Raw genomic sequence first — 144,179 nt, forward strand, 5'->3', positions numbered from 1 at the left:
TGGTGACTTGTTGGTGACTTGTTGGTGACTTGTGATCCTGTTGGTGACTATTGGTTCAGAATTTGGGGTCTCAGATGACTTTGGGTTTCAGATGAATTTGTGGTTCCGAGTTCAAGCCGAAGCTTTGATCCTGTGTTCTGAGAGACACAGCCAACCAGTCGTGTCTGCATCATTTGCATCATAGCATATTTATTTTTCAAAAGAAACGCAATAAAAAAAGATACAAAAAAAAGAAAAGGGGAAAAAGAAAACAAAAAAAAACTAATCCCTGCATGCATATCATTTCTCAGGTACATTCCAGAGCTTGTTCACTGATAGAGATGGCAACAGTCCCAGAGTTGAAGCGGAAGACTTGTTCCTACAGCTTTCACCGTGAACCTTTGACGTCTCTGATTGAGTTGAGCAACCTTATGACCAGTGGTAACCAGAAGGGGTTTGTTGACCAGTATGGAGATATTCTGACCCTGTTGAAGATGGTAGTCGATCCGGTGCCGTTGCAGACTCTTCTACAGTTCTACGACCCAGAGCTTCATTGTTTCACCTTTCAAGATTATCAGTTGGCGCCTACTCTTGAGGAGTACTCCATTCTGCTGAGTGTCCCGGTCCGGTATCAGGTTCCTTTCTTGGATGTGCCCAAGGAGGTTGATTTCAGAGCTGTTGCCAGAGCTCTCCATTTGGGTATCAAGGAAGTCAGTGATAGTTGGAAGTCCAATGAGGATGTTGTAGGATTGCCTTTGAAGTTTCTGTTGAGGGTAGCTAGAGAAGAAGCAGAGAAGGGAAGTTGGGAAGCCTTTCATGCTCAGTTGGCCGTCATGATCTATGGGATCGTCCTGTTTCCGAGTATGCCTAATTTTGTTGACTATGCTGCAGTCAGTATTTTCATTGGAGGAAATCCAGTTCCTACTCTATTAGCTGACACTTACTATGCTATTCACAGTAGGCATGGTAAGGGTGGGGCTATCAGGTGTTGTCTCCCGCTTTTGCTCAGATGGTTCTTGTCTCTTCTGCCAGTCAGTGGACCTTTTGTGGATGCTCAGAGCACGCATAAGTGGACTCAGAGGGTTATGTCTCTTACCTCCTATGATATCAGATGGCAATCTTACCGGATGGATGTGCGTAACGTCATTATGAGCTGTGGAGGATTCCGTAATGTGCCACTCATAGGGACTAGGGGTTGCATCAATTACAACCCGGTTCTTTCTCTTCGCCAGTTGGGGTTTGTGATGAAGGGAAGACCACTTGAGGCTGAGGTAGCTGAAAGTGTGTATTTTGAGAAGCAGAGTGACCCGGCTAGATTGGAGCAGACAGGGAAAGCTTGGAAGTCTATCGGTGTGAAGGATGGATCTGTCTTAGGGAAGAAGTTTGCCGTTGCTATGCCTGATTACACTGATTGGGTCAAGGAGAGAGTAGAAACTTTGTTGTTACCCTACGATAGGATGGAGCCGTTGCAGGAGCAACCACCTTTGATCCTTGCTGAGAGTGTGCCTGCGGAGCACTACAAGCAAGCCCTGATGGAGAATCGCCGTTTGAGAGAGAAGGAGCAAGATACCCAGATGGAGCTGTACAAAGCCAAAGCTGATAGGTTGAATTTGGCTCATCAACTCAGAGGAGTGCGAGAAGAGGATGCTAGCAGACTGAGAAGCAAGAAGAGATCCTACGAGGAGGTGGAGAGCATGTTAGATGCAGAACACCGGGAGTGCTTGAGGTTGCAGAGGGTTGAGGCCAGCTATCAGAAGAAGATCAGAGACTTGGAGAAGCAACTCAGAGATAAAGACATCCAGTTGAAGAAGGAAGTAGACTTGAGACAGGCATCAGAGAACCACCTTGGAGGAGAAGTGGTAGAGCTTAGACGACAACTGAAGGAGAAGATCACTCTTTTGCCAGAATGTTCAGAATGTGACCTGTTGATAGACCAGTGTCAGTACTTGAAGACTCTCATTCCGGGAGGCCGTTTGTCTTAGCTTGTATCTTTGATATGTATGTTGAGAATTACCTCCAGGCTTGTTGGATGGGATTCATTGTTGTACTCCGATTGTTTGGATTTTCTTTGTCGACTTTGTTGTATGACCCTGTTACTCATATAGATGAGGTTGTTGGTTTCACCTTGTACTCATCACTCTTGTGTATGTTGTTTCTGTGCTTCTGTGTTGTTCTTGCTGCAGGTTGCCATCTTTTGAGGATGACTCAGGCTCTTTGAATGCCTGAGAAATGAACATATCATGTGCATCATACGCATCATTAGCACTATACTCATATCATTTTGCATAACAGGTGTTCTTGGTCGTGACTTCTCACTCTGGTTCCTGTTTTAGGCAGGATAGCTGATCAACGTCCGCACCGCTACTCAACAAGACTGAATCAACAGAGAGGTATGGATCAAGTTCAAGCTGAGTTGGCTGAGATGAAGGCTAACATGGCCCAGTTCATGAATATGATGCAAGGGGTTGCGCAAGGTCAAGAAGAACTTCGAGCCATGGTTCAGAGACAAGAGGCTGCAATTCCACCGGTCAACCATGCTCCGCCAGAGGGAGGCCCGGTCAATGATAATAATGTTGCTGCTGTTGTACCCATCAACAACTATGCTACAGGTGATGAGTTGGGGGGAATTCGAATCAACGGTCAACCTATTGCTCCAGATGCCGCTAATGCCAGAGCAGTCCGTGCCCCGGCCCGTAATCCTGTTCCGATTGTTGACAGACAAGAGGATATGTTCACTCTGCTCAGTGAAGACGAAGACGTTCTGGGAAGGGTTGATGAGAGGGATCGTAAAGTTGATGCCCTTGCTGAGAAAATTAGAGCTATGGAATGTCAGAATTCTCTCGGTTTTGATGTTACCAATATGGGGTTGGTGGAAGGTTTGAGAATCCCTTACAAGTTCAAAGCACCGTCCTTCGATAAATACAACGGTACTTCTTGCCCTCGCACCCATGTGCAGGCTTATTATCGAAAAATCTCTGCATATACTGATGATGAAAAGATGTGGATATATTTTTTCCAAGATAGTCTATCTGGGGCTTCTTTAGACTGGTACATGGAATTGAAGAGAGATTCTATCCGATGCTGGAGGGATCTGGGTGAGGCCTTCTTGAGGCAATATAAACATAACATGGACATGGCGCCTAGCCGGACTCAGCTGCAGAGTCTATGTCAGAAATCCGGAGAGAGCTTCAAGGAGTACGCCCAGAGGTGGCGTGAACTGGCTGCTAGAGTTCAACCCCCTATGCTGGAGAGGGAGTTGACAGATATGTTTATCGGTACTCTTCAGGGTGTGTTTATGGACCGGATGGGGAGCTGCCCATTCGGTAGTTTTTCTGATGTTGTCATTTGTGGAGAGAGGACTGAGAGCTTGATTAAAACTGGGAAGATCCAAGATGCTGGTTCCTCTTCTTCTAAGAAGCCGTTTGCTGGAGCACCTCGTCGAAGAGAGGGTGAAACTAATGCTGTTCAATACCGCAGAGATCAGAACAGAAGTCAACGCTGTCAGGTTGCTGCAGTGACCATTCCGGCACCTCAACCTCGTCAACAACAACAACAAAGAGTTCAACAACCGCAACAACAACAACAACAACGTCCGTATCAGCCCAGACAAAGGATGCCTGATCGACGTTTTGATTCGCTACCCATGTCGTACGCCGAACTGCTGCCCGAACTACTCAGGTTGGGGATGGTTGAGTTGCGTACAATGGCTCCGCCTACAGTATTGCCTCCTGGGTACGACGCCAACGTCCGTTGAGACTTTCACTCTGGGGCACCAGGGCATCATACTGGGAAGTGTCGGGCTCTCCAGCACAAGGTCCAAGATTTGATCGATGCCAAGACGATCAACTTCGCTCCGGTGCCTAACGTCGTAAACAACCCTATGCCTCAGCATGGTGGGCATAGAGTGAACAATATTGAGGGGAAGGAAGCTGAAGATCTGGTTGTTAGTGTTGATGATGTTCAGACTTCTCTGCTAGTTGTGAAGGGCCGTCTGCTGAATGGGGGTGTCTACTCGGGCTGTGATGAGGATTGTTTGGGCTGTGCAGAATCTGAGAATGGTTGCGACCAGTTAAGGGCCGGTATCCAGGGTATGATGGATGAGGGTTGTTTGCAATTCAGTAGGGCTGTAAAAGATCGTGGAACAGTGTCAACTATCACCATTTACTTTAAACCGTCTGAAGGACGTGGACAAAGGGTCGTTAGTGCACCTGCAACAAATGGTACCCCAGTTACCATTTCCGTGCCTGTAACCATCGGTGCTCCAACTACCATCGTTGCGTCTGGAAGAAGGGCTGTTGAGAATAGTAGAGCCGTGCCGTGGAAGTATGATAATGTTCATCGCAATTACAGAAGGGCTGAAAGTCAGACGAGACCAGTGAATCAGACTCCAGTGACAATTGGTTTACCGAATAGAGTTCCTGCAACTGTTGGTCCGGCTGTGGACAATGTAGGGGGTCCAGGAGGTTTTACCAGAAGCGGTCGTCTGTTCGCACCGCAGCCTTTGAGGGACAATAATGCTGAGGCTCTCGCCAAAGCAAAGGGTAAGCAAGCTGTGGTTGAGGAAGAACCTGTCCAGAAGGAAGCGCCCGAGGGGACATTTGAGAAGGACGTGGAGGAGTTTATGAAGATAATCAAGAAGAGTGACTACAAGATTGTAGATCAGTTGAATCAAACTCCGTCCAAGATTTCTATACTTTCACTGTTGTTGTGCTCTGAGGCACACCGTAATGCCTTGCTGAAGATGTTGAATCTGGCTTACGTGCCTCAGGAGATTTCTGTCAATCAACTGGAGGGCGTGATGGCCAATGTGAGCACCAGGCATGGTGTAGGATTCACCAACCTGGACTTACCGCCTGAAGGGCGGAACCATAACAAAGCCTTGCACATCACCATGGAGTGCAAGGGGGCAGTGTTGTCTCACGTATTGGTAGACACCGGGTCGTCGCTGAATGTGCTGCCTAAGCAGATTCTGAAGAAGATTGATGTGGAAGGGTTTGTGCTTACTCCCAGTGACCTGATCGTTCGTGCTTTCGACGGCTCCAAACGTTCTGTGTGTGGGGAAGTTACCTTGCCTGTGAAGATAGGTCCTGAGGTATTCGATATCATCTTCTATGTTATGGACATCCAGCCCGCCTATAGTTGTTTATTGGGGCGTCCATGGATTCATGCAGCAGGGGCAGTCTCGTCGACTCTCCATCAAAAGCTCAAGTATGTCTGGAACGGTCAGATTGTGACCGTGTGCGGTGAAGAAGAGATTCTGGTGAGTCATCTATCCTCGTTCAAATATGTTGAGGTGGATGGCGAGATCCACGAAACCTTATGCCAGGCGTTTGAGACTGTGGCTCTTGAGAAAGTGGCGTACGCTGAGCAGAGGAAGCCAGGTGCTTCAATTACTTCTTACAAGCAGGCTAAGGAGGTTGTTGATTCTGGCAAAGCTGAAGGCTGGGGCAAGATGGTGGATTTGCCTGTCAAAGAAGACAAATTTGGCGTTGGTTACGAGCCTCTCCAAGCAGAGCAGAATGGTCAAGCGGGTCCGAGTACCTTTACCAGCGCTGGGCTGATGAATCATGGCGACGTCTCTGCAACCGGTAGTGAAGACTGTGACAGTGATGGTGATCTGGACAACTGGGTTCGCCCGTGTGCACCAGGGGAGTCTATCAACAACTGGACGGCTGAAGAAGTGGTTCAAGTTACTCTTCTGACAGAGTAATTTTCTGTTGTTTTGACATTTTGCATGAAAATCCTACGATCTGCCCAAGGCGTAGTGATTCATTGTAGGGCCTCATCATGTTTTAATGATTATCATTAATGAAGGACATTTTTTGCAATCAAACTTTGTGATCCCTGTCTTTCTATTTTTTGTTTTCATCTTTTTCAAAAACAATAAAATGGCAATGTTTTTGTTTTTTGTGACTTTATTGAACTCTTTTTCTAAAACAAAGCATTAAACATGCAGAAGCGATCTTATGGCATTCACTATGAACAGTTCTGTTATGGCTCAGTATGATTTCGACAATCCCATCTACCAAGCTGAAGAGGAGAGTGAGGAAGACTGTGAACTCCCTGCAGAATTGGTCAGATTGCTGAAGCAGGAGGAAAGGGTCATCCAACCTCATCAGGAGGAGTTGGAGGTTGTTAATTTGGGTACTGAGGACGCCAAAAGAGAAATCAAGATTGGGGCTGCTTTAGAGGACTCTGTCAAGAGGAGGCTGATTGAGATGCTGAGAGAATATGTGGAGATATTCGCCTGGTCATATCAAGATATGCCTGGGTTAGATACAGACATTGTGGTGCATCGATTACCTCTTAGAGAAGGATGTCCTTCGGTCAAGCAGAAGCTTCGTAGAACGAGTCCTGATATGGCAACTAAGATCAAGGAAGAGGTTCAGAAGCAGTGGGATGCGGGTTTTTTTGGCTGTTACAAGTTATCCCCCATGGGTGGCCAACATCGTTCCTGTGCCGAAGAAGGATGGCAAAGTCAGAATGTGTGTCGATTACCGGGATTTGAATAGAGCGAGTCCGAAAGATGATTTCCCATTACCTCACATTGATGTATTGGTTGATAATACGGCTCAATCCTCGGTATTCTCTTTCATGGATGGTTTCTCCGGATATAATCAGATCAAGATGGCGCCAGAGGACATGGAAAAGACGACATTCATTACACCTTGGGGCACGTTCTGCTATAAGGTGATGCCATTTGGGCTAAAGAATGCTGGTGCTACCTATCAGAGGGCAATGACGACTCTTTTTCATGACATGATGCACAAAGAAATTGAAGTGTACGTAGATGATATGATTGCGAAGTCGCAGACAGAAGAGGAGCACTTGGTTAATTTGCAGAAGCTGTTTGATCGGTTGAGAAAGTTCAAGCTGAGGTTGAATCCGAACAAGTGTACGTTTGGGGTGAGATCAGGGAAGCTGTTAGGCTTCATTGTCAGTGAAAAGGGATTGAGGTTGATCCAGCGAAAGTCAAAGCTATTCAAGAGATGCCTGAACCGAAAACGGAGAAGCAAGTCCGTGGGTTTTTAGGGAGATTGAACTACATTGCAAGGTTCATATCTCACCTAACTGCCACGTGTGAACCAATTTTCAAATTGCTAAGAAAGAATCAAGCATCAGGTGGAATGATGACTGTCAGAAAGCTTTTGACAAGATAAAGGAGTATTTACAGAAACCTCCAATCCTTATACCTCCAGTTCCAGGGAGACCTCTGATAATGTACCTGTCAGTGACTGAGAACTCGATGGGGTGTGTATTGGGACAGCATGACGAGTCTGGTCGAAAAGAGCATGCCATATACTACCTTAGCAAAAAGTTTACCGACTGTGAAACAAGATATTCACTGCTCGAGAAAACTTGCTGTGCTTTGGCCTGGGCTGCTCGCCGACTGAGGCAGTATATGTTGAACCATACTACCTTGTTGATTTCTAAGATGGATCCAGTGAAGTACATCTTTGAGAAACCGGCTCTCACCGGACGCGTTGCTCGTTGGCAGATGATTCTAACAGAATATGATATTCAGTACACGTCACAAAAGGCCATCAAAGGTAGTATTCTGTCAGACTACCTCGCCGAACAACCGATTGAAGATTATCAGCCTATGATGTTTGAATTCCCTGATGAAGACATCATGTATCTTAAGATGAAAGATTGCGAAGAGCCTCTTGTCGAGGAAGGACCGGATCCAGATGACAAATGGACACTGATGTTTGATGGGGCTGTGAATATGAACGGTAACGGTGTTGGGGCAGTATTGATCAATCCTAAAGGTGCTCATATACCTTTTTCTGCCAGATTGACGTTTGACGTCACCAACAACGAAGCTGAGTATGAGGCTTGTATCATGGGGATAGAAGAAGCCATTGATCTGAGGATCAAAACGCTTGACATTTATGGAGATTCCGCTCTAGTGATCAATCAAGTCAACGGAGATTGGAATACGAACCAGCCGCATTTGATTCCGTATAGAGATTACACCAGAAGAATACTGACGTTCTTCAAGAAGGTGAAGTTGTATCATGTCCCCCGGGATGAGAATCAAATGGCTGATGCTTTGGCAACTTTGTCGTCTATGATCAAAGTTCATTGGTGGAATCATGTGCCACATGTTGCGGTGAATCGACTCGAGAGGCCTGCGTATGTGTTTGCAGCCGAGTCTGTTGTGATTGATGAGAAGCCGTGGTATTATGACATCAAGAACTTCCTCAAGACTCAGGAGTATCCTGAAGGTGCGTCGAAGAATGACAAGAAAACCCTGAGAAGGCTAGCTGGAAGCTTCTATTTGAATCAGGATGATGTGCTGTATAAGAGAAACTTTGACATGGTCTTGCTCAGATGCGTGGACAGACCCGAGGCGGACATGTTAATGCAGGAAGTTCATGAAGGTTCCTTCGGTACTCATGCCGGCGGACATGCAATGGCTAAGAAATTGTTGAGAGCGGGTTATTACTGGATGACTATGGAATCCGATTGTTTCAAGTATGCTCGGAAGTGCCATAAGTGTCAAATTTATGCTGATAAGGTGCATGTACCACCAAGCCCTCTGAATGTCATGAATTCGCCTTGGCCGTTTGCCATGTGGGGCATTGATATGATTGGAAAGATTGAGCCTACTGCTTCGAATGGACATCGCTTCATCTTGGTTGCGATTGACTATTTCACCAAATGGGTGGAAGCAGCTTCCTATGCTAACGTTACCAAACAAGTGGTTACCCGGTTCATCAAGAAAGAAATCATATGTCGTTATGGAGTTCCTGAGAGAATCATCACTGACAATGGTTCGAATCTCAATAACAAGATGATGAAAGAGCTTTGTAAAGATTTCAAGATTGAACATCACAATTCTTCTCCTTACAGACCGAAGATGAATGGTGCTGTAGAAGCGGCGAACAAGAATATCAAGAAGATTGTGCAGAAGATGGTCGTTACGTACAAGGATTGGCATGAGATGCTGCCTTTCGCTTTGCATGGGTACCGTACCTCAGTACGTACGTCGACCGGGGCAACCCCTTACTCCCTTGTGTATGGTATGGAAGCTGTCCTACCTGTTGAAGTGGAGATTCCTTCTCTGAGAGTTTTATTGGATGTCAAGCTGGACGAAGCCGAGTGGATTCGAACAAGGTTTAACGAGTTGAGCCTTATCGAAGAGAGACGGCTAGCAGCTGTATGCCATGGACAGTTGTATCAGCGAAGGATGAAGCGAGCCTTTGATCAAAAAGTGCGTCCTCGAAGCTATCAGATCGGTGATCTAGTTTTGAAGAGGATCCTCCCTCCCGGTGCAGATAACAGGGGCAAGTGGACTCCTAATTATGAAGGTCCGTATGTTGTGAAAAAGGTATTCTCCGGTGGAGCCTTGATGCTTACAACTATGGATGGTGAAGATTTTCCGTCTCCTGTTAACTCAGATGTAGTCAAAAAATACTTCGCATAAATTGACCCGCTGGACAAAAAGAAAAAAAAAAAAAAGAGTCCAGGCAAAAAAAAGGGCATCCCGGCGAACCAAAAAACAGAAAGAAAAGGTTCGGGCAAAAATTAGGGATAAAAATGAAAAGAATTTGTACACCCGGTAAGTCGAAAACCCGCAAGGGCGGCTTAGGCAAAAATGGGTATCCCGGTGGATTGAAAACCCGAAAGGGCGATCCAGGCAAAAGAGGGATTAAAGCGAAGATTACAGTCTGAGTTGTCTGTACTTCATCAAGCTTTGTCGTCTGCCATCTCGAAAGATGTGATCCGTCCAATCATTCTTCTCAGAAAGCAAGGAGTTGGGAGGAAAACTGATGATCTGTGAGTTATAACAGAATCGAGAAATAGTGGATGCCGTGTTCACGTTGCCATTAGGATAGATTTTTCCTTTTGTGCGCAATTACCTCTTCCTAGGAATTGCTTCCCAATGTATTTGCCTCTTCAGGCACATTTTCAATCAATAAAAGTCGTTATTCAGATAAATGGCTCTTTTGTTTTTATTTTTACTGTTTTGTTTGCAAAATGTCTGAATTTTTGATAAGCATTGCATATAAGAACATGAAGGCTACACAATAACGTGCAGAAAGATAAAACATTTGAAAATCATTTTGAATGTTGAGGACACTTGAGCGTGTCTTGTCCATGTATCCCCTGGGGGCATTTTGTTGAGCTGTTTTGCAGGTCATCGTCAGTGAGGACGTTTCCTCAGCAGATATTTTCCCCAAGCAAGTTTGGAAGCTATCAGAGCTATGTTCCCCTGCGGAGACGTTTGTGGATAGTGCCTTCTATTCCCCAACAGATCTAAGGATTGCCTATCCCCAGCAGGCCTGTATTTGCCGATTTCCTCCCGAGTGAGGCAGACTCATTGAAATTTATCTCCAGCATTTATCCTATCTGTGGACTGAAGGATATCCCCAGCGGAGTTTACCTTCCCCCAGCAGCAGTGCTATTCTCCAACATGAGTGAAAAGTCGTTGCTCTCCCTGCAGAGTCTCCCCGCGGAGTTGGAGTACCCAATCAGTTTTGGCTCCCCAGCCGGAGTTTTTCATCATTTTTGCATTTTTTGCAATTTTAGTGATCATTGCATCCTCAAACTGCGTAGCATTCCCATTCAATATGGAGCATTACGCCATAGAAAAATTCAAACATATGCATTCATGTGTTAACCTCACCAGACCGTATCCCCGACAGAGGCGGATCATTTCATTCAACATCAGCACAGCAAGTCTGCTACAGTTGCTCTTGACAGCATTCAGGATTGATATCCCCACAAAGGTCTATTACCTCACCCGTTGGTGACAGAAAGTTTGTTTCTCCCCAGTGAGACCCCCAGCAAGTGGTCAACCTTGTCTTGACATATCTAAGAAGTCGTTCTTGTGATACCGGTAAGTGTCATACTAGCACCCGCGTGTGTTTCTTTGTTTGGTGTCGGTAAACACCATTGTTTCGGTGTCTGTAAACATCGGGTTTTCTCCCCAGTCATCAGTAAGTGTCTGGTCATTTTTTTGGTGTCGGTAAACACCATTGTTTCAGTGTCTGTAAACATCGGGTATTCTCTCCAGTCATCAGTAAATGCCTGGTCATCATTGTTGGTGTCGGTAAACACCATTGTTTCGGTGTCTGTAAACATCGGGTTTTCTCCCCAGTCATCAGTAAATGTCTGGTCATTTTTTTTGATGTCGGTAAACATCATCTTTCGATGTCGGTAAACATCGAGTCTTTTCTGCAGTCATCGGTAAATGTCTGATGATCCCCAGCTAGAGATCCCCAATAGAGTCATCGGTAAATGTCCTATCTGGTCTCCAGTTGCAAATACTGGTTTTTTCCCTTAGTGAAGTGTTCCCCGGTCATCGGTAAATGTCTGGTCGTTTTTGGGTGTCGGTAAACATCATCTTTCGATGTCGGTAAACGTCGAGTCTCATCCCAGTCATCGGTAAATGTCTGGTTATGTTTTGTTTCCTTGTTGATAAAATCAAGATCCCCAGAAGTCGTCGGTAAACGTCTTGTCTGATTACACCACAAAGATTTTGTTCCCCCCCAAGTGGACGCCATCGGTAAATGGCCCCGTTTTCTTCGATATCGGTAAATATCAGATCCCCAGTTGCAGTAGCCATCGGTAAATGGTCGGGTTGAAGTTGATATCGGTAAATGTCAAGTTTCTTTGAAGCCACCATCGGTAAATGGTTTTGCTTCCTTTTACATCAGAAGTTGTTTCCCAGCAGCCATCGGTAAATGTTCTTGCTGAAGTTGATATCGGTAAATATCAAGTTTCCAGCTTCTAACCATCGGTAAACGTTTTCGCCTTTCTGAAGTTGTCAATGGCAGGCGTCATCAGTAAATGACGTGGTTCTTCTTGTATCATATCCGGCAGAGTGCAAATTTCTACGATTCTTGGTATTCAATCCCTGTTTACCCTGAAGGTCTGACATCCGTTGCTCTCATCCATTCGGGTTCCCAGCTGATTGAATAGGGGCAGCTGTAGCACCTCAAAATTTGCACCTATCATTGTACATACATTCTCATATTAGGTCATAGCATAACATGGTCCACTGCATAGCATTGCATTGTCCCATCTGCCTCAAGTACAAAGTCATCAGAAGAATTAGGTCAAACTGATCAGGAGATCAGTCAACCAAGCAAGCAAGTGTGTTTTTCATCGAGCCAAGGCCCTAGGGTTGGTCCAACATGTTCACATGACTTGGGGATCCATTTGAAGAGTTTTGGTCAAGGATTGGATGTTCAGAAGTCATCAGTCAATGCACAGTCAGTCAGAAACCCTAAAAAGTCAAACTTGGTCAACTGTGTTTGATTTTATGGTTTTGATGGATGGATTTGGTTTGAGAGAGCTTATTCATGTCCAAATAGGCCTCATGTATCATGTCAAACAACATCATTGAAGAATTTGAAGCCAGATCAGAAATTTCCAAAAGGGAAACTTGACCTGTAACTGAAATTTACCAAAAATGGAAAGTCTTGATCCTCAAACTTACATCATGATACAAGCTTCAAATGAATTTTTGCCCAACATGAAAGTTGAATATCTTGTTCTCCCATTTCCAAAAAGTCCAAGAACACTCAATTCCCATCTATGGTTGGCAAGTTATGATCAAATCATTTTCAGAAATTCTTGAACTTCAAAAGGCCATATCTCTCAAACCATTTGGCCAAATTTGGTGAGGTTTTTTCCAACAAGTCACATTTGACCTCCTCTTTCCAAAAATGTAACTTTCATGTACCAAAACTTTATGGATCAAAATGGCACTTTTGAACCTACATGGATTATTTTCAAGTGAGGTGAAAAATTGAACTTTCCAAATAATCATTCCCAACCATTTCTACCATCCAAACATGTTCTGAAATGTTATTTGAGACTTGTTGGAAGCCCACTTTCATGAAGTACACACACCCATCACCTACTTGCTTGAAAATTGGACAAAAGTACACTTTTCACCAACTCCATTCCTTTTTTCATGAACCTTGCTCAGTACCATTAAACCTAGTATATATTCATCATTTTCCTGCTGAAGGAAACCCTAGCAGCTGCCTCCAAACACAGAAATTTCACTCACTCTCTAAAATTCATTTTCATACCATTTCCAAAAATCTGTCAAAAACTCTCAAAGACCACGAGCAAGCTTTGTTTGTTTCATCATCCAAGCATCATTTTAGGCTCATTGCAACCACTATTCCACATCTGTAAGAGGGTTTTGCTGGACTGTTTTTCAGAACCTCATCCATGGCAGAAATCGTGTACCTCCATGCCAAGCTTCTTTGAGATCAAAGCCTTCAAGCATTCATCATTTGGGAGCGTGTGGAGCATCTGTTTCAAGCAATCTTGGCCAGAAAACCGTGGAAACATCACTGCCCTTCAAGATCAGGTAAAATCCGACCTTAACCATTCTTAAAATTGCGTGATTCATCTTGTAGATCTTTTGCTTGTGAGTATCGTGAGCTTTGTGTCAAGTAGAATCGTGCCAAAATGAGAGAGAACGAGGGTTTTGAAATTTCATGTGCTTGGCAAGATTCAATCGATTTTTCATTTTATTGTTGTTTTGAGATGAATTGCTTGTGGATTCGTGTTAAGTTGTGATAGATCTTCATAAATATGTGATTAAATGTTGTTTCTGGGCCTTTTGATTTTTTCTGGGAATTTCACACATGAAGATCATGAGGATCTTCATGCTGTTCATGAGGCTACAACTTTTCCTGCGGATTTTCTTGCAGCCTTCATAAGGCTAGCTACAACTTTTCCTGCGGATTCTGGGTTAGGGTTTTTTGCATGAAGGCGCTACTGTTGCATTGGCACGGACCAATGAGAATATTTCGTTTGCCTTGCTTAAACGACTGCGTTTCATTTAGTGGTTCCAGTAATTACAATTGTGCCATCCGTGCCATTTGACTTATTGAATTTTGTTATTTTTTTTTCTTTCATGTTAATTTCACCTAACTTTGAAAATTCATAATTATTTCATTTTAATTCCAAATCTCATGGGAATTTTTGCATCATCTTCATCTGGATCTCTACTTTTTTATCATGATTTTTGCTGATTTTTTTGGATAAGTGGATTTTATTTGGTATTAGGGTTTTGTTCATGTGTCCATATTTTGTACCTTTTGCCAAAACAATTGTGAAATGACTATGCTTTATCCAATGGCTCCCAAATTTTTTGTGCTTAAACTAGACACACTCATGGTGATTTTGGTGTAGAGTTTGTGAATTTATCATTGCTGGTTTGTGAGTTATGATTTTTTGAATTAGGGTGTGACAATTTGTGTCACACCATTGATGTCCAACTTCATGATTTTCATTACCATGCTTCGTAAACTCAAATTGGTTTGAATTTTTGCATGAATGTACTCTTGTATGTCTAGTTTACATGTGAATTTTCCTGGAATTATTTGAAGCATTTCCTAATTGTTAGAGATTTTCTCCCCTGTTTGACCAAAATGTTGACCTTATGTGATGCATGTGCCCATTTGTTTTGTGAAATGCTCATACTTTATTAGATGGACATGAAATTTTACATGAGATAACTAGACATCCTAAGATTTGCCATGGTTTTAGTCCCATTCATTTATCATGCACCATCTCTGACTTATGATTTTTCTAAGTTGATGCATGTTTGGTTGACTTCTTTGAGTATGTTCAAAATTGCTTTGACTTTCTGATTTTCATTGACTGCCTTCCTCTTGTCCAAATGAGATGAAATTTGACATGCTTACCATGCTGTGGGTTGTGATTGACCATGATTTATTTGGTGATTTTTGGAAATGTTTGAGATTACTTTTGATGCAAGTCTTGCTGTTGGCTCCTATGAGCTTCTAAATGCCATGCCTTGACCTAAATTGTTCATGAAATGATGATGATGCATGATATAAACATGAAACCAATTGGGTTTGCTTCTTGATTGTTTGAACATGATTTTGGATGCTTGCCCTTTGCTGTTTTGACTTTTTCATTCTCTTTTGACCCTAGGCTTGCCCTAGTGGTCTTGTTACTCACCTTTGAGTTCATGTTTTCAGGTTGACCAACAAATGACCAATGAGACCAATTCTTTTTTGATTGAGCTTGCTTAAATATCATTGTCTAACTTGTTTATTTTGTAGGTGGCTTGGCTCACATGCCTTGAGCCTTGTGCCTTGCACATTCACTTGATTGTGTTGACTGGTTGATATCTGTTTCATTTTGATTTAACTTTGACTTGTATACTAAATGTGCTTGACTGGTTTCAGGTGCTTTAGTTGCTTTTAGTTCCTTGTGAACTTTGCTTTGCTTTGCTTGTATAAGCAATTTGCATTGAGGTATGCTTCTAATCTTCATGTAGTCTGGAAGACCTGGCCTGTTACTTGGCCAGGCAACTGTCTGAAGTCCTCCTTAAGAGGCAATGTTTGTGGATGTTTAATTTGTCCTTGTATAGAGTCAAAGACCTCCTAAGTGAAGAGGCAATTGGAAGAACCCAAGGGATAAACAACCTATCCCCTGCTATTCTGTGTGTCATCTGCTTTGCTCACACCACTGTGTTGATGCATTGCAGATACAAACCCAAGATCTTGTACAATTGTACAGTTGAGTCAGTTTTAAATGTGTAGAAGGGTTCCCACTTTCTGAACCCACACATTCTTGTCTTAAGCTCTCCCAGGCCAGGGATAAGAGCTGTGAAGTCTTATCTTCACTCACCTTTCATCTGCTTCACCTTAGCCCCTTAATGGCAAGGTTAAGAGCTAACACTACCCAGTTCCAGTGGTTTGTTTGTTGAGGTTGATATGACCCCTCGACTAAAACCTAACCTTGTTTGAGCCCCTTGCTTGTGTATAGTGTGTGCTACCTGTGCTTGTATGTTTGTTTGACTTGCTTCCTGTGCAAGTTAGGGATAGTTTAGACTTGCTTCCTGTGCAAGTTAGGTTTTGCTTGGCTTGCTTCCTGTGCAAGTTAAGTGTGTGTGTGGCTTGCTTCCTGTGCAAGTCATGTTTAGGACATGCTTGCTTCCTGTGCAAGTTAGCTAGAAACCTTAACTTAGGGATGATTCGCATGATAACATCTAGGCTCGAGTCATAGTCTCCCTAGTTGTGTCTCCCTCTGTTATCTGGTTAGGCTAGTCCTGTATCCCTCTGTAGGGGAACTACGTCGCCCTGATCCTCATACCAGATGAGGTACGTAGACAGGAGATGAGCAGATCTCTCCGGGCGCCTGTGTCTTTGTTTTGTCTTGCGTGTGTAGGAGATGGATGTAAGCCCAGCGATTGGCATTCCACATCCTGTGTCTTGTTGTGTGCTTGGAAGCTGATGTAAGTCCATCGAGTGGCATTCGGGTTCCAGTGTTGGTGTGTGTTCTTGGTTCGGATGCTGATGTAAGTCCAGTGATTGGCATTCAGGCTCCACGTTTGCCTTTGCCAGTGTTTGTTTGTGTGTGTGTCAGCCGAGCTACGAATGCTCTGATTCTCCTTCGTCCAAGGAGATACGTATGCATAGGATGCGATATCCTAGCGAGCATGTGTTTTCCCCAGTCCGAACTACTTCGACTCTGATGTCTATGCCTGATAGACTAAGTAGGCCCAGGATGCGATATCCTGCCGAGTCATTTTCAGTCAGTTTCTTGTGTCTCTTTCAGCCAGTGTGTGTGAGTGTGAGCAGTGTTTTAGCAACCATTTTTCCTTCCTTCTGTGCGTGGATCCCGTCGAGTACGACGGATGCGTAGGGGTGCTAATACCTTCCCTTCGCATAACCGACTCCCGAACCCATTCTCTTTGGTCGCGAGACCATGTCTTTTCCCAGGTTTACTCTGAGCGTTTCCTTTCCCTCTTTTGGGATAAATAACGCACGGTGGCGGCTCTGTTGTTCTTGTTTTCCCGCCGGTTTTTTGCGTGATGCGACAGTATGGTCTTTGACCATTGATGTACATAATAACAACAAAAACCCTAAAAGACTTTTGTGTGGACTGTTGGCTTGATCTTGGACAAATGGACTTAGAATCTAGGCAACCTTCCTATGCTAAAGGACTTGGCCAATGCCAACTTGCTGAGAAATCAAGTTCTTGTAATTTGAAATTCATCTGATACATCTTTGAAGACCTCTCTAAGTTCATCAGCAACATGATCATTCTGAAGCTGTTATTTTGAACCTGTGACTTGTGGAATTCATCTGTTACATGGGCTGTTTTGGAGAAGATCATGGAAGGGATAAGCTTGGATATGGCCATATTTATTTGATGCCTTGCTCTTCAAAATAATATAATTGTGCATTTGTGTGTTGCTTGATTCTAAAAGTCCAAGGGAATTCTGGGTTTCTATTGACATTCTTGTCTATTGGATTGCTACCCATTTGGTCAGATCTTTTCAACTCTAAACTTTTAATTTTGTACATAGGACATTCTCTTCATCTTCTCCCCATTTCTTTAATTTCAAAATCTCTCCCTCCATTTTTTTCAAAATCTTCTTTGTGTGAACTACTTTTGTTCTAAACTTTGACCACTTTTGCAAAAAGATAGAAACTTTGGCCTTATGCCATTGCATTTTCAAACTTCTTTTCTTAAATCAAACTTGTAAATAGACTTAACTATACTTGACTTAAACTTTCAAAAAGCCAAAAAGAACTAACTCATTCAAACCACTTTTAGGCCTTTGTGCCTTTCAAACTTAATATTTGTTAAAAACAATGCATCCATTTTGAAATTTGTATCACGAACTACGAGGTTTTGATCCCTCATTTTTATGTTGGTACGTAGGCACAAGACCGAAGGTCTTGTCAAACACAAAAATATAATTAATGAATTCTTTTTCCATCCCCCCATTCTATTTGTTTGTAAACATTACTTTATACCAAGTACATATGCACACAAAAAGGGCTCCCTAGGAGTACCTAGGACACTTTGGGTGCTAACACCTTCCCTCTGTGTAACCAACCCCTTTACCTGTAATCTCTGACATTTTATTAGTTTTGATTTGAAAACTTCTTACTTTTGGGTTTTGTTCGTACTTTTTCCCTTGGAAACAATAAAAGCGCGGTGGCGACTCTTGTTATTTAATCTCTAGCTTGTCAATAGATTGATGATCATGAATTTCCCGCTATAGAAATTAAGTGGCAACTCTGCTGGGGAGATAGTCTCTAGTGGGTTTAGCCTATTTTTTGTGTGAATATATTTGTATATATGTGATGTTTGTATATATGTATGTGTGATATAATCTGCTTGTTGTGCTTGGTGATCTCTGTGTGGTGAGATAAGTTCTAACCCGAACTTGAGTGCAATTAAGATAGGAGGATGGTATAGTCATGTTCGACTTATGTGGAGTAGTCCTTAACAAGTTGGCTTCAGATCCATCTGCTCAGTGGAGACTCTTTTGGATTTGGAAATGTCACACAAGTATTTATGGTTAGGCATTTAGGCCTATTTAGGGTGTAGTGCGGAAACTGTTCAAGTGTAGACTTGATAATAGTTTTTACGCGATACTACACTCAGACGAGTTTCTCTTGAGAATATTATGGGTCGATGAGTCAGTCATCTTAACCTGTAATATCTGATAGATGAAATTAAGACTTTGGGAACTTTTTAGAACATGATTTACAGGTTTTTATTCTTAGTTCACTCCCTTGGGATGGTTCTTACCCAGACTCCATGCTCGTGACTTACATTAAACCCTTGATTCTTGGTTGATCCAATCAAGTCTTGTCAATATCAATGGAACTTGGGTGTTGATAATGTGTAAACCATAATCCACCAAAATGGATGATTGATCTTGACAATGACTTGATTCATCCCTTGACCTTTGTTTGTCTTGCGTGTGATCCCTTATTTCTGATTGTTGCATTCATGCATTCATGCGCATCATAACATTCATCACACGAAAATTTCAAGGAACTAAGGTGTCATTTGCAAATATTTTCAGACCATGGATTGTGGATGAAGGAACACTAAGAAGTACAGTTTCAGATGTCCCAACTTGAAAGAGTTAAGGAAGCTAGCATCTTTTGTATTAGATCCCTCAGACTTCAAACAACGTCATGGGAAGCTTCTGTCCATCTTGTCTGCTGATGTGGTTGAAGGAAGCTTGAGTGTGCTAGTGCAGTTTTATGATCCTCTCTACCATTGTTTCACTTTCCCATATTTTCAGCTTGTGCCTACCTTGGAGGAGTATTGCCATCTTTTAGGGATACCTGTTTCTAGTAGAGTGCCTTTTAGTGGATTAGAGGAAATTTTCCGATCTAGTATTATTACTGAAGCTCTTCACTTGAAGAAGTCTGAGATAGAGGCTCATTGGGTGAAGAAGAGAGGGTTATTTGGGTTGCCATCTGTTTTCCTCACCAATGAAGCTATTACTTTTGCTCAAGCTTGTAGTGTGGATGCTTTCGAAGCTATCTTTGTGTTACTCATCTATGTATTAGCTTTGTTCCCTGACATTGACGGTTTTGTTGATGTCAACGCCATTAGACTTTTCTTGATTGGGAATCTTGTGCCTACTTTGTTGGGTGATATGTATTTATCTTTGCATCTAAGGAATTCTAAGGGTGGTGGAACGATTGTCTGTTGTGTTCCTCTTCTGTACAAGTGGTTTATTTTGCACTTGCCTCAGACGCCTGCTTTTGTGGAGAACAAACAATGTCTAAGGTGGTCTTCGAGACTTATGTCTCTCACTAATGATGATATAGTTTGGTATGATCCATCTTTAAGCAGTTTGGAGATTACTGATAGTTGTGGTGAATTCTCTAATGTGCCTCTCATTTGTACACAAGGAGGAATTAACTACAACCCTGCTTTGGCTCGTCGTCAACTTGGGTTCCCCTTGAGAGACAAACCTAATAACACTTTGTTAGAAGGTCTTTTCTATTAAGAGGGTAAAGATCCCCAACATTTGAAGCAAATGATTGTGCATGCTTGGCATAATGTGCATAGGAAAGGAAGATCCGAGCTTGGTCCGCGCAATTGTGTAGCTTTGGAAGCTTACACTCTTTGGGTGAAAAAGAGAGCTATGGAGTTGAAGATGCCTTATCCTTGTGAAATACCTATGTCTATGGTTGTGGTTGAGCCATTAACTCTCCCTAACCAAGATGTAGAGGAGTTGGAAGACGTGCTCGCCAAGATGAAGCAAGAGAAGGATATGTGGGAAGAGCGTTTCCGTGCTTTGAGAAAGAAGCATGAAGAAGTGCAGTTGGAGTCTAAGGACAAAGACGCACTTATTGAGCTACTTGAAGACCGAGTGACGAAGAGACAGAGAGAGCCAGAGGTTTCATCTTCTAACATGCCTCAACCTTCCGTTGCTTGGAAGAAGATTATTGATCAGCTTGTCCTCGAGAAGACTCAGATGAAGGCTTCTTTTGAGACCGAGATCCGTCACATTCGAAGGAAGTACACGCCTTCAGCCAGATCTTCTAACATTGTTGTTAGGGATCCTTAGGATGACTAGTCTCCTTTTCTATTATATCTTTTTATTTTTGTTTCTGAAATTGTACTCAGTGTAATCCTTCCAATTTATAAATAAAAAGAGATTTCTGGTCATATCAAATTATTGCAATTGCCATTTAAATATTATATATTTGCAAATGATATAGTAAGTTCCTTGAAAATAAAAACAAACAGGCATTGCATTTCATGCATCATTTGCATAAGCAGGTTTTTGCCAGATGTCTGATTGGTGTTTCTTCTGTGCTTTAGCCAAGTCGAGTCACCGGTACAATACCCGAGCCAATCATCAGAAAATCATGGAACATTTGGAGCAAGAGAGCAGAGAGTTGAAGGACGAGATCGCCCGCTTGACTGCCATGATGAAGTCAATTCTTGCTGCTCAGAATCAAGCTTCTCCAACACCTGCAACTCCTCCCGCGAGGACTGTTACTTCAGAGGTGACTACCTCTACCATGCCTGTTGCTACCGCCCATTTTGCGCCTACTGTGCCTGCCGGATTCCCGTGGGGAATGCCGCCCAACTTTTTGCCCGAAGGCTTTACGCCTACATTTTCTTCCATGCCGACATCTAGCCTGGTCATGTCTGTGCCACCTCCCGTTGTGCATACTTTGCCTCGCGTAGAGGACACCATCTATCATCCCGAGCCGTTTGAGGGTCCGGATGTGTATGAGAAGATGGACGAAATGAAAGATCAATTTCTTGAGTTGCGCAAGGAATTGAAGACGCTGAGAGGTAAAGATTTTTTTGGGAAGAGTGCTGCTGAGTTGTGCTTAGTGCCCAACGTCAAAATCCCGGTGAAGTTCAAAGTGCCTGACTTTGAAAAATATAAGGGGAACTCTTGTCCTCTCAATCATCTTGTGATGTATGCCCGCAAGATGTCTACTCAAACTGACAATGATCAATTGCTTATTCACTATTTCCAAGATAGTCTGACTGGTGCTGCACTCCGTTGGTACATGGGGTTGGATAGCGCAAGCATTCACACTTTCAACGACTTGGGAGAGGCTTTTGTGAAGCAATACAAATGTGGACATGGCGCCGGATAGAGACTAGTTGAGGTCTATGTCTCAGAAGGACAAAGAGACATTTAAAGAATACGCGCAAAGATGGAGGGAGTTGGCTGCCCAGATCACTCCTCCTTTGGAGGAGAAAGAGATGACAAAAATCTTCTTGAAAACTCTGAGTTCATTTTATTATGAACACATGATCGCTAGTGCCCCCAGTGATTTTACCGAAATGGTAAACATGGGGATGAGACTTGAGGAAGGAGTCCGTGAAGGACGGTTGTCAAGAGATGAGGCGTAAACAAGCAAGAGATATGGTAGCAACTTTGGTAAGAAGAAGGATAGTGAGACTAACATAGTAATCAGTGGGAGGCAGAGGAGGCCTCAGATCAGAAGAAATCCACCACCCCGTCAACATCATCATCATCAAGTGTCATCAGTAATTCCGGTATTTTCTAATCAACAAGCAACACTAATTCAACAACAACAACATCAACGTCAACAACAACAACCGCAACAAAGAACGAACACCTACAACAACAACAATACCAACAACAATCATCATCAGCAGAACTTTGAGAGGAAGAAGGTCTCTTTTGACCCGATTCCTATGTTGTATGTAGAGTTGTATCCCTCGCTAGTTCTCAAGAACTTAATTCAACCGAGGAACCCACCGTAGATCCCAGAACCACTTCCCTAGTGGTATAAACCTAAGCTCTGTTGTGCTTTTCATCAAGGAGCACCTGAACACGATATTGAAAACTGCTATCCATTGAAGTATGAGGTTCAAAAGTTTATGAAGAATGGTATGGTGTCCTTTGAGGACCGCGCGCCGAATGTGAAAGCGAACCCTTTGCCCGCTCATGGGAACTCTTTAGTGAATATGGTGGACGGTTGTCCTGGAGAATTCAAGGTTTGTGATGCCCGGTTTATCCGAAGATCCTTGGTGCAGATGCATAAGGATATCTGTTTGGTGAGTGACTGTGAGCATGACCATGATGGTTGTGTTGTTTGTAGTGTGAACCCAAGAGGGTGTGAAGTTGTGAAAAGGGACATCCAATGTCTGATGGATGAAGGCATGATTCAAATTGTTCAATCCCGTCATGTAGATGACGACGTTAATGTCATAGTTCCCATTTTCAAACAACAAGAGCGGTTGGTAATTCAATATGATAGCAACAATAATAATAATGTCAGTCAAAGATCAGTATCGCCGTTGGTAATACGGTTAGCGGGCCCAGTCCCGTATTCATCTGATAAGGCTGTATCGTACCAGTACAATGCTTAAATGATAAAGAATGGTTAAGAGGTCCTGTTACCTACGACTAGTTCAGTAGTGAGCATTGCCGATGTAACAAAGGTGACCCGCAGTGGTCGAGTGTTTGGGTCGGTGTTCCCAGAAAATAAAGAGGAAACAATTGTTGGTAAGAAAGTGGAGGTGCCTAGTATAGATCCAGTTGGCCGTTCAAAGGATAAGTCTGGTGAATCCAGCAAATTGAAAGCCAATGATAATGATGAGGTACTCCGATTAATCAAGAGGAGCAAATTTAATGTGGTTGAGCAGCTGCTCCAAACCCCCTCAAAAATCTCAGTGTTGTCTATGATTTTGAATTCCGAAGCACACAGAGAAGCACTATAGAGAGTTCTTGAACAAGGATACATAAAGCATGATGTTACCGTGGATCAGTTTGATCACATCATGGCTAACATCACTTCATGCAATAATCTGAGCTTCTGCGATGAAGAACTCCCTGAGGAGGGAAGAAATCATAATCTGGCTTTGCATATTTTAATGAACTGTAAGGAAGATGCTTTGTCAAATGTGCTTGTTGACACCGGTTCATCACTAAATGTGCTTCCGAAGTCAACTCTGTCAAAGCTATCTTACCAAGGAGCGCCTATGAGGTATAGCGGTGTAATCGTCAAAGCCTTTGATGGTTCGCACAAGACAGTAATTGGTGAAGTGGACCTTCCAGTCAAGATAGGTCCGAGTGATTTTCATATTAATTTTCAAGTAATGGATATCCACCCGGCCTACAACTATTTATTGGGAAGGCCATGGATTCATGAGGCAGGGGTTGTTACCTCCACTCTACATCAGAAATTGAAATTTGTCAAGAATGGAAAGCTTGTGATTGTTGGAGGAGAGAAGGCGTTGTTGGTTAGCCATCTGTCATCTTTCTCGTATGTTGAAGCTGAGGATGAGGTTGGAACTCCGTTCCAAGCCTTGTCTATTGCTACTGAGAAGAGGGTTGGGGCACCTATGCCCTTGTTGAAAGATGCTCAGAAGATTGTTGAAGAAGGTAATGTTGATCAGTGGGGGCGCATGGTAGAGGTCTCCGACAACAAAGGCAGAACCGGTTTGGAGTTCCAGAAAGGCTTATCAATTGCAAGATCTGAAGATATGCTGTAGGTGTTTAATTGGCTGCATTGTATGGTAAAACACTAGCTGGATTCTAATGTCTTGACTGATGTCATGACATGCTGCGGAGGTGTTTGTTTGACTGCATTGTATGTTAGAATATCTAGCTGTACTCTGATGTCTTGACTGATTTCATGACATACTTGAGTAGTATATTGCAGGATTAGCTAATACAGGATTTATTGAATGTCAAACTGGATGTTATGACATTCATCCCTGTCAGCAGATACTGAGGAATAGAATAGTTGGTGTTCTGCTATAACTCAGTATTTATTTTCAGTCTGTTTATCAAGAAAATAACAGACCTGGCATAAGGCCTACTGTCTGAATGTCAAACTAGATGTTATGACATTCATCAGCGACAACATATACTGAATAATAGGCAGGTTGGTTTTCTGCTTCAGTTCAGTATGTATCTCAGTCTGTTTATCAAGAGAATAACAGACCTGGCATAAGGCCGTTGTGTAAATGTCAAACTGGATGTTTTGACATTTATTACTGTAAGCTGATATTGAAGTATAGACAGATTGGTCTGCTACAGTACAACATTTAGCACAGTCTGTTTTCAGGAAAATAACAGACTTAGCATATGGTCTATGTTCTGGACGTCAAACTGAATGTTGTGACATTCATTCCTGACAGCGTATGCTAAATTGTAGGTTGTTTAGTTTTTCTGTTTCAGCAGCTTTCTCAGGCTATTCTTCAGGAAGTCAATAGCTGAGCTAAAATCCAGGAAACTAACAACTGAGCTACAATTAATGAACCTAACAAATAGCCTATTTGTTAGCACCCTAATATGTGGAAATTAGGTTAACTTGCTTAACCTTAATTTTAGGAAGACCTTGATTGTAGCAGAAGTTATCTGCTGGCTTTGTAACAGCAAAGAAGAAGTTTGCTGCGATTTCTGAAGGCCCAAATCCAGTTGGGTGATTAGGTTATAAATAGCATATTGTAACCTAGTTTTTGTAAGCCTCTTAGAATGAAAAATTAGGGGTATGTGTAAGGTAAACCTCCCAACCTGTGGGAAGGTTACCATGTGTTTCTCAGTGTTCCAAAACTGAGAGTATTTGTGACTCAAAGCCTGTAGGCAAGAGTTATTATGTTCTTGAACGAAGCTGTGAAGCAAGTTCAAGTTGTTTAAACATTACAGTGTAATTGTAGTGATAGGAATGGAAACTGGAGGTTTCTATCTAGGAGTTCCTAGGTATAGATTGCATTGGGTAGGGATTAAGTGAAGAGTTGTAAACGGGGGAGTTTAACTCTGAATTAATACTGCTGATAGTGGATCTTCTTCCTGGCTTGGTATGCCCCCAGACATAGGTGAGTTGCACCGAACTGGGTTAACAATTGCTTGTGTTTTTACCTTCTGCACACTATATTTTGTCTGTTATAACTCAGTTTGGTTTTAGTCTGTTATGAAGGGAATAACAGATATGACACATAGCCTGCAGTCTGAATGTAAAACAGAATGTTATGACATTCATCATTGACTGCTGATATTGATGGACTGGTTGGTCTATTACAGTTCACTCATCTGTAATGTTGGGACAAGTGATGTTCAAACCAATGTTGAGACATCATGCCGATAACTGGGCAGGATAAATAAACATAAGGGCTATGTTTGATCTCTACTGTGTGTTTGCACTAGATGGACAGAACTGGATGTTCTTCTTTCCATGGTGGTATATTAGCAGATGTTGTAACATCTGTGAATGTGTGCATATGAGTACTGGATCATAATTTATATAACTGTCTTGCTGTATTTGCAACAATGTTAGATCAGATGTTATGATATGGAGTAGAACATCTGAACTCTGACTACACCGGAATTTCATATGCAACTCAGCTTTCGTAGCGGAGGGTACATTCATGGCAATGAACAACACTTAGTTGTTGTTCTAGAGGATAACGAAGAGGAAGACTGCGCCAACTTTGTAACGCATGGAAAGACATGCAACAATTGGACTGCTGTTGATATTCCTGTTATTTTGCACCGATATGAGTAATTGCTTTTATATTTTAAAATCCTTCTCCTATGCCTAAGGGAGAAGTGAACATTGTTTGGGCATTTTAAATTGATCATTAATAAAATTAATTCTATTCATCCACATCTTTGATGTTTATTTTTACTTTTTGCTTTATTCTGAAAATGGTAATCACAAAAAACATAAATAAATAATATAATTGTCCATCTGCATAATATTTGGTCACAAATTCACTTCTCTAAAATCAAAATATCAAATCATTATGCAGGATGGTTCCTAACCCCATTGAATACAATGATCCTTCTCCTTCTCCAAATTTTGAATTCCTTGTGTTTGAGGCCGAGGAGGAAAGTGATGTAGAAATGAGTGATGGATTGTCTCGTCTTCTTGAGCAAGAGGAAAAGATTATTCAGCCGTTTGAATAGCAGATTGAGCTTGTCAACTTGGGTTCTGAGGATGATGTGAAGGAAGTCAAGATTGGGTCTCGACTGTGTCCAGATGCTAAGAAGGGGTTGACTGATGTTCTTCGAGAATATTCAAATGTGTTTGCTTGGTCCTATCAAGACATGCCTGGGTTAGATTATGAGATTGTGGAGCATAGATTGCCGTTGAAGCCGGAATGCCCGCCAGTCAAGCAGAAGTTGAGAAGAACGCCTCCTAATATGGCTATGAAGATCAAAGAGGAAGTGAAGAAGCAGATTGATGCTGATTTCCTTGTAACAGTTGAGTATCCGCAATGGGTGGCCAATATTGTGCATGTGCCGAAGAAAGATGGAAAAGTCCGCATGTGTGTTGATTATAGAGATTTGAATAAAGCCAGTCCGAAAGATGATTTCCCTCTGCCATACATTGATATGTTGGTAGATAATACTGCTAAATTCCAAGTCTTTTCGTTTATGGATGAATTTTCTGGTTATAATCAGATCAAGATGGCACCCGAAGATATGGAGAAGACCACATTTATTACACCTTAGGGAATATTCTGTTATAGAGTGATGCCTTTTGATTTAAAGAATGCTGGTGCGACTTACCAGAGAGCAATGGCTACTCTTTTTCATGATATGATGGATAAAGAGATTGAAGTATATGTTGATGACATGATTGCTAAATCAATTGATGAAGAGGAACATGTTGAGCATCTGTTGAAGTTATTCCAGCGTTTGAGGAAATATAAACTCCGCTTGAATCCCAATAAGTGTACTTTTGGTGTCCGGTCTGGTAATTTGTTGGGCTTTATTGTCAACGAGAAAGGTATTGAAGTTGATCCTGCCAAGGTCAAAGCAATACAAGAGATGGCTGCGCCAAAAACTGAGAAGCAAGTCAGAGGTTTTCTCGTCCGCTTGAATTATATTTCCAGATTCATTTCCCACATGACTGCCACATGTGCACCTATATTCAAGCTTCTTCGGAAAGATCAGTCTTGTGATTGGACCGAAGATTTCCAGAAAGCTTTCGACAATATCAAAGAATATTTGCTTGAACCTCTGATTTTGTCTCCCCCACTTGAAGGAAGACCGTTGATCATGTATTTGACTGTGCACGAAGATAGTATGGGTTATGTTCTTGGTCAGCAAGATGAGACTGGGAAGAAAGAATTTGCAATTTACTACCTCAGTAAGAAGTTCACCGACTGTGAGACTCGGTATTCGATGCTTGAGAAGACTTATTGCGCATTGGCTTAGGCTGCTAAGCGTCTGCGCCCGTATATGTTGAATCATACCACTTGGTTGATATCCAAAATGGATCCAATCAAGTATATATTTGAGAAGCCTGCTTTAACCGGGAGAATTTCCCGTTGGCAGATGTTGTTGTCAGAGTATGATATCGAATACCGATCTCAGAAAGCGATCAAAGGTAGTATCTTGGCTGACCATTTGGATCACTAACCAATTGAAGATTACCAGTCAGTGCAGTATGATTTTCCTGATAAAGAGATTTTGTACCTTAAAATGAAAGATTGTGATGAACCATTGCTTGAAGAAGGGCCAAAACCTAGTTCCCGTTGGGGCATGGTATTTGGTGAAGCTGTTAATCAATATGGAAATGGCATTGGGGCAGTGATTATTACTCCTCAAGGCATGCATCTACCATTTACAGCTAGAGTAACTTTCAAATGTATAAACAACATGGCAGAATATGAAGCTTGCATTATGGGGCTTGAAGAGGCCATGAATCTCAGAATAAAGTATTTGGATGTCTTCGGTGATTCAACTTTGGTTGTGAATCTGATCAAAGGAGAATGGGAGACAAATCAACCCGGTTTAGTACCATATAGAGAATATGCGAGGGGGATTTCAACTTTCTTTACAAAGGTTGAATTTCATCATATCCCTCGAGATGAAAACCAGATGACAGATGCTCTTGCAACGTTGGCATCAATGATTGTAGCGAAGTATTAGAATGAAGTTCCCAATTTATCGGTGATGCGTCTTGATAGGCCAGCTCATGTGTTTACTATTGAAGAGATTAAAGACGAGAAGCCGTGGTATTACGACATCAAATGTTTCCTCCAAAGTCAGATTTACCCGGCCAGGGCATCTTTGAAAGATAAAAAGACTTTGAGAAGATTAACCGGTAATTTCTACTTGAATGGTGATATACTGTACAAGAGAAACTTCGACATGGTTTTGCTTAGATGCGTGGATAGACACGAAGCAGACTTGTTGATGACCGAAGTGCACGAAGGTTCCTTTGGTACTCATTCCAATGGACATGCAATGGCGAAGAAGATGTTGAGAGCAGGTTACTATTGGCTGACAATGGAATCTGACTATTGCAAATTTGTGAAGAAGTGCCACAAGTGTCAAATTTATGATGATAAGATTCATGTTCCTCCGACACTTTTGAATGTTATCTCTTCCCCATGGCCCTTCTCCATGTGGGGAATTGATATGATTGGGATGATTGAGCCCAAAGTTTCGAATGGACATCGTTTCATTTTGGTTGAAATTGACTACTTCATAAAATGGGTTGAAACAACATCGTATGCAAATGTAACCAAGCAAGTTGTTGTGAGGTTTATCAAGAATCAGATCATATGCCGATATGGTATGCCAAGTAAGATCATTACTGACAATGGATCGAACTTGAATAACAATATGGTGGGAGCTCTTTGCAAGGACTTCAAGATTGCACATCATAATTCTTCTCCCAACAGACCCAAGATGAATGGGGCTGTTGAAGCTGGAAACAAGAACATCAAAAAGATTATCTAGAAAATGGTTGTCACGTATAAGGATTAGCATGAGATGCTCCCTTTTGCTTTGCATGGGTATCATACGTCTATCTGCACTTCAACAGGGGCAACCCATTTCTCTCTTGTTTATGGTATGGAAGCAGTGCTCCCCGTAGAGGTTGAGATTCCTTCATTGCGTGTGCTCATGGAAGCCAAGTTGACTGAGGATGAATGGTGTCAGACCAGGTTTGATCAGCTGAACTTAATCGAAGATAAGAGATTAACTGCCATGTGTCATGGTCAGTTGTATCAGCAAAGGATGAAGAAAGCTTTTGATAAGAAGGTCAAACCTCGTGTGTTCAGAGAAGGTGACCTTGTGCTCAAGAAGATTTTGACGTTCAAGCCAGATTCTAGGGGAAAATGGACTCCTAATTATGAAGGCCCATATGTTGTTAAGAGAGCCTTTTCAGGCGGTGCTTTGATTCTTACAACTATGGATGGTGAAGAGTTCACTCGTCCTGTGAACACAGATGCAGTCAAGAAATACTTCGCCTAAAAAAAGAGAAAAGAACAGCTCGCTAAGTTGAAAACCCGAAAGGGAGGCTCAGGCAAAAATGAGCGTCTCGGTGGATTGAAAACCCGAAAGGGCGATCCAGGCAAAAAGTAGAGACATAAAACAGAAGAATTTACCGACAAGTTAAGTACCCCACCTTGGGGCAACTTATGCAAAAATTAGGAATTATGGCAAGTAACTGCTGTAAGACCCTAACTTTGACCCTAAGATCCCTCATGGCTTCATGTTATTGCACAAGTGCATTGCCTCAAGGATCATAGCATGTTTGGCTCCTTAACCATAGGGTTGGGACTTGTTTGAGTGTTTTGAGACCACCAAACATGCTTGTATTGTATATTATTGCTTTTCCCATTTTATTACTAACCAAAAGCATAAAAATATGTCACTAACTCTTTTTTTTGAAGCTTAAGTGATCATGTGCTCCACAATGCTCCTAGGAGGCTCCTAAGCCCAATGCAATGGCTAGATGAAGATGAGAAAAAGCATGACAATGTGTGTGATCCCTTATTTGTGATTGTTGCATTCATGCATTCATGCGTATCATAACATTCATCACACAAAAATTTCAAGGAACTGAGGTATTATTTGCAAATATTTTCAGACCATGGACTGTGAACGAAGGAACACTAAGAAGTACAGTTTCAGATGTCCTGACTTGAAAGATTTAAGGAAGCTAGCATCTTTTGTATTAGATCCCTTGGACTTCAAACAACTTCATGAGAAGCTTTTGTCCATCTTATCTGCTAATGTGGTTGAAGGACTTTTGAGTGTGCTAGTGCAGTTCTATGATCCTCTCTACCGTTGTTTCACTTTCCCAGATTTTCAGCTTGTGCCTACCTTGGAGGAGTATTCTCATCTTTTTGGGATACCCGTTTCTAGTAGAGTACCTTTTAGTGGATTGGAGGAGATTCCCTAATCTAGTATTATTGCTGAAGCTCTTCACTTGAAGAAGTCTGAGATAGAGGCTCATTGGGTGAAGAAAGGAGGGTTATTTGGGTTGCCGTCTGATTTCCTCATCAAGGAAGCTACTGCTTTTGCTCAAGCTGGTAGTGTGGACGCTTTTGAAGCTATCTTTGTGTTGCTCATTTATGGATTAGCTTTGTTCCCTAACATTGACGGTTTTGTTGATGTTAACGCCATTAGACTTTTCTTGATTGGGAATCCTGTGCCTACTTTGTTGGGTGATATGTATTTCTCTTTGCATCTAAGGAATCCTAAGGGTGGTGGAACTATTGTCTGTTGCATTCCTCTCCTGTACAAGTGGTTTATTTTGCACTTGCCTCAGACACCTGCTTTTGTGGGGAACAAACAATGTCTAAGGTGGTCTCAGAGACTTATGTCTCTCACTAATGATGATATAGTTTGGTATGATCCATCTTTGAGCAGTTTGGAGATTATTGATAGTTGTGGTGAATTGTCTAATGCGCCTCTCATTGGTACACAAGGAGGAATTAACTACAACCCTGCTTTGGCTCGTCGTCAACTTGGGTTCCCCTTGAGAGACAAACCTAATAACACTTTGTTAGAAGGTATTTTCTATCAAGAGGGTAAAGATCCCCAACATTTGAAGCAGAAGATTATGCATGCTTGGCATAATGTGCATAGGAAAGGAAGATCCCAACTTGGTCCGCGCAATTGTGTAGCTTTGGAAGCTTACACTCTTTGGGTGAAGAAGAGAGCTTTGGAGTTGAAGATGCCTTATCCTTGTGAAAGACCTATGTCTATGGTTGTGGTTGAGCCATTAACTCTCCCTAACCAAGATGTAGAGGAGTTGGAAGACGCGCTCATCAAGATGAAGCAAGAGAAGGACATGTGGGAAGAGCGTTTCCATGCTTTGAGTAAGAAGCATGAAGAGTTGCAGTTGGAGTTTAAGAACAAAGATGCACTTATTGAGCTACTTGAAGACCGAGTGATAAAGAGACAGAGAGAGCCAGAGGTTTCATCTTCTAGCATGCCTCAGCCTTCTGTTGCTCGGAAGAAGATTGTTGATCAGCTTGTCCTCGAGAAGACTCAGATGAAGGCTTCTTTTGAGATCGAGATCCGTCGCATTCGAAGGAAGTACGATCCTACATCCAGATCTTCTGACATTGTTGTTAGGGATCCTTAGGATGACTAGTATCCTTTTGTCTTGTATTTTTATTTTGGTTTCTGATCGCAGTATTCGCAAGTGCACGAATCGCGTCAGAGTAATATAAAAGAATATCGATCCCACAGAGACCAAATCGTCAATCTATTGATTACTATCGTTACGGTGTTTATGTAAGGCGATATAAAAGGGATATTAATGTTGAAAAATAATGGTAAATAAAGAAGATAAATATAATGCAGGTAAAGACAGGCTTGAATGTATTTCACGTCAGTTAAGTGATGTTTCGATTATCTAAATAGAACTACTTGTAAGGCATTATTTTCTACTCTTGAAAAGAGTCCATTTAACAGGAACTGTCGCTTTCATGTATTCAGAACCGAGTTTACCCTTAAATTAAGGCCTTTTATTGTCACTTATAAAAGGTGCGTAGAATGCTAAAGTAGTAAACTTATTTTTAAGAAATAAGACTCGTAAACTTAGTTGAAAAGTGATTTTGATTTGGAAAGTTTTACCCAAGGAGTTTCTTGATTTTAAATTTATCAACGCGTCCGAAAACAGTTTCAAAAATCGTTTTTCCTTAAAGTGATAAAAATTCCTAATTAACTATGCCAAGGTGCTTTCGCACTCCTTGAATAGTTAAAACTAACCAAGTTCGTTTCAGAAAACTCAAGTTAAAAATCAAAACAACCTTTAAAGTATTTCTATAGATTCAATATGTGAAACATCTCTTTAACCGCGATCCTTACATTCTAACCTTTAAAAGATTTAGCCAGACATTGTAATACCAACAAACACAACGATATTGATCATGATGAAAAGTTGTTTTAGAATGTGAGGCGTAAAGAACGAGTAAAGTGTGTAAAATAAATAAAATAAAGCGTGGACAAAATTTTAATAAAGTAAAGCGAGACAGAAATTAAATTAAATAAAGCGTAGACAGAAATTAAATAAACTAAAGCGTAGACAGAAATTAAATAAAGTAAAGCGTAGACAAGAATTAAATAAAGTAAAGCGTAGACAGAAATTAAATAAAAGCAATAAATAAGAACCTGCTCCAAACGAAGGCTTTAAATCTGGTACAAGGAAAATAAACCTCTGACTCTGAAGATAAAAACGACAACAACTCGAAGTGACCCAACTCAATCTCACTAAGGTGCGATAACCCCCCGATGTGACGGATTACCACTTTTGCAGATGATGAATATAGTCTTAGTGTTGTAAACTAAGTTGGATGATTTGAAAATGAAATGGAACAAACTATTTATAGAGGATTTCAGCAGCTTGCAAAGACCATGGTGCCCTCCAACTTCTCCTTAGTGGGAACGTGATTTGCAAAGGTGGCGCCCGCCATCCCTTCATGGCGACCGCCATGTGTGGAAATGGGAAAGATCATGAGAACATGGCGGTTACCTCCTAGTTGAGGGCTGATGAGTCATGGCTTCTCCTATAGCGGCCGCCATGTGCAACGCCATGAATACAATATTCGCCGAAAAACCCTAATTTTTGGTCTTTTTGCTTCGTTTCTTCTAAAAGGGTCCCGAAAGAGCTAAATATCTGAAAACAACATAAAAGAGAGCATAATACGAACAAAATGATAATAAAGTCCTAATAAACATGTGAGATCCGAGTCAAAAACACGGTGTGATTCAGTGTGATCAATTTCTCCCACGCTTAAACCTTTGCTTGTCCTCAAGCAAAACTCTTTATAGTTTATGCAAGAAAAACAGTATCAACTAGAGTTAATTCAAGGCAAAAAGACTTATAAGTTCATTCAAGGAATGTATCGATAGGTACTAACGAATCGAACTAAGGATATTGTAGTGACACTTCCCGCAAACACGGTCATAGGCTTCGTTCCTATACAAATCAATCCACATTACACCACCATGCCGAGGCCTTCTTTTCGTTTTCTTCAAGTCCTTTTTATTCAGGTGCAATCACATTAAGCCCGTTATCCGTACATACTCATAGTAAAGTGACCGGTTTGTGATTATGATCTTAAGCATGGAGCTCTGGTACATAAGTTGGCGTAACCCCTTTATTTAACCCAATTTGCAGTTGTGGGTGATTGGATCGTAATCCACCCTACCAAGTTCAGCACCAGATACCTCTGAACCAACCAACAAATGGGCTTATTATTTTTTATTTTTCTAATCATGGGGCTCTGGTACATAAGTTGGTGTAACCCCTTTATTTAACCCAATTTGCAGTTGTGGGGGATTGGATCGTAATCCACCCTACCATGTTCAGCACAAGATACCTCTGAACCAACCAACAATAGGCATATATATATATATATATATATATATATATATATATATATATATATATATATATAAATATATGTATATATATATATATAAATATATATATATATATATATATATATATATTTTTTTCTTCTGCATGTTTCGCATATGTCTTTATTTTGCTGGGTTAAATGACCGTGTGAGAGTCACCTAGCCCGGATTTTCATACGACTTGAGAACAAAGCAAGAATTTTTGTGATCATTCACTTATTTTCATCGGTCCCCTACATAGGGCATGCTTAAGTCGGAGCTGACTGCAAGGATAAACTACTTAAGGACTTATTTGGAACAAAAATTGGGGCCACAATATATGGGGTATCAGGATCGACTCTTATAATCATGAAGCCTACGGTGTTAAGACAATACCGATTTTTAGAAAAAGTTTTCCCAAGTCTTTTACATCCCGTTATAAACCTATTTTATAGCCTGAATATTCAAGATGCACTATTTTCTTTGCTCACATTTTTTTTAGTAAGGTTAAAGAAATGGGAGAAATAGGAATACACTACACAAATGACTCATCAAACACATGTTATTTTATTGAAAGGAAAAGCAAACAACTAAAACACACAAAACATACTAAAAATAAAGGAAAGCGATAAAAAGCAATAAAAATAAAGGAAAGCGATAAAAATCTCCTCCCACACTTAAAACGAACATTGTCCTCAATGTTTCGATATGAGATAGGGTAGGAGTAACCTGGAAGAGAGAGAGAGAGAGAGAGAACTATGGGTGATCACCGGTACTGTCACCGCCCTGGTCAGGATGCCTGGGTTGACGACGTCTGCTACGAGTACCAAGTCCTTCCTGCAGCTGCTGGGAGCGACCTAAGAGAGACCCTTGGGTGGCCTCGATAAGTGCGAAGTGACGCTCATTAGCCTGTCGCTGGCGATGCTGCTCATTAGTGATCGCAAGTAAGGACTCAGTGATAGTCCGATGTGCTTGCTCACTACGCTGCTGGGAAGCTACCATAAAACTCATATTGTCTGTCAGTTGTTGGTTTATGGTATTCAGAAGGGTGTCATGCCTTTCCTCACGAGCCAGGTGCTCGCGCCACATCTCCTCGGTGATGTAAAAACCGGGAGTGGTACCTGCAAAATGGTCAGAGGAAGAAGGTGCAGCTGAGAGCACATCTAGTTCCTGCAAAATGGTCAGAGCGCCACATCCAGTTCCTTACATGTCGCACATCTGTACGCTGAGAGCAAGGTAAAACAACACCGGGTATAGTTACACCATGGATCATGAGGTGAAAACCACCTGCTCGCCGCACCTTGCATAATTTCATATCTTTCAAAAATTTTAAGTTAATGGTGCGGTAAGGGAGTAGTTCCAAGGGGGCTAACTCAACGTTGATATTTTAACGCTATAGCAGTGGAAGTAATCAAACCACCGAAAGAGATGGTTCCTCCCTTTTTAAGAATGGCGGACATATGCGCAAGCATAAAAGGAACATGATTGATCCCGCGATTAGTGAGGCAACCCTGTAAAAATAGCAACTCACGAGCATTTACTTTGTTAGAATTTTCCCGACCAAATATAGTACATGCCAAAAGGTATCAAAAAATACGTATGGCCGGGTTATGAATATTAGAAGCTAAAATTCCTTCAAAGGTTGTGACAATCACATTTGATAATCTATTCCAAAAAGTAAATGCTTCGAGTGCCCATTCAGCATCTAAGGGTGTCTCACAGATGGAACCCTCACCGTAAGGCATTCCTAGCAAACCTGCTAAGGCATCGGTAGTGTACTCGTATTCCACATTAAACATTCTAAAACAAACGGTACCTACCGTGCTAGTAGTGCCAGGGTAAACAGTGTAAATTAGGAAACTTAAAAATTCCCTAGTCAGCCTATCATAGGTGGGTGCTTTACTAGCAAAAATATCGTGTAATCCTAAAGTATCAAGTATGTAGAAAACACTATGGTATGTCCCTAAAGTGTACAAACAATCTTCGTCTACATACCTGGTAGCGAGGATTTCCCGAGTTTTCAATTTTTGTAAAATCTTGTTTTGTCGCTCTCTGGGTTTTCCTCCACGAAGAATGATGTTGTTGAACTCTATTTCGGCCATTAATTGTGATTGAAGAGGAAAATGGGTGTTTATGGAAAGGAAGTGAAAAATGGAGTTTTAGTGGGTTTTTGGTGGAGAGATGGTTGAGTGGAGTTTGGAAATGGTAATGGCTTGGAGTTAAAATGAGAAAGTTGGGATTTTTCGTGAACTTTGGTGGAGTTGGGAGAAGGAGAAAATGGGTTTGGAGAGGTTGAAGAAGGTGAAAATGGTAAAATTAGGGATTCTGTCCCGTTAAAGGTTCAGACATCATGGTGCCCGCCATGAGGCTTATGGCGCCCGCCATGTCTTCGGAATTGGTTGGGCCGGATTGCATCTTGGGCCACATCTTTTTGTCTTCATTTTTGCAAAAAGGGGGGTGCACATAGGTTTCGTATGCTGCTTTTTTATTAAAGCTTGACAAAACAAAATAAAATAGTAAAATGAGAATAAATAAAATAAAATAAAATGGACATAAAAACATAATAATAATAATAATAATAATGCATATACATATATATATATATATATATATATATATATATATATATATATATATATATATATATATATATATATAATATATATATATATATATATAAAGAGTTAATAATAAGTCACGGGTCCAGAGATCCTAGGAAAGAAAAAGCAAGCATAAAGTCAAAAAGGAACAATAAAAATAAGCATAAATAATAAATGATGGGAAATAGGAAAATCAAATGGCATCTCTCGGTTGGTGATAGCATCAATGCTCAGGGTATAGTGGAGTCTCCTCGACTTCGTATCCTTGAAGCTCTGCGATCTGGTGTCGGATGTGGCGATCTCATCATTCAGTATATCTGTTTCAGTGTCATGTGTGGCGAGTAATACTTCGACCTGTAAAGCAACGTCAGCAAGCTCCTGGAGAAGCTGGGCTATCTCCATACGAAGCTTAACCAGTTCAGACTGCATGCTTAGACTCTGGAGATTTGGATTATTAGTGCGGACTTTGATTCTGATAGGTGCGATTTTCGGCTCGTCTACTGTCTCGTCTTGGCCTTCTATGGTGTATGCCCAGTTGGCCTGATCAATAACACAAGTTACCTGAGGGTCCGGTAAAGTGAAGTAGTGAATAGTCTCCCCCTCGATTAAGAGCCTGTATTAATCCGGTTGGAAAGAAGATCTCCTCATGAGGCCACGGTCCAGACAGAAGTCAATATCCATCAAGGTGTAGCTGCAGTAAGACGTCAGGTGAAATAGTCTTCTATCAAGTCCCAGGGAGGAGGCTATATGAGTCACCGTGCTTCTAACGTGTATAGGGCTCACAGCGGAGCGAGCATTAAGATATAGACTCTCGATCAGGAAAGCTCCGCAATCTACTGGGCGTGACTGAGTGGTACAGTACATAAAGAAGATCTCTTCAGCAATTACATGCGTATCAGGGTCACTCTTCTCCAAGAAGGTGTGGGCAATGATCATCTGAAAGTATCTGAAAGCAGGATTATGGATCTTGTTAGAGATTTGGATGGAAGGTCAGGACTACCTCCACATGTAATGTCACTCCAGAACTTGTCAACGTTTCGGCTCAGAAAATAGCCATGGGGAGCTCAGATGAGGCATCATAAGCAGTCTAAAATCCAAGCAAGTCACCAAAACGCTTGTGGTTGAAGGTGTATTCTGTCCCAAACAACCTGAAATTAATGTAGCCACCATCACTAGCGTGACCAACATAGGGCTCGTAGGTCAGCGAGCTCAAGAACTCCAAAATCAGGTTCTTGTAAGTCACATGCATCGTATCAGTATATTCATCCCATTGCAACTGATTGCACAAATTCCTGACACTAGGCTCAACGCCTAATGCCTCCATGCAGCTCGAGTCAGGATATCTGGTGGGTAGCATTGGACGGTGGGAAAGCATGGCGTAGCGCTGCTCTTGAACTGGGTCACGAAAGATTACTGGCATAGTGTCGTAATTTTCCATCCTGAAAAGTTAGGTTAGAAACAGAGGACACCTGAAATCACAAATATTATAACTGTTAGTCTACACATAGGTATACATATATATAAAACAAATAAAAATATAAATTAAAATAGTAAAAGTAAAGCAAAGGAAAAGAAATCATGGGTTGCCTCCCATGTAGCGCTTGTTTAACGTCATTAGCTTGACGATTCGAACATTATATGTTAGAGGTAGGAGCTGGAGGGTCGATCAGAATTTGGCCAGGGCATTCTGTGGGGATGCCACCTCCTTGATATTGCTTCAGTCTTTGTCCATTTACCACAACCGGATTACAGGAATTGTTCCGGATTTCAACTGCTCCAGATTTTAGGATTTTGGAAACCTTAAAGGGGCATGTCCATCTCGAACGCAGCTTACCTGGAAAAAGTCATAATCTCGAATTGAAGAGGAGAACATAGTCACCTATATTAAATTCCTTTTTCACAATCCTTTTGTCATGCCAAACTCTGGTTCTTTCTTTGTATATAACGACATTCTCGTAAGCATTCTGGCGAAGTTCCTCCAATTTGTGGATATCAAGGATTCACTACTTTCCAGATGCTAGGTGTAAGACCCTAATTTTGACCCTAAGATCCCTCATGGCATCATGTTATTGCACAAGTGCATTGCCTCAAGGATCATAGCATGTTTGGCTCATAAACCCTAGGGTTAGGACTTGTTTGAGTGGTTTGAGATCACCAAGCAGACTTGTATTGTATGTTATTGCTTTTCTTATTTGATTACTAACCAAAAGCACGAAAATATGTCACTAACTCTTTTTGTTTTGAAGCTCAAGTGATCATGTGCTCCACAATGCTCCTAGAAGGCTCCTAAGCTCAATGCAATGGCTAAATGAAGATGAGAAAAGGCATGACAATGGTCCACAAAGTTCCTAATCATCATATATGTCTCCCAAGTATCTCAATTTTCCAATTTGATCAAGATAACCCAAAGGGCTTGAGGATTGTTTCCCAAGGAAACCCTAATTCAACTGTGCCTTGCTCATGAAGCAACCTCAACCTATGATAAAATTTAATCAAGGTAAGTTCTTTATTTCATTATTTTTTTGCATATATGAGCCTATTTGAGGATCCTCAATCATTCATTCATCAAGATTGGAAGTTTGGCCTTGAAAAGTTGACCAGTCAAGTCATCTGACTAAACTGAGGTCAACTGAGATACAAATTTTTATGTGTTTGTCAAATGAAGATAACCCTAAGAAGAAAAATGTTCTTAAGAACCATATGAACAACTTTCATGTTCATAATAAATCCATTTGAAACTTGGAAGGTCATCATTCATTTCAAAACATTATAGGTCATTTTCACTGAAACCCTAATTTTGGGTCAACTTACCAATGACATAACTTCCTTAATTTTTAGGATTTGGAGGTGAGACCAAATTAATTGGAAATCTTGAGATGTCTAATTCAAATGTTATGTTAGACAAAATTTCATAATACTAAAATAAATAGATGTGATAATACAAAACATTATAGGTCACCTTGGACCTAAGTCATTGAATTTGAAAAAGTGCCCAACTTCAAATGCCCATAACTTTCTCATGAAAAATCCAAATGATGAAAACTTTGAGTCTAAATTGAGCATATTGAAAAGATCTACAACCTTTATGTTGGAGGTTTTTCCATTTGAAGCTTTCAGCATGCAAATAGAGGGGTTTGAAGAGGCTTGCTTTTGGTGAAAATTTTCAAAGGGTGACTTAGACATGTTTTGCGCCCAAACTTTCACATCCAGTTTTCATTAATTTCCAAATGCCAAATGAATTTCTTCCCAAAATGACTTTTGTTCCTTATTTCAAGGTCTTTCCAACCATTACTCACATTACTTTTTTGGACTTCCCATGTGTGAGTTTCGAAGAGTTCTTTCTCTATGTTCATTTTTGCATTTCATATTGAAACTTAATGCGCAAGCTGATTACATCACAATTGCACGTCCAGTTCCATTTCATTTGAGTTCAGCTTGGTTTAGCACCCATCATTGGGCCTTACATGCACCTGTACAGGCTCATGCACCAAAGTTCAAATTGCCATGCACACGAGGGAACCATGATGCACAACCCTTTTCAGCTATAAATAAAGCTTCATTCTCACTCATTTCTCAACCTTGTGGAGACCTGAAATGCTGTAGCACTAAAATCCCAACCATTACCAAAGGAATTTTCAGATTTTTCTCTCTTTTTCAAGCTTGAAATTCAACATCATTAGTTGATTTTCAAAGCTCAATTCCTTAACCTATCATCTCCATTACATCTCCAGAGTAGAAAGGGATCAAGATCTTGAAGAATTCGTGGCCTTGAGAGCTCCAATTTAGAGGTAGAACTTCAAAAAAATTGGATATAGATCTTGCATTTCAATGTAGTTTTCTTTGGTTTGTGTGGTTTCCTGAAGTCCTCACACTTGAGGCAGGTTAGTGGTGGTCTCAATTATTCATTTCGTGCAATTGCAGTTGACACACCATGATCTTCCATCTCACATTTCTCTCAAAATAGGAAGAGTGAGGAAGATCCATAGGCACAGTGGTGATGTACATCACCTGAGCTTCATTTTGATGTCCTTGTTTTTCATTTTTATTGCAAATTTTTTCTCTGCAAGTGGTGGCCGGAATCTGGTATCTCACCAGAGAAGATGGTGGTTTCCACCACCATCACCACGTGGTTGCCTTCCCAGCCCTTGGATTGCTTGGCCACGTTCTAATCTTGACCATTCTTTATGTTTACTTATTTTAATGCAACATGCCGCGCGCTTGACTTATGTCCACCATGCGTCCTCACATGTGAGCCTTTGATCTATGCCACGTCAATTAATGAGGTTGATCCTGTGGCGCTGGATTTTTCATTATTTCTATTTTCTTTTTAATTTCTGATAATTCCTTTTATTTTCAAAAATTCATAAAAAATTTATTTGAAGTCACAAAAATATGAGACCAATTGCAAAAATTTTCTTGAAAAATCTAGTTTCATATTTTGATTTTTAATTATTTTTGTGATTTCATTTAATATTTTTTGTGAATTATTTGGTTTTTAATATTTCTAAATCATTTTAAAATACTTTCTGATATTTGAAAAATCCAAAAATATTTTTCTAACACCTATGGATCATGATAAGTCAATGAAAAATAGTCTCATCAATTTCTTATTTGATTTGAGATTTGTTTGAGATTTTAATTCATATTGTGTTATTTTTCATTGTTTTTAATTGTTTTTAAATAGTTTCTGATTTCCAAAATTGTTGAGAAAATTAGTCAAAGTTTATTTGACCATGTTAGACCTATGAGAATTTAATTGGACTTGTTAAAGTTGATTTGAATTAAATTTGAGGTTTGACCATATTTTGATTATTTTATTTTGCATTCTATTTTAATTCAAAAAATCCCAAAAAACTATGATTGACTTGTTGACTTGTAATCTTCATTTCTTTTCTATTTAGCATTGATTAATGATGACTTGGTTCACATTTGATCAATTGAGTTTGATACTTGATTTCTCTTTCTCTCCCTTCCATCTTCATCCCATTCTTTTCATCATTTGGCCAATGAGTTAATGTCTTATGGTTGGTCTTGACAAATGAGAGGTTTAACCTTCTTTGATCCAAACCAAACTCAACTTGATCCAAAATCAAGTAAGTTGTTTTGTGTCCAAGATAGGTTGCTTCTTGGTCAAGCAAATAACCTAAAGTCCATACAAGGCCCTTCCCCTTTTGTTTTTGGCATGACAAGTTTGTGGAGCTTGGCTTACTAGTCATGATCTCTAACTTGTATTTATTTGCCTATAGTTTTATTGACCGACCTCAGATAGGTGTGACTACTACATTAGTCCACTTACGATTTCTTAACATAGCGCTACATTGTCTTATGACAAACTAACATAACTTCACTAATTACTAACTTTAATTTGAGCATTTAATTTCTTGCAATTTACTTTAATGTCATTTATTTCTTGCTCATTATTCATATTGATTTTCACTTTGCTCACTTGAGCACATATTTTTACGTTTATGTCATTTTTCTTTTGCTCATTTGAGCTCATTATTGTATATAAATATATTGTTGTCTTGTGATTGCTTTGTTTTTATTTTGTGTGAACCTAATGCAAAAAAGGAGAAAGGACTTAGAATTAGGACATACCCATGCTTAACGGAGTTCAAGAGCAACTAGGCCTCGTGTCTTTAGAATGCTAAACTTGTTTGAAGAGCAACTAGGCCTCATGCCTTTAGAATGCTAAATTTCAAAGTTGACTTTAAAGGACTTCTTATCTAAACTTATTCTTTGTCCATTCCCCTTATTGTGTTGTGAACTTTTTGATGTTTGCTCTTGTGTGATAGGGATTCCATCTTGAGATAGTAAAGAGGACCATTGTCATGAGTAGCCAATTTAAGAGAGACAAGCCAAATGGAGATCCTAAGAGCTTGAATCCAAATTGTTTGATTACTTGATTGTGTGCTAAGTCCAAAAGAAAGGAGCATCTTGAATCATCTCTATGATTTCAAGAAAAGGAACTCCAAGGGTTTATATTTTCTCTCTTATCTTTGTATGCTTTAGGACTAGCCCTTCTCTTCTTCTCCCCACTCTAACCAAGCCAAAATATTTTCTTGAAAACTTTGACTTTGTTTCAAACTAGAAACCTAGGCCTTATGCCTTTGACTTTTTTTCAAAATCTTTTCATAAATACTCATTGTGAATAAATCTTAAATCCTACTTTGACTTCATTTTTGTGAATACATCTAACTTGTAAATATAACTCACTTCAAGTTGTTTTTGTGGTTTCAATGGCCACCTTTGTTAAAACTTTTCAGAAACATTAGTTATAGGTTTGAGTTATCATAGTGGTTGATGTAAATCTCACCCCGTCCTTAGTGATTGGATTATAAGTCTTCCATACTTATTATAGGGTTAACCCCTCACTAGTATGTTGAAGCCTTCCTCACATGGTGGATTGTTGGTTTAGGTTGAGTTTTCTCCCTTTGATAACAAAAGACCTTAAGGCTTGTGATCAAAAATCAATTCACCAATGTTTGTGATTTTTACCCCGAACTACGAGGTTTTGATCCTTCTTTATGATGGTACGTAGGCAATGGGTTCATCCATTCAAACAACAAATTTGTAAATATAATCTATTCTTTTCTCATCCCCCTAATCCTTTTGTACAAATCTTTTCACAAATACCAACCTACAACACATATTTGAAAAAAGGGTTCCCTTAGAGTACTAAGGATGTTTTAGGTGCGTAAAACCTTCCCATTTCATAACCAACCCCCTTACCCAGATCTCTGACATTTTTATTAGTTTTTGATTTGAAAAACTTCTTACCTTGGCTTTTGTTCGCTTTTTAGCCTTTCCTTTGGACAAATAAAAGTGCGGTGGCGACTCGAATTGTATGTTTACTTTTTGTTTAGTCAATAAGCCTAAAGGTAGCAAAAAACCCCCACTAAAACTGCATTCTGCTGATCTTCAATGATTTTGAAGAATTGTTTGAGCACAAGGGTTGACACCAGTTCATCTCCAGCAGCGTTCAAGAGCACAGTGGATATCAAGAGTTGGTAGAAGGATTAAGGATCATTTGTATTCAATGTAACCCTTTTCCATGTATATTACCATTTTCAACTTTGTAAAATCTATGGAGTCTTGTCATTTACAGACTACCATTCTATTAAATAAAGTTGAGCTTTTATCCAAATTGTTTCTACTCTTTTTTCCTAAAACCAAACTGCAGGGACGTCTGATTTTTGGGTGGTGCTATAGTTACTTTTCCTTTGGTAAAGTACATAATTCATCGTGTAGTGAATCAATCTAATATTTGGTCGTATGAGGCCGATATTGAAGGGAGATGGAATTTCACATGAGGGATCAATGAGGAGAGAGTGAGCATGAATGTCAAAATTAAATTGGTTACCTTAAAGACCCATTTTATTATAATCTTACTCAATGAAAGGTAGATAACAAATGTATGCAAAGTCTTCAAGGAATAAAGTCATGGGGTGTTTCTTGACTTCAGAGTTGATGATTCCATCTTTTTAGGAAATATTTGTGTCGCAGGTGGAAAATTATAGAGTCATTGTCATCCTTTATTCATTCCTAATGCACAAGGGCAAAGGACTTAAGATTTGAATGCGTGGAGTTGATTTTAGTTAATTTATTAATTGCAAAAATGTTATAATTAATTTAATTAGAAATTAAATTAAATGATATATATATATATATATATATATATATATATATATATATATATATATATATATATATATATATATATATAATTAATTTCATTTGAGAAAATATTAAGCATAATCAATTAGCAAAATAAAGATCAATATTATTTTGATTAAACCCTAATTAACCCTAATATTATCTAAATATTAGTCCTAAAATTAATCATGAAACTATCCTAATAAACCCTAATTATAAAACATGTTTTTTTTTGTTTTTTTATTCATTGATTAAAAATAAAATAAACCCTTAATTAGTAAAAAATAATTATTAACTAATTTAATCAATTATTAATTAATTTCTACTAATAAAAATAATTGAATGATATTATTTATTAAGAAAATAAAATAAATAAAATAAGAAAATTCAGGGTTTGTATTTTATATGGAATTAGCAATGGGTCAGGGACTAGGGGGTGTGAAAAGCAAGGGGATATAGGCCCACTTCGTTGAGGCCCACGCCGAGGGAGGAGTCCACAGATGGAGATCATGTGGAATGCAATCAAGACCTTAGATGTTGATTATTGGTCAAAGTAGGCAGAATAGAAGATTGTGATGCAAAGTCAACCAGGGTACACAGTACACACGTACCCATAATGGTCCAAGTGAGACCGGGAAATCATAGGTCCAGGATGAACCACGTGAGCGTGACATGGATCCACCTGGGGGGTATTTAAAGAAGCCTCCTTTAGAACATTTCATTTCTACCCATTTCTTCTCTCTCCTCACTCAATTCTATCTCTCTATGCTATCTTCCCTCTCTTATGCGCTCTCTATCTCTCTTCCCCTCCGGCCACCATCAAACTTAGACACAAACCCCTAAAACCACAGTACCATCTAGGTTTCCGGTTAAGCTTCTGTAAGACCCCAATTTTGACCCTAAGATCCCTCATGTAATTTCATCATAAGCATTAACATTGGGATCATACCTTGGCATCCTCCTTACCCCTCTTTCATTGGGTTTGTTTTGGGAGAGATCACCAAGCACTTTGTGATTGTATCATACTTGTATTTTATCATTTCACTAACCAAAATACCAAAAATATATCTTTGCATTTGCCTAACTCTTTTGTAGGAAGGGCATGATCTCATTGATTCATCAAGTTCACATCTAGGGTTTGAGACCCTCATGAATAAAGAGCACAACCAAGAATTGATCCAAGAGTGGCTATGAGCATCATATATGAGTCCCAATGTTCTATACATGTTATATTGATCAAGTTTTCTTCAAGAGTTTGAGGGTGATTTGCCTTTGAAACCCTAGTTTGACTGGGTATCTTGAGTAACTTCTCCAACAAGCTATCTCACCAATTGATCAAATTTCTCAAGGGAAACTTTAAAATTCATCATCTTATGCATATATGATCTACCATGAACCAAGAAAGTCAAGAGAATTGGAAGTTAGCAAGTTGGTTGATGGTGGTTGGCCAGATGGATTCATCTAATCAAAACTGGGTCTCCCTAGACCCTATCTCTTACAATTTTCACCATGTGAAAATGAGTCCAATAGCACACTTACTCTAAATGACATTCCAAACAACTTTCATGTTGAGACATAGAGCTAGTTTTGCTTGGAAAGTCATTTTCTATGTTGAAACATTATAGGTCATTTTGTCCAAACCCTAATTTGAAAGTCAACTTCCCAAGGCCATAACTTGCTCAATTTTTATTATATGAAATATTTCCAAGTTGCAAAATCAAATTCAATGTGTCTAATTCAACTTTTATGTTGGGAGTGGGAGCTAAGTCAACTTTTTTGAGCATGTGATATGAGGTTACATTATAGGTCACTTTTGACCTATACCATTGATCAAGTGTTTTTTCCAAACTTCAAAAATGCATAACTCTATCATTTTAAATCCAAATGATATGCAATTGGTGACCATTTTGAATGTATTTGAGATAGCTACAACTTTTATGAAGACACGTTTCTCATTTGAAGCTCCTATAAAAAGTTAAGTAAGGTGGAATATTGAGACATATGGCTTGACACTTAGAAAAATTTTGATATGTCAAAAATTTCCAAACTTCCACCTCAAATTTCTCCAAGTTGCAAGCTCCAAATGAAAAAGTTCTGAACATGAAATTTTTTCCTCTTGATCTCACCTTTTGAAAGAGCTCAAATTCATCCATTTTGGACAAGGAATGCATAGGCTGCACATGATATGAACATGGTGTCATCACTTGGCAAAGATCAAACTTCAAATCCAAATGCACACTTGCCTTGCAATCCAAGCTGAATTCAGACTATCTAACATTCATTTGTGGACTTATGGCAATGATTTTATGGGCCTATACGCGCCCATGCACCCATGTATCATCAATGACCAAATTTGGAAAGTGATTTCAAGTATGCAAATATCAATGGTTTCAGCTATAAATAGAGCCTCATATGCTCAGCAACCAACACACATTCGCGCCAGCTTTGATCCCCCCATCTCTAACCCTCACGTTGCAAAGGATAAACCTGAGAAATTCATTTAAATTTGAGGTTGAATTTCCACTGCTTTGAAATTCAAATCTCCAAGAATCCACAACCTTTTAAGCATCCAATCCTCCTTCTGTAAGCAAGTGGAGTGAGATCAAGCACAAGCAAGATCAAGATCAGTAGAATCTAGACCTCCATTGAAGGTATTTTCCAGAAATTTTGATCTCTTCGATTCTCTCAAATTCTTGCTCAATTCTATTGATTCTTTGGTTGTCTGAAGTCCTACCAATGTAGGCAAGAAGATTGAGTTGCTTTGAGGCCAAATCGAAGCAACTCAGTTCATGTACCTCAAATTTCAACTCCATGTATCTCTTAATATACTTGGAGTTAGAGTGAATTGAGGCCAGATTCGAACTCAGTGCCATCTTTACTTTGAAATCATGTCCTTGTTTTTAATTTTGGTGATGGCTGATGGTGGACCAGTCCGGTGAGGTCCACCGGAGAAGAAGATCGGAGCTACAACTCCGGTGATGTGTTGACATCTCTCACAACCATAGGATCCATCTCATTTGTTTTAATCCGGTTCGTTCCTTTTGAATACCATGCCTATTGCACACCGACTCATATGCACGGTGGAACGCGTGTTTCTGGCCACTTGATCTGCCACCTCAATTAATGAGGGAGATCAAGTGGTCCACGTTTTTTTTGATATTTTAATTGCATTATTTTCAATAATTCATATTAAATTCAATATTGATCCAAAAAATATGGGACTTTCACCAAAAAAATTCAAATATTTTTCTCTTTCATTTTCTGAATTAAAATTATTTTTTGAATCACTATTGTGATACGGTGAACTGACTTTGTGTTTTTGCTTTGAAAAGCAATGTTGCGGATAACAAGAGTCGCCACCGACTTTTCTTTTATCCAATAAGGAAAGGCGGAAAAGAACAGGAAAGACCTTGATTAGATTTTGAGTTCGGGAGGTACATTATACAAAGGGAAGGTGTTAGCACCCTTTGTATCCATGGTTATCCATGGGCTCTTAATTGCTTAACTCACTTATGTTTTCCTTGTTTGAGAAAGTGTTTGAGAAATGTGGTGTGTTTAGAAAATATTTTTGAAAGGAGAGTTTAACTTTGTAATGATTCTTGTACAAATGTATACAAAGTGTTTATCTCGTTTGATTTTGAAAGATGTTTAGACAAATATAACTCGACGATGATTCTGGTGCGAATGTATACCAAGTGGTGATTTTCTAAAAGATGTTTTAAAAGTGTGAGGTGTGAAAAGTATTTTAAGCTGTGAGCAAGCATTTAAGAGTTATACCTAACCAAGGTCTTTATGGGTATTTCCTATCCTTAGGAGGGTAAAACTGTCCTTACTATTGAGAAGTGAGTAGTCTTATCCTTTGGATGTAAAGGGACATCGTGGGGTCGTCGATTGGCCATTGAAGGCAACATTTGTAAGGATACCTTAGCATTCGAAGGGACGATCATCATTTAATCGTAGGCTACTGTTAGATACCCAAAAGTGCTTATTTGAGCTATCAAATATGGGTATCTTTCACTCTATTTCCTTGCTAAATTGTCAAAACCACCTTTGTTTTAGATGAAATGCAATACATTGATAAACGATCTTGGTACCTTTGATTTGTGTGTTATTGTGCAGGAAGAAGGCATGAAATAATTGAAAATGAAGACACAAGAAAGTTGGCAAAGGAACCAAAGAGAACAAGCATTCATCAGCTTGCTCGCTAGGCGAGGGCTGTGGCGAAGCACTCGCTAGGCGAGCTTCTAGCAAGGGTCCAGTGAAATGCTCCAGGATTTTACAGTGGCAAACATGACCAAACTCGCTAGGCGAGCTTCCAGCGAACGTTGCAGCGAGCGCGTCCAGACTTGGTGAAAAGCGCAGCCAGCACTCACTCGCTTGGCGAGGCTCTAGCGAGTTCCCAGCGAGGATTCCAGTAGCCAAACCTCTCAACCTCGCTGGAGCAAGGATTGTAGCGTGCCCTTCGCTAGGCGAAGGTTTTGTTCGCTAGGCGAACATGACAGTCTGAGATAGACTGTGTCTCTGGGCGCAGGTGCCTCTTGTGCCTCAATTAGACCCTCGCTAGGCGAGCCATTCTGCTCGCCTAGCGAGCATGACAGCCCAGTACAGCTCTATAAGTAGCAAGTGCCACTTTTGAGAGCCAGACCTAGTTTTCCATACTTTTACACTTTTTCTAGATATTTTTACAGCATTGTTCTTGGAATCTTTTGTGCCCTAAATTTCATTTCTCTTCATCTCTTAACCATCTTTTACAAAAAGAAGGTGGATTCCCATCCAATCTCGATTATTCGACTCGGATGTTGATCAACCTTCTTCCGAAACTTGCCGACCAAGCTACCATGAAAATGAGTAGCTAAGTCCTCCATTTGTCAAGGTAAGATGTAGATGATCATTAGCTTTGTGTGTAAATGTAAGGATCTTCATGTGTAAACTCTTTAATGGTGAATATATGATGAAAACTTTGTTCTTATTCAAAACTCTTTGTGTTTGTTTATGATCGAGAGATGTTTACCAACTCTTAACCTAAGTTTTCATCCAATCTTGTTTGTTAGCTAGAGATAGTAATGAATGATTTTGTTCACCATAAGGTTGAACCAAAAAGTTGTCATTTTGATAGGTTGTGTTAGAGATAAACAATCGATCAAAATGGGAAAACTCACAATGTGTGTTCGAGAGAAACACATTGGGAGGACTTTGTGAAATAATTTATCATCTAAAGGAGTTTATAATATTGTTGACCGAACAAATACATGCAAAGCGATCGTTGAACCATAACTTTGGCAACATTTCTCAAATATTCAAATCAAACTTTTACCGCATTGTATTACCTTTTTATGCAAGATAACGTGATTAAAACCAAAACCCCCTGTGTTACTTAAGCTAAAATTAATACAACCATCGAACGGCGGTGATATCTTACAATCCCTGTGGATACGATAACAAAAACCCGACACTTAAAAGTACAACTAACAAAATGGCGCCGTTGCCGGGGATTGTAAATTGATATTGCGAGCATCGCAATGGTTGTTTAAGTTTTAGCTTGTGAATTTTTGACTTGTGCTTGTAATTTGTTTGGTTTAGTGTGCAGCTTACGTTTTATGCGAGGGCAAATCCCTGTGGACGAACTTCTTTTTGATCCCGAGATCGAGAGAACCGCAAGAAGGCTCAATAGCAAAACGAGACGTAGGAGGCAACAGGCTAGACAACGCCAAGAGCAAGGAGAAAGTTCTTCGACCACAAATCCACCACCATTCATACCAAACATGGAGCCACCACCACCACCACCTATTTCTACTCCATGCATAAATAGTCCAAGGAACACCGCTCAGTTTGCCAACCACACAGGAAGGCAAGCTGAGATGAAAACGGGAACTCTAAATTTATTATATGGAAGTCCATTCACCGGAATGGACCATGAAGACCCATTTGCTTTTCTCACAAAATTTTATGAGATAGCATTGGCTGCCGGAGTGGATCAGGCTCAGGAGCTTTCGTTGTTCAGACGATTATTTCCCCACGCTTTGCTCGGTAAAGCAAAGGATTGGTACCTAGATCAAACACCAGCCGTAATGACAGACTGGAACGTGTTAGAAGAGAAATTCATCGAAATATTTTTCTCCCATAACCGATTCATGGAATCCAAGACGGCCATCTTGGTGTTTTCACAAGGAACCAGTGAATCATTAAATGAAGCGTGGGAAAGATTCAAGTCCATGCTTCGGAAATGTAAAGGGCATGGATTTGATGAATTGACTCAAATCCATATCTTCAAAAATGGACTTCAACCAAACTGCAAAACGTTGTTGGATGCTACCTCGGGTGGCTCTTTATTGTCAAAAAGTGCCGAAGAAGCCACGAACATCATAAATCGAATGGCTTTAAATGATCTTCAGAGTCAAAGTCGAGGAAACTCTTTGAAGAAGTCGGGAGTGCTTGAGCTAGGGACGAACGATGCCATCCTTGCCCAAAACAAGCTCATCTCACAACAAGTGGAACTCTTAACGCAACAAATTAAAGAGTTAAGAGAACCGTCAAAAGCTAAACAAATAGCTTGTTGTGAACTTTGTAAAGGTGAACATGACACCGGATTTTGTCCACCTCCCGGTTTTGACGAAGTAAACTACATGGCCAATCAACGGGACTATCAACCGAGACAACAACAGCAACAACAACAACCTTATCAACCGCACCCTCAAAATCAACAACAGCAATTCCAAGGGAACCAAGGGTTCCAACCTAGAAGTAACTATTATCATAACCAAGGTTATGGAGGTGGTTCTTCTAGCCGTCAAAACCCTCCCCAAAATCCTTATCAATCTCAACAACCGCCGGTCGTCAATTCTAAGTTAGAAGAGACATTGACGCAATTCATGCAAATGTCAATGGCCAATCAAAAGAGCAATGACGCGGCTATAAAAAATCTCAAGACTCAAGTTGGGCAACTTGCTAAGCAACTCGCGGAACAACAAACCGGTCCTTCCTTTTCGGCAAACACGCAAACAAATCCTAAGGAGCATTGTAAGGCGATCATGACGAGAAGTGGGAGGGAGTTGGGTAGTGAGAATAAAAAAAGAGTTGAGAGTGAACAAAGAGAGAAAGAGAAAGAAATTGAGGAGGAAATATTGGAGGAAAATGTTGATGGTGAAGTAGGAGAGTGGAGTGAGGGTGAAGAAGTTGAAAAGAATAAAAATAATGGTGAAGTTGAAAAGAAAAAAAGTGTGGAGATTGAGAAAAATACAAGTGATGAGGTAATAAGGGAGGTAGTGAAAAAGCCTAGATGGAAGAGTGCTAGAGTTGCAAAGGGAAAGGAGGTAGTGAGCGCTACTCCAATCCAAAACCTTCCTTATCCTCATGCCCCGTCCAAAAGGGAGAATGAACGGCATTACGCCCGGTTCATGGATATTTTTAAACAGTTGCAAATCAACATTCCGTTTGCTGAAGCCTTGGAGCAAATGCCCAAGTATGCCAAATTCATGAAGGACATACTAACAAAAAAGCGGAGGTATACGGAACCGGAGACCATCGTCCTTGATGCGAGCTGTAGTGCCATTATTCAAAGGACGCTTCCTAAGAAAGAGGTTGATCCGGGAAGAGTTACATTGCCGGTTAAAATTGGTGACGTCTATGTCGGGAAAGGACTTATTGACTTGGGGTCAAGCATTAATCTTATACCTTTGTCAATTATCAAGAGACTTGGCAACATTGAGATTAAGTCCATCCGAATGACGTTGCAATTGGCGGATAAGTCGACGACCCATCCTCATGGCGTAGCCCAAGATGTTTTGGTGAAGGTCGACAAATTCTTTTTCCCGGTCGATTTTATTGTTATTGATATGGAGGAAGATGATGATGCTCCGCTCATCTTGGGCCGACCGTTCATGAAGACCGCGCGAATGATGATAGATGTTGATGACGGTTTAATGAAGGTGAGAGTCCAAAATGAGGAAGTAACATTCGATCTATTCGAAGCAATGAAGCATTCAAAAGATAGAAATGATAGCTTTCGCATCGATGTGATCGAAGAAGCTATTTTGGAAGTTTCAAAGCATATTCATGAGATATCTCCTATGGAGTTAGCTCTTGACGACTCATTGGAGGTTTTCACCGTTGAAGAAGAGCTAGCTCTTGAGGAATGCTTAAAGGAACTTGATAGTGTAGACGAATTACAACCGTGGGAAGTAGAGGAAGAAGACTTGAAGAAGGAGGTTATTGACGAAAAATTGGTTACCGCTCTAATAATAGTCGCTCCCAATTGGAATGAAAATTTTGAACTAATGTGTGATGCGAGCGACTACACAGTTGGAGCGGTACTTGGCCAAAGAAAAGATAAAAATTTTCATGCGATACATTATGCAAGTAAGGTTCTTAACAAGGCTCAAATAAACTATGCCACTACGGAAAAAGAACTACATGCAATAGTGTATGCGCTAGAAAAGTTTAGATCTTATCTTATAGGGTCTAAAGTCGTAGTGTATACCGACCACGCGGCGATTAAATATCTGCTCACCAAACCGGATTCGAAGCAAAGGCTCATCCGTTGGATCCTCTTGTTACAAGAATTTGATGTGGAAATCAAAGACAAGAAGGGGTCGGAAAATTTGGTGGCGGATCATTTATCCCGCTTAGTGAATGTGGAGGTTACAGCGTCTGAGAAGGAAATCCGGGAAGAATTTCCTGATGAAAAACTGTTTAAAGTTCAAGTTAGGCCGTGGTTTGCAGACTTTGCGAACCACAAGGCGAGTGGTTTTGTGCCTCCCGACCTAACTTCGAACCAAAAAAGGAAGTTTCTTTCGGATGCCAGGTATTATGTTTGGGATGACCCGTACTTGTTTAAGTTGGGTAGTGATAACCTATTAAGGAGATGCGTTACTGGCGATGAAGCGCAGAGCATCCTTTGGCATTGTCACAACTCGCCTTACGGCGGGCATTACAATGGGGTGAGAACGGCCACTAAAATCCTCCAATCGGGATTTTATTGGCCCACTATTTTCAAAGACGCACATACCCATGCGCAAAGTTGTGACAGTTGCCAGAGAAGCGGAGGGATTGGTAAGAGAGATGAGATGCCTCTCCAAAATATCCAAGAAGTGGAAGTTTTTGATTGTTGGGGCATAGATTTCGTAGGACCATTCCCACCCTCTTATGGGAACGAGTACATGCTTGTCGCAGTCGATTATGTCTCTAAGTGGGTTGAGGCGATTGCCTCACCTCGGGCGGATGCGAAAACGGTGATAAATTTTTTGAAGAAAAACATATTTTCCCGTTTCGGAACCCCCCGAGTGTTGATAAGTGACGGAGGGTCACACTTTTGTAATGCACCTTTGGAAAACATTTTAAAACATTATGGTGTATCGCATAGGGTGACAACTCCGTATCACCCACAGGCTAATGGGCAAGCTGAGGTCTCTAATCGTGAGATTAAGAGAATCCTCGAAAAAACCGTGTCTAATTCAAAAAAGGAGTGGTCCCAAAAATTGGACGAAGCATTATGGGCATACCGTACGGCCTTTAAAGCTCCAATTGGCCTAACTCCCTTTCAATTGGTGTTTGGTAAAACTTGCCATTTGCCGGTTGAATTGGAGCACAAAGCCTTGTGGGCCCTAAAATTTTTAAATTTTGAAAATGAGTTGGCCGGTGACAAAAGGAAGGTGCAACTACTTGAGTTGGAAGAGATGCGCAATGCCGCATACCACTCAAGTTGGTTGTACAAAGAAAAGGCAAAAAAGTACCACGACAAGAAGCTCCGAGGCAAAGAATTTGTGCCCGGACAGTTGGTCCTATTATTCAACTCCAGGTTGAAATTGTTTCCCGGGAAGTTGAAATCAAAATGGTCCGGGCCATTTCGGGTGAAAGAGGTGAAGGAGTACGGGGCTATTGTCATTGAAGACATAGACAAGAAAGATAGTTGGACCGTGAATGGCCAACGATTGAAAGTTTATCTCGGCGGTCATGTGGATCGCGAGAGCTGTGCTATACCGCTTGATGCTCCTCTATGAGCATCACACCGTCGAGCTTAGCCGACGTTAAACAAGCGCTAGTTGGGAGGCACCCCAACATTGTAAGTATTTACTGTTTTTTGTGTTGTGTTGTGTTGGGTTTCCTAGTGCTAACCATGCTGGATGAACATGAAATTGCTGCCTTTGAAAAAGCACTTGCTGTCATGCTCGCTGGCTGCTCGCTAGGCGAGGCAATAGCGAGCAGACTCGCTAGCTGCTCGCTAGGCGAAGCAGCAGCGAGCGCTGTATGACAACACTTATTTAAAATCTCAGCAGGGCACTCATTTTGCCCCAAACACAATTTTTCTGTTTTTCGACTCTGCTGAGGAAATTTTTACAGAGCTCTCCACACTCTCTCATTTGCATCTCTCTCACTAACAACTTGGTTCCCTATTTGGAGATTGCAAACCCTACTCCACTTCACATTTCAATCTATCACTGTAACTAAGGTTTGCCCTACTACATTTTCTTTATGTTTGAACTCTGTATTTCCAATTTGAATGTCAATTAGGATGAGTTGTGGTATGGGAAACTTTAGGTTTGCATGAGGGAGTTTAGGTTTTGCAAATTGGGATTTTAGGTTTTGGAATTGGGGATTTTAGGTTTTGCATGTAAATATGTAATCCCCAATAGCTTAGAACGGTTGTTTAATTGATAAATCATTAGGTTCTGAGATTGAAACCATTAGAGTATGGGTTTTGGGGAAATATTCTCTGAACATGCTGAAAACCCCCAAAACCCGTAAGGTTCGCTAGCACTCGCTAGGCGAACCTGGGGCGAGCGTTCGCTGCCACTTCGCTAGGCGAAGCAGCAGCGAGCCTGACAGTCCTTTGAATTTTGGTTTTGCTGTCTAATCTGTTTGTTTGGTGTGTGTTGTTTCCTTTTATATTTTGCAGATGGAATCAAGGTCTGGAAATTCAAAGAAGAGAAAGGGAACGAGCACTTCCCGTCCAGTAACGATCCAATTTGATAACGACAAATTTGTCGGGGTGAAGCAGGCCGCCAGGTACGTTGCTCTGGAGAAACGGAAAATTCTTCCGGAGAAGCGATTCCTCATCAACCCCCAAGGAACAAACAGAGCATTTGTCGGGTTGATGGACACTATGAAGTGGGATCGGTTAATTTCCCCACTTGAGCATTATGACATAGCAACTGTGCGTGAGTTTTATGCAAACGTACTGCCTGATGACGACGAGCCCTTTACTTGGATATCTAGAGTGGCCGGCCGTCCAGTTGCATTTGACAGGGATGCCATTAACCGAGTCCTTGGTGAGCCGCTCCAGCTGGGAGCTGAGGAAAGAGACACATACCACACTGATTTACGGCTTCACCGAGATGTTGAAGCCATTTCTGCCGCCCTGCTATTAAGAGGGAAATCTGTTGAGCTGAACCCATCTGGGGTTCCAATGAGGTATCATAGGGAGGACATGACTCCCTTGGCTCAACTGATTCTGCTTTTGGTTCTGACAAACATCCAGCCAAAGTCCCACACCTCTACAGTGCCGATCCCAGTGGCACATTTGGTTCACAGTATCCTCTCCAACGTCCAGATCGATGTGGCGAGGATCATCGCTAATGAGCTTAAGTCCGTGATTGGGAGCGGGCTAAAGTCGGGGGCTCGTGTGAATTGTCCCCTAGCTTTCCCGTGCTTGATCATGCGTTTGTGCATTCAGGCAAAGGTGAAACTACCGTCTCGGGGTCAGGTCAGGATCCCGCCACCTATCGATGACCGGTACGTGGCCAAATATTGTAGAGCGAAGAATGCCAGAGGCAGTGCAGCTGCAGAGAGTACCCGGGCTTCTGATGGTCCTGGTACTTCTACTCCTGGACCAGATCCTTACCTGCAGGCTGTGTGTGATTTCAGTTTTGAATGGATGGCGGCATCCCAACGTGCCATGATAGATATGCACGACTCTATGCAGCGGTTACAGCTGTAGGGAAGTGGTGCTCATGCCTTGATGACGCGTGAGCAGTTTCTGCTTAACGCCAACTGGCCTGTGGACAGGCCTGTGTATGGTGAGGGGGCGGGCGCTGGTGCGTCTTCGGGTGCTACAGCTGATGATGATGAGGCTACCGGTTCTGAAGCCGGTAGCGAGGAGGATTCTGAGCCCTTAGAGGGTTAAGTTATTGTATTTTTCAGTTTTTATGTTTATTTCTATTGTATTTTCGGATTCTGTATTTTGACTTTGGTTTTGTACCTTTGGGGTGTTTTGTCCCCCATGAACAATTTTATATTTTGAAGTTTATATTATTATTTATGTTTTAAATTTTGTTTGTTTAATAAATTTTTGGTTGATTGAGTGGCAAACCTTCTAGATTGGTTGCTCCTCAAAGAAGTACTCAATGAAGGTGCATCCGAGCTTGGATGGCAATGATAAGAATAAACAAGTGAATGAGACTAAGGTACATGGTTACCTTCGGCTAGAATGTTAGAATGCATTAGGAACTTTACTCTTTTTGGTAAATTGAATATTGTCTTTTTGCAACATAATTGAATGAATGTTTCATATAGAACTTAAAACCACAAATTGTGAGGAAACCTCCATTGTACACTTAAATGCTGGATTCTAATAAGTTTTGTTGATTCATTTGATTCATGCTTTGTCTTTTATTATTGTGAATATGTGGAAGCAATTAGAAATGATCAAGGCACTTGTTTCTATCGAGCACAACTACATCCAAAAACAACTTACCTGTGAGCAGAGAGAGTATTCGTTAACCCCTTTGAGCTTAAACAGTTGAATCTCAGCTTGAAATAAAGCGAGATTTCAAAAATCTTTTTTTTACAACCCGGAAAATCTTGATTATTGTTCTTTTGCCGTAAAAAGTTAAGAGCATTCACGTAGGGTGAGTAAGAAATAAGTTGGGGAGAATCGGTAAGTACCACAACTCTTGGAAAAAAATGAAAAACCAAGCAAGCATTGAAAATAAAAATATAGAAAAGAAACATCTGTTTTGTAAATATGATGTGAAAGAAAAGAACAAAAATAGAAAGAATGAAAATGAATGCTTGCTTGGAAGAAAAATAGTGAAAAATAAAAATTAAGTTGTGAAATAAGAGTTGTGAAGGTTTCAAATAAGAAACAAATGGAACGAAGTCGAGATGTGTGAATATGTGTACAGTGAATGTCTCTTTTGCATCGGCAATTTCGTTTTCAATGGCCTTAGAAATGACCCTTGTTTGTTAACCTGACCAAGCTTCAACAGAAAAGCCCTTAGTGATCTCCGTGCTTCCACATTACCATTTATAATTGTTACACATTGTATGAATCGAATTGATTTCTTCATTATTTGTTAGAGAGTGAGATTATTCCCGCGGTTGCAAACGCGTAAATTCTTCATTCCTTATTCGAAGAGGAGAGATAGGGTGATTCATTCAGAATAATATTGTTGTAGATAGATAAATATTTCGCATAGCTATTAAGTTTTAGTTCTTGTGTATTATTTTATTCGAACCGTTGGAAACTTGTATATGCTGATTCGCTTGTGTTTGAGCCGTTTTATCCAACTTCGGAGAAACCATTTTCTTAAAGCAAATCCTCTTGTCCTTCAAGAGGCATACTTTGCTTGAGGACAAGCAAGAATCTAGTTGGGGAGAGTTGTTAGATACCCAAAAGTGCTTATTTGAGCTATCAAATATGGGTATCTTTCACTCTATTTCCTTGCTAAATTGTCAAAACCACCTTTGTTTTAGATGAAATGCAATACATTGATAAACGATCTTGGTACCTTTGATTTGTGTGTTATTGTGCAGGAAGAAGGCATGAAATAATTGAAAATGAAGACACAAGAAAGTTGGCAAAGGAACCAAAGAGAACAAGCATTCATCAGCTTGCTCGCTAGGCGAGGGCTGTGGCGAAGCACTCGCTAGGCGAGCGTCTAGCGAGGGTCCAGTGAAATGCTCCAGGATTTTACAGTGGCAAACATGACCAAACTCGCTAGGCGAGCTTCCAGCGAACGTTGCAGCGAGCGCGTCCAGACTTGGTGAAAAGCGCAGCCAGCACTCACTCGCTTGGCGAGGCTCTAGCGAGTTCCCAGCGAGGATTCCAGTAGCCAAACCTCTCAACCTCGCTGGAGCGAGGATTGTAGCGTGCCCTTCGCTAGGCGAAGGTTTTGTTCGCTAGGCGAACATGACAGTCTGAGATAGACTGTGTCTCTGGGCGTAGGTGCCTCTTGTGCCTCAATTAGACCCTCGCTAGGCGAGCCATTCTGCTCGCCTAGCGAGCATGACAGCCCAGTACAGCTCTATAAGTAGCAAGTTCCACTTTTGAGAGCCAGACCTAGTTTTCCATACTTTTACACTTTTTCTAGATATTTTTACAGCATTGTTCTTGGAATCTTTTGTGCCCTAAATTTCATTTCTCTTCATCTCTTAACCATCTTTTACAAAAAGAAGGTGGATTCCCATCCAATCTCGATTATTCGACTCGGATGTTGATCAACCTTCTTCCGAAACTTGCCGACCAAGCTACCATGAAAATGAGTAGCTAAGTCCTCCATTTGTCAAGGTTAGATGTAAATGATCATTAGCTTTGTGTGTAAATGTAAGGATCTTCATGTGTAAACTCTTTAATGGTGAATATATGATGAAAACTTTGTTCTTATTCAAAACTCTTTGTGTTGGTTTATGATCGAGAGATGTTTACCAACTCTTAACCTAGGTTTTCATCCAATCTTGTTTGTTAGCTAGAGATAGTAATGAATGATTTTGTTCACCATAAGGTTGAACCAAAAAGTTGTCATTTTGATAGGTTGTGTTAGAGATAAACAATCGATCAAAATGGGAAAACTCACAATGTATGTTCGTGTGAAACACATTGGGAGGACTTTATGAAATAATTTATCATCTAAAGGAGTTTATAATATTGTTGGCCGAACAAATACATGCAAAGCGATTGTTGAACCCTAACTTTGGCAACATTTCTCAAATATTCAAATCAAACTTTTACCGTATTGTATTACCTTTTTATGCAAGATAACGTGATTAAAACCAAAAACCCCTGTGTTACTTAAGCTAAAATTAATACAACCATCGAACGGCGGTGATATCTTACAATCCCTGTGGATACGATAACAAAAACCCGACACTTAAAAGTACAACTAACAGCTACAACGAAGGGTCATCGAGGGACAAAGTCATATATTCGAGGGCAACGTTCGAGGGACAAGGTCATATATTTGAAGGCAACGTTCGAGGGACTATGATTTATCTTGTAGGGACATTGACCTTTTGATCGAAGGGACTATGACTCATCTGTTTAGGGATGATGATGATTTAATCGAAAGGGTCTTTGCTAAGGGTATCCCCACATTCGTGGGACATGACCGTAATATCGTAAGGCAACAAAGAGAGGGGCAAGATCATATACTCGAAGGCAACGACAAAGTGATCAGAATAAATCTCCCCAATGGTATCCCACAAATAAAGTGGAATACCAAGCAAGTTATTTCTTCAAGAGTCATGCGAGCCCTCACAAAAACTCAACAAGCAGGTTAGAATAACAGGATGAGGTGCAATCAAGAGTTGCACCAAACAAAAAAATCATAGCAATAATAGTGTCAGGTAAACAACGCGCAAATGCAATAGAAGACATATTAAACAAACACAAAACAGATTAGAGCGCAAGCAGGAAAAAAATCAATTACTGTTATGTTCGCTACTGCCTCGCCTAGCGAGGACTTGGCGAACCCTCGCTACATGTTCGCTTAGTGAGGTGCTAGCGAACGTCTGCGGGTTCTAGGTTCTTCTTTGATAACAGTGCGATTTCAGAAACCCCAAACCCTATGGCATCCATTACAGAAATTACGTGATTAAGCATTCAAGGTATTGTTTTACACATTCATGCACATCTAAACCCACAGGCAAAACCTAACGATACCTACCCTTCCAAATTCAACCTTAATGCTTCACACATTTAGAAATTTCAAATTGGGAGCATAAAGTAGTGGGAGTAGGGAAAACCTTATCGGATGGATCGAATGAAATTGGATTGCACCGTTGGGTTTGCAGAGCATCTTAGGGTTTATGCCTGATAGAGTTGGTGGAGGTAACTTCTGTGCAAATGATTTCCCTTAAGTGTATATGGAGTCTGCTCTGAATTAGCTTCTAGGGTTTTCTCCGTTGTTCAGGGTTGTCTCCAGGGTTTTCTCCTCTGTAGTCGTTTTTTTCTCCCAAATGAAGTCTTGGAATTTATAGCTGATTTTTGTGTCTTGGTGGGCTCAGACTAAAGGCAATTCAGGCCCAAAATTTTTGTATATCCGCAAGCTTCGCTAGGCGAGTGAGCTAGCGAAGGGTTCGCTAGGCGAACACTCAGCGAGTGTTCCAGCGAATACTCCCAGATTTGGATAAAAGCACAGCTAGTACTTACTCGCTAGGCGAGCAGCTAGCGAGCAGGTGGGGAGCATTCCAGTAGCAAATTCATTGATACTCGCTGGAGCGAGGAATGGAGCGTGGGCTTCGCCCAGCGAAGGGTTTGCTCGCCTAGCGAGCGTGACAGTTCAGGAAGTCATCTTCTGGATTTGGTCATCTGTGCGCTGGACCTTTGCTTCTTTAAGATTAATGTTATAAAAAATGACTAGATCCCATTCGAACCTGCTGAAAGTATCATAAAAATTAACGGGCAAATTTTGGGGTATGACAGCTGCCCCTGTTCAATATTCTTAAACCGAGAGAATTAGAATGGTATGTACGCCATTCGTGATATGGAGGTGGAAGATTATTGAACACTTAGAATGCCCCAAAAATTTGCACTTATTAATTAAAAGATAGTCTTGTTGGAGATGGGCTTGAAGATGCCATCCAGAAAGTTTGATGATGAGAGCTTCAGAGTGCGTCGTATATTAGACCATATCTGAAGACATGGGTGTCACACTGAGTCGTATGCTAGACCGTATAATGAGTCATCCATTAAGTGATATTAGAGTGAGCTGAACCTGATGAGATAAGGATCAGAATGGGTCATACGCTAGACCGTATCTGAGTAGCAGAGTGAACTGTCCGTTAGGCTGAATCGGGCGATAAAAAGTAGTCGTATGCTAGACTACATTTCAGAATGTACCGTACGCTAGGTAGTATCTGAGTCGCAGAATGAGCCGTCCATTAGGTTGTATCTGAGGATGAAAGATCAGAATGGATCGTACGCTAGATCGTATCTGAGTAGCAGAATGAGCCGTCCGTTAGGCTGAATCGGGCGATAAAACGTAGTCGTATGCTAGACTACATTTTGATGTACGGTACGCTAGGTAGTATCTGAGTCGCAGAATGAGCCGTCCATTAGGATGTATCTGAGGATGAAAGATCAGAATGGATCGTACGCTAGATCGTATCTGAGTAGCAGAATGAGCCGTCCGTTAGGCTGAATCGGGCGATAAAAAGTAGTCGTATGCTAAAGTACATTTCGGAATGTACCGTACGCTAGGTAGTATCTGAGTCGCAGAATGAGCCGTCCATTAGGCTGTATCTGAGGATGAAATATCAGAATGGATCATACGCTAGATCGTATCTGAGTAGCAGAATGAGCCATCCGTTAGGCTGTATCTGGAGAAATAAAGATCAGAATGGATCGTACGCTAGATCGTATCTGAGTAGCAGAATGAGCCGTCCATTAGGCTGGCGACTTCACTGGGGATGAACGATCAGAATGGATCATACGCTAGATCATATCTGAGCGGCAGAATGAGCCGTCCATTAGGCTATATCTGAGGATGAAAGATCAGAATGGATCATGCGCTAGATCGTATCTGAGTTGCAGAATGAGCTGACCATTAGGCTGTATCTGAGGATGAAAGATCAGAATGGATCATGCGCTAGATCGTATCTGAGTTGCAGAATGAGCCGTCCATTAGGCTGTATCTGATGATAACAGGGGTAATCATACGCTAGACTACATTTCAGAATGCACCGTACGCTAGGAAGTATCTGAGGGGATGAATATTCAAATGGGTCGTACGCTAGACCGTATTGGAACAATTGAAGGAGCCATACGTTAGGCTGAATCAAAATGAGCCGTACGTTAGGCTATATTTGATAATATTTGTATATGTTGTATTTGCAATAAATGTCCGGGATGGGCTTAAAGATGCCATCATTATGAGGATATCAGGATACTTGTCAGAATGAATATTCATATGGATCATATCTGTATCTTGAATGTAATTGATAAAGATATCCGGTCTGAATGAATCTTTATTTTGACTGTATCAGGAGGACAATTAACCTGGAAAAAAAAAGTTAGCCTCATGCCATGTTATGATGCATGAGATGTTTTATGCTCTTGAAAATAAATGCGAACATTGCATGCATGCATATGCTGTGAAATGATGTATGAAATTTTTTTGCCATGGGAAAATAAATCCCGATATTCTGGTTGGAGATGTTTGTATTGATGACCCTTTCTTAGCTGGGGATATTTGATTTCTGTCTGATGGTAGAGATATTCAACAGAACCTGACTGGGGATAACAAAGATGACCAGTCTGTCTAGTAGTGCCAATTTCTTCTGGGAATGATTGGTTTTGCTGGGGAACAGGATTTGCAACCGGACTTGTTGGAGAGCATGGTTAGACCTTATCCTCGCTCCTAAAGTCTTTTAGTAATTGCTATTTCTATTTTATGCATGTATTTTCGGTAAACATCAATCATATTCAAATGCATATATTAATTCGAATTAAATCAATGGACGTTTATGCAAACAAAACGGAGAAAGTAAAACAAAAGTATCTTTTTGGAAATAAAATTGTATTAATTTTGAAAGAGGGCCTATAGACAAGCAATTTTAATACAAGGAGACATAAATCCTAGTAAGAGGAAATTGTCAAGGAAGCAGAGAAAAAAAAAACAGCTATGAGAAAAAGTCCTATTGATTTAAATTCTGCTACTGCTATTATGTCTTTAAGCATCTCATCCCTTGCTGTCGGATAGAAGTGATTGGCTTGCTCAGTCCCTTTGACTTTGGTGAAGCTGATCGAGAACGGGACATAGTCATACGCTTTAATCCTTAATTTTTGCTTGGACCGCCTTTTCAGGTTTTCAGTCCACCAGGATACCCTTTTTTGCCCAAGCCGCCTTTTCAGGTTTTCGACTTGCCGGGTGTACATTTTTATATGTTTATCCCTAATTTTTGCCCGAACCCTTTTGGTTCGCCAGGATGCCCTTACTTTTTCCTAGATACGTCGACCTAGCGGGTCTATTTTATGCATAGTATTTTTTAACTATGTTCGCGTTCACGGGATGCGGGAAATATTCGCCATCCATTGTAGCAAGCATCATGGCTCCACTAGAGAATACCTTCTTAACTACAAATGGCCCTTCGTATGTGGGAGTCCATTTGCCTCTAGGATCACCTTGTGGTAGAATGATACGCTTTATCACCAAGTCGCCAACTTGGTACACCTGTCTCTTGACTTTTTTATTAAATGCCTGGGTCATGCGCTTCTGATATATCTGCCCATGACAAACAGCCGCAAGTCTCTTTTCATCAATCAAATTTATCTGATCGAGTCGAGTCTGAATCCATTCATCTTCATCTAAGCCTGCATCTTTCATAATTCTTAGAGAGGGAATCTGAACTTCCACTGGTAAAACGGCTTCCATTCCGTAGACTAAAGAGAAAGGAGTTGCCCCTGTCGAAGTGCGTACTGAAGTGCGATAACCATGAAGAGCAAATGGTAACATCTCATGCCAGTCTTTATATGTTACTGTCATCTTTTGTATAATCTTCTTAATATTCTTATTAGCAGCTTCTACGACGCCATTCATCTTTGGCCGGTACGGAGAAGAGTTATGGTGTTTTATTTTGAACTGCGTGCAGAGTTCAGTAATCATCTTGTTGTTCAAATTAGTACCATTATCAGTGATAACTCTTTCAGGGATGCCATACCGACAAATAAGACTATTCTTGATGAACCGTGCCACCACATTCTTGGTGACAGAAGCAAATGAGGCTGCCTCTACCCACTTCGTAAAGTAATCAATAGCAACAAGAATGAAACGATGTCCATTAGAAGCAGTAGGTTTAATCTCTCCAATCATATCAATGCCCCACATTGCAAAGGGCCAAGGGGCTGTCAACACGTTCAATGGAGCAGGAGGTATATGTACTTTGTCCGCATAGATCTGGCACTTGTGACAAGTTCTGGAGTGATGGTGGCAATCAGCTTCCATGGTAGACCAATAATACCCTGATCTCAGAATCTTCTTGGCCATCGTATGTCCACTAGAATGAGTCCCAAAAATACCGTCATGCATGTCTTCCATAATCTTTTCTGCTTCCTTTTTATCCACACAGCGAAGCAAAGTCGAATCATGATTACGTTTGTATAATACTCCATTACTCAAAAAGAATTTAGCAGAGAACTTCCTCAGAAATTTTCTGTCATTGATGGATGCCCCTTCAGGGTATTCCTGAGTTTCTAAATATCTTTTTACTTCGTGGAACCAAGGTTTCTCTTCTACTTCATCAACATTAAGTTCATAACAATATGCTGGTTCATCTAATCGTTCAATGGTAATCATGGGAGCTTCATTGTCCCATCTGACTCTGAACATAGATGACATGGTAGCCAATGCGTCTGCCAACTGATTCTCTTCTCGTGGAATATGTTCGAATGTAATCTCTTCAAAGTATGGGATAAATGTCAACACCCTCTCTCGATAAGGGATGAGATTCAGATGTTTAGTGTCCCATTCTCCTTTGATCTGACTGATTACTAAGGCTGAGTCTCCGTACACACTCAAAAACTTGATTGTCAGGTCTATAGCAGCTCTGAGTCCCAAAATACATGCTTCATACTCAGCCATATTATTGGTACAATCAAAACATAGTCTAGCAGTGAAAGGCGTATGGCAACCCTTGGGAGAAATAATTACAACACCAACACCATTGCCCAATGCATTAGAAGATCCATCAAAAACCATAGTCCATCGGGATCCCAGTTCGGGTCCTTCATCCAGTCCAGGTTCTTCATAATCAGTAACAAGCATAACATCCTCATCAGGGAACTCAAGATTCATAGATTGGTAATCATCAACTGCTTGATGAGCCAAATGATCAGCTAACACGCTTCCTTTGATTGCTTTCTGGGTAGTATACTGGATATCATACTCTGTTAAAATCATCTGCCATCTTGCTATTCTTCCGGAGAGAGCAGGTTTCTCAAATATATATTTGATAGGATCCATCTTAGAAATCAATAAAGTGGTATGATTCAACATATACTGTCTTAGTCGGCGAGCAGCCCAAGCCAAAGCACAACAAGTTTTCTCAAGCAGTGAGTATCTTGTTTCATAGTCGGTAAACTTTTTGCTAAGGTAGTATATTGCATGCTCTTTTCGACCAGACTCGTCATGTTGCCCTAGCACACACCCCATTGAATTTTCTAACACGGTCAAATACATGATTAGAGGTCTTCCTTCAACTGGTGGCATCAGAATTGGAGGTTCTTGGAGATACTTCTTGATTTTGTCAAAAGCTTCTTGACATTCATCATTCCATATTATCTCTTGATTTTTCCTCAGTAATTTAAAGATGGGTTTGCAAGTAGCAGTCAAATGGGAGATAAATCGGGCAATGTAATTCAAGCGTCCCAAGAAACCTCTGACTTCTTTATCTGTACGGGGAACTGACATTTCTTGAGTAGCTCTCACCTTAGCCGGGTCAACCTCAATTCCTTTACCACTGATAATAAAGCCCAAGAGTTTACCAGATCTTACTCCAAAGGTGCATTTGTTCGGGTTCAATCTCAACTTGTATTTCTTCAACCTCTCAAACAGTTTGTATAAATGATCGAGATGTTCTTCTTCAGTATGAGATCTGGCTATCATGTCATCCACATATACCTCTATTTCATGATGGATCATATCATGGAACAAAACCACCATAGCACGCTGGTATGTTGCCCCTGCATTCTTTAAACCGAATGGCATTACTTTGTAACAGAAAGTGCCCCATTGCGTCACAAACGTAGTTTTCTCCATGTCTTCAGGTGCCATCTTAATCTGGTTATAACCTGAGAATCCATCCATGAATGAGAATACCTTGTGTTGAGTGGTGTTATCTACCAGAACATCAATGTGCGAAAGTGGAAAGTCATCTTTGGGACTTGCTTTATTCAAATCTCTGTAATCTATACATATTCGCACCTTACCATCCTTCTTTGGCACTGGTACCACATTAACAACCCATTGAGGATAAGAAGTAACAGCTAGAAAACCTGCATTAAATTGTTTCATAACCTCGGCTTTGATTTTCTCAGACATTTCAGGACACATGCGACGAACCTTTTGCTTAACAGGATGACAATCTTCCTTCATCGGCAAACGATGTACTACTATATCAGTATCCAGTCCTGGCATGTCTTCATAAGACCAAGCAAAAATCTCTACATAGTCATGTAACATCTGAATCAATCTTTCTTTGACACTGTTTTCCAAGCCTGCTCCTATTTTGACTTCTTTCTTGTCTACTTCAATACCCAGATTTACAATTTCAATTGATTCCTCATGCGGCTGTATAGTCTTTTCTTCTTGCAGTAACAGTCTGGCAAGCTCTCCAGGCACTTCGCAATCTCCCTCACTTCCATCCTCGACTTGGTAGATCGGATTTTTAAAGCCATAATTAACAGTAGCAAAATTATTATCAACAGGATCCAGAGTGGATATGGATATGCAATTTGTTACGTGAGTGTGTGTAAGAAAACATAACTTATTTGAAAGATGACAGGAAAGATAAAAGAGCGCAATATTTGAATGCAAAAAGATCCATTGATTTATTGAATGTGAATATGCTTATGAAAATGACAAAACCCTTGAAAAATTAGCTATTGTGCCTCGAGTACAGACACAATGCTTTAAAAAAAATTACAAAATTTGAAACACTAAAATAGCAATAACAATTACTCCTGACTAAAGGAAATCGGGATAGTGTCTTCAGCCTTCCAATTATTGAGTCCGCCACCAATTGTTGGGAAAATCCAGCTGTCCAAGTCGCAATCGCTATCAGCCTCTTCTATAGCATTAACAGTCTTGTCATGATTAGGCAGAGGAGCAGTGATGACATTAGGAGTCTCCGGAGGATCAAAATCAATCTTCCAGCGTCGATCATATCCTGAATCTTATTCTTCAACAACCAACAATCGTTTGTATCATGCTCGGGGCTATCGGAGTGATATGCACACCTGGCATTGGAATTATAACGAGGAGAAGTAGTGTTGGGATTTGCAGGAGGATCTCTGAGGGTAATTAAATTTGCTTTTAGCATACCCTGCAGTGCTTGTGCTAAAGTCATATTGATCTTGGTAAATTGCCTTCTTGGCCTGTCTTGTCTGTGTTGGAAGTTTTGAGATGGCGGTGCTGCAATCGTAACTGCTCCAACAGTATGGTCACGATTTTTCTTGTTATGACCCCTTTGACCGTACATAGCATTTGATTCATTCTTCCCCTGATAGGACTTTATGGTGCTTGCAGAGGTAGCCGCCTGTATCTTTCCACTTCGAATGCCGCTTTCAACACGTTCACCCGTCAATATAAGTTCAGTGAAACCCGATGAGGAACTTCCCAATAGACGGCTGTAGAATGGGCCAGTCAGTGTACCCATGAACATGTCCACTAATTCTCGATCAGTCATAGGGGGTTTGACTCTGCCAGCCAAGTCTCTCCATTTTTGAGCATATTCTTTGAAGCTTTCTTTAGAGCCCATAGTCATATTCTGCAACTGTAGTCGAGTAGGCGCTAATTCAGAATTATACTGGTAGTGCTTGTAGAAAGATGTCGCTAAATCAGTCCAGGTGCAGATGTTAGAGCTCTCGAGCTGATAATACCATTCTAACTGTGTGCCAGACAGACTCTCTTGGAAGAAATGGATCCATAGCTTCCTATCAGTGGTATACGGCTGGATCTTTCTCACATAAGCTCTCAGATGCATCTGAGGACAAGACGCACCATCATACTTAGTGAAAGCGGGGACCTTGAATTTGCGAGGAATGACCACATCAGAGACCAGACCTAAGCTTTCGAAATCCAGACCGGGCGCCTTCTGACCCTCCATAGCTAGCATACGTTCTTCCAGCAACTTATACTTATCATCTCTCAGAGAGTACTGTTCATTCTCATAATTTTCATAATCGTCCTCGGGGTTGAAGGGATCAACATTCTCGTCTTCCGAATCATTTTTTGACTCATCTTCTTTGTCCTTCGGAATTCCAAACTTGACTCCTGGAGCCTGTCCTTTAAACCTTCTTCTCGGGTTAATGTAACTCACAGATTTCTTGTCTTTCTTCTTCTCGAGCAATAGAGTCTTCAGTTCCTCCTGCCCCTTGGATAAGTTCAAGATCATCTCCTAGAATTGAGCATTCTAAGCCTGGAGATCCTTGACAGTTTGTTCGAGGGCCATTTTTTGGTTTGAGAGGAAGACCGTGAGAACATTGATCCTTTAGAGTACCTGTTATGCAATGTTATGTTATGTTATGCAATGTATGAAATGTTTTCAAGGACTTTTGGAATTTAACTTTGCGTAAACCACCAAAAAGGGGAACTTTTATTAATAATTTCTTTAATCAATGTTCATTACAAGAAAAAATGAAAGCTCAAGTCTCCTGGGGACGACTTCTTTTTGGGCGGAGATATTCATTGAGACTTCGTTCCTCATTAAGCTGGCTGGTGAGCTCTAATACTTTCTTCCTTTCAGCACAAAACTGAGCTTCAAAAGTTTCCCTTTCCTCTCTCAACTGGATCCAAGATTTCTTCAATTCTTCAACATTGGTAGGCATATCTGGATAAGGAATGATCTGAGGGGTACCTCCTTCAACTTTTGGTTCAACAATCAGAGGTCCGATTGCAAGATATGGCATGATAAGCTCACGAGCTCTGGCGCGTACCCATTTGAGATAAGGTTCCATAGGAATAGAGTTTTTCTATCCTAAAGTACTTCTTTTCACCATTCCCCAAGCTCGTACAAACCTTTGACGGAGACCTTGAGAATCGTTGTCATAGTCAAACACAGTGCCTTGGATAATTATTTCATGTGGACCATCTCTTCGAGCATAACCAAACTGACGTAGGGCTAAAGCAGGATTATAAGTAATACCTCCTCTTATCCCCAGGAGTGGTACGTTAGAGAATTCTCCACAACGGTCAATGATGATAACATTTTCTTTGGGTTGGGGACACCAATGGATGTCTGAATGGGAGAGCGACATTATCCTTTGAGACCATTTCAAATTTTGCTCATTCTTCAAGACTGATTGAGGAAGGTGCGAAATAAACCACCTAGATAATAACGGTATGCAGCACATGAGAGTCCCTTTCCTTTTCATAGTACGAGTGTGAAGGGAATGCAAAATGTCTCCAAGCAAGGTGGGCACAGGGTTATGAGTGAGAAATATCTTAACAGCATTCATGTCTATGAATTGATCCGGATTAGGAAATAGCACCAAACCATAGATTAGTAATGCTAGAACATCTTCGAAAGCATGGACACTCATAGCTTTTAGGAATTCTCGGGCCTTATTTATCAGAAATTTGGCAAGTAAACCCTTAACTTCACTTCTTGTTACCCAATTAGTTTCAATGTCGGACTTTGTCATGTGTAAAGCCGCGGCAACCTCTTCAGACCTCAGAATCTTTTCTAAACCACTGAAAGGTGTTTGATCAAGGATAGGTATCCCCAGCAACCTGGAAAATTCTTCTAATGTGGGTACCAACTGATAATCTGGGAAGGTGAAGCAATGATGTTTAGGATCGAAGAACTGGAATAGAACTCTCATCATATCTTCCTTGAAACCGGCGGTAACTAAATTGAGGAGATAACCATGTTTCTTGATGAACTGAGCATGATCGGGAAGTTCTGACACTAAATCCTTGAGTTGAGGAGAGGTCGCTACAAAATTGATCCGGATGGTCTTCCTGGAGGCCATAGCCTTACAAAACAGAGCAAAGTTAAATCCCTAAGTCCTCGAAATGGTTAGTACAATGCCATGATGTCATGATATTATGATGTTATGATGTCATGATGTTGTGGTGTTAAGTAAGTAACAAGCACAAACAAGTCACACCACGATCATTCCTAGGTTTTAAGGCTTGCATGAGTTCCATAGGTAAGTACCCTCCCCACTGAAGTTTGGTTGGTTCAACCTGTCCTAGAATAGTAACCGGGTTCTAGAAGGATCTCAAATCATTGACCTTTCCTTAAGTCCACTTCAGTGCAACACCAAGCGGTTGACCAAAATTTCCCTAAAGTCCAATCTCAAAGAGTGTAGTATCGAGTATCAACCAACCCCAGTCGGAACCGAAGTCAGTTATCTCACTACTTTCTAATGGCTAGGATGAGTCAATTAGGGTTCTAAAGGTCTGGTTAATGCTTTGATGACACCACGCAGACGCCAAATTTTTCCTCAAGTAAACATGAGGAACATCAGGACATCCAAAGTGTCACATTAAGGTACACTAGATCCGGGTGTAGGATCTTTCACTCAAGCATAGAATACCCAAACAATCACTTAAAAGTAAATCAGACAAAGAAACAATTCGAAAACATAAGTGATCTTATCTTTAAGGTAACCTCTCTTTTTAAGATTCCCCAGCAGAGTCGCAAGTTCTGTGATACGGTGAACTGACTTTGTGTTTTTGCTTTGAAAAGCAATGTTGCGGATAGTAAGAGTCGCCGCCGACTTTTCTTTTATCCAATAAGGAAAGGCGGAAAAGAACAGGAAAGACCTTGATTAGATTTTGAGTTCGGGAGGTACATTATACAAAGGGAAGGTGTTAGCACCCTTTGTATCCATGGTTATCCATGGGCTCTTAATTGCTTAACTCACTTATGTTTTCCTTGTTTGAGAAAGTGTTTGAGAAATGTGGTGTGTTTAGAAAATATTTTTGAAAGGAGAGTTTAACTTTGTAATGATTCTTGTACGAATGTATACAAAGTGTTTATCTCGTTTGATTTTGAAAGATGTTTAGAAACATATAACTCGGCGATGATTCTGGTGCGAATGTATACCAAGTGGTGATTTTCTAAAAGATGTTTTAAAAGTGTGAGGTGTGAAAAGTATTTTAAGCTGTGAGCAAGCATTTAAGAGTTATACCTAACCAAGGTCTTTATGGGTATTTCCTATCCTTAGGAGGGTAAAACTGTCCTTACAATTGAGAAGTGAGTAGTCTTATCCTTTGGATGTAAAGGGACATCGCGGGGTCGTCGATTGGCCATTGAAGGCAACATTTGTAAGGATACCTTAGCATTCGAAGGGACGATCATCATTTAATCGTAGGCTACAACGAAGGGTCATCGAGGGACAAAGTCATATATTCGAGGGCAACATTCGAGGGACAAGGTCATATATTCGAAGGCAACGTTCGAGGGACTATGATTTATCTTGTAGGGACATTGACCTTTTGATCGAAGGGACTATGACTCATCTGTTTAGGGATGATGATGATTTAATCGAAAGGGTCTTTGCTAAGGGTATCCCCACATTCGCGGGACATGACCGTAATATCGTAAGGCAACAAAGAGAGGGGCAAGATCATATACTCGAAGGCAACGACAAAGTGATCAGAATAAATCTCCCCAATGGTATCCCACAAATAAAGTGGAATACCGAGCAAGTTATTTCTTCAAGAGTAATGCGAGCCCTCACAAAAACTCAACAAGCAGGTTAGAATAACAGGATGAGGTGCAATCAAGAGTTGCACCAAACAAAAAAAATCATAGCAATAATAGTGTCAGGTAAACAGCGCACAAATGCAATAGAAGACATATTAAACAAACACAGAACAGATTAGAGCGCAAGTAGGAAAAAAATCAATTACTGTTATGTTCGCTACTGCCTTGCCTAGCGAGGACTTGGCGAACCCTCGCTACATGTTCGCTTAGCGAGGTGCTAGCGAATGTCTGCGGGTTCTAGGTTCTTCTTTGATAATAGGGCGATTTCAGAAACCCCAAACCCTATGGCATCCATTATAGAAATTACGTGATTAAGCATTCAAGGTATTGTTTTACACATTCATGCACATCTAAACCCACAGGCAAAACCTAACGATACCTACCCTTCCAAATTCAACCATAATGCTTCACACATTTAGACATTTCAAATTAGGAGCATAGAGTAGTGGGAGTAGGGCAAACCTGATCGGAGGGATCGAATGAAATTGGATTGCACCGTTGGGTTTGCAGAGCAATCTTAGGGTTTATGCCTGATAGAGTTGGTGGAGGTAACCTCTGTGCAGATGATTTCCCTTCAGTGTATATGGAGTCTGCTCTAAATTAGCTTCTAAGGTTTTCTCCGTTGTTCAGGGTTGTCTCCAGGGTTTTCTCCTCTGTAGTCGTTTTTTTCATCCAAATGAAGTCTTGGAATTTATAGCTGATTTTTATGTCTTGGTGGGCTCAGACTGAAGGCAATTCAGGCCCAGAATTTTTGTATATCCGCAAGCTTCGCTAGGCGAGTGAGCTAGCGAAGGGTTCGCTAGGCGAACACTCAGCGAGTGTTCCAGCGAATACTCCCAGATTTGGATAAAAGCACAACTAGTACTTACTCGCTAGGCGAGCAGCTAGCGAGCAGGTGACGAGCATTCCAGTAGCAAATTCATTGATACTCGCTGGAGCGAGGAATGGAGCGTGGGCTTCGCCCAACGATGGGTTTGCTCGCCTAGCGAGCGTGACAGTTCAGGAAGTCATCTTCTGGATTTGGTCATCTGTGCGCTGGACCTTTGCTTCTTTAAGATTAATGTTATAAAAAATGACTAGATCCCATTTGAACCTGTTGAAAGTATCATAAAAATTAACGGGCAAATTTTGGGGTATGACAACTACTAATATTTTTCATGAATTAATTGATATTTGAATTTGTTTTTAATTGTTTAAAAATACTTTTAAACGTCCAAAAATTATGAAAATTTTTCTCCAAGGTCATTTGACCTGGTTTGACCTATGATAAATCTCATGGCCATTTCTTTGGTGTTTTGATGAGATTTTAGGAATTGGATAAACCATATTTAATTTAAATGCACTATTTTAGTATTTTTAATTTGAATAAATGCCAAATAAAATTGTTGACCAATTGTTATGATTTGTTTATGTTTGACTCTTGTTGTTGGGCCTTGGTCAAGGTTTATTTGACTTTGTCAAATTAATATCATTGGATTTAGGGGATTGATGGAATGTACATTCCATCTCCCAAAATGAATGGATGATATTAATTTGGTAAAAGTCCTCCTTTGACCAATTTGTGTTTTGATCCATTCCCCTCTCACTTCATCTCATTCCCCTTCTTGATGCATTCATCTCATTTGGCCTATGACATCTCAAAGTCCTAATGCTAGTTGATAGAAAAATTGACATGAGTATGGATGAGATTAGGCCACACCTTTTGCATATTCTTTTTGTGTGTGGTATGTTTCATGAGCATAATCCATTATACTATGTCTCTAACATGCATTAACACAAAAATTCTATTGCCCGACCTCAAAAAGTTGTGACTTCTACATAAGTCAAATTACGATTGCTTAACATATCGCTAAATTTGTGACATAAAAGGCATAAGCATTCTAGTTAGTGAGATTGTATGTCTCTCCTCTTTCATGGTATTGTGTGGAAACTTGACCTTCTTTCCTTCCTTTGGAAGATGTTTTGGCTCAAGGATTCATGCTTGTGATAAGTGGGTTGAGTGTTCTCCAAAGAATATCTTAAGATGAAAAGCAAAAGCAAAACAATACTAACTTCTAACTTATTAACTACTAACTTTTAATTTCAAGCCTTTACTTTAATGCAATTTACTTTTAGCACTCTATTTCATTTGCCATTATTCATATCATTCTAATTGTTTATGTTAATGCAATTTTCACTTTGTCCACTTGGACCATATTGTGTGATATATCTTGTTTGTGTATACTTTGCTTGCTTGTATGGTCTTTGACCATTAATGTACATAATAACAACAAAAACCCTAAAAGACTTTTGTGTGGACTGTTGGCTTGATCTTGGACAAATGGACTTAGAATCAAGGCAACCTTCATATGCTAAAGGACTTGGCCAATGCCAACTTACTGAGAAATCAAGTGCTTATAATTTGAAATTCATTTGATACATCTTTGAAGACCTCTCTAAGTTCATCTGCAACATGATCATTGTAAAGCTGTTATTTTGAACCTGTGACTTGTGGAATTCATCTGTTACATGGGCTGTTTTGGAGAAGATCATGGAAGGGATAAGCTTGGATGTGGCCATCTTTATTTGATGCCTTGCTCTTCAAGATAATATAATTGTGCATTTGTGTGTTGCTTGATTCTAAAAGTCCAAGGGAATTTTGGGTTTCTATTGACATTCTTGTCTATTGGATTGCTACCCATTTGGTCAGATCTTTTCAACTCTAAACTTTTATATTTTTACATAGGATAGTCGCTTCATCTTCTCCCCATTTCTTTAATTTCAAAATCTCTCCCTCCTTTTTTTTCAAAATCTTCTTTGTGTGAACTACTTTTGTTCTAAACTTTGACCACTTTTGCAAAAAAGATAAAAACTTTGGCCTTATGCCATTGCATTTTCAAACTTCTTTTCTTATATCAAACTTGTAAATAAACTTAACTATACTTGACTTAAACTTTCAAAAAGCCAAAAAGAACTAACTAATTCAAACCACTTTTAGGCCTTTGTGCCTTTCAAACTTAATTTTTGTTAAAAATAATGCATCCATTTTGAAATGTGTATCACGAACTACGAGGTTTTGATCCCTCATTTTTATGTTGGTACTTAGGCACAAGACCGAAGGTCTTGTTAAACACAAAAATATAATTAATGAATTATTTTCCTGTCCCTCCATTCTATTTGTTTGTAAACATCACTTTATACCAAGTACATATGCACACAAAAAGGGCTCCCTAGGAGTACATAGGACACTTTGGGTGCTAACACCTTCCCTCTGTGTAACCAACCCCTTACCTGTAATCTCTGACATTTTATTAGTTTTGATTTGAAAACTTCTTACTTTTGGGTTTTGTTCGTACTTTTTCCCTTTTCCCTTGGAAACAATAAAAGCGCGGTGGCGACTCTTGTTATTAGATCTCTAGCTTGTCAATAGCTTGATGGTCATGAATTTCCCGCTACAGCTTCAACCAGAACATGCAAGCCTTTAATCGATGTTCAGCTAAATGATGAACACCAACCCAAATACTAGCCGCCACCGTCCCGAACCCCGTATAACCCAGATCTCCGGCTAAACTTTAATCGAGATCTTCAAACCTTCAAACCCTCAACCCAGAAACTCTTCAAACCTAGAAACCCTAAACTCGAACCCTAAGAACCCTAACCTGGGTTCAACACCCTAACTCAAAACCCAGAAATGATGAACCCTAGGGTTCCCCATATGAACCATATGAACCCTAACCCTAACTCGAGCCCAGAAACCTCTAAACCCTACCCAGAAACACACAAAACAACCCCCAAAGCCTAAATTAGAACCCTCTTAACCCCTATCAAACAATCAAAACACCAAATCAAACAACAAAATTTCTGAAACCCTAAGCCAACTTTTAAACAACAATAAAACACAATCACATATCTAGTGGTTCAAAGAAATCCCTACCTTCCCTGTTGTGTCCAAATTAAGTTGCGTCCCTTCCCGTCTTTCTGATTTGTCTGGTTTTTTCTGATTGTATCCTCTCTAATCTCCTTATTTATTCATTTGCATGTGTCTCTAGTTGATGATGGAAGTCTAGCTCGAAGCCACTTAAGGTTTCGATGTGAAACCTTAAGGATTTAGAAATCGGATCTTCAGTGAATGGGTTAGGGATTGCAACAACTTTTAGGGTTCAAATTCCCCTTCTCCTCTTCTGAATTAGACTTAGGTTTTTATAGGTTACATTAGGTTTAGACTCTTAAATTAGATTGGTTGTATTAGGAAACTTAGGATTTGATTGTTTGTAATTAAAAATTAGGGTTTCCGATTTGATTGTATTTGGTCCAATTTTATTTATAAACTGTGATCTGTAATGAATTTGAATTCTAATAATAGAAGTTTTTGATTGAAATTGTGCTTTTGATCCACTTTGTTTTCATTATGCGCCAATCTAGGGTTTTTGGGATTGAATTGGGGATTGGGAATGAATCTGGGTCATGGATTTGACCCGGTGAGGTGGTGGATTTGGGTCAGTATTGACCCAATTGACCTGGACTTAGGCATACTCGATCAACCCCTTGACCATCCCTTAAACATAATAAAATTATTTACACCTTAAAATAAATCTGACTATTATTAATAATAATAATAATATAATTAACTTAATAAAAATTAACCTAATTAATTTAATAACCTAATTAATCAACTAATTAATTTAACTAATAATATAACTTAGTCAATATTAACTTAATTATAAACTAACAAAAATTTAATTAGTTTTAATAATAATATAAATTAATATCTAATTAACTTAATTAAAAGTGAGCTACTTAATTCTAAAAATAAAATATTATTTCAAATTAACCCTGGAATGTCCTAAATTAACAGTTAATCAAGATGGATTAGAAAATTAAAAATATGTTTTTTATTTGGGTACTTAAGAGGATTGTGAGTCTTACTCTTACGTATCCTCAAGCGCGATGAGGAATTCAAAGATATGTAGTTCTTAACAAGAAAATATGTTTTTGGATTTATTATTATACTGCTTGATGAGACATTGAATCTCGCTCATACGTGTCCTCTGGTGTAATGAGTAATTCAAAGTTACGCAGTTCTGGGTAGCAAATGTGTGTTGCTTAGTCGATTTTAGAGAAGGATGCCTAGTTCACATTCGAGCGGAAAACATTACTTGATACCCAAAACATGGAGAAATGAACATTGACATCGCATTAGAATGGACAACATAATCTGGAATCTCACAGATTTATGTTATCATCACACTCGAGCGGAGAGCGTTCTTACTTCTTGCACATGGTAGGAACGAAGCTTTATTTGCATCGTCTCAAAATGGATGAATCATTTTTTGTTTGTAAAAAAGTTTTGATATCGCACTAAGGCGGAAAAGCTAGTTTGATTGGTTGAGTTATTTTTAGGTAGGTGACGAGTATTCTAACAATGAACTTTACAGCCATTATCTAAATACTCGGGGAAAAGAGACCTACGCCCAATTAATCTTTTTTTAACCAAATTTATTGTGAAAGATGTGAGGAGAATTGAGTCATGATTCTTTAATGGAAGATGAGTATTCGAACAACAAGTTCTACAACCAGTATCCAAATACTTGAGGGAAGAAAGAGGCCTACACCCAATTAATCATTTTACATCTTATGAAATAATAGACTAAATACGGTTAATTATCATATTTTAGTGCAAAAGACAAGTATTCAAACAGTGAGGTCTACAACCAGTATCCAAATACTCGGGGGGAAAAAGAGGCTTACGCCTAATTAGTCATTTTTCATCCGGTTTATTTGAGAAAAATATTTTTGAGAGATTAAAAAGTAATTGATTTACATTATGGAAAATGGACAAGTACTCGAATAACAAGCTCTATAGCCAGTATCCGAATACTCGGGAAAGAAAGAGGCATACACCCAATTAATCCCTACAACTCATTTTGACCTGGTTCTTTTTGCAAATGATTAAGGGAAAGGAAAATAACCGTTGGAACAAGTTTCATGCAAAATGCACGAGTCACTTTTATTTGGCCCAAGATCAATGTTGGTGATTTATCATGAGGCACACCTCAGACCAACATCAGACAGATTTTCATAATCACTCATTAAGTTCCTAAAACTTGTTTGTTCTGATCCCATTTGGTCCCAAACATGTTGTAAAACACTTTAAGACACCAATACAAGTCAGATTGAGCATGTCAAGTCACATGGTGAGCCAATTCGAAGCCAAAACTCAAAAAGAAAATTTTCCTAAAATGGAAACAAACCAAAGGGACAATAACATTGAATGATCCACCCTTGTCCCTCCTAAAGCATTCTAGATGCAAAGCAGACTGGGTGGAGAGGGATTGTAGGCCAAAACACAACCACACTTGTCCACCAAGTTTCTCATTTTGTCATGTTTTGAGCCTCACTCATTTTCTGCACAGACCACCTCTTTTCTCCCTCTAAACTATCCCAACACCTTCCCTATAAATAGGGGAAGGTGTTCTAGAAAAAACAGATTTTTAAGCCAAGAAAACCCTGTTGCAAATCTGATTTTCCTCTCCCAAAATAGAGTTTCGAGTTCTAAGTTTCAATCCATTTCAACCTCAGCTAACCACCCAAAAACCTTCACCCAACATCCTTTAAACTTTTTGAAACACTAAAACCAGTTGAAACCACCTTCTCTGAGCTACCCATACTCGTCAGAACCTTCATCAGAAACCGATTTCGATAAGGTCGTTACACCCTCAATTTTCACTCAAATAAGTTACCATCTTAGTCGATTTTCCTCTCCGATGCTAATCCATACGGTATAAGCTTTGATTGTCCATTATTCAACATTTAATTATAATTTTAAGTTAAGGTTCATTTCTGAGTTCATATGAAATACTCCGCACTCAGAGCCAATAAATGGCTCATGAGTGTGGAGAAGACAATGATGAGGTGTTGAGAAGGAGAATCCATGATTGATTCCTTCAGAAAACATGAGTTGCAGAAGTCCAATTTCGATTTCCCAAGGTTGAAGACGACCTGTGTTGTCGTTGGCTTGCGCATGCTTCAAATTCAAATAAATTTGTTGCCTTATTCTAATTGGTTGCTTAACGTGCATGTTTTATTTTTAATTGAATCTTATTATTTTATTTGATGAACGGGTTGGTTTGTCACCACAAGGCGCTTGGCCTAGTGGATAGGGGTTGACCCCAAGGCCAGGGTTCAACCCCTAGTGCCCCATGTTCATTTTTATTCCCATTTCCTTTTCTCCCATTTTCTTATTTTTTTTCCATTTTCTTTCATTTTCATTTTATTTATCTCACCACTTATTTTACTTTTAATCAAAATATTTTCTAAACACATCTTGATTATTTTTTGACCATGTATTTTATTTCACACTTTATTTATTTTATTTTGACCTTTTTCTTGACTTTCTTATGCCTTTATTAATGATGGTTATTGAAGTCTATTTGGTCATGGATTTGATTTTATAGGGTTGACAAAACCTCCAATACTTCAAATCTATCAATGAATGATCAATGAATCATTCATGATACTTTAAGGCATTGATAGGTTGCCTCTATTTAACGATACCTAGTCCATTTGATGCATAGATGAAATCATACTTGTGATCCTATCCTATTGATCTATTTGACTTGTTTTGTTTCCATTAACCACTAACCCTCTAAAATTTATGTTTCAATTCTTGACTTGTACATTAATCAATCTTTAACTTGTAATCATTGGATGATATAATCTTCCATTTGTCAAATCATTGATAGATGGACTTGGGGTTGTATAAATTTCATTGGTTCAAATCTATTGTTAGATGATCATGAACCATCTTCAATACTTTGTATCAATGATAAGTTATCCCTTGATACGCCACATTTTAAGTCCTTTGACCTATGGATAGATAATCCCTAATTGGTTACTTTGTACATTTTACTAACCACTATCTATTTATAATTATCCTTTGTTATCATTGACCTAGTTATTATTATCTTGTGATTTACTTTTACATCAACTATATTGCATTGTCATTTACTTTCAAGTACTCATCATCATCACCGTTATATATATATCATTGTCATTTACCTTATTGTCATCATACAATCAAAAACAACAAAAACATGATAAAATTATAAGATCAAAAAATGCATTCACCTGTAATCAACCATTGGACTTAGAGGATATCACTTAGGACCCTTTCTTGGAGACCTTACCCTAATCTTTTGACACTTTGACTTAACCTTGAATTTCATCTATAACTTACAATCCTATTGTAAGAATGACACCATGGCACTATCCTAGAGAGACATGACTATAAGACCATTATCCACTTGTTAGCTTATGTCACTTCTGCACACACAAGGCTTTCTCTTGGGCTACCTTACAATGAGACCCTTTATTTTCTTGATTTGTTACTTTGTTTATTCATTATATGTCATAACTTCATAATCAAAATCAATTAACCCTTGATCCAACATCAAGCGGCATTTTCATAATCAAACTCAATAAAACAATAAAACTACGATTAGTATTATACTCCACGAGCCTTAAGTGGTAGGAAATGAGTAAGGATGGAGCTCTCCCATCCTTACTCTGATTATTTTGGACATAAGACGTTTGACTTGTTTGTCTAGAATATCCGCCTCCGCCCATATACTTTAGTGCAATCTAATCACAAACACGCTTTTCACAAACCCTTTTTCAAGGTAAAATCAACATCAACCCATCAAACTCATTTTTGTGCCTTAGGGGATCACACTGAAAACCCTTTTCTCAAAGGTAAAATCAACCAACCCACAAACATTTTCTACTCTGAACTACGGAGCTCTGATTCTTCATCACCCGATGAATGATAATTAGGCACAAGGTTCACAATCTTTGTAGAGCACAATAATAAAAAAAAACCCAAATCTCATTCTTTCACACTCTTTTTGAAAATAAAGCAATAAATAGATAAATACCTACGCACACAAACAACTTAAATTGTTCCCATGGAGTACCATGGATCTGAGGGGTGTTAATACCTTTCTCTTGCGTAATCAACTTCCGAACCCAATCTTGGTTGCAAGACCAATTCTTTATCCTTTTCTTTTTCCTTTGGGAGGGTTTTATCGACTATTTTCCCTCTCCTCCTTCTTATGAGAAAATTAAATAAAATTCGATGGCGACTCTTCTACTTTTTCCTTTTATCTCTTCTCTTTGATTGGGAAGGAAATTCTATTTGTTATAGTTTGTCCGGTTCATCAATCCGAAACCTCTGTAGCGACAACTCAAAAGGCCCAGCCTTTAGTGGCACAACCTGAAATCAGCCTATGACATGCACTGATCATTCATCATGTCAAGCATTATCACATGCTACATGTATGTAAGTCAATCTCATAACACGAATCATGAGTCACACTCACCCTCTTTCCGAAAGACTAGCTCACGTCTCACAGTTCATTTTAAAACCAGTTCCTATCTGATAACCTTCTCTTTCACCAGTTCCTGTCTAGTAGCATATTTGAAAGTCAATTCTCGTCTAATGGTAAACCAAAAACCAATTCTCGTTTGGTATACTAATTCCCAAGTCAGTTCCCAACTAACATTAAAATAAAAACCAGTTCTCTTCTGATAGACTATTCTAAAGTTAGTTCCAGTCTGATAGTTAACTTTGAAGTCAGTTTTCATCTGACAAACCAAAAACAACACCAATTCCCACCTGGTAGTCTAAATCAAGACCATTTTTTTGGTAGTCTATCTGAAGACTAGTTCCCTTTTGGCAGTTAGTTTTTCAAGACCAGTTCCCGTTTGGTAGTCTATTTGAAATTCAGTTCCCCTCAGACAGTAAAATAAAACCAGTTCTCGTTTGGCGATCTCCATCTTTTAGAAACCAATTCCCTTATGGTAGTTAATTTTTCAAAGTCAATTCTAGTCAAACACTAAATCAAAACTAGTTCTCATCTGGTAGTCTATTTCAAGACCAATGCCCGTTTGGTAATCAGTTTTTTAAATCTAATTCTCGTATGGTGGACAATTGTAAAGACCAATTCCTGCCTGACAAAAAAAAATATAGTTCCCGTTTAGTTAATATATCCTTCAAATCCAGTTATCCTATGGAAGTTTACCTTCAAATTCCAATTCTTATTGGCATCTCCAAAACCAAAGCCCAATTTTAATTAGCATTTTTAAAACCCAAAGCCCAATTTTCATTGGAATTTTAAACCAACATCCAATCATCATTGGTATTCCAAAATTTCAGCTTTGCTTAACCTTTATGAGGAAAGAAGATCTAGCCCCACAATAACCCAATCATTCATTTGCATCCCCACATGCATTAATCATGACATTTCATGCATGCATAGCATTTCCCACGAGGTGGAGCATTACTCCATATAATAAAATATGCATACATAACATAAGCTAGGATCAATAACCAATCGTGAGCGTCCAGGTCAATCCTCAACCAAGTCAATGATATTTCTCATAGTTAGTTCCTACCCTGCATGTTTCTTCATTGGGTGTTCCTCGACGAGTCTTTTCATTCAACCTTTTATCGATGGTTTTATTCCCCGACGAGTCTTTCCATCAACCTTTTGTTAGTGACGATCTTTTCTAGTTTGATCTAACCGTCAACCTTTTTTGATGGTGATATTTTATCAACTCTCGAGTTGATGTTGGTCTTGTATCGTATCCCAATTAAGTTGTTTTCCTAATCTTATTGTATTTCATCTCCTTCTTTCCTTCAGAGGACAAAATTTGGGGTATTTTCATATTTAATCATCTTCCACCACGAATATACGAAGATCGTTGTCATTCATACATTCGGGATCAAGGTAATTAAATAGGGGCAGCTATCATACCCCAACTTTTTCCAAGAATTCCAAAGTTTCATGCATCCAACTTTAATTTGTTTGGCTTAGAATAAAATTTTAGTTTTATAGACATACTAGTTGAATCAATTTCTTGATTGCACATAAAATCAACGAATGGTTTTTTTAGGTTTTGTCCTTCAATAATTTGTTTTATTCATCTATATTACGGGTAGTTTAATCCGATGTACTCAGTTTATTTTGTTGCATCTTCGCTTGGTCACATTTTGATTTGCCCGAGCCTTTTCATCCGAGTACTTTTTACTGCGAGATTTGATCCGCGAATGTCTATTTTAAATCGTGTAGATTATTTGTGATCATTTTATTTTTTTGGGAATTTTCGCACCTGATTTTTTTTCACATTAATTCCTTTTTTTAATATTTTTTTTATCAAAATGTCCAGAAAAAATAAATAGAGATAAACAAATAATCAGTTTGATTTTTATTTTCTTTATTAAAAAGATTTGAATTTTATTTCATTTTATTCTTTTAAACTCATTTTTTATTCTAAAAATATATAGGGGATTTTTTGGCAATGCATTTAATATGTGAAACCATAATTGTAATTAAGTGTTAACTTTTGGCCATTGGATTCAATTAATCAATGGCCTTCAATCACAATTCACATAGATCCTCATCTCTCTCTTAATTGAAAAACAGAAATGAAAAAAACAAAATGAAAACACACAATACCTGGCACCCCCATCTGGATACGAATCTCTCTCTTAAATTTGAAAATCCACCAATGAAAAACGAAAATGTATATGATTCTAAAAGGGGGCTCCACGCAGAAAAAAACACCCACTTGTTCTCTCTCATTTGTTATAACGTAGAAATAAGGAAAACAGAAAAAAAAACTTTGACAAAAAACCTCTCTCCATAATTTGATCCAAAAAAAAAACTAACACTAACTTCTCTCATTTGGAATAAAAAGTAGTAAAAATTAAAAAAAAAAGTGGGGGGGTCTCTTTGCTATAATACAAAAGAAAAAGTTGATACTTTTATTCTCTATTCATGTCATTCTCCTCTTTCCATACCACCTTACCATTATTCTTCTCCACATATGATCTCTCTCTCTCTCTCTCTCTCTCTCTCTCTCTCTCTCTCCATGTTGAACAACACATAACTTCATTTTTTATTCTCCATCACACAACCATTAGCTCATCTCCTAACTCCACTTATACTCCCCCTCACAAAACCTACAAATACCCCCATGCTCCCCCCGCTATAGTGACGCCATTACCACTCACGCACCACTCATCATTAACCTCACTTCTTCACTCTCCCTCCCTGGATCAATGAAAACCACATACCATATCTCTGCCATTACACGATAACCTTCTCTAATCTACCTTCTGCTAGCTTCAAATCACATATTCATCCAATAACCATCATTGTAACTCCATAGCAAACTCCATCCACAATCATCGTGGGCTCATTATTTCGACCAAGCATCCTCCGGTCCAAACATAGCAATCTTCCACCAAAGCTACCTCCAAAACTCACTACGCCGACGACCATAACGTAACTTTCATCTCAACAAAATCCATCGACAACCATTGTAGGCTCACTATTATGACCAAGCATCTCTGAGCCACCATGCACGCTCACCATCGGATTCACGCACCATAACACACTACAACTTCAACAACACAAACTTATCCCTCCGTTGAAACACAATTCACAAAGAAACCTGTCACGCCCTAATTTTGACCCTGAATCATCGAATCAGTACATTCATCATGACATTTGTCTCATATGCATAACATAGCATGCATTTCATGCCGCATAATGGCTAAAATGTCAGTCAAAATAATTTTTTTGATCTATAGACATATCAGTTGAATCAATTTTCAAATGTGTGTCAAATTAGCGGGCACAAATTTTCAAAAATCGAGCTAGCAGACATCAGTTTTATTAATCTACATTTCGCGTAGTTTAACCTGGTCAGTTCGTTTTATTTTCGACTACTTTTTCCGGTCACTTTTTGGTCCACATGAGCCTTTTAACCGACCAATTTTTATATCAAAATCCGATCAAAATTTGTAGGTTTTTGAGAATTTTATTCCATGCTGATCATTTTAATACATTCATTTTATTTCTTTGAGCATTTTTGCGTCCGACTTTTATTCATGTTCAGTTGTTTTATTTTTATTCTCTTGTCAAAATATCCAGAAAAATTAAATATAATTTTCCATGTCTGCATTTTATTTTTATGGTATTTATTTAAGAAGTTATGAATTTTAATTTCTTTAATTTATTTAATCTCATTTAAATTAATTAAAGCTTCTAGAAGGGGCAACTTTGATATTTTAAATAAGATGTGTTTCTTTAATTTAATCTAAATCATTGATTCGAATTAATCAAAAGCCCATATGCATTATCCATACTTTTCTTTGTTGACCAATCAAAAAATTAGGATTTAATAAATGAATTAAATATATAAAATCAGAAAAAATTAAAGGATCTTTTTCCATCCATTCATGCATGGACACATGATTGCCATTCCCCCCACCCACGTCTGTTTCCAGCTTGTATCCAAAAAAGAATTTTGGCTCCCTCCAACGAGGAAGCTACACGCGTCCTTTAGATGCCATAATCTCTCTCATAAGAAATATGTTGGGGGAACTGAATGGAAAATAAAAAAGATTATGATATTACTCTCCCTCTCTAAAAATAGACGATGAATCCATAACAAAGAGACTCTCCTTTTCTCTATCTCTGAGATTCACGAAAGGATAAGAACAAGTCATCTGCATCTTCATTACTATTCATCACTGCATCACCATGCCTCCTTCCATAATATTCATTCCAACCTCCTCCATTATTCTTGCCACAACCATAACGTAACCATTTAACCTACATCTTTCCAACCTTGTTTCTATTTCCACCACCTTCAAGAACACATTGTTACCTTCATCACTCTACATCACCGAACTTCACAACCACCTTTTTCATCTAAAAATTTCCTCCTCCTGCAAACAAGTCTACTACCCTTGCAAACCTCTCGCCTCAATATCTCTCGCTACATAAAATTAACCCATCACTACTAAACCTAACATAACGACATCTTATAACACAACAACGCACCTCACACATTTCCAATAACAACAACTTTTCCAGCACCACACAACAACTTTGTTGAAGTTTTGATGTGGTCCTCGATTTGGTAACGTTCAGTTTGATTTTTGTTTGAATCCATTGATTGATATATCTTGACTCGGTTTCGTTGCCTTGTATTTGGGTTTGGTGATTTGATTGTTTGTAGTTACATTTTAGCATTGCAAGGGGATGAACAATGTTTGTTGTTCATGAAAGGCACGTTTATTCGATCATGGTGCTTTAGTTTTAGAAGTTTGTTTTTACTCTGTGTTGTTGTTTCAATTCTATATGTTTTCTTAATTTTTTATTTTTTATTAATTAGTAAAAGGAATTGTTTTATTATTTGTTTTTTATTATTATTCAGTTTTATTTATTTATTGGGCTAAAGTTATGACATCTAAATTGAGCCCATTTGGTTCATGTTATTGACACGCCTTGGTGTCTTCCATTTATAATGAGTATGATAAGTCTTTCGTTCTTATTTCGAGTCTAATATTTTTATTGATTTTGTAATATTCCCATAAATATTGTAAATAATGTTGGATTGCTGTTGTTTAAGTCCATTTTGTAAAGTTGAATTTTTGAATAGCGGGTTCGACAATTTCATTTCGTTATGCTGCTGAAATTTTGATATATTGATTGTATTTCGCTGTATTATGACCCTTGCATACGACAACTCATTTATTGTCGATACACATAAAATGGATTTGAGCATATTACTTAGAATTTTGCATGCATTTCTCAACTTCTCAATTATTATGAATTTTGATTGTGAGGTTTACTTAATCATGGTTTGATACCGTTTGTGTTGCCATTATGTGAATTAAGCCTCACCTTACGTTTTCATTTATTGAGTGTATGGGTTCATTTCTATTCAATGCCGTCATGCAATGATACGTTACGCATTAGCATTTATTTTGATACATGATAAAAAAATGATCCAACTCCATTGTTATTTAAAGCAAATTTGAACTCAACTTTCGTTTGCTTTGCACGTTCTTGCGTTATGTGACATCACGTTGCATCCTCGCATCATGATCTTGATCCGTGCATGTTTCATTTTTTGTTTTACTTCTTTCGATTTAATTAAGATGAACGTGTTTTATGCATATGACATGTGTATTAATATCTCCCATCTTTTGTCTTTCTCTTGGGCCTTCTTACAATATGACCCTTTTTGTACACGTACACCCGCGTGCTTGCGTTTGTTTGATTGAGTTTTGCTTTAATCGTTTCATTATCTCATTTTCCCAATTGAACAAATTTACCCCCATGACGTGTAATAAGTTTATCACTTGATTTTTTATTGTTTGTTTAGTTTAGTTTCTAACACAAGAATAAAATCAACCCCTTTTAAAAAAAAGAACAAAAAATAAAAACTCGATCAAACGTCGAGTATTTTTCTTAAATACCAAGCCATTTCAAACCTTCCATTTCAATCCATTTCTACCATTCCCAATTTCTCAAACTTTTCACTTTCAAACCTTTTCAAACTTTTGAACCATTTTATCAAACCTTTTCACAATCGCTAATTAAATACTTGATTCAACGTCAAGCCACTTTCACAAGGAAAAAAACACGTAATTCCTATTTAACATTTCCAATAAAGATGGAAACGGAACATGGTGGATACCACGAGCTCCAGAGATTAAGATTCGAGATCGATATCTCACCCATCCTAGCTCTCGTCATCATTCAAAACTTTCAATGTGATTCTTTCAAACTCTTTCTCAATCAAATCTCAAAACATCTAAGAAATATCCAACACTTTTGCAAATAAGATGGAAGCGGAACAAGGTGGATACCACGATCTCAAGAGGATATGATTCGAGATGGATATCTCACCCATCCTAGTTCTCACCATTACTCAAAACCCGTATAACCAATCAAACTCTTTTCCCGTTGTCATGTGATTGATCCTTAAACCGTTTTCTCAAATCAAAGGTACTTTGTCTTGAGACAATGCAAAATCAATGTTTCGTCCACTTGAACGTGTGAGTAAATTTACGATGTTGCCCAAGAATGTTGATTTGTAAATCCATTCGGTCGTGATGCAAATGTTCCCTTATCCACTTGTTTTATGTAGCCAAGAATGTTTTTGTCGATTGACATAAAGTAGCTTTCGCTAAAATCGACAATAAAGAAACACTTTCTACCCAAAACTACGTAAGCCTTAAGTTCTTTATTGCACCCGGAGATACGTAGGAGTAGGATTTGTAAATTTTGTCAGGCACATTAGTAAAAAAAATCCAAAAACATTTTCTCTTTTCTTTTGGTCCTATTCTTCTTTTATCCCTTAATAACTCGAGAAATCTAACATTTATAAGATAACACTAATGTGCACAACTAACCAAACAGTTCTCGTTGAGTACAACAGACGTGAGGGATGCTAATACCTTCCCCTTGCGTAATCGACTCCCGAACCCTGATTTGGTTGCGACGACCAATATCATTGTTGTTCTTTCTTGGGTTTTAATGATATTTCCCCTTTCCTTTTTAGGAATAAATAAAGTTCGATGGAGACTCTATTTAGTCAATCCCGCGAGCATGCAACTCTAAGTCGTGTTCTCGTTTTTTGAGGTACGACAGATATCGATTCTGCTGGGGAACTGGTTCCCTAAGTGAGTCAAGCCTAGTTTGATGTGTTTGTGTGATTTTTTATTACTTTACTTGTGTGGCTTTTCTTTATTGCTTTTGTTATCTCTATTGTTATATTGATATAATATATTGTATTGGTTCCATTATGATATGGTATTGGATCGTAGCTCTGATTGCAAACCTTGTGGGAAAGACTCTCTACCCGGTCTAGATTGAAAACATAAGATATGATGATGGTTGATTAGTACGGACTCCTGAGGTGAATACCTCGTAAGGGTCAGTATGAGAACCTCATTTAGAGTAGATCCTGTTGAAAATGTTGTCGCCCGACAAGTATTTACCATAAGCTTCGATGTTTCAAAGGGGTCCATGACTCTAAGGACCTTTTAGAACATTTAACCCTTTGGCCAACTAGGAATTATGGTTGCATAGTATGGATTTCTGAGGTGAATACCTCGTAAGGATCGATACAAAAACCTCACTCCTAATATATTATCTTGAAGGAGTTGACGCCCGGTAAGCATTTTCCCTAAGCCGCAAACATTATTGTGAATCCATGACTATGGGAACTGTGTCTAGAACCAAAGTCGATGGTTGCATAGTACAGACTCCCGAGGTGAATACCTCGTAAGGGTTGGTCTAAGTCTCTAACCAGTTTTGTGACCAGGTTCATTTCTCAAAACTCGCGTTACAACTTGTGCATGTTAACTCCATTCGCATCTTTACGTTTTTACCTTCACATGTTAACTCTTTTTTAGATTATTTTGCACAATTTTTCTTCAAATATATTTTCATAACTCAATTAAATCTTGTTCTTAATAAAATCAGAAGAAATAAACATTGGAGTTTTACATTCTTTGAAAACCTTGAAAAGTTGGCCCCGAGGCACACGTCTTTGTCTTACCGAGCATTCTTTTTCTGTTACTAAATATTTTTTAATAAAATCAGAAGAAAGGAACTTTGGAGTTTTACATTCCATGAAATCCTTGAATAATCGGCCCGAGGCACACATCTTGGTTTTACCGAGCATTCTTCTTATATTATAAAACACCTAATCAAACTTGGAAGAAAAGGAACGCTGGAGTTTTACATTCCATGAAAACCTTGATTAATAGGCCCCGAGGGACACTTCTTGGTCTTATAGAGAACTCATCTTCTGCAAACCAATTTCATAAACACTTTGGATGAAAAAGGAACATTGGATTACACACTCCATGAAAATCTCGAACAATCGCCCATGAGGCACACATCTTGGTCTTACCGAGCGTTCGTTATCCTCTTAAAAATAATTCAACCAAACAAACATATCTTTTGCTCACCCATGCGCAATCAAAAACCTATTCGCAAACAAACAACGTTTGCTCCATTCCACCATGACAAAAACAAACGCTTAAGCCTCCCATGCACGAGAATACAAGCTATGTTTAATCGCTAGAACACGATTAAGTAGGATCCTTTCTACCACGATACAAACAAACGCTTAAGCCTCTCTATAGCGGTAAATTCATGACCATCAAGCTATGGATAAACTTGACTTCAATAAAACCAGAGTCGTCACCGCGCTTTTATTGTTTTCAAAGGAAAAGGGAAAAGTACGAACAAAATCCAAAGATAAGAAGTTTTCAAATCAAAACTAATAAAATGTCAGAGATTACAAGGAAGGGGGTTGGTTACACATAGGGAAGGTATTAGCACCCAAAGTGTCATAGGTATTCCTAGGGAGCCCTTTTTTTTGTGCAAGTGTTTTTGTCAAAATGATGTTTAATAAAAAAATATAGAGTGAAGGGATGAGGAAATAATTAATTGATTCTATTTTTGTGTTTGACAAGACCTTCGGTCTTATGCCTACAGACCAACATAAAAATGAGGAATCAAAACCCCGTAGTTCGTGACAAATTTTTTAAAGAAGTTGGTGAATTGCTTTTAACAAAAGTTTAAGTGAAAGGGCACAAAAGGCCAGAGTTTCAATAAGGTGGTTAGTTCTTTTTATCTTTTTGAAATTAAGGTCAATATGATTAAGTTTATTTACAAATTTGATTAAGGAAAAGATTTGAAAATTCAATGGTCTAAGGTCAAAGTTTCTAATCATTAAAACATGCTTAAGTTTGAATTCTCAAGCAAAGAAGGTTTTTGAAAAGAGGGAGAGATTTTGAAATTTAAGAAGTGGGTGGAGATGAAGGGACTATCCTAAATAAGAATTAAAAGTTAAGAGTTGAAAAGATCTGACCAATGAGATGCAATCCAACAAACAAGAATGTCATATAGAAACCCATTTTCCTTTGGACTTTGACAAACAACAAGCAATAAGCAATAAGCAATATCCAACCACCATATGAAGATCAAGGCATCAAATAAAGATAGCCATAATATCCAAGAAAGCAATCCAATAGTTGGCAGTCTTCAATATCTTCCAATGTATCCAACGAAATATTCCTTGATCAACTCAAAACAATCATCAGACATAAACAATAATAACAGCATGACAAGTAAGCACAAAGACAAAGTGACAGATGAACTAAGAGATTCCCAATATCTTGCATCAGATGAATAACACTGTCACAGATAGCTCAGTCTCAAATAGTGGCATTGGCCAAGTCCTTTAGCATAAGGAATGTTGCCTAATTCTAAGTCTAAGATTTCAGATCAAGTCCAACAGTCCACCATGATATTTTTTAGGGTTTTTGTTGTTATTAGGTGTTTTAAGGTCCTAAGACCACAAACAAAAACAAAGACAAACAAACAATATATACAATCACAAGATATGGCTCTAATGAGCAAAGTGAAAAGGACTTAAAAAATAAACAAGTTGCATAAAATGTAAATGGCAATGAATGATAAAGATATTGAAATTTAAATTGCATAAAGTAAATGACTTGAAATCAAAGCAATGTTAACAAAAAGTTAATCAATGGTTAGTCAAATGTTAGTGATAAGTTTTAATTGATTAAGTCATTCTTTTGAGAACACTCATCCATTCATTCACAAGTATGAACTCTTGAACCAAGATATCATCCATGAGAAGGGCTCTAACTTGGATAAATCTACAAGTATGCCACTAGCTCTCATGAATGGAAAAAAGGTCAAGTTTCCACACAATTCCATGAAGAATGGGAGACTTGCAATCTCACTTACTAGAATGTTATGCCTTGAGGGACAAATTTAACTCTATGTTAAGCAATTGTAATTGGACTTATGTAGAATTCACAACTATCTGAGGCCGAACAATAAAAATATAGGTGTTAATGCATGTTAGATATTTAGCGCAAAGAATCAAATTCCTAAAACATACCACACACTAAAAAATGGGGGAAGACCTATCTCAGTCAGACTCATGTTGATTCATCTGACACAAGATCATTGATGAATCAACTAGCATTTAGATATTAGAGAAATCATTGGTCAAAAAAAGGGTTGGTAAATAATAGGAATAAAGATAAAGAGGGATGGGGAAATAGAAACCCAAATTGATCATGAGAGGAATTTCATCTGATAAATATCATCCATTCATTTTGGGAGATGAAATGTACATTTCATTAATCCCTTAAATCCAATGGTATTGATCAAACAAAAGTCAAATCAACCATGACCAAGGCCCAAACAAAAAGTCAAACATCACAAGACCATAAAAATGGCTCAACATAAATTTTAAACATTTAATCAATTAAAAATAAAAATAAAAATGAATTAAAATGCATTTTTAAATGAACAAAACCTCAAATCCCTTCAAAACACCAAATAAATGGCCAAGGGATTTATCCTAGGTCAAACAAGGTTAAATGACCTTAGACAAAAAAATTCATAATTTTTTAAAAGTCAGAAGTATTTTAAAATAATTAAAAATAAGTCAAAAAACATTTCATTCATGAAAAAATTCAAAATTAATCCAAAAATGATTTTAATTCAAAATATGGAAGAGGAAAATATTTAAAGATTTTTCGTGAAAGTCCCATATTTTTTGGATTAAAAATGAATTTAATATGAATTAAACAAAATAAAGGGATTAAATGAAAAATCATAATTAAAAAAGAAATTGGAAAAAACGAGGGCCATCAGATCTCCCTCATTAATTGAGGTGGCAGATCTGATGGCCAACATGTGCTATCCACCAAACACCCTAGTCAACGCGCATGTAGCAATGGTAATCAAAAGGAAGGGTCAGGATTAGAACGTGGCCTCATGATCAGATGGTCTGGACAATGTCAACACACCACCAGAGCACTAGGTCTGGTCATCTTCTTCGGACCTCACCGGACTGATCAACCCTCAACCATTCCGAAAATGAAAAGTAAGGATACTAATTTAAAGAGAAAAAGCCCAGGAACTCGAATCTAGCCTTAATTTTGTCCAATTCTAAATATATTGAGAGATATGAGGAATTGAATTTTAAGGTACACAATCTGAGTTGCTTCGATTTGACCTCAAAGCAACTCAATCTTGTTGCCTACATTGGTAGGTCTTCAGACAACCAATAAACAAAGAGAACGATGGAGAATTGAGATAGAATCGAAGGCTTAAAGTTTCTGAAAATTCACATTTGGGTAATAGTAAGTTGGCTTGATCTCAATGTGAATCCACTTGGTTCTTCCTCCTCTTGCTTGGAGTGATCAATTGAGATTAAAATGGCAATGAATCCTTGGAGTTTGAATCTCAAAACAGAAGGAGAAATTCAAACTCGATTTTAAATAAATCTTCAAGGAATTCTATGGAGTAGGGTTCTGAGATTGTTTGGCAAGGATTGGCCAATGTGTGCGTGTAATTCTGAGGCCAATTCACTTGTATTTATAGGCTACATGAATCATTTCTACACCAATCCAAAAAATGTCAAAAATAGAAATATTATGCATGGGTTAAAGGGCATTGAATTAGGCCCAACAAATGATGCAGTCCACTTCCAATTCGTGCACATTTGGTATTGGTTCATCACATGGAAGCACGCAAAAAGAATTAAACATTTGAGATCAAAAGTTGCCAAAACAAGCCCACCAAAGGAACCATGTGCAAGTCCCTCAATTCTTGTCCAACTAAAGTGATCTTGGATGATTTGGAAAGGTGAAATCAAGGGGAACAACTTTGATATTGAACACTTTTTCATTTAGATCTTGGATCATGATGAATTTTAAGGTGGAATTTGGAGAAATCAATCATGGTTGAAAAATTTTCTAAGTACAAAGTCAAATGACCACTTCTTCCACCTTGAATAACGTTTGCTATGAGCTTCAAATGAAAATGGTTTCTTAACCAAATTTATAGATATTCCATTACTATTAAATATGGTCACAAATTTGACATAATTTGGATTTTGCATGAGGGAGTTATGGGTTTTAGAAGTTGACGAAAATTACTTGTTCAATGGTAATGGCCCAAAATGACTTATAATGTTTCCTCTTGGCACATGCCCTTGCAAGTATAGTTTGACATTTCTTAAAGAACAAAAGTTAGATAAGACATATTTAAATTTATTATGAAACTTAGATGGTATTCATATCATAAAAATTTAGCAAGTTATGGTCCTAGGAAGTTGACCTCCTAACTAGGGCACACACAAAATGGCCTATAATCTTTCACCATAAAAAATGAATTTCTAAGCAAAATTAGCTCTTGATTACAACATGGAAGTTGTTTGGAATGTCATAATGAGTAACTTTTCTCTAGGAATAATTTTGACAAAAATGATAGGAGATAGGGTCTAGGGAACCCCAGTTTTGACTAGTTGACTTTCTCTAGTCAACATCTTTGAACCAACTTGCAAACTTGAAGTTCTCTTGATCTTTATGACTCATGGAAGATCATATATGCTTGAGATGATGTACCATAAAGTATCCCTCTACATATTTGACCAATTTATGAAGAGACTTGTTGAGGAAGTTACACAAGATACCGAGATGAATTAGGGTTTCCAAAACAAACAAGCTTCAAACTCTTGATGAATTCTTAATCAAAATGATAAATGATGAACATGGGGATCCATGTATGATGCTTAGAATCAATGTGGACCATTCCTTGACTGATCTCATTGAATTGAGAGTCTCAAACCCTAGTTATGAGCTTGATAGGTGTCGCAACCTGAAAAATACAGTGTGCGAAAAAACAACCGGCGAAAGAAAATGACAGAAGAGTCGCCACCGTGCGTTATTTATCCCAAAGGAGGGAAAGGAAACGCTCGAAGTAAACCTGAAAAGAGGAAAGGAAAAGACAAGGTCTCGCAACCAAATCTTGGGTTCGGGAGTCGGTTATGCGAAGGGAAGGTATTAGCACCCCTACGCATCCGTAGTACTCTACGGGATCCACTTTTGTAGTTCTTGTCTAAAGGGTGTGAGTTTATCTTGTGTTGTTTACTAAAAAAGGGGGTTAAATGAAAATGACTCGCGCGGATGTCGCATCCACTACATACGTATCTCATCTGAATATGAGAATCAGAGTCTTCGTAGCTCGGCTGACCTATGGGTTGGGGGATGTGTGCTCGCTAAGACATCGCGTCTTATGCCTACGTATCTCATCTGGAATGAGAATCAGAGCAAGCCGTAGTTCGGCTAACTACGGGGTTATGGATTGGGTTTTGGACGAACGACGTTACTACGCAATCTACCGGATGCTCGACCTTTGGAGACTTACCCGCCTGTAGTAGAAGAAGTAAACGTGTGTTTAGGAGAAGAAAAATCAATGAAGGGTTAGGGTTTGGGATGCTCATGCAAAAGGAGTCCTGGACGAAGGAACCTGTAAAAAAAAAATAAACACACAAAAACATTGCCTCCTATCGAGGTCTTCCAGCTAGGAAAGCAGTAAAATGCGAGAAAAATGTAAAAGTACCACGCGGATAAAGATCCGAAGTAACAACAATTAGAGGAATGGGAAACCTAGGGATCCTTCCCAGCTAAACACCATCAAAGAAAGTGAGTCAGTACAGGTAATCGGAATGAAACCTCCAGGAGGTATCCCACAAATAAAGTGGAAAACCACGCAAGTTATCCCTGCAAAAGTCATGTGAGCCCTCACAAAAACTCAACAAACAGGTTAGAGACAAAAAAATAGGGTAATCATGGGTTGCCCCCAAATCAAAATGTAACCACATGAATCATGCCATTAAAATTCACAAAAAAGACATGCATCAAAAGGGTATCAAATTCACCCATAATACCTCAAACATTCAGAGTATTCAAATTCAAAGCTCAAAGGTAATGGGAATAAGGGCAAACCTGATTGGAGAGCTTGATTGAAATTGAGTTGCACCCGTGAGGTTTACAAAACAATCTTTAGGGTTTATGTGTTGCAGAGGTGATTCTGTGTAGTTCAGTTCCCTTCAGGATTTGGAGGCTGCTCTGAACTCCGTTAGTTCTTCTCTCACTATCTTTTTCCAGCCAGGGTAATAGGAATAGAATGGCCTTTTGTTTCATGAAACTCTGAATTTATAACCTGATTTTTGTGGACTTGTGGGCTCAAATGAGAGAGGTCCAAGTCCAAGATTTTTTCTTTTATTTATTTATTTATATTTATTTATTTATTTATTCGTTTTTTTCGTTTATTTTTCAAAACACGTGGGCTTCGCCTAGCGAGCATGACAACTCATGAACAAACCTTTTCTCCTTCAAGATTAACGTTTTGACTGACGAATAGACCCCTGTTGGAAGTAACTCAAGTCTTTCCCTTGTGTTGATTGACCATCTAAATAGAGCCCACAAAGTGTCCTGGATGATGTTCAAGCTTCTTGGATCCGATTCCGATTGCCATGATGAAATGCAAATGCTAAATGACCTAAAAATGAATGCATGCATGAGGTGTAAAGCGTATGCTTCCAGAAAAAATGAAGGGTAAATTTTGGGGTATTACAGCTGCCCCTATTCAATCAACTGGAGACCTGGAAAGAAGATAGCAGCGGCTTTCGTGCTTTCGAGGTATCAAGGGATTGAATACAATAAAATCCCGAAAATTTGCACTGAAGTGAAGTGAAGTAACAATGCCTGCCAGAATCGGCAAAGAGGTGGTCTTGAAAGAAGAATCCGTCTGGTACGGTGAGAGTCAGTCTGAATACCGAAAAAGAATGTTAACCTGGATACCAAAACAAATGGTAACACAGAAATAACCATGGCCTGAATGCCGCTCATCAGTATGAATACCGAAAAAGAATGTTAACCTGGATACCGAAATAAATGGTAACACAGAAATAAACATGGCCTAAATGCCGCTCATCAGTCTGAATACTGGAAATGACTTCGATCTAAACATCGGGAGATATGAGATTATTAATATCGGTCTGAACACCGAAAGGCTGGCCTGAATGCCACAAGTTGCGTCGACCTGAACGTCGGAAACTTCTTCGATCTGAACATCGGAAAATTGGCCTGAATGCCACAAGTTGCATCGACCTGAACGTCGGAAACTTCTTCGATCTGAACGTCGGAAAATTGGCCTGAATGCCACAAGTTGCATCGACCTGAACGTCGGAAACTTCTTCGATCTGAACATCGGAAAACTGGCCTGAACGCCACAAGTTGCATCGACCTGAACGTCGGAAACTTCTTCGATCTGAACATCAGAAAACTGGCCTGAACGCCACTTCGGTCTGAATACCGGAAACTTTATGCCTGTCGGCATCGACAGAAATAGGGAACGATAATAGAGGCGGCACATGGGCCAATGACACTTGCTGGGGATAACAAAGGTAAGTCATGAACAATCTTCAGTCTGAGTACTGGAAACAACTTCTGGCTTATCACTTGGGATACCGAGAATGTTTTATGCTTACATGCGTATGTTTGAATTTTTCAATGGCGTAATGCTCCATGAAAATGGAAATGCTACGCGATTTGCAATGCAATATGATTCTACATGGAGGGATGCGAAATGCTGGGTAGAATGTCGAGCTAAGGCAAGGGGATCTGCTGGGGAAATGATCACCATCTTCTGGACCCTGGCAAGGCTGCTGGAGATGCACAGCGCAAAGAATTCTGTGGGGAAATGACCCGCCACACGGTGTTCTAGCAATGACGAAATACCGAGATTCTGACTGGGGAGAGAACGACACTGAAAATCTGTTGTTGGGGAAAGCGATAGTGGTTATGGCAACCACGATCTGCGAGAGATGACTCGGCAGGGGAAGCAAACACCGATACGGTACCGAGGTTCTGCTTCAAGGAAAGAAACCATGGATTTGGCATTGGGATTATCGATCTGGCCTCGAACTTTGAGGAGCAGTCACTTCTGCTGGGAAGATACAGTCTGGCACTGTCAACTCCGCTGGGGGTATATAGTCTGACACTGTCAACTCTACTGGGGAGTGTATAATCTGAAACCACCGCTTGGGGGGAGGTATAGTGGTGAGAACCTGCTGGGGATTGAAGAATCCAACGCTCTGATCAGCTCTGCAGGGATAAGATATCGAATTCGTCTGTTGGAAAAAAACATTCACGATCATCTGTAGGGGATTTTAAGGAAATTCCCCGAGGGTACCTGTTCTAAATAGACGATCCAAAGCACTTAAGATTTACAGCAATTTTAAATGTTTATTAAGCATGTACCTGTAAAGCTCTTATGTGTCATGATGCAATGTTTATCAAAAAAATTGGACGTCATTTTTGCAAACAAAACAGAAAAATGAAAATGAAAACAGAGATATACTGAATAACATGATTTTATTGATTGAACTGCCTCTGAATAGGCATTTACATCAGGAAGCAATCCCTGGAAAGAGGTAATCGCACAACAGATAAAAACATACATTAATCTAATGGCAATGTGAAATGGATTTCTATTGGGTTCCAATTCTGCTATGACTTGCTCGTCTTCAAGATCCTCCAGATGATCAGCTTTCTGAAAGAGTGATTGGACTGTTTCCTATCCTTCAAAAGTTTCCAGTCATTGACACGAGATGAGATTCAGAACTACTCAGAACGCAGTCATTCGCTTAATCCCTAACTTTTGCCTGGATCGCCCTTTTCGGGTTTTCAATCCACCGGGATACCCATTTTTGCCTAAGTTGCCTTTTCAGGTTTTCAACTTACCGGGTGTACAATCTTTTCACTTTTAATCCCTAATTTTTGCCCGAACCTTTTTCATTTTCTTGGTTTGCCGGGATGCCCATTTTTGCCTGGACTACTATTTTTATTGTCCAGCGGGTCTATTTCATGCGAAGTATTTTTTAACTGCGTCTGAGTTCACCGGGGAAGTGAAGTTTTCACCATCCATCGTTGCAAGCATTAAGGCCCCACCATCAAAAACCTTGGTGATAATATACGGTCCATCATAGTTAGGAGTCCACTTGCCCCTGTGATCTGTCTGAGGAGGAAGGATCCTTTTCAACACCAAATCTCCAACCTGGAAGCATCGAGGACGCACTTTCTGATCAAAGGCTCTCTTCATCCGACTTTGATACAACTGCCCATGACAAATGGCTGCCATTCGCTTCTCTTCGATAAGACTCAACTCATTGAACCTTGTCCGAATCCATTCAGCTTCGTCTAACTTGACATCCAACAAGACTCTTAGAGAAGGAATCTCCACTTCAACAGGTAGGACTGTTTCCATACCATACACAAGGGAGTAAGGGGTTGCCCCGGTCGATGTACGTACTGAAGTATGGTACCCATGCAAGGCGAAGGGTAGCATCTCATGCCAATCTCTGTACGTAACGACCATCTTCTACACAATCTTCTTTATGTTCTTATTTGCCGCTTCAACAACACCGTTCATCTTAGGGCGGTAAGGGGAAGAATTGTGATGCTAAATGTTGAAGCTCTGGCACAACTCCTTCATCATTTTGTTGTTGAGATTAAAACCATTATTAGTAATGATTCTTTCGGGAATCCCATAGCGACAAATGATTTCTTTCTTGATGAATCGGGCAACCACATGTCTGGTGACATTCGCGAACGATGCTACTTCGACCCACTTGGTGAAATAGTTGATGGCAACAAGGATGAAGCGGTGCCCATTAGAAGCGGTCGGCTCAATCTTTCCAATCATATCGATGCCCCACATAGCGAAAGGCCACGACAAAGACATCACATTCAAAGGATTCGGCGACACATGCACCTTATCAGCATAAATCTGGCATTTATGGCACTTCTGAGCATATTTGAAACAATCAGATTCCATGGTCATCCAGTAATAACCTGCTCTCAACAATTTCTTAGCCATTGCATGTCCGCCGGCATGAGTACCGAAGGAGCCTTCATGAACTTCCTGCATTAACATGTCTGCTTCGTGTCTGTCCACGCATCTGAGCAAAACCATGTCGAAGTTCCTCTTATACAGAACATCGTCTTTGTTCAAGAAGAAACTGCCTGCCAATCTTCTCAAAGTCTTTCTATCATTGTTGGATGCCCCTGCAGGGTACTCTTGATTCTTCAAAAAACACTTGATGTCGTGATACCAGGGCTTGTCATCGACTACCACTTCAGCAGCAAACACATATGCGGCCCTATCAAGGCGCATAACATCAATCATGGGAACATGGTTCCACCGAGTCACCTTGATCATGGAGGATAGAGTGGCAAGAGCATCTGCCATCTGATTCTCATCCCGAGGTATATGATACAGCTTTACTGTTGTGAAGAAAGTCAACAATCTCCTCGTGTAATCTCTGCAAGGGACCAGATTGGGCTGGAGAGTATTCCAATCACCATTCACTTGATTGATCACTAGAGTCGAATCTCCGAAGATGTCCAGAGTCTTGATTCTCAAATCAATGGCTTGCTCAATACCCAAGATACAGGTTTGATACTCAGCTTCATTATTGGTGCACTCGAAAGTCAGACGAGCGGTGAAAGACATGTGGGCACCTTTCGGAGTTGTAATGACAACACCAATTCCACTTCCTCTGGCGTTGACGGGCCCATCAAACATTAAAGTCCAGTTTTCGTCTGGATCAGGTCCCTCTTCAACAACTGGCTCTTCACAGTCTTTCATCTTGAGGAACATGATGTCTTCATCTGGAAAATCAAACTTCATCGGCTCATAATCTTCAACCGGCTGTTGAGCAAGATAGTCTGACAGAATACTCCCCTTGATGGCTTTCTGGGAAGTATACTGGATGTCGTACTCTGTCAGTACCATTTGCCAACGAGCAACTCTTCCGGTGAGAGCTGGCTTCTCGAATATATACTTGACTGGATCCATTTTGGAGATCAGTAAGGTTATGTGAGACAGCATGTATTGTCTCAATCACTTAGCAGCCCATGCAAGTGCACAACATGTTTTTTCAAGCATTGAGTATCTCGACTCGCAATCTGTGAATTTCTTACTCAGGTAGTAGATGGCATGCTCTTTCCTACCTGTCTCGTCGTGTTGACCAAGAACACAACCCATGGAATTGTCTAGTACTGTCAAATACATAATCAGCGGTCTCCCTGGGACCGGAGGCACAAGGATAGGAGGATTCTGCAAATACTCTTTTATCTTCTCGAACGCCCTTTGACAATCATCATTCCACCTGATAGCCTGATCTTTTCTCAACAATTTGAATATTGGCTCACACGTGGCTGTTAGGTGAGAGATGAACCTTGCAATGTAGTTCAACCTCCCTAAGAAACCACTGACTTGTTTCTCTGTTCTTGGCTCAAGCATTTCCTGTATCGCTTTCACTTTGGCCGGATCCACCTCAATCCCTTTTCTGCTAACAACAAAACCCAGTAGTTTTCCAGATCTCACCCCAAAAGTACACTTGTTCGGATTAAGCCTCAGCTTGAATTTCCTCAAACGCTCAAACAGTTTCTGCAAATTCACCAAATGTTCTTCTTCTGTCTGAGATTTGGCAATCATATCATCAACATAAACCTCGATTTCATGATGAATCATATCATGGAACAGAGTCACCATCGCTCGCTGATATGTTGCTCCGACATTTTTCAGACCAAACGGCATCACCTTGTAGCAGAAGGTGCCCCATGGGGTTATGGATGTTGTCTTCTCCATGTCTTCTGGTGCCATCTTAATTTGATTATAGCCAGAAAAACCATCCATGAAGGAGAATACCGAGAACTGAGCCGTGTTATCCACCAAAACATCAATGTGAGGTAAGGGGAAATCATCTTTAGGAGTAGCCCTGTTCAGATCCCGGTAGTCAACACACATCCGTACCTTTCCATCCTTCTTAGGTACCGGAACGATATTTGCAACCCATGGCGGATAATTTGTGTCTGCTAGAAACCCTGCATCCAACTGTTTTTGCACTTCTTCCTTTATCTTGACAGCCATCTCTGGTCTTGTTCTTCTTTGAGCGGCAAGCGATGTACCACGATGTCTGTGTCAAACCCTGGAATGTCCTGATAAGACCAAGCGAAGATGTCAACATACTCTTGCAGCAATTCAATCAACCCCTTCTTCACATTGTCTTCCAAAGCAGCCCCTATCTTGATTTCTCTCTTGGCGTCCTCGGTGCCGAGATTAATCACTTCAACAGACTCTTGATGCGGTTGAATGACCCTTTCCTCTTGTTTTAATAACCTGGTAAGTTCTTCAGGGAGTTCACAGTCTTCATCACTCTCTTCTTCAGCTTGAAAGATTGGATTTTCAAAGTCGAAGCGAGCCATAGCAGAACCTTTATCAATAGGATCCGGTGATGTGCATCTGCATGAGTGATGGTATGTGCTTAATGGCCTTTGAATCAATGAGGTCCTGAACTACGTGCTTAAAAGCTTTGCAGTTCTCAATATTGTGGCCAGGTGCCCCAGAGTGGAAGCTACACCTAGCGTTGGCGTCATAACCCACCGGAAGCCTACCAACGGGGGGAGCCAGAGTGCGGAACTGCACAAGTTGTACTTGTTGAAGACTAGAAAGCAACTGAGCGTACGACATTGGAAGAGTGTCGAAACGCCGGTCCATCGTCCTTGGCCTCGGTTGATAGGTGAGTCTGTTACCTGGTTGTTGTGGTTGGTACTGAGTTGGTTGACGCTGTGGTTGTTGTTGTTGTAGTGGTGCTGTAGCTGGAATGGTCACAACCGTAACATACGGTTGCTGATGATAGTTCTGAAAGTTATTCCTCTGGTTATCCCTGTTCTGATAAGAAGATATGACACTTGCATCCCTTTCTCTCCTCTTCTGTCCCTGAATGAACGGCTTCTTCACCCCTGATGAAGATCAATCTCCGCTCTGGGTCTTGTATGTCTTCAGCTAATTCTTCACCCTCTCTCCGGTAGAGACTACATCAGCAAAATTGGAGGCATTGCAACCCACCAGGCGCTCCAAATAAGGTCCTGACAGAGTGTTCATGAACATGTTAGCCATTTCATTCTCTAACATAGGAGGTTGAACACGGGAAGTTTTTTCTCTCCAGCGTTGAGCGTATTCTATGAAGCACTCATTGCTTTTAAGAGACAGATTTTGAAGTTGAGTTCTGTCCGGAGCCATGTCTGCATTATACTGATACTGCTTCACGAAAGCCTCAGCCAAATCCCTCCAGCAACGGATGTGGGCTCTGTCCAGCCTCATATACCATTCCAGGGATGCCCCAGCTAGGTTGTCTTGGAAAAAGTACATAAGCAACTTTTCGTCATCGGAGTATGCAACCGTTTTACGGAAATAGGCTTGCACATGGGTCTTCGGGCAAGAGTTGCCATTGTATTTGTCAAATATCGGGACCTTGAATTTCGGTGGCACTCTCACACCTGGGACCAACCCCAAGTCAGCAATATCTACTCCCAGAGGATTCTGTCCTTTCACTGCCTTCAACTCTCTACCAATCTTCTAAACATGGGGTCCACACCATGACCCATACCAAAGTTTTCCTGCAGCAGGGGGGACTGATCGTCCTGATCATCATGAACGGGTTGTTGATCGGAGGTGACGTGTAGGATTGGGATAGGCCCCGGTCCATTGGGTTCATTAGCCTCTCCAGCTGGAGGATTAGTCACCGTCTCTGGTTGAGCAGGGGGATTCCTCTGTATCATCCTCCTGAGCTCTTGCTGTCCCTGAGCCACCCCTTGAACCACATCCATGAATTGATTCATGCGGATTTTCATCTCGGCGAACTCTGCCTGTAGGCTCTCCATTACTCTCTGTTGGTTTCTGCGGGTACCGTACCGGTGAATGCCTGGGTCAGCTATCCTGCTGATGGAACACCAAACAAACTGAGAACACTGTGGCGGTACCTGTTATGCAAGACATGCTAATGAATATGTAAATGCAATGACATGTTTATCAATTCCAAAGGTATTCTACCCCCTTGATCCCAGTCTCTCAATAGATAAACGATGTAAAAAAAAAGACTAAGTCGTTGATGAGAACCAAGAAAATTCCGACTAGAATCAAGTAGAAGATATAAACCCCACAGAAATGGATAAACATGTGTGAATGATTATGAATGCAAAATGATGTGATGCAAAATGATGTGAATGCAGTGCAGTGGCATGGGAATCAGGATCGCTGTATTTGCTTGAACATCTGTCAGGTTGCACTGTCTGGAGAGAAATTAAGAGCACACCAAACAAAGGTCATGAGATGGATCATGTTATCCTTAATATCAACCACCCATTTTGGTGGATTATGGTTTACACCTTATCAACACCCAAGTTTCATTGATATTAAGGATACCTGATCAGATCAACCATGAATCAAGGGTTTGTTGCAAGTCACGAGCATGGAGTTTAGGTTAAGAACCACCCAAAAGGAGTGTACTAAGGTTTAAACCTGCCAAACATGTTCTACAAAAGGTTCCCATAGTCATAATCCCATCTTTCGGATATTATCGGAGGAACGACTACTCGTATTCCAAAAATATTCTCAAGAGAGACTCTTATGAGTGTAGTATCGCGTAACAATCGTATCAAATCTTACACTTGAACGACTTTCGCACTACGTCCTACGAATAGGCCAAGATGGGTTTGGTAAACTAAGGTCCTTGGCTTCTAAGGTCTATATTGGAAAAAGTAATGTCTAACCACAACTTACTTGTGTGACATTATTGATCTCAACATGACCTCCACCAAGTGAATGGGCTTGCAAGTCAACTTGCTAAGGAATAACTCCACACAAGTCGACAAGACTATGCCATTCTCCTATCTTAAGTGCACTCGAGTTCGGGTATAGAACTCATCTCACAAAGATCACCAAGCAGCCATAGCCAGCCAACAGATACAGCAATGATATGTACACAATGCAATAAGGTAAAGCAGGTAAATAACTGTACAAAAGCATGAACACCCAATAAACAAACAAACTACAAAAGCTAGGAGGGACTCGCTTAGGGAAACCGGGTCCCCAACAGAGTCGCCAGCTGTCGCAACCTGAAAAATACAGTGTGCGAAAAAACAACCGGCGAAAGAAAATGACAGAAGAGTCCCCACCGTGCGTTATTTATCCCAAAGGAGGGAAAGGAAACGCTCGAAGTAAACCTGAAAAGAGGAAAGGAAAAGACAAGGTCTCGTAACCAAATCTTGGGTTCGGGAGTCGGTTATGCGAAGGGAAGGTATTAGCACCCCTACGCATCCGTAGTACTCTACGGGATCCACTTTTGTAGTTCTTTTCTAAAGGGTGTGAGTTTATCTTGTGTTGTTTACTAGAAAAGGGGGTTAAATGAAAATGACTCGCGCGGATGTCGCATCCACTGCATACGTATCTCATCTGAATATGAGAATCAGAGTCTTCGTAGCTCGGCTGACCTATGGGTTGGGGGATGTTTGCTTGCTAATACATCGCGTCTTATGCCTACGTATCTCATCTGGAATGAGAATCAGAGCAAGCCGTAGTTCGGCTAACTACGGGGTTATGGATTGGGTTTTGGACAAACGACGTTACTACGCAATCTACCGGATGCTCGACCTTTGGAGACTTACTCGCCTGTAGTAGAATGAGTAAACGTGTGTTTAGGAGAAGAAAAATCAATGAAGGGTTAGGGTTTGGGATGCTCATGCAAAAGGAGTCCTGGACAACGGAACCTGTAAAAAAAAATAAACACACAAAAACATTGCCTCCTATCGAGGTCTTCCAGCTAGGAAAGCAGTAAAATGCGGGAAAAATGTAAAAGTACCATGCGGATAAAGATCCGAAGTAACAGCAATTAGAGGAATGGGAAACCCAGGGATCCTTCCCAGCTAAACACCATCAAATAAAGTGAGTCAGTACAGGTAATCGGAATGAAACCTCCAGGCGGTATCCCACAAATAAAGTGGAAAACCACGCAAGTTATCCCTGCAAAAGTCATGCGAGCTCTCACAAAAACTCAACAAACAGGTTAGAGACAAAAAAATAGGGTAATCAAGGGTTGCCCCCAAATCAAAATGTAACCACATGAATCATGCCATTAAAATTCACAAAAAAGACATGCATCAAAAGGGTATCAAATTCACCCATAATACCTGAAACATTTAGAGTATTCAAATTCAAAGCTCAAAGGTAATGGGAATAAGGGCAAACCTGATTGGAGAGCTTGATTGAAATTGAGTTGCACCCGTGAGGTTTACAAAACAATCTTTAGGGTTTATGTGTTGCAGAGGTGATTCTGTGTAGTTGAGTTCCCTTCAGGGTTTGGAGGCTGCTCTGAACTCCGTTAGCTCTTCTCTCACTATCTTTTTCCAGCCAGGGTAATAGGAATAGAATGGCCTTTTGTTTCATGAAACTCTGAATTTATAACCTGATTTTTGTGGACTTGTGGGCTCAAATGAGAGAGGTCCAAGTCCAAGATTTTTTCTTTTATTTATTTATTTATATTTATTTATTTATTTATTTATTTCGTTGTTTTTTTATTTTCTTCGTTTTTTTCGTTTTTTTTTCGTTTTTTTTTTCGTTTTTTTTTTCAAAACACGTGGGCTTCGCCTAGCGAGCATGACAGCTCATGAACAAACCTTTGCTCCTTCAAGATTAACGTTTTGACTGACGAATAGACCCCTGTTGGAAGTAACTCAAGTCTTTCCCTTGTGTTGACTGATCATCTAAATAGAGCCCACAAAGTGTCCTGGATGATGTTCAAGCTTCTTGGATCCGATTCCGATTGCCATGATGAAATGCAAATGCTAAATGACCTAAAAATGAATGCATGCATGAGGTGTAAAGCGTATGCTTCCAGAAAAAATGAAGGGTAAAATTTGGGGTATTACAATAGGGCAGAGGTGGATGCACGTACTACCTACAAAAGAAACAAAGCTATACATAGATATATTTTTTAGTATTTTGGTAAGTAAACAAAAAATAAAGTATGATACAATCAAATGTGCTTGGTGATCTCTCCAAATGCAAACCCAATGAATGGGGGGTAAGGAGGATGCCAAGGTGTGATCCCAAAGCCAATGCAAATGATGAGATAGCATGAGGAATCTTAGGGTCAAAATTGGGGTCTTACACTTTCATGCATGAGCATACAAGTAATGTTTAACCGCTAGAGTTTGACCTAAACATTCGTTCAATAAAATCAATCAACCAACACTTATTTTCTACCAAGAACTACGTAGCTTTGACTTCCCCATCGCACCTAGGGATATGTAGGAGCACGATTCATCATCTTGTCAAGCACTATAACAAAAAAAACTAAAAATATCTTTTGACTTACCCAGAACCACATCGTTTTGAATTTCTCATCGCACCTGAGGATACGTAGGAGCAAGACCCACAATCTTGTCAACCACCTTAATAAAAGCTTTTTTTTTATTTTCTCTTTTTCTCTCAAACTTTTTAGTAACTCGGAGAAATAAAGTAACATAAGCTGGCATTGTATTTACAAATATAACTAAATGGTTCACGTTGAGCATAACAGATGTGAGGGGTGCAAATACCTTTCCCTTACATAATCGACTCCCAAACCCAAATTTGGTTGTGACGACCATTTTTATTTAATTTTAAGGGTTTTATCGATATTTTAACTTTTATTTTTTGGAATAAATAAAGTTCAGTGGCAACTCTGTTCAATCATTCCTCGAGTGTGCAAACACTCGTTTTTTATGATGTGATAGATATTTAAATAAAAATGAACGAAACAAACAAATTCGTAATAAACACAAAAGAGAAATCTGAGTTGAATTATTTACCCATGAGTTGAGCTATAGTGTGGTTGTTGTGCTGATGAATTTGAAGTGTGGTCAGTTTGATGGTGAGTTTGACTGACATAAGCTAAGGGTGGTGTAACACGGTGGGAGAACTGACTTTAGTTAAATGTTGCGGATAGCAAGAGTCGCCACCGACTTTTATTTTATCCAAAAGGAAAGGACATAAAAGAACAGGAAAGACCTTAAAAAGATTTTGAGTTCGGGGGGTAGGTTATACAAAGGGAAGGTATTAGCACCCTTTATATCCATGGTTATCCATGGGCTCTTAGTTACTTAGCTCACTTTGTTTGTTTGCAAGAGTGTAGTGTGTGATTAGAGAAATTTCTTTAAGTACCTTGTAATGACCCTCGTATGGGTGTATACAAAGCCTAGTTCAGAAATTGTGAGGTGTAAAAGTAATTATGAAAAGTGTGAGCAAGTAACTATGAGATACCTACCCTAGATTAAGTCTTTCGTGTTCTCGTATATTCTTTCAATGGTAAGACTGTCCCTATTATTAAGGAATAGGTAGTCATTACCTTGGATGTGTTTAAGGGACGGGCGTAGGGTCATCGTATGGTCAATGAAGGCAACATAAGGGGTGTCTTTAGCAACTCGTAGGGACTATCATCATATTTGCCGAAGGGACAAGATCATTATATCGTAGGCAACCTCGTAGGGACTTGATCTTTTAAGTTTATAGGGACTTGATGATTTTTCTGTTTGAAGGGACTTTGCTTAAGACACCCCTATTTTCGAGGGACTTGACCATTTAAAGAAGGCAACCAAGAGGAATACCCTAGGAAGTACAGATGGCGATCAAAGATCGACCTATGTGTGTGAGTGTTATTTTTCAGATATTTGTCTTGAATTTAATTTTCTAAGTTCAATTATTTACAGTTAGTTTTTTGCACTCCCTAAATTACTAACCACGCAATAAATATTTAAAAAATAAAGCAAGAAAAATAAATTCCTAAACTATTACATGGCTATGGGACAGATACATAATAATCAGGCGAGAAAGAATAAATTTACAACCCATACATTTGTTCCTAATATTATAAATAAAACAAAATTAAAATAAGGAAAATAATGAAGCAAAAATAGAATAGATAAAAGCAAATAATAATAAAATAATAAATAAACAATGGTAATAAAGCAATAATAAAATAACAATAATAATAAAGTGATAATAAAAAGGTTAGAATTTTAAAAGAAATTATTTTAGGTTAAACAAGTTAGATTTTTTTAGAAGTTATTAGAAAAATATGAGTTTAAAATAAATTAGTAATAATAAAAGAATTTAAAATACATTAATGTACAAATTATAAAATAAAAGAGTTATATGAAAAATATTAAGTTAGTTATTTACAAAATAAATAAAGATTATAGAAAATATCAAATTATTAGATTAATAGGTTTATTATTATTATTCAATTAGAAAAATGGTCAATTAGATTTTATTTACAAAATATATAAGGATTTATTATTATAAGTAAGTAATAAAAAAAATTTATTAAAATAGTTAGTATTTATTATTTATTTACAAAAATATAAAGGTTATAGAAAAATATTAAATAATTAATTTAGTAGGTTTTCACGCCCTACATTACTAAACCACGCAGTTAATATAGGATCAATGGCAGGAATTTAAATGGCAGAAAAATAAATGGCAGAAAAATAAAATGGCAGAAAATCAATGGCAGAAAATAAAACCCTAATTATTACAACGCTTTGGTGCAGTTACATAATAAAGATGGCGAAAAGTAAAACTGAAAATATTACAAGTTAAAACTTAAAATATTACAAGGGCGAAGCAGTTACAGTGTATGAATAACATAAATATGAGCGAAAATAGGAAATAATAATAAGGTTTGTTAAGGTTTAAGAAAAAGGTTTATGGTTTAGAGGAAACAACATGGTTAAAGTTTTAGGTTTGAAATTTAGAGTTTGTGGCGAAATTGTCAGGGTTTAGGAAAAATCAGGGTAGTTAGTTATGAAAAAAAATGTGCAGATCTAAATATATGTATATATATAAAAAAAATGAATTAAAAAAAACAACGGCGTTGCTAGCGCAAAATTGCGATCATCGCAACTGGATCGGATAACACAAATGTCACGCCTCATACACGTATATGTGAAAACGGCGTATTGACACGATCCGATCCGAAAACATAATCAAATATATCAACAAAATAGATAAAGTATATATCATATATAAACTATTACCAAACTGTGTGTACGATAGTATTGATCAGCCACTCTCAGTTTCTCTTTTTCGTTCTGTCTTTCGGCCTCTCTCTATCAGTCATGCTAGTAAATATATATAGGAACAAATTAGGTTAATGATAATGGGCCTAAGTTTATTTTGAAACCCAATATTAAATTAAAAACTGAATAAAGTTAAATAATTAAAATAGTTAAAATTAAAATAAAAAATAATTAACCTATTTATTTATTCTAGACCCAATATTAAATTAAAACTGAATAAAGTTAAATAATTAAAATAGTTAAAATTAAAATAAAAACTAATTAACCTATTTATTTATTCTAGACCCAATATAAAAATAAATAGACTCAAAAAAAAAAAAGTCGGGCACCAAAATGCTCGAAAAAATAAAATGAACATGTCAAAATAATCAGCGCGAAATAAATGACTCGGAAAAATACAGCATTTGGTCGGATTTTGAAATAAAAATTATGACCGTTTAAACCGCTCAGACTGATCAACATATGACCAAAAATAGTCGTAAAAATATTTTTAGTATGTCAAATTAAACCACGTGAACCGCAGATTAATGTTACCGACATTTGCAAACTTAAACTTGACATTTTTTCGTTGACTAATTTTAGGCACAGTTAAAAAGTTAATTTGACCAGTCTGTTTGTAAATTCCGAGAAATTATTCCGGCTAATATTAAGACAGAAAAAAATGTTATGCTATGAAGATGATGCAAATGAATGTGAAACAAAAAATTGGTTAGAGTTAAAAATAGAGGGCAAATTTTGGGGTGCAACAGCTGCCCCTGTTCAATTTTCTGAAACCTGAGGAGTTAGATTGGCCTGTGTGCCATTCGTGACTTGGAAGGTTGAAGGGGATTGAACACAAAAGCCCAAAAATTTGCACTCGCCGGTGCGTAAAGTAACACTGATGACTAGTTGTATATGCTTAAGTGGGCTTGAAGATGCCACTTGGAAGAACTGGAGATGGGCTTATAGACGCCATCCCTAATATCAGGAGGTGATAATATCTTGATGTTGATACTGGATATCAGTACTAGGTCTTCGTATAGGCCGTCTCAGAATCGTATCTAAGAACATACTTTTAATTTAAGTGTCAGAACCAAATCTTCGTGGCGATTTCTTTCTGAATTAAGTATCAGCACTAGACCTTCGTATAGATCGTCTCTGAACTGTTTTGAATTGTTGAATAGACCAGTAGAAATAAATCTTCGTGATGATTATCTCTTCTGGAAATATCCTGGATTAGGGAATAGATCTTCGTATAGACCGTTTGCCTACTATCCAAGAACAAAAGAATATCAGGATTAAATCTTCTGAAAATATCCTGGACTAGGGAATAGATCTTCGTATAGACCGTTTGCCTAATATCCAAGAACAAAAGAGTGTCAGGATGAAATCTCCTGAAAATATCCTGGACTAGGGAATAGATCTTCGTATAGACCGTTTGCCTACTATCCAAGGACACCTTGAGTAATGATTAAGTATCAGCACTAGATCTTCGTATAGATCGTTTCTGACCTGTTGTGAATTGTTGATAGTATTTTATCTGTATATAACCATCCTGCAAGGAAAAGATTAGTTTATGCAATATGTATGCATGCATGGCATGGTGCATCTAAGTAAATGTATTATGCACTTATGGATATGCTATGGTATGATGTAAATGATGTATGTATGAATCATGCGGCCTGAAGCGTCCGGATATCTTTGTATAACAACTGCTGGCTAGGGAAAATAAATCCCGATCCGTTGCTGAAGAGTATGAGGAACTCGTTCCCGCCTTGTTTGATAGTATAGTATTTGTCACTTCCCGTATTCGTTCGTCGTACTTCTATTGAAGGAATAAGTTCCTGAGTATCCCGACTGAGGATAAAAGAGATGGACATAAATTCAAGGGGAGACGTAATTCGAAGTATCTATAAAGATAGATTTGCTCTACTGGGGATTTGTAGTGGGGATGAACCGGCGAAGCTTCGTTGAACTACTACCCTCGTTCGTCCTTAGTAAATACTATTACTGCATTTTATGCATTTCTGGTAGACATCAATCGTATTCAAAAGCATACATACATTCAAACACAACCAATGGACGTTTTCGCTTATGTAAATAGAGTAAAAGTAAATCTGGATTCAAAGATGAAATTTTATTTATATCACAAAGTGACCTATACATAGGCAAGTTTGTACAAGGAGACAGAAATCCTAGTAAGAGGAATTCGTCGTAAATTTTTATAAAACAAAGAAAACAGCTATGTGAAAAATGATCCCATTGAGTTTCAATTCTACTATTGCCATTATCTTCAAATATCTCATCTTCTGCTGTTGAGACAGAAACGATTGGATTGATCTTTATCTGTTTGAACTTGATTTAGGTAGCACCATCAGTTGAAGTTACATGAGTGATCCAAACGAGACATAGTCATACGCTTTAATCCCTAACTTTTGCCTGGATTGCCCTTTCAGGTTTTCAATCCACCGGGATACCCTTTTTTGCCCAAGCCGCCTTGTCAGGTTTTCGACTTGCCGGGTGTACATTTTTTTATATATATCCCTAATTTTTGCCCGAACCCTTTTGGTTTGCCGGGATGCCCTTATTTTTGCCTAGGCCAGTCAACCTAGCGGGTCTCTTTTTATGCGTAGTATTTTTTAACTATGTCTGCGTTTACAGGCTGTGGAAAGTCTTCACCATCCATAGTAGTAAGCATCATGGCACCTCCTGAGAATACTCTTTTGACCACAAATGGTCCTTCATATGTAGGAGTCCACTTGCCCCTAGGATCACCCTGTGGTAGTATGATACGCTTGATTACCAAGTCACCAGCCTGATATACCTTTGGCTTAACCTTCTTATTGAAAGCTTTGATCATCCGTTTCTGGTACATCTGACCATGACAAACAGCTGCCAACCTCTTCTCATCAATCAAATTTATCTGGTCAAGTCGAGTCTGAATCCATTCATCCTCGTCTAAACCTGCCTCTTTCATGATTCTTAGAGAGGGAATCTGAACTTCCACTGGTAACACGGCTTCCATTCCGTAGACCAAAGAGAAAGGAGTTGCCCCTGTCAAAGTGCGCACTGAAGTGCGATAACCATGAAGAGCAAAGGGTAACATCTCATGCCAGTCTTTGTATGTTACTGTCATCTTTTGTATGATCTTCTTAATATTCTTATTTGCAGCCTCCACGGTGCCATTCATCTTTGGCCGGTACGGAGAAGAGTTATGGTGTTTTATTTTGAACTGCGTGCAGAGTTTAGCAATCATCTTGTTGTTTTTCCGGAGAGAGCAGGTTTCTCAGATGTATATTTGATAAGATCCATCTTAGAAATCAATAAAGTGGTATGATTCAACATATACTGTCTTAGTCGGCGAGCAGCCTAAACCAAAGCATAGCAAGCTTTCTCGAGCTGGGAGTATCTTGTTTCACAGTCGGTACCTTTTGCTAAGGTAGTATATTGCATGCTCTTTTCGACCAGACTCGTCATGTTTCCCCAACACACACCCTATTGAATTTTCTAACACGGCCAAATACATGATTAGAGGTCTTCCTTCAACTGGTGGCATCAGATTTATAGGTTCTTGGAGATACTTCTTGATTTTGTCAAAAGCTTCTTGACATTCATCATTCCATATCATCTCCTGATTTTTCCAGCGAAAACCTCTACATAGTCATGCAACATCCGACTCAATCTTTCTTTGACACTGTTTTCCAAGCCTGCTCCTATTTTGACTTCTTTCTTGTCTACTTCAGTACCCAGATTTACAACCTCAATTGATTCCTCATGCGGCTGTGTAACTTTCTCTTCTTGTTGTAATAACCTAGCAAGCTCTAGAGGTACTTCACAATCTTCATCCTTTCCATCTTCAGCTTGATAGATCGGATTCTCGAAATTATAATTGGCAATAGTAGAACTGTTATCAACAGGATCCAGAGTGGATGAGGATCTGCATTTTAGTGATGTGGGTGTGTGTGAGAACACATAGCTGATGAAAATAAAATAAAAGAAAAAACAAAGAGCCCAATATTTACGAAAACGAAACGTCCATTGATTTTTATTGAATGAAGTATGCAAATGAAATGACATCCCGAAACAAGCATACCATGTGCCCCGGGTAAGGCACAAGGCTTAAAAATAACAACGCAGTAATAGTATTTACTCCTGACTAAAGGAGATAGGAATAACGTCTTCGGTCTTCCAATTGTTGAGCCCATCACCCACAGTAGGAAAAATCCAGTTATCCAGATTGTAGTCTTCATTATAGTCACCCACAACATTGATTTGATCTTTCATGTTCCCTGGATTGGTGACTTCTGTTACGGCCAGGTTGACCATACACAGCATTAGACTCCTTCTTTCCACTAGGGGGCTTCTTTGCAGTGCTTGATGAAGAGGCACCCACCTGTATCTTACCACTTCTTATACCACTTTCCACACGCTCTCCAGTCATTATCAGCTCAGTGAAACCAGATGATGAGCTTCCAATGAGGTGACTATAGAAAGGACTATTCAGCGTACTCATAAACATATCCACTAGCTCCCTGTCAGTCAGAGGAGGTTGAACTCTGCCAGCCAGGTCTCTCCATTTCTGGGCATACTCCTTGAAATTCTCCTTAGCACCCATTGACATGCTTTGTAGCTGCATGCGAGTAGGTGCTAAATCAGCATTGTATTGGTATTGCCTGTAGAAGACCTCAGCAAGATCATTCCAATCACGGATATTGACACTCTCCAATTGATAGTACCATTCCAATTGAGCTCCAGACAAGCTCTCTTGGAAGAAATGAATCCATAACTTCTTATCAGCAGTATGTGGTTGAATCCTACGGACATAGGATCTTAAATGCAGCTTGGGACATGAGACACCATCATACACCACAAAAGCAGGAACCTTGAAACCAATAGGTATAACCACTCCAGATATTAAACTTAGATCTTCAAAATCCAGCCCAGAAGATTTTTGTAACTCCATAGCATTCATTCTATCCACCAGCATCTTATACTTATCTTCATTAGGATCATGATAATAATTTGCTTCAGAATCAGAATCTCCCACAGTATCATGGAGACTACCTCCCTCTTTCTCAGAATTTTCAGACTCATAATCATCAACCTGTTCCTTTGTCTTGATAGGGCCTCTGAATCTTCTTCCCAGATTGATAAGGCCTCCTGATCTTCTAGTCTTCTTCTTCTTCTTAGCCAGCAATGTCTTCAACTCATCTTGCCCCTTGGACAAGTTCAGAATCAACTCTTGGAATTGTGCATTCTGAGCCTGGAGATCTTTGACAGTCTGTTCAAGAGCCATTTCAAACTGAAATAAACAGCGAGAAGATAAGATACCTGTTCATAAGAAACATGTGATGCAATAATATGGTATGTAGATGCTTATGCAATGTTTTCAAGGACCGTAGGATTTAAATTTGTTTAAACCACCAAAAAGTAAACTTTTATTAGTAATAAACTTGTTTGCCCCTTGGGCTTACAATAAAAATGAAATGAATACAAAAAATGGGGTTTTAAGTCTCCCATGGACGTTTCCTCTTTGTGTTGAGGTATGAGTTGAGATTCCGCTCCTCGTGAAGTTGTTTTGTTAGCTCCAGGATTCTTTCCTGACTTGCCTTGTAATGAGTCTCAAAAGTATCTCTTTGCTCCTTCAACTGGATCCAGGACCTCTGTAACTCTTCCATGTCAGTGGGCATGTCTGGATGAAGAATGATGTAAGAAGTATCTCCTTCAGCAACAGGCTCCATGGTAACTGACAGGATAGCAGGATATGGCATCATAAGAGTCTGAGCACGAGATCGCACCCATCTGAGATATGGTTCCATAGGAATAGTGTACTTGGGTTCCAGAGTCTTGCTGTCAACCTTGTTCACTTTACCCCATGCTCGTATGAACCTTTGACGGTAACCTTGAAGATCGTTGTCGTAGTCGAACACAATACCCTGAATAAGCATGTCATGAGAACCATCGGTCCGAGCGTAACCAAACTGACGTAGAGCTAAAGAAGGGTTGTAGGTAATGCCCCCTCTTATGCCAAGGAGTGGCACATTAGGGAACTCCCCACAACGGTCAATGATGGTAACATTCTCCATAGATCTAGAGTACCAATGAATATCTGAATGAGAAAGTGACATAATCCTCTTGGACCCCCTGAACCCTTGTTCATTCTTCATCACTGATCGAGGAAGGTGAGAAATAAACCACCTAGATAATAGAGGTATGCAACACATCAGAGTTCCTCGTGCCTTCGTAGTACGGGTATGAAGAGAGTGTAAGATGTCTCCAAGTAATGTAGGCACTGGATTGCGAGTCAGAAATATGTTGATGGCGTGTACGTCTATGAACTGGTCTGGATTGGGGAACAGTACTAAGCCATTAATCAATAGGGCTAAGATCTCCTCAAAAGCATCATAACTCATAGCCTTCAGGAATACTTGAGCTTTCTCCATCAATACCTTAGCAAGAATACCCTTAACTCCGCTCCTTGTTTCTAGGACAATGTCTGATTTCTTTAAATGTAAGGCTGCAGCAATGACTTCAGGTTTAGGCTCTTTTTCCAAGCCTGTGAAGGGTTTCTGATCAAGAATAGGTATACCCAGAAGCTTGGAGAACTCTTCCATTGTAGGAACCAGCTGATAGTCGGGAAATGTGAAGCAATGATGTTTAGGGTCAAAGAACTGAAACAGGACACTCATCATGTCTTCATTGAACCTTGAAGTGACTAGATCCAGTAGGCGACCATGCCTCTTGATGAACTGGGAGTTTTCAGAAACTTGAGAGACCAATTCCTTAAGCTTAGGAGGTATTCCTACAAAGTTAATCCGGATAGTATTTCTACGAGCAGAAGCCATGACCTGCAATAAAGATAAATCCTTTGGTCCTTGAAATGGTTAGTGAAAATGCTATGCTTATGATGCATGATGATGCTATGATGTTATGCTCAATCACAAACATGTGGCACACACAAACAAGTCACACAATAGCCCTAGGTTTGAAGGCTTGCATGAGGTTTAAAGGTAAGTACCCTCCCCTGAAGTTTAGTTGATTCATCCTGTCCTACAAAAGTAACCAGGTTCTAAGGGATCTCAAAATCATTGATCCTTCACAAGGGTGGTTGTTCAGTAGGCAACTTACTTGCCAACCAAAACCCTCCAAGTTTAGGATCTCAATGAGTGTAGTATCGAGTATCAACCAACTTCAGTCTTCACCAAAGCCGGTTATCTCACTACTTTCTAAAGGCCAAGATGGGATGACTAGGGTTCTAAAAGTCAGTTAGTGTATTGACAACATATGGCAGCCTCATATTATCCTCAACTTGCTTAAGGAACATAAGCACCAACCAAGAAGTCACACTAATTATGGCCACCAGATCAACCATATCGATATACGCCGTACAGTTTCCTTGGTCTATTGCCATTTACCTAAGGTACACTAGATCCGGGTTAGGGTCTTTCACACATAAGAGCACCCAACAGATAAGTATAAAGCAAACAAGGCAAACAATTTTAAAGTGATCTAATCCCTAAGGGTACCCCTCTTTTATTAAATCCCCAGCAGAGTCGCCAGTTCTGTAACACGGTGGGAGAACTGACTTTAGTTAAATGTTGCGGATAGCAAGAGTCGCCACCGACTTTTATTTTATCCAAAAGGAAAGGACATAAAAGAACAGGAAAGACCTTAAAAAGATTTTGAGTTCGGGGGGTAGGTTATACAAAGGGAAGGTATTAGCACCCTTTATATCCATGGTTATCCATGGGCTCTTAGTTACTTAGCTCACTTTGTTTGTTTGCAAGAGTGTAGTGTGTGATTAGAGAAATTTCTTTAAGTACCTTGTAATGACCCTCGTATGGGTGTATACAAAGCCTAGTTCAGAAATTGTGAGGTGTAAAAGTAATTATGAAAAGTGTGAGCAAGTAACTATGAGATACCTACCCTAGATTAAGTCTTTCGTGTTCTCGTATATTCTTTCAATGGTAAGACTGTCCCTATTATTAAGGAATAGGTAGTCATTACCTTGGATGTGTTTAAGGGACGGGCGTAGGGTCATCGTATGGTCAATGAAGGCAACATAAGGGGTGTCTTTAGCAACTCGTAGGGACTATCATCATATTTGCCGAAGGGACAAGATCATTATATCGTAGGCAACCTCGTAGGGACTTGATCTTTTAAGTTTATAGGGACTTGATGATTTTTCTGTTTGAAGGGACTTTGCTTAAGACACCCCTATTTTCGAGGGACTTGACCATTTAAAGAAGGCAACCAAGAGGAATACCCTAGGAAGTACAGATGGCGATCAAAGATCGACCTACGTGTGTGAGTGTTATTTTTCAGATATTTGTCTTGAATTTAATTTTCTAAGTTCAATTATTTACAGTTAGTTTTTTGCACTCCCTAAATTACTAACCACGCAATAAATATTTAAAAAATAAAGCAAGAAAAATAAATTCCTAAACTATTACATGGCTATGGGACAGATACATAATAATCAGGCGAGAAAGAATAAATTTACAACCTATACATTTGTTCCTAATATATAAATAAAACAAAATAAAATAAGGAAAATAATGAAGCAAAAATAGAATAGATAAAAGCAAATAATAATAAAATAATAAATAAACAATGGTAATAAAGCAATAATAAAATAACAATAATAATAAAGTGATAATAAAAAGGTTAGAATTTTAAAAGAAATTATTTTAGGTTAAACAAGTTAGATTTTTTTAGAAGTTATTAGAAAAATATGAGTTTAAAATAAATTAGTAATAATAAAAGAATTTAAAATACATTAATGTACAAATTATAAATAAAAGAGTTATATGAAAAATATTAAGTTAGTTATTTACAAAATAAATAAAGATTATAGAAAATATCAGATTATTAGATTAATAGGTTTATTATTATTATTCAATTAGAAAAATGGTCAATTAGATTTTATTTACAAAATATATAAGGATTTATTATTATAAGTAAGTAATAAAAAAAAGTTATTAAAATAGTTAGTATTTATTATTTATTTACAAAAAATATAAAGGTTATAGAAAAATATTAAATAATTAATTTAGTAGGTTTTCACGCCCTACATTACTAAACCACGCAGTTAATATAGGATCAATGGCAGGAATTTAAATGGCAGAAAAATAAATGGCAGAAAAATAAAATGGCAGAAAATCAATGGCAGAAAATAAAACCCTAATTATTACAACGCTTTGGTGCAGTTACATAATAAAGATGGCGAAAAGTAAAACTGAAAATATTACAAGTTAAAACTTAAAATATTACAAGGGCGAATCAGTTACAGTGTATGAATAACATAAATATGAGCGAAAATAGGAAATAATAATAAGGTTTGTTAAGGTTTAAGAAAAGGTTTATGGTTTAGAGGAAACACACACGGTTAAAGTTTTAGGTTTGAAATTTAGAGTTTGTGGCGAAATTGTAAGGGTTTAGGAAAAATCAGGGTAGTTAGTTATGAAAAAAAATGTGCAGATCTAAATATATGTATATATATATATATAAAAAATGAATTAAAAAAAACAACGGCGTTGCTAGCGCAAAATTGCGATCATCGCAACTGGATCGGATAACACAAATGTCACGCCTCATACACGTATATGTGAAAACGGCGTATTGACACGATCCGATCCGAAAACATAATCAAATATATCAACAAAATAGATAAAGTATATATCATATATAAACTATTACCAAACTGTGTGTACGATAGTATAGATCAGCCACTCTCAGTTTCTCTTTTTCGTTCTGTCTTTCGGCCTCTCTCTATCAGTCATGCTAGTAAATATATATAGGAACAAATTAGGTTAATGATAATGGGCCTAAGTTTATTTTGAAACCCAATATTAAATTAAAAACTGAATAAAGTTAAATAATTAAAATAGTTAAAATTAAAATAAAAACTAATTAACCTATTTATTTATTCTAGACCCAATATTAAATTAAAACTGAATAAAGTTAAATAATTAAAATAGTTAAAATTAAAATAAAAACTAATTAACCTATTTATTTATTCTAGACCCAATATAAAAATAAATAGACTCAAAAAAAAAAAGTCGGGCACCAAAATGCTCGAAAAAATAAAATGAACATGTCAAAATAATCAGCGCGAAATAAATGACTCGGAAAAATACAGCGTTTGGTCGGATTTTGAAATAAAAATTATGACCGTTTAAACCGCTCAGACTGATCAACATATGACCAAAAATAGTCGTAAAAATATTTTTAGTATGTCAAATTAAACCACGTGAACCGCAGATTAATGTTACCGACATTTGCAAACTTAAACTTGACATTTTTTCGTTGACTAATTTTAGGCACAGTTAAAAAGTTAATTTGACCAGTCTGTTTGTAAATTCCGAGAAATTATTCCGGCTAATATTAAGACAGAAAAAAATGTTATGCTATGAAGATGATGCAAATGAATGTGAAACAAAAAATTGGTTAGAGTTAAAAATAGAGGGCAAATTTTAGGGTGCAACAGGTGGCGTCAGAGAGGAGGTTGAAGGTGAAGGTTATTTATTTGGAGAATATTGAGGTGTCCGATTAGTGTGAATGAGGGAGTGTTGAAGGTGGCGTCTTCGGTGCGGTTGAGAGCGGAAGCCGCATTTTTGATGGTATAGATTTCGTCGTCGATGGAGTTTTGGATTGTGGTGGTCGTCCTTTTGGTTAGGTAGAGAGAGGTTGTGTAGCGAGGTTTTGAAAGGAAGGAGGAGGGAGGAGGTTGGTGGTTTGTTTTTGTGTGGTGAAGGGTATGGTGGTGAAAAGAGGAAGCTTAGCCGAAGGTGTTAACGAAGAAAACATTTTTCTTTATATTTTGCTTTTCTTTTCTTTTTAGTAATTATGTTTTTTTATTTGAGTTGAAGAGAGAGTAAAGAGATATGAGGGGTGCAATTTGGATGAAGGGGAAAATCTCTCTCCCTCTCTCTCTCTCTCTCTCTCCATTTTAGTATTTTTAATATTTTATCCTTTTGTTTTTTTACAAGATTGAGAAGAACGATATATGGTTCAACAAAGAAAATATCTTTTTTTTTATTCTTTCTTTTTTGAAATGAGGGGAAATAATATGATCAAAATGGCTAGTTGCCCCCTTAGTCCTCAAGTTCCATTTGCTTACCATTTATACCACCATCATAGGGTTTCTTATTTTAAATAATGTCAACATTGCCCTTTTTGCATTTTATTTTATTCTCATTTATTTTTAATTAAATATTTTGATTAAAAATAAAAATAAAAAGGAATTAAATTAAATAAAAACAAACGCGCGAACATGCGATAAAAAAATGAATGCACTAAAATAATCTACGCGCAATATAGTTCAATAAAATAGACAATTGCAGATCAAATATTGCAGTTAAATATACATTTCATCAATCCCCTAAATCCAATGGTATTGATCAAACAAAAGTCAAATCAACCATGACCAAAGCCCAAACAGAAAGTCGAAAGACCATAAAAATGGCTCAAAATAAATTTTAAATATTTAATCAATTAAAAATAAAAATAAAAATGAATTAAAATGAATTTTTAAATGGACAAAACCTCAAATCCCTTCAAAACACCAAATAAATGGCCAAGGGATTTTTCCTAGGTCAAACAAGGTTAAATGACCTTAGACAAAAAATTTCATAATTTTTGAAAAGTCAGAAGTATTTTAAAATAATTAAAAATAAGTCAAAAAACATTTAATTCATGAAAAAATTCAAAATTAATCCAAAAAAATGATTTTAATTCAAAATATAGAAGAGGAAAATATTTAAAGATTTTTCGTGAAAGTCCCATATTTTTTGGATTAAAAATGAATTTAATATGAATTAAACAAAACAAAGGGATTAAATGAAAAATCATAATTAAAAAAGAAAATGGAAAAAACGAGGGCCATCAGATCTCCCTCATTAATTGACGTGGCATATCTAATGGCCAACACGTGCTATCCACCAAACACCCTAGTCAACGCGCATGTAGCAATGGTAATCAAAAGGAAGGGTCGGGATTAAAACGTGGCCTCATGATCAGATGGTCTGGACAATGTCAACACACCACCAGAGCCCTAGCTCTGGTCATCTTCTTCAGACCTCACCGGACTGATCCACCCTCAGCAATTCAGAAAATGAAAAGTAAGGATACTAATTTAAAGAGAAAAGGCCCAGGAACTCGAATCTAGCCTTAATTTTGTCCAATTCTAAATATATTGAGAGATATGAGGAATTGAATTTTGAGGTACACAATCTGAGTTGCTTCGATTTGACCTCAAAGCAACTCAATGTTATTGCCTACATTGGTAGGTCTTCAGACAACCAATAAACAAAGAGAATGATGGAGGATTGAGATAGAATCGAAGGCTTAAAGTTTCTGAAAATTCACCTTCGGGTAGTAGTAATTTGGCTTGATCTCAATGTGATTCCACTTGGTTCTTCCTCCTCTTGCTTGTAGTGATCAATTGAGATGAAAATGGCAATGAATCCTTGGAGTTTGAATTTCAAAACAGAAGGAGAAATTCAAACTCGATTTCAAATAAATCTTCAAGGAATTTTATGGAGTGGGGTTCTGAGATTGTTTGGCAAGGATTGGCCAATGTGTGTGTGTAATTCTGAGGCCAATGCACTTGTATTTATAGGCTACATGAATCATTTCTACACCAATCCAAAAAATGTCAAAAATAGCAATGTTGTGCATGAGTGAAAGGGCATTGAATTAGGCCCAACCAATAATGCAGTCCACTTCCAATTCGTGCATATTTGGTACTGGTTCATCACATGGAAGCACGCAAAAAGAATTAAACATTTGAGTGCAAATGTTGCCAAGATAAGCCCACCAAAGGAACCATGTGCAAGTCCCTAAATTCTTGTCCAACTAAAGTGATCTTGGATGATTTGGAAAGGTGACATCAAGGGGAACAACTTTTATATTGAACACTTTTCAATTTGGAGCTTGGATCATGATGAATTTTGAGGTGGAATTCGGAGAAATCAAACATGGTTGAAAATTTTCTAAGTACAAAGTCAAATGACCACTTCTTCCATCTTGAATAACTTTTGCTATGAGCTTCAAATGAAAATGGTTTCTTAACCAAAGTTATAGATATTCCATTCCTATTCAATATGGTTACAAATTTGACATAATTTAGATTTGGAATGAGGGAGTTATGGATTTTAGAAGTTGACGAAAATTACTTGCTCAATGGTAGTGGCATAAAATGACTTATAATGTTTCCTCTTGGCACATGCCATTGCAAAAATAATTTGACATTTCCTAAAGAACAAAATTTAGATAAGACATATTTAAGTTGATTGTGAAACTTAGATGGTATTCATATCATAAAAATTTAGCAAGTTATGGTACTAGAAAGTTGACCTCCTAACTAGGGCACATACAAAATGACCTATAATCTTTCACCATAAAAAATGACTTTCTAAGAAAAATTAGCTCTTGATTACAACATGGAAGTTGTTTGAAATGTCATAATGAGTAACTTTTCTCTTGGAATCATTTTGACAAAAATGATAGGAGATAGGGTCTAGGGAACCCCGGTTTTGACTAGTTGACTTTCTCTGGTCAACTTCTTTGAACCAACTTGCAAACTTGAAGTTCTCTTGATCTTTATGACTCATGAAGGATCATATATGCTTGAGATGATGTACCATGAAGTATCCCTCTATATATTTGACCAATTTATGAAGAGACTTGCTGAGAAAGTTACACAAGATACCCAGATGAATTAGGGTTTCCAAAACAAACAAGCTCCAATCTCTTGATGAATTCTTAATCAAAATGATAAATGATGAACATGGGGATCGTTGTGTGATGCTTAGAATCAATGTGGACCATTCCTTGACTGATCTCATTGAATTGAGAGTCTAAACCCGAGTTATGAGCTTGATAGGGCACAGGTGGATGCACATACTACCTACAAAAGAAACAAAGCTATACATAGATATATTTTTTGGTATTTTGGTTAGTAAACAAAAAATAAAGTATGATACAATCAAATGTGCTTGGTGATCTCTCACAATGCAAACCCAATGAATGAGGGGTAAGGAGGATGCCAAGGTGTGATCCCAAAGCCAATGTAAATGATGAGATAGCATGAGGAATCTTAGGGTAAAAATTGGGGTCTTACACTTTCATGCTTGAGCATACAAGTAATGTTTAACCGCTAGAGTTTGACCTAAACATTCGTTCACTAAAATCAATCAACCAACACTCATTTTCTACCAAGAACTACGTAGCTTTGAGTTCCCCATCGCACCTAGGGATATGTAGGAGCATGATTCATCATCTTGTCAAGCACTATGACATAAAAAACTAAAAATATCTTTTGACTTACCCAGAACCACGTCGTTTTGAATTTCTCATCGCACCTGAGGATACGTAGGAGCAAGACCCACAATCTTGTCAACCACCTTAATAAAAGCTTTTCTTTTCTTTTCTCTTTTTCTCTCAAACCTTTTAGCAACTCGGAGAAAGAAAATAACATAAGCTGACATTCTATTCACAAATCTGACTAAATGGTTCCTGTTGAGCATAACGGATGTGAGGGGTGCAAATACCTTACCCTTACATAATCGACTCCCAAACCCAAATTTGGTTGTGACGACCATTTTTATTTAATTTTAAGGGTTTTTTCGATATTTTAACTTTTATTTTTTGGAATAAATAAAGTTCAGTGGCGACTCTTTTCAATCATTCCTCCAGCGTGCAAACACTCGTTTTTTGTGATGTGATATATATATATAAATAAAAACGAACAAAACAAACAAATTCGTAATAAACACAAAAGAGAAATCTGAGTTGAATTGTTTACTCATGAGTTGAGCTACAGTGTGGTCGTTGTGCTGATGAATTTGAAGTGAGGTTAGTTTGATGGTGAGTTTGACTAACATAAGCTAAGGGCGGCGTCTGAGAGGTGGTTGAAGGTGAAGGTTATTTATTTTGAGAAAATTGAGGTGTCCGATTAGTGTGAATGAGAGAGTGTTAAGGATGGCGTCTTCCGTGAGGTTGAGAGCGGAAGGCGCATTTTGATGGTATAGATTTCGTCGTCGATGGAGTTTTGGATTGTGGTGTCCGTCCTTTTGGTGAGGTAGAGAGAGGTTGTGTAGCGAGGTTCTGAAAGGAAGGCGGAGGGAGGAGGTTGGTGGTTTGTTGTTGTGTGGCGAATGGTATGGTGGTGAAAAGAGGATGCTTAGCCGAAGGTGTTAACGAAGAAAACCTTTTTCTTTATATTTTGCTTTTCTTTTCTTTTTAGTAATTATGTTTTTTTTATTTGAGTTGAAGAGAGAGTAAAGAGATATGAGGGGTGCAATTTAGATGAAGGATAAAAAACCTCTCTCTCTCTCTCTCTCACTCTCTCCATTTTAGTCTTTTTAATATTTCATCCTTTTGTTTTTCACAAGAGTGAGAAGAACGATATATGGTTCAACAAAGAAAATATCTTTTTTTTTATTCTTTCTTTTTTGAAATGAGGGGAAATAATATGATCAAAATGGCTAGTTGCCCCCTTTCTCCTCAAGTTCCATTTGCTTACCATTTATACCACTAGCATAGGGTTTCTTATTTTAAATAATGTCAACATTGCCCTTTTTGCATTTTATTTTATTCTCATTTATTTTTAATTAAATATTTTGATTAAAAATAAAAATAAAAAGGAATTAAATTAATTAAAAACAAACGCACGAACATGTGATAAAGAAAATGAATGCACTAAAATAATCTACACGTAAAACAGACAATTGCAGATCAAATATCGCAGTTAAATGTACATTTCATCAATCCCCTATATCCAATGGTATTGATCAAACAAAAGTCAAATCAACCATGACCAAGGCCCAAACAGAAAGTCAAACATCACAAGACCATAAAATGGCTCAACATAAATTTTAAACGTTTAATCAATTAAAAAACAAAATAAAAATGAATAAAAATGCATTTTTAAATGGACAAAACCTCAAATCCCTTCAAAACACCAAATAAATGGCTAAGGAATTTATCCTAGGTCAAACAAGGTCAAATGACCTTAGACAAAAAAATTCATAATTTTTGAAAAGTCAGAAGTATTTTAAATAATTAAAAATAAGTCAAAAAACATTTAATTCATGAAAAAATTCAAAATTAATCCAAAAAATGATTTTAATTCAAAATATGGAAAAGGAAAATATTTAAAGATTTCTCGTGAAAGTCCCATATTTTTTGGATTAAAAATGAATTTAATATGTATTAAACAAAATAAAGGGATTAAATGAAAAATCTAATTAAAAAAGAAATTGGAAAAAACGAGGGTCATCATATCTCCCTCATTAATTGAGGTGGCATATCTGATGGCCAACACGTGCTATCCACCAAACACCCTAGTCAACGCGCATGTAGCAATGCTAATCAAAAGGAAGGGTCAGGATTAGAACGTGGCCTCATGATCAGATGGTCTGGACAATGTCAACACACCACCAGAGCCCTAGCTCTGGTCATCTTCTTCGGACCTCACCGGACTGATCCACCCTCAACCATTCAGAAAATGAAAAGTAAGGATACTAATTTAAAGAGTAAAAGCCCAGGAACTCGAATCTAGCCTTAATTTTGTCCAATTCTAAATATATTGAGAGATATTAGGAATTGAATTTTGAGGTACACAATCTGAGTTGCTTCGATTTGACCTCAAAGCAACTCAATCTTGTTGCCTACATTGGTAGGTCTTCAGACAACCAATAAACAAAGAGAATGATGGAGAATTGAGATAGAATCGAAGGCTTAAAGTTTCTGAAAATTCACCTTCGGGTAGTAGTAATTTGGCTTGATCTCAATGTGAATCCACTTGGTTCTTCCTCCTCTTACTTGCAGTAATCAATTGTGATGAAAATGACAATGAATCCTTGGAGTTTGAATCTCAAAATAGAAGAAGAAATTCAAACTCGATTTCAAATAAATCTTCAAGGAATTCTATGGAGTAGGGTTCTGAGATTGTTTGCCAAGGATTGGCTAATGTGTGTGTGTAATTCTCAGGCCAATGCACTTGTATTTATAGGCTACATGAATCATTTCTACACCAATCCAAAAAATGTCAAAAATAGCAATGTTGTGCATGGGTGAAAGGGCATTGAATTAGGCCTAACAATTGATGCAATCCACTTTCAATTCATGCACATTTGGTACTGGTTCATCACATGGAAGCACGCAAAAAGAATTAAACATTTGAGTGCAAGAGTTGCCAAAACAAGCCCACCAAAGGAACCATGTGCAAGTCCCTCAATTCTTGTCTAACTGAAGTGATATTGGATGATTTGGAAAGGTGACATCAAGGGGAACAACTTTTATATTGAACATTTTTCCATTTGGAGCTTGGATTATGATGAATTTTGAGGTGGAATTTGGAGAAATCAAACATGGTTGAAAATTTTCTAAGTACAAAGTCAAATGACCACTTCTTCCACCTTGAATAACTTTTGCTATGAGCTTCAAATGAAAATGGTTTATTAACCAAAGTTATATGTATTCCATTCCTATTCAATATGGTCACAAATTTGACATAATTTTGATTTGGCATGAGGGAGTTATGGATTTTAGAAGTTGACGAAAATTACTTGTTCAATGGTAATGGCCCAAAATGACTTATAATATTTCCTCTTGGCACATGCCCTTGCAAGTATAATTTGACATTTCTTAAAGAACAAAAGTTAGATAATACATATTTAAATTGATTATGAAACTTGGATGGTATTCATATCATAAAAATTTAGCAAGTTATGGTCCTAGGAAGTTGACCTCCTAACTAGGGCACAAACAAAATGACCTATAATCTTTCACCATCAAAAATGATTTTCTAAGCAAAATTAGAACTTGATTACAACATAGAAGTTGTTTGGAATGTCATAATGAGTAACTTTTCTCTTGGAATAATTTTGACAAAAATGATAGGAGATACGGTCTAGGGAACCCCAGTTTTGACTAGTTGACTTTCTCTGGTCAACTTCTTTGAACCAACTTGCAAACTTGAAGTTCTCTTGATCTTTATGACTCATGGAGGATAATATATGCTTGAGATTATGTACCATGAAGTATCCCTCTATATATTTGACCAATTGATGAAGAGACTTGTTGAGGAAGTTACACAAGATAACCAGATGAATTAGGGTTTCCAAAATAAACAAACTTTAAACTCTTGATGAATTCTTAATCAAAATGATAAATGATGAACATGGGGATCCATGTATGATGCTTAGAATCAATGTGGACCATTCCTTGACTGATCTCATTGAATTGGGAGTCTCAAACCCTAGTTATGAGCTTGATAGGGCACAAGTGGATGCACATACTACCTATAAAAGAAACAAAGCTATACATAGATATATTTTTTTTTGTATTTTGGTTAGTAAACAAAAAATAAACTATGATACAATCAAATATGCTTAGTTATCTCTCCCAATGCAAATTCAATGAATGAGGGGTAAGGAGGATGCCGAGGTGTGATCCCGAAGCCAATGCAAATGATGAGATAACATGAGGAATCTTAGGGTCAAAATTAGGGGTCTTACACTTTCATTCATGAGCGTACAAGTAATGTTTAACCACTAGAGTTTGACCTAAACATTCGTTCACTAAAATCAATCAACCAACACTCATTTTCTACCAAGAACTACGTAGCTTTGAGTTCCCCATCACACCTAGGGATATGTAGGAGCACGATTCATCAGCTTGTCAAGCACTATAACAAAAAAAACTAAAAATATCTTTTGACTTACCCAGAACCACGTCGTTTTGAATTTCTCATCGCACCTGAGGATATGTAGGAGCAAGACCCACAATCTTGTTAACCACCTTAATAAAAGCTTTTTTTTTTTTTTCTCTTTTTCTCTCAAACGTTTTAGCAACTCGGAGAAAGAAAATAACATAAGCTGACATTCTATACACAAATATAACTAAATGGTTCTCGTTGAGCATAACGGATGTGAGGGGTGCAAATACCTTTCCCTTACATAATCACTCCCAAACCCAAATTTGGTTGTGACAACCATTTTTATTTAATTTTAAGGGTTTTATCGATATTTTAACTTTTATTTTTTGGAATAAATAAAGTTCAGTGGCGACTCTTTTCAATCATTCCCCCAGCGTGCAAACACTCATTTTTTGTGATGTGATATATATATATACATAAATAAAAACGAACAAAACAAACAAATTCGTAATAAACACAAAAGAGAAATCTGAGATGAATTGTTTACCCATGAGTTGAGCTACAGTGTGGTCGTTGTGTTGATGAATTTGAAGTGAGGTCAGTTTGATGGTGAGTTTGACTGACATAAGCTAAGGGTGGCGTCAGAGAGGTGGTTGAAGGTGAAGGTTATTTATTTTGAGAAGATTGAGGTGTCCGATTAGTGTGAATGAGGGAGTGTTGAGGATGGCGTCTTCGGTGCGGTTGAGAGCGGAAAGTGCATTTTGGTGGTATAGATTTCGTCGTCGATGGAGTTTTGGATGGTGGTGGCCGTCCTTTTGGTGAGGTAGAGAGAGGTTGTGTAGCGAGGTTCTGAATGGAAGGCGGAGGGAGGAGGTTGGTGGTTTTCTATTGTGTGGTGAATGGTATGGTGGTGAAAAGAGGAAGCTTAGCCGAAGGTGTTAACGAAGAAAACCTTTTTCTTTATATTTTTCTTTTCTTTTCTTTTTAGTAATTATGTTTTTTTTTATTTGAGTTGAAGAGAGAGTAAAGAGATATGAGGGGTGCAATTTGGATGAAGGAGAAAAAACCTCTCTCTCTCTCTCTCTCTCTCTCTCTCTCTCTCTCTCTCTCTCTCACACACACACACACACACACACACACACACACACACACACACACACACACACTCCATTTTAGTCTTTTTAATATTTCATCCTTTTGTTTTTTTACAAGAGTGGGAAGAACGATATATGGTTCAACAAAGAAAATATCTTCTTTTTTTTATTCTTTCTTTTTTGAAATGAAGGGAAATAATAAGATCAAAATGGCTAGTTGCCCCCTTTCTCCTCAAGTTCCATTTGCTTACCATTTATACCACTAGCATAGGGTTTCTTATTTTAAATAATGTCAACATTGCCCTTTTTGCATTTTATTTTATTCTCATTTATTTTTAATTAAATATTTTGATTAAAAATAAAAATAAAAAGGAATTAAATTAAATAAAAACAAACGCGCGAACATGCGATAAAAAAATGAATGCACTACAGTAATCTACGCGCAATATAGTTTAGTAAAACAGACAATTGCAGATCAAATATCGCAATTAAAAATACTCAGATGAAAAGGCTCAAACTGATCAAAATACGAACGCACGTGAATACGAAAAAAATAAAATGAGCATACCAAAATAATCGACACGCAATATAGTTCAATAAAACAGATAGTTGTTGGCTAGAATTTAAAAATTCTCGCTCGCTAATTTTACACTCGATTGAGAATTTCTTTAGCCGGTCTATCTGCATAATCAAAATTTTGTTCTGGTTGACTTTTTTTTAATTATGCTCAAAGAAATGCATGTCATGATATACACATGATGCAAATGTCATGATGAATGAATGAAATTACAAACAAGGTAAAATTTAGGATATGACAATTGCCCCTATTTAAATATCTCCGACTAGAGAATATGAAGAATACCAATTTCCATATAACCGCGATGGGAGATAGGTAAATACTAAAGGACCCAAATGTTGTCCCTTAATGCAATGAGATGACATGTTATATTATGAGTTTATGGAAGATTTTTCTTGTTGAGGATATGAAGTGTGAAGCAGACTCTTTAGGGATTACAGAGATGACTTGTAAATGAGGTATGTTGGGGATTCAATGAGGTAAGGTGAAAAGACTCATTGGGGATTAAATTTGAAAAAATGGCTAGTGGATCATGCTCGTTGGGGATGCTTTGAGAAAAAATGGTTAGTTACGACTTCTCATAGAACAAACCAAAGGGAATTTGAAAATCTTTGCAATAAAATGGTAAGTTCTGGATTCTCACAAAACAGAAGATGGGTTACGGATTATCGCGTAACAAAAGAAAGGTTCTGGCTTCTCATAAGACAACAAAGGTATGTTAGGATTCTCACGTAACAAAAGTGAAACATCTATAAATACATCTGATAACACAAAAACAAATTCTGGAAATACATCAGAAAGATAATACTCATCTGGAAATACATTGGAGTCACAAAGAAACATCAGAAATTTCATCAGATAAGTTCTAGAAATACATCAGAACCTAATACTCATTTGGAAATACACCGGAGAGAAAAAGAAACATTCGTAAAAACATCAGATAAGTTTTGGAAATACATCAAAACACAATACCTATCGAGAAATACATCAGATAGAAAGAAACCGATTTGGAAATACATCATAATGAAAGTAGATATCTGGATGTCCATCGGATAAAATAGGCTTCTGATTTTTTTTGGACAAGAAACTAGCATGGGGGGTTGTGAATGACTTCGTTGGGGAAGACTTCGATTTGATGACTGATACCAATGTTAATTGGGTTACTGAGAAGTCTTTGAGATTGGCATCGAAAAAGAGAAACTAGGCCTCCTTGAGAGTGCTTCCTGAATCCCGGTTTATGTTGTGGATTAATCTGGACTTCCATAAGCGGTCACCGAATCCTATGGGTGTATGCTTTATGTTGATGCATGAGATGATGCATGAAATGTAACGTATGGTAAATACATGTGATTGGTTAATGGATGTGTGTTCCAATGAAATTTGCACTTTGAAGTTGAAACTACCAGATGGAAACTGGATTTGAAATGGAGACCTTCATATGAGTACTGGACTTTGAAATTTGACAACCACTCAGGAACTAGTGAAAAGATTAAGTCTCCATATGGGAATTAACTTTAAAAATGACTATCATATGAGAACTGGTGAAAAAGATTAAGTCTTCAGATGAAAACTGACTTTAAAAATAGAGTACCGTATGGGAACTGGTGAGATTAAGTTGTCAGACGGGAACTAACTTTAAAATTAGTCTACCATACGGGAACTGGTGAAAAAGACTAAGTCTCCAGAAGGGACCTGACTTTAAAAATAGAGTACCAGACGGGAACTGGTGAAAAGATTAAGTTGTCATATGGGAACTGACTTTAAAAGAGGCTACTAGACAGGAATTGGTGAAAATAGTTAATTATCAAACGTGATTTGACTTTTCAATAGGCTACCAGACGAGAGTTGACTTTAAAATAGGCTACCAGACGGGAACTGGTGAGAAATATTTAACTGTCAGACATGAACTGACTTTTCATTATGCTACCAAACGAGAACTGGTGAAAAAGATTAAGTTTCCAAATAGGAACTAACTTTAAAATAGGATAACATGAGGGAGCTGGTGAAAGACTATCATACTAGAACTGACTTTAATATAAACTACCAGACAAGATTTGGTTTTAATTTACTGGAAGACAGGAAATGACTTTAAAATGGACTACCAGATGAGAACTTATTTTGATTTATTGTCATACGGGAACTGACTTTAAAATATGCTATCAGATGGGAACTAGAATTAATTTACAATCAAACGGGAACCAAATTTGATTTTGGTTACCATACGGGAACTGGTTTTGATTTACTGTCTGATGGGAACTGATTTTGAAATTTGATTACCCGACGGGAACCGAATTTGAAATGGGCTACTGTCGCAACCTGAAAAATACAGTGTACGAAAAAACAACCGGCGAAAGAAAATGACAGAAGAGTCGCCACCGTGTGTTATTTATCCCAAAGGAGGGAAAGGAAACGCTCGAAGTAAACCTGACAAGAGGAAAGGAAAAGACAAGGTCTCGCAACCAAATCTTGGGTTCGGGAGTCGGTTATGCGAAGGGAAGGTATTAGCACCCCTACGCATCCGTAGTACTCTACGGGATCCACTTTTGTAGTTCTTGTTTAAAGGGTGTGAGTTTATCTTGTGTTGTTTACTAAAAAAGGGGGTTAAATGAAAATGACTCGCGCGGATGGCGCATCCACTGCATACGTATCTCATCTGAATATGAGAATCAGAGTCTTCGTAGCTCGGCTGACCTATGGATTGGGGGATGTGTGCTCGCTAAGACATCACGTCTTATGCCTACGTATCTCATCTAGAATGAGAATCAGAGCAAGTCGTAGATCGGCTAACTACGGGGTTATGGATTGGGTTTTGGACGAACGACGTTACTACGCAATCTACCGGATGCTCGACCTTTGGAGACTTACTCACCTGTAGTAGAAGGAGTAAACGTGTGTTTAGGAGAAGAAAAATCAATGAAGGGTTAGGGTTTGGGATGCTCATGCAAAAGGAGTCCTGGACGAAGGAACCTGTAAAAAAAATAAACACACAAAAACATTGCCTCCTATCGAGGTCTTCCAGCTAGGAAAGCAGTAAAATGCGGGAAAAATGTAAAAGTACCACGCGGATAAAGATCCGAAGTAACAGCAATTAGAGGAATGGGAAACCCAGGGATCCTTCCCAGCTAAACACCATCAAATAAAGTGAGTCAGTACAGGTAATCGGAATGAAACCTCCAGGCGGTATCCCACAAATAAAGTGGAAAACCACGCAAGTTATCCCTGCAAAAGTCATGTGAGCCCTCACAAAAACTCAACAAACGGGTTAAAGACAAAAAAATAGGGTAATCAAGGGTTGCCCCCAAATCAAAATGTAACCACATGAATCATGCCATTAAAATTCACAAAAAAGACATGCATCAAAAGGGTATCAAATTCACCCATAATACCTCAAACATTCAGAGTATTCAAATTCAAAGCTCAAAGGTAATGGGAATAAGGGCAAACCTGATCGGAGAGCTTGATTGAAATTGAGTTGCACCCGTGAGGTTTACAAAACAATCTTTAGGGTTTATGTGAGGCAGAGGTGATTCTGTGCAGTTGAGTTCCCTTCAGGGTTTGGAGGCTGCTCTGAACTCCGTTAGCTCTTCTCTCACTATCTTTTTCCAGCCAGGGTAATAGGAATAGAATTCCCTTTTGTTTCACTGAAACTCTGAATTTATAACCTGATTTTTGTGGACCTGTGGGCTCAAATGAGAGAGGTCCAAGTCCAAGATGTTTTCTTTTATTTATTTATTATTTATTATTTTTTTATTTTTTATTTTTTTTCCGTTTTTTTTTATTTTTTTTCAAAACACGTGGGCTTCGCCTAGCGAGCATGACAGCTCATGAACAAACCTTTGCTCCTTCAAGATTAACGTTTTGACTGACGAATAGACCCCTGTCGGAAGTAACTCAAGTCTTTCCCTTGTGTTGACTGATCATCTAAATAGAGCCCACAAAGTGTCCTGGATGATGTTCAAGCTTCTTGGATCCGATTTCGATTGCCATGATGAAATGCAAATGCTAAATGACCTAAAAATGAATGCATGCATGAGGTGTAAAGCGTATGCTTCCAGAAAAAATGAAGGGTAAATTTTGGGGTATTACAGCTACCAGACATGATTTTTTTTTAAATAGGCTACCAGATGGGAACTGGTTTTTAAACTACCAGGCAAGAATTGGTATTTAAACTGTCAGACAAGAGATGGTCTTACAATTTAAAAAGGTTTAAATTCCAAACGGGTACTGGCTAAAATCTCCATACGGGAACTGGTCTTTAAATTGAACTTCCAAACAAGAATTGGTCTTTTAGACTTGACAAATCCCGAACAAGCATCAGATTCTGAAAGACTTTCCACTTTTCTAGACAAGTACTGGTCTTTAGGAACGAGGATGAGCGTCACTCACGATTCTTTCTATGCATGATATTTGTTTTTATTGAGTATGATGATTGTCTATGCAATATTGGTTTCAGAAATGCATGTAGTGTGATGACCAATCGATGTATACAATATGTTGATTTTGGGCTATGTCACTGAAGGTTGAGCTTTTGTGAGGTACCAAGCAAGATTGGGATTTTTATGTTTGATCTTTCATGCTTGTGTTATAAGGATTTTTAATGATGTCAGATTCATGTTATGAGCATATGCCCGATGAATACGATGATATGCATGGCATGATGCTAGAGCGAAGCGACATGATTAATGCATGAGGATGATTTATGCAATGTCTTAAGGGTTTACAAAAGTGACCATGTGGTGGGTAATGGATGGAAATGTTTTTTTGCATTAAAGTTTCTTGTTTGTTCAAAGGCAAAGGTTAGGATGGGATGCTAGCATGATCCTCTGGCACTCGTTTCAAACGCATCGATTGTTAATGTACGACAGAGTTTTCTTGAGTAGATTGAAAATATGGAGACATCTTTCCCATTTGTAACTCATCTTCCTTCAATTTGTCGGGTCTTTGAAGAATTTTACCTTGAAAGGAGTTTGGAAGCATCTTGCCATGATATGACTTTAATAGCGCCTTGCCTCAGTATGCTGAATCTTGAAGTAGTCTGCCCTAATTAACTGAATCTTGGAATGGTTTACCTCTTTGACCGATCTTTAGAGGGATTTGACTTTATTATGCTCTTGAGGTGGCTTGCCCCAATATGAGCCATGAAGAGACTTCTCCTTTACTAACCGGATTTTTTATTGGTTGGCTTCCCTGTGCTCCTGATTTTGCTTGCCCCAATCTAAGCCTTGAAGTGATTTTCCCCTGATTAACAGAACCTCTAGGTAATCTTCCTCTTGTAGATAATGTCCTAAGGTGGTTTTCCCCATATTGGATCTTGAATGACCGAATTCCTCGTTGATTATTCATTGATTGCTCATTATTGGAACTTCCTTTATGCTAAGTGTTGACTTGCAGAAAGATGATAAGATAAATACAAATAATTATCAAAGATCTTTGAAGTATAGTTAACAAAATCTTACCGTACTATGCTTTCAAAATAAGCTATGCTTCAATTAGGTCTTTTTAGGGTTGTAACATGGTTTGGTTCATGTTTTTAAAAAAAAGATATAATGCTTAAAATTTAAATATTACATAACACATTCTCCTTGATGATCTTCAGTCTTACTTTCAGTTAATTCGACACGTGCATTCAACTTTTAAGTGGTTTTTAAAGGTGAAGACGTGATGTTCAAAAACCAATGAAGTTTATTTTTTGCTTGAGGTGGCAGTCACTTACTTTTTCCTGACATACACAAAATTTTGTTTTTGTCAAGAATTTTGGTGACCCTTTGATTCTTGATATGGTGGTCACTTAATCTTGTTTTTTTGTTGAGGATTTTGATGACATTTTATTTTTATCCCTGATTTTTTCCTAGACCGCTTCTTCGAAGTTTTCAGTCCACCGAGATACCTTAATTTTTTCCTAAGGCACCTTTTCAGGTTCTCGACTTAACGAACTTTTATGCTTTTTTTCTCATTTTTATTTTATTTTATTGAAAGAATGTGTCTGACTTATTATTACTTATTGAGATGCAACCGCTATAACTTTTTTGTTTTTTTAAGACTTCTTCGACACTTGATGATGCGTGCGAAGAAGAGCATATGGTTGAACCTCTTATTGGAAGGTGTATAGATGGACTAATTCTCTTGAAATTTGAATGCATAGTCAAACCATCTAAACAAAACTACCCTGCCCTAGGTTAAGATTAAGGGTTTTTAGTTCTGAAAGAAACATCAACTTCTAGGCTCAAAGTGGTTGACCAGGGATTAACACCTTAACTCTTTGGTGTTTGGGGATTTGAAACAATGTCTTACATCACCAACAAAGTTTTATTCGAAAGCATACCATAACAATTTTGGGCATTTCTTTTTCATCATTCTCCCTCCGATCTTTGGTTAAACAAAAGTTTAATAAAGATAAATGGACGGGAGAAGAATTGATATATTTTTTTTGATATAAGATAAGAAAAAAAGTGAAGACGAAATGATTGATTTAGAAAATGCATGATCACTTCATTAATTTTACCATTAAAAACAACAATGTTTAATAAATAGTAGCATTTAACAGACAAATAAATTACAAACGCAAATGATAAAACAACCCAATGATCGCCAATGTTGAGGATGTGCTTTTCAGTGTGACCCACTGGCTTTAGGAGGTTCTCCCTAACATCTTTGCATTCATTCGGGAAAGGGTTTTCCGTTCACCAACAGGTTTCCTTTTGGAAAATTGTAAGACCCCAAATTTTGACCCTAAGATCCCTCATGATATGCATTATCATTGGGATCATACCTTGGCATCCTCCTTACCCACCATTCATTGGGTTTGTTTTGGGAGAGATCACCAAGCACTATGAGATTGTATCATACTTTGTATTTTATCATCTTTACTAACCAAAAATACCAAAAATATGTCTTTGCATTTGTCTAACTCTTTTGTAGGTAGGGAGGGCACTTGATCACCTTTGATCTATCAAGCACACATCTAGGGTTAAGACCCTCATTGCTAAGAGCTCAACCAAGAAATGATCCACAATGGCTCTAGGCATTATATATGAGTCCCCATGATCTTTTCATTTTATTTTGATCAAGAATTCTTCAAGAGTTTGGAATTGGTTTGCCTTGGAAACCCTAGTTCATCTAGGTATCTTGTGTAACTTCTTGAACAAGCTTCTTCAACAATTGATCAAATATTTCAAGGGACACTTCAAGCTTCATCATATTATGCATATATGATCTCCCATGAGTCCAAAAAGTCAAGAGAATTGCAAGTTTGCAAGGTGGTTGATGGTGGTTGACCAGAGGAATTCATCTGATCAAAACTAGGGTCCCCTAGACCCCATCTCCTACAATTTGCATCATATGAAAATTATTCCAAGATCAACGTTACTCTAACTGAAATTCCAAACAACTTTCATGTTGAGGTCCAGAGCTAGTTTTGCTTGGAAAGTCATTTTTTATGTTGAACGAATTATAGGTCATTTTGTCTAAACCCTAATTTGGAGGTCAACTTCCCAAGGCCATAACTTGCTCAATTTTTACGAGATGAGAGATTTCGAAGTTGAACAATAAAATTCAAGGTGTCTACTTCAACTTTTATGTTTAGAGTAAGAGCTAATTCAACTTTTATGAGCATGTGATATGAGGATACATTATAGGTCATTTTGGACCAAAACCATAATGCATAAATCATTCATCCCAAATCCAAATAAGGTCAAATTTGTGACCATATTGAAGGTTTTTGAAAGAGATACAACTTTGATGAATACACTTTTCTCATTTGAAGCTGGCATAAAAAGTTAGCCAAGGTGGAATAAATGAACATATGGCTTAACACTTAGAATTCTTTTTTGACATGTTGAAATTTCCAAAGTTCCACCTCAAAATTCATCATGATACAAGCTTCAAATGGAAACATTTTCAACATAAGAGTTATTCCTCTTGATCTAACCTTTCTAAAGAGTCTAATTTCATTCATTTTTGACAAGGTTTGAGTGGTCTACGCATCGCTTGAACATGGCACATCATTTGGCAAAGATCAACTTCAAACAGCTGCACACTTTTGCCTTGCATTCCAAGAGGAATAATTGAGTAGCTTCATGGGCTTGTACACGCCCATGCAAGGATGCATCACTCAATTGCCATATTTGGAAACAACTTTGAAGGTGCAAATATCACTTGCTTCAGCTATAAATAAGAGTCCATTGCATAAGAATTAGAGACCCTTGGGCGTCAACTTTGATCCAAGACCTCTAACCCTCACATTTGAAAGGAAAACCTGAGAATTTTCCTTTGAAAATTGAGTTTGAATCTCATTGTTTGGAGATTCAAAACTCCAGGGATCCAAAACTTTGTTTCAATCCTAAGCCACTTCTGCAAGCTTCCTGAGTAAGATCAAACAAGAATCAAAGTAAGAGAGATCAAGTTCTACGCAACATTGATGGTATTTTCCAGATTTTTTCTTTTCTTTGATTCTCTCTCAATTCTCATCAATTCTCTTGGATCCTTGGTTGTCTGAAGTCCTACCAATGTAGGAAGAAGATTGAGTTGCTTTGAGGCCAAATCGAAGCAACTCAGTTCATGTACCTTAAATTTCAACTCCATGTATCTCTCAATTTACTTGGAGTTAGGATGAATTGAGGTCAGATTCGTGATCAGTGCCATTTTTACTTTAAAATCATGTCATTCTCTTTCATTTTTGTGATAGTGATGAGATAAAAAGTTCAGCCAAGGTCGTATGAGAAGAAGACCGGTGCTTTGCTCCGGTGATGAGTTGGATAGGTTCTGAGCCATAAGATCAAGTCATTTTGTTTTAATCACGAGCGTTCCTTTTAAATACCATTGGTGTGGCGCGCTGCCTCGAGTGTATGATGGAATGTATATTTTGGTCCACTTGATCTGCCACCTTAATTAATGAGGGAGATCAAGCGGTCCACGTTTTTTCTGATTTAATCGATTTTCATTTTATTTGTTTTATTTTCATTAATTCATATTAAATTTAATATTGATCCAAAAAATATGAGAGTTTCACCAAAAAAATTTAAATAAAATCCTCTTTTATTTTCTGAATTAAAATCATTTTTTGGATCATTATTAATATTTTTCATGATTTAATTGATTTTGTGAATATTTTTAATTGTTTAAAAATACTTTTAAGTTTCGAAAAATTATGAAAAAATTTCTCCAAGGTCCTTTGACCTTGTTTGACCTATGATAAATCTCATGGCCATTTCTTTGGTGTTTTGATGAGGTTTTAGGAAATTGACCAACCATAATTTAATTTAATGCATATTTTTATTATTATTAATTGTTTAAATGCCAAATTAATTGTGTAGAGCCATTTTAATTGACTTTGTGAGTTTGACTTGTGTTGCTGGGCCTTGGTCAAGGTTGATTTGACTTTGCTAGGTTAAGATCATTGGATTTAGGGGATTGATGGAATGTACATTCCATCTCCCAAAATTAATGAATGATCTTAATTTGGTAAAAGTCCTCCTTTGACCAATTTGTGTTGAATCCATTCCCCCTCCATCTTCATCTCATTCGTCTTCTTTATCCATTCATGTCATGGACCTATGATACCTCTATATCCTAAGGCTAGTTGATTGCAAAATCAACATAAGTATGGATGAGATTAGGTCCCCCATTTTGCATATTCTTTTTGTGTGTGGCATGTTTCATGAGCATAATTTATCATACTATGTCTCTAAAATGTATTAGCACCAAAAGGATGGAAAATCAAAGAAGAAGTGCAAAAGCAGATTGATGTCGGTTTCCTTGTAACTGCTGAATATCTGCACTGGGTGGCCAATATTGTACCTGTTCCGAAGAAGGATGGAAAAGCACGTATGTGCGTTGATTATAGAGATTTGAATAAAGTCAGTCCGAAAGATGATTTCCCTCTGCCGCACATTGATATGTTGGTAGACAATATAGCTAAATTCAAAGTCTTTTCATTTATGGACGGATTTTCCGAATATAATCAGATCAAGATGGCACCCAAAGATATGGAGAAGACCACAATCATTACACCCTAGGGAACATTCTGTTATAGAGTGATGCCTTTCAGTTTAAAGAATGCTGGTGCAACTTACAAAAGAGCAATGACTACTCTTTTTCATGATATGATGCACAAAGAGATTGAAGTCTATGTTGATGATATGATTGCTAAGTCCATTGATGAAGAAGAACATGTTGAGCACTTGTTGAAGTTATTCCAGCGTTTGAAGAAGTATAAACTCCGCTTGAATCCTAATAAGTGTACATTTGGTGTTTGCTCTGGTAAGTTATTGGGCTTTTTTGTCAGCGAGAAGGGTATTAAAGTTTATCCTGCCAAGGTCAAAGCAATACAAGATATGCATGCACCCAAAACTGAGAAGCAAGTCAGAGGTTTTCTCGGCCGCTTGAATTATATCTCAAGATTCATTTCACACATTGTTGCATTACGCGAAAAACCGGCGGGAAAACGAAACAACAGAGCCGCCACCGTGCGTTATTTATCCCAAAAGAGGGAAAGGAAACGCTCGAAGTAAACCTGGAAAAGACATGGTCTCGCGACCAGAGAAAGATGGGATCGGGAGTCGGTTATGCGAAGGGAAGATATTAGCACCCCTACGCATCCGTCGTACTCGACGGGATCCACGCACAAAAGAATAGAAGAAAGGTTGCTAAAAACTGCTCACAAACTGCACAAGGCCGGAAGGAAACACAGAAAGACAAAAGAAACGGAACTCGGCAGGATATCGCATCCTGGGCCTACGTAGTCTGTCAAGCACAGACATCAGAGTCGACGTAGTTCAGGACCGGGGAAACGTGCTAGCTAGGATGTCGCATCCTATGCATACGTATCTTCTCTGACCGGAGAAGAATCAGAGCACTCGTAGCTCGGCTAACGCACGCCAAACAAAACCCACACAGGAAACTGACTGCCAATCGCTGGACTTACGTCAAACTCCACACAAACAGGCAAACATGGAAACCGAATGCCAATCGCTGGACTTACATCAGACTCCGAACCAACAAACACACACGCAGGAAACCGACTGCCAATCGTTGGACTTATGTCAGACTCCAACAAGCAAACAAGACATAGGAAACCAACTGCCAATCGCTGGACTTATGTCAGACTCCAATACACACAAAGGGTTGAAAAAGAAAAAGGGCGCCCGGAGAGATCAACTCATCTCCTGCCTACGTACCTCATCTGGTATGAGGATCAGGGCGACGTAGTTCCCCTACGCAGGGAAAGAACTTCTAACCTAACCAGAGACTGGCGAAATGACAAACTAGAAGGGAGCCTGACTCGAGCCTAATAGTTATCATGTAATCCACAATGGTCCTAGGTTAAGGTTTCTATCTAACTTGCACAGGGAGCAAGCTATCCTAAACAGCATGTAGCACCTCAAATTTGCACCTACCTTGTGTAAATACATTCTCATATTAGGTCATAGCATATCATGGTCCATTGCATAGCATTGCATTGCCTCTTTTGCCTCAAGTGCAAGCCAATCAAGGAATTAGGTCAAACTGAATCAGGAGATCAGTCAACCAAGCAAGCAAGCACAATTCTCAAGGAGCCAAGGCCTTAGGGTTGGTCCAACATGTTCACATGACTTGGGGATCCATTTGAAGTGTTTTGGTCAAAGATTGGATGTTCAGAAATCATCAGTCAATGCACAATCAGTCAGAAACCCTAAAAGTCAACTGTTGGTCAACTGTCCATTTAATCAGTGATTTGATGAATGGAAATGGTTTGAGAGGTCTCATTCATGTCCATATAGGCCTCATATATCATGTCAAACACCATCATGGAAGAATTTGAAGCCAGATCAGAAATTTCCAAAAATGGAAACTGGACCTGTAACTGAAACCTGCCCAAAATGGAAAGTCTTGATCCTCAAACTTACATCATGATACAAGCTTCAAATGAATTTTTGCCCAACATGAAAGTTGAAGATCTTGTTCTCCCATTTCCAAAAAGTCCAAGAACTCTCAATTCCCATGTGTGGTTGGCAAGTTATGATCGAATCGTTTTCAGAAATGTTTGAACTTCAAAAGGCCATATCTCTCAAACCATTTGGCCAATTTGGGTGGGGTTTTTTCCTACAAGTCACATTTGATCCCCTCTTTCCAAAAATGTAACTTTCATGTGCCAAAACTTGACCAATCAAAATGGCATTTTTGAACCTACTTGAATTAATTTTAAGTAACGTGAAAAAGTGAAGTTTTAAAATACTCATTTCTAATCAATTCTACTATCCAAACATGGTCTGAAATTGCATTTAAGACATGTTGCAAAGGCATTTTATGCAGTACATACAGCCCATGCTAGCTTGCTTGAAATTTGGAAAGAAAGTACAACTTTCAACCACCACATCCCACAAATCCATGGACCATGATCTGTACCACAAAAACAGCAGGTCTTTTCCTCATTTTCTGTCAATTGGAAGCCTCAATTGCAGCCTCTAACCACAAAAATCTTCACTCTCTCTCATTTTGGCATTTTGACCAAATTGCAAATTCTATTCAAAACAACAAGCAACACAAAACAGAAGATCAAAACATCATTTCCTGTCAAAAATAAAACTAGAAGCAGCCATCAAACACATCTAACACAGAAAATCATTCACTCACTAAAAACTTCATTTTGGCATTTTTCCAAAACCAGTCAGAAAACTCCAAAGAACCAAGCCTGGCTAACATTGTTTCACCATCCAAGCATCATTTGTGAAACTGTTTTTACCACCATTCTCCAACTGAAACAACAGCACACGACTGTTTTCACCAAGCACTCATCATGACAGTTCATGGTCTGAGCCTTGTCAAGCTTTGATGAGCTAAAGTCTTTTAACCATTCATCATTTGGGGGTACGTGGAGCATCTGTTTCGGGCCAAGGAGACCAAACAACAATTGTTTTACAATTTTCTGCAAAAACAAGTAAGGATTCGATTCTCTCCTTTTGCTGAACTATGACATGCTTTAGTTAGGCCTTGATGTGCTGGTCATGTGGAAACTTGAATCACCAAAAATGGTTGATTATTTTTAAAGTTATGTTGTTTTGAAGTTTTGATGATAAAACTTCTTTGGCTCGATTCATGACATATACAATGTTTTGATGAAAAGTGATGAGGGATTCGTGTTTGCCATGCCATGATGAACATTTGTGTGTATTTAATTTGGATTTCTGGGAATTTTTTCTGAAACGTGATTGGAAGGGATGAAGACCATATTACTGTGTAGAAACCCTAGCTTTCAAATGCATTTCCCAGATTTTTTGGTCTTTTCACGCACTGCATGGCTCGGTTCAGCACTAACCAATCAAAACATTCCATTTTGTGCCTAAAACGACGTCGTTCCGTTTAATGAGGTCCCTTAATTACAAGTTTGCCACCGTGCCCTAATTAAACCATTAAATCATGTTATTTTTCCATTTTTATTTCATTTGTGATCTTCATCTTTCAAAAATCATAACTTGTTCATTTTTAATCCAAATTTAATGGGATTTTTTGTGTTGTGTTCATCATGATCTCTACTTTTTTATCACAGTTTTTCCAGAATTTTTGGATGATTGGATTTTAATTGGTATTAGGGTTTGTGACATGTATGCATATTTTGTACACTTTGCCAAAACATTTGTGAAATGGTGATACTTTATCCAATGGATCCCAAATTTTTTGTGCTTAAACTAGACACATTCATGGTGATTTTGGTGTAGAGTTTGTGAATTTATCATTGCTGGTTTGTGAGATATGATTTTTTTGAATTAGGGTGTGACAATTTGTGTCACACCATTGATGTCCAACTTCATGATTTTTGATACCATGCTTCTTGACCTCCAATTGATCTGATTTTTTGCATGAACCTACTCTTGTATGTCTAGTTTACATGTGAATTTTCTTGGAATTATTTGTGGCATTTCCTAATTGTTTGAGATTTTCTCCCCTGCTTGGTCATATGTTGACTTTTTGTGACACTTGTTCCCATTTCATTTGTGAAATTCTCATACTTTATTAGATGGACATGAAATTTTACATGAGATAACTAGACATCCTCATCTTTGCCATGGTTTTAGTCCCATTCATTTATCATACACCATCTCTGATTTATGATTTTTCTAAGTTGATGCATGTTTGGTTGACTTCATTGAGCATGTTCAAAATTGCTTTGACTTTATGATTTTCATTGACTGCCTTCCACTTGTCCAAATGGGATGAAATTTGACATGCTTACCATGCTGTGGGTTGTGATTGATCATGATTTATTTGGTGATTTTTGGAAATGTATAAGATTGCTTTTGATTCAAGTCTTGCTGTTGACTCCTATGAGCTTCTGTTTGCTATACCTTGACCTAATTGGTTCATGAAATGATGATAGTGATTGATATGAATGTGAACCCAATT

Source organism: Lathyrus oleraceus, chromosome 5, assembly GCF_024323335.1.
Source record: "Lathyrus oleraceus cultivar Zhongwan6 chromosome 5, CAAS_Psat_ZW6_1.0, whole genome shotgun sequence".
NCBI classification, from domain to species: Eukaryota; Viridiplantae; Streptophyta; class Magnoliopsida; order Fabales; family Fabaceae; genus Lathyrus; species Lathyrus oleraceus.